The sequence below is a fragment of the Tyto alba genome, unplaced genomic scaffold, assembly GCF_018691265.1.
Source record: "Tyto alba isolate M040663 unplaced genomic scaffold, T.alba_DEE_v4.0 Super-Scaffold_49, whole genome shotgun sequence".
Lineage (NCBI taxonomy): Eukaryota > Metazoa > Chordata > Aves > Strigiformes > Tytonidae > Tyto > Tyto alba.
The window spans coordinates 56,931-180,393 of record NW_024881325.1 but is presented as its reverse complement, the minus strand read 5'-3'; the positions used below and the strand labels follow the sequence as shown (position 1 = coordinate 180,393).

General features: G+C 38.2%; 1 protein-coding gene and 1 non-coding gene across 4 annotated transcripts; both read right to left on the bottom strand.

The window, feature by feature from the left end:
- Positions 1–3,592: 3,592 nt before the first annotated feature.
- Positions 3,593–111,507, bottom strand: IARS1 (isoleucyl-tRNA synthetase 1). Of its 3 annotated transcripts, none has more exons than XM_042807003.1 (36): positions 111,413–111,491; positions 109,705–109,785; positions 109,137–109,225; positions 106,399–106,518; positions 105,716–105,872; positions 105,109–105,228; positions 102,215–102,297; positions 93,371–93,488; positions 90,112–90,259; positions 88,086–88,173; positions 83,882–83,942; positions 82,258–82,353; positions 77,282–77,404; positions 75,745–75,836; positions 70,739–70,837; positions 59,153–59,279; positions 54,260–54,333; positions 53,710–53,904; positions 48,262–48,348; positions 47,483–47,566; positions 43,369–43,516; positions 40,322–40,442; positions 35,778–35,869; positions 35,352–35,429; positions 34,750–34,871; positions 31,552–31,654; positions 31,222–31,305; positions 23,620–23,794; positions 22,749–22,861; positions 22,368–22,463; positions 20,139–20,315; positions 16,201–16,312; positions 15,084–15,209; positions 9,793–9,936; positions 8,673–8,825; positions 3,593–4,222 (listed from the first exon to the last, which is right to left on the bottom strand). In XM_042807003.1, the coding sequence occupies exons 4-36, from the start codon at positions 106,515–106,517 to the stop codon at positions 4,140–4,142; spliced, it is 3,798 nt and encodes a 1,265-aa protein (XP_042662937.1). In that variant the 5' UTR covers position 106,518; positions 109,137–109,225; positions 109,705–109,785; positions 111,413–111,491; the 3' UTR covers positions 3,593–4,139. The 3 variants fall into 3 exon arrangements, with proteins under 3 accessions (XP_042662937.1, XP_032851712.1, XP_042662938.1); XM_032995821.2 differs by lacking the exon at positions 111,413–111,491 and adding an exon at positions 111,141–111,391; XM_042807004.1 differs by lacking the exon at positions 109,705–109,785 and having other exon boundaries at positions 111,413–111,507.
- On the bottom strand, positions 108,435–108,570 carry LOC116962376. The gene has a single exon (XR_004407546.1). It is a non-coding gene; the product is annotated as a small nucleolar RNA SNORA84 (small nucleolar RNA).
- Positions 111,508–123,463: the final 11,956 nt, after the last annotated feature.

The following is a 123,463-nucleotide window of genomic DNA, read 5'->3' as shown; positions in this document are numbered from 1 at the left end:
AGCGGAAGGTCAGCAGGCTGGATCAGAATTCAGGGGTACCAGCTCCTGCTGAGTACAGTAACTGGTGTCACACAGTTCTGCGAGTGCCTGCGTAGAGCTTTTCTCTGTGAAGAGAGAAGCAACAGTGGTCTGGGACCTAATTTGTGTAACAAGCTATTTAAGAGGGAAGCTAATTGAAGTACATAAATCCTGAAGAGTATCGCATCAAGCCAAGATACTATTATTAGCCCAACCTAGATGAGGTTATAGAAATGCATTTAAAAACCTCAATAAAAAAAATTAGTAGGAAAAAATCCCCACTTCAAGATCCCATGAGACAAATTCTCTCAAACAATGATTACATCTTATCCAGAATAATAAAAAAAGAATACTAAAAATGGATGTGGAGAAGGAAAGTAGAAAAAGCACACGTTCACCCAAATGGGTCACAATTTGTTCCTAACATTCACTGTCAGTATGATTTTGAGATAAGAGATCATAGCCAACTAACAGAGCAGCAGCTGAAAGTAAAATTAAACTATGATTTTGCAACCAAATTAGTTTTTTAATTACACGCTACTTACGTAAAGGGTTGATGTAAAGTTAACTGCCCCAGAAGCACTTTCAGCAGTGTCCTCCAATAAACTCTGGTCTGATTCTTCTATTACCTGTCCTAAGCATACTGAATTTTCCCTTCTGCCAGATTTTACTGATCCTACCAAAGACAGAAAGAGCACTTATGTGCATTTCCATTGATATGATCAGACCAGAAAGTGCAAGGGCACACTTCAGTTCCTGTTCCAGTCATTACATCCCATGAGGAGTATGTGGATGTGGACAGAAAGCCACAGCTGAGAAACTAAAAGCAAACAAAAAGGTAAAAAAACAAACAAACCCCAACAAACAAAAACCACCACAACAACAACAACAACAAAAAAAACAACACAAAACCCCCAACACATAGAAAGTAAAAGAAGGAGGAAAAATTAAGAATGCAAAATGTGTGCAGTGAAGAAAGGAGACTGAGGTGAAGCAGAGCTATGGAAGCACCAGCAAGCACCACACACTATTTCTGACCCTGGAAATTAACTCCATAACGCTGGAAAGAAACAGGTAGCGTAACTTTGTGCCACGTAACACCCACTTCACTTTAAAGATTCGGTATTTTAGAAAAAAAGCACAATCAAGGTACATGAAGAGGTAAGAGCTTTAACTCACGTTGTTAACACTGCATGCCCTACGGAGTACATCTACTTGAAAAGTTTCTCTAATTTTGAAGCTCAAGCCTCATGTGGAAAAGAATAACAGAACTTACTGAAGGATTTCTTGGGTCAACTTCTCTAAAAATGGATCAAAGGCTAGCTGAACATAGTCCTTGACAAGAAAGAGAGTTTTGCATTTCTTTGCAAGAGAATCCTTTGTGCCACACTGCCCCTTGAAATGAGATGTTCACCCTTCCCTGTTGGCGTACTGAGAGCAAGTGAAAGTATTTTCTTATGCTGTTGCAAGTGTGATACCGTTTACTTCCGGCTCAAGCAATATAAATATCTATCTGTATTTTACTGAAATGAAAGAAATGCAGCTAGATAACATGATGATCAATCTAGCAGACATCCATACCTCTTCAAATAGGAAGCGCCAGGTAGGCAGCATCCCCTCCTGACAGCAGTGTCTGAATACCAGTGTGAGGTTACAGGTGCAACCTCTACCTACATGGGGCAGATTCTGTAAAAGCAGTTCAACGTTCCTCTATCTTTTAGGCCACATTTTTGTCTCAATTTTTGTGGTAAGACTAGAAACCCACAGGAAAACACTCTTCCAGCCTCCAGTTTGCACATGAAGTTGTGGGGAAACAGGATGAAGAAAGCCCTACACATCATGTCTAGTTCGTAGTCTATCACCCCTAGAACTAAAGGACACGTACGGAATTATCAGCAATAGTTTTCCTTCACCCCTTTCCTGTGAGTAAATAATTTAAATCCTTTACCTCTAAGTTTTATCTATCAGCATGCCTTTGTCTATTTTAACAGTGCATCACAGGCAGCGCTACTTTGCAAAACATTTCACAGAGGAAGTTCATATATGAAGACAAGGGAAAGACCAGTTTTTATTTTAAGTATAAAGCAGTTGTTTACTTCAAGAAATTCCAGGAAACTCAATTCAACTATACTTCATGTGAAGTATGAGGTTATTGGACTACGGTCACAAGAAGCATTTCTTCTCCTAAGGGCAGATTATTTTTTACATTAAGCAGCTATAAATATATTTGAAAAAAGTTTCTGTTGCAGATTATCTTTTTCTGTTTGGAACTCAGAGTGAATTCATAAATCTTGGCTAGGCCTTTAATTCACTGGAAAACATACATATAGATATACGATATAAAGATATGATATAAAAACATTTATATATGTGTATATATATAAAAATCTAATCCAGTCCTTACACAGAACTTGGCCAGTAAACATTCTTGGAAGTAAATATACATACACAAAATGCTAAATCTCAGATAACTCCCTAAAAATGCAAATAATGTTGTCTCCTGAGATTGTCTCATTAAGAATGTTAGATTGCAGCCATTTGCCATCTTCATTCATTCTCCACAAATAACGAAGCAAAGATATTCAGCTTAGGAACAGCAATCTTACCTTTGTAGAAGACATAACCTGGACATTTTTAATGTGACAAAAAAAGCCCCAATACAAATTTGATTTCCATGTCACTATGTCAATAAAAAAATAAGCAAGCTGACTTACAGGGAAAGGTAGAGGGCAATGTCTAATACTCATTAAACTGAACAGGCCAGTGATTCAGAAGGTTCAGGCACTGACATTTTTAATACTGATAAAAATAGTTTTATGTAAGCTGAATGCCAGAGACTTGATTTACTTTAAATGACTACTTACAATTTTGGTATGGTCGACCAGAGCACAGTAGTTACACAGAACATTTATTTATAGTTATTCCCACTAACATAGTGTTATCACAAAAAAGCTTTGGTTTATATTCATAGTGTAAAGATGAAAAACATAGAGCAATGGAAAAACATGCTAAGCAAGACTTTGTTATTCTTACAAAACGTTACTCTCTGTTAATACTCTTGTTCACAGTGCCTTGTTCTCAGGAAGCTAATGAAGGCCCAGCAGCGAAGGCAGCTGCGTGCACATACACCTTCGAGCTCAGCATGCTGTACGACCCCAAGCGTCAACACTGATTAACAATACTACTGAAACACAGGCGAAACTTGAGGGTGCTTAAGCTTCTAGTTTAAGTTAACTAGGCAAAAAACATCCTCAAACTGAAAAAAGGTTTCCTGTTATTTCAATTGCTTACAGATACACAGGTTAACACTAAAATATTTGGCAAGTTATAGCAACTATTATAAAAACTCAACACTAATTTCAATCTAAAACTGTTTTTAAGTCTGAAACCAAAGGGAACAACCCTCCCCAAAATCCCTCAAACCTGTCAGTATCACTATCCAAAGTCACTGGCATTCACTATGGACATTCCCAGATTTCAAGTTTCTCTAGGTTTTCCTGAACAGTGTGCTAGGCATTACCTTCTTCAGAAAACGTAAGGAAAGAAAAATACTCTGAACTCAGAGAAACAAGAGTTTGGAGATGAAGCAAATTTATTGTTCCAAGTGTTGAAATTAGGCAGTATTTTAAATCAACAGCCACACACTTCATGAAAACGCAGCTAGTATGAATGAACAAATCTGGGCAACCCTTAAATACGTTTCAAACCTACTGTAATGGTGTATATATATATTTATATCATAGAGCCTTGTAGGTAACCCATGGTTTAGAAAATCAAAGATGCCTTCTGCATAAAGGACAGGCAGAGAAGAGCATCACTGAGGTACTAGTCCCATTTCTTTCAGGCAAATTACTGCATAGATATCTAAGGTTAAGGAGTTCTGACATTTTTCTGAACAGCTTTTACACTATCATAAGATAACATAATGAAAATACATTGTATTTGAAACCAAAGAGCAGCATATTAGACGTGCACTGGTAGAAAACATCCTGTGTGCAATTGGAGATGTTAGAAGTACCATACACAACTTGGATGTTCATCTAAAAGCATACTAATTTGATTTGACTTCATTTTGGGGGGGGGAAAAAGTCTCCATGGCCTTATTCATAAAAATGGAGTTCTCAACATTCAGCTGTGGTGGGTATAACACAAACATACACAGTCTTCATGTTCAAGTTCTTCATGGAGATGTCCTTTGTGATCTCTGAACCAAGAAAACAAGAGAGACACAGAACACAGTTAGTACTCTTGCTTACAGGTAAAACTATGAATGCCTTTTTTTTTTTTCTTCCTTATTCAAACAGTTCTGCTGGTTCAATCAAAATGGAACTAGAACAGAAACTGCTCAGCTCAAAATTCCCTCCTATTAAAGGAAGGGTTACCACATGTCAGGATTGTCACTGCAAGAGTGGAAGATACTGTTCTAGGTTACAAAGAACAATTTTTTTGAAAGCATGTCAGCCGACAGCTCCCAGCTTCCCATCCACACAGATTAATATCTAGCTCGGAAAATTATTTTATAATGCAATGATATGAAGTCAATACTAACAATACAATCCCTTATAGACATTATAGAAGAATGGCCATACAGAGATCCATCAGCTCTAGTATCCCATCTCTGACAGATTATAGAAGAACATATGTGTGAAGGAGTGCAAGAATAAGAACATGAATACATTAACTTGAGTTTTATACCTAAAGCAAGGATTGCTGTAGTATCTGCTGAAAAACTAATGTAGCAATCTTGTCGAATATGTTTAAAATTTTCATACCCTACCAGATCAATTCCCGAAGTCTTTTCATAGTTATATGTACATAGCTTAGAACAGTAATAGGATAGTCTCACAAACAAACCCATTTTAAAGGATATAGTGTATTTCCAACAGGCTGATTCAGGATTTCCAATTATTTAAAAAACACAAACACAGAGTAATCACAGTTTATGGCTGCAGAAAACGTCACCTGCAAAATTGGTAGGAACTGGAAATCTCTTTCACAATTCTTGCCACTTTACAGGGCATTTTTGCCAAGAAGTCAGATGCTGGCTAGCTCAGTGCTTCCCAGCACTCGTCAGCTGTAGCAAACTACCCCAAAAAACAGAGCAGATTGTTTTGAATACCAGGAGGTACAGCTTTGGAACAAAAGTCATCTTAATAACAAATATACCAGAGGTGTCTCTACTAAAAAAACTTTCAAGTGGTAACCACAAATGCATCTACTGAAACCAAAGCAAAAGAGTATCAGGGGCTGCAGTGTTACTCTGCACACTAGAATCCCTCAAGACAACACAAGCAAATAAAAGATAATTTTAAATTCTGGCACTAGAGTTAGCACAAATAACAGTTTAATAACATCCAGAATGCCTGGGTGTTTTCTCAGTAGAACCAGTTTTGTAGCGTACTGCCGTGTACCCCAGAGCTGACGTCTGATATTCGCGCTGCTCTGACTCGGGCTCAGCTCCAGCTGGGAGCCCAAGGCAGCGGCTGTGGGGCGGGGGAGCCAAGTCTGAAGTGCATCCATGGAGATAATGTAAAAGCAGCTTAGTTTTCAGTAACTTGATGTCCAAGTGAAAACTGATTCTAGAAAAGGCAGCCAGGAGTTGTGTTTCTTGTAACAGTATGCCCACTCCACCTAACATTAAGGCCCCCATCTTCCTTGGAAAAATATTTCATTTTTAGACTGAGCAGATATAGTCTGCATCCAAGTTTAAAAGCCATCTATTAATTAAAGAATTAAGAAGCCCTTACGGATCATGATGGTACTGTTTTGGAGGAGTTATCTTCCAGTGCAGTGCTTTGCTTTAAGCAGCTGAATACCTATCTATACAGCCGTGAGTGGAGGTATAATCTAATTCAGCAATTAGGGCTTTATTCCCTCATTAACCTTCCTTCCCTCCCCATAAAAATGTTACATCAGTATACGAAAGTGGTTTTGATCTGCAGAAGCAGCCAAACAAACTACAAAACTTGGTCTCAAAGTCTTTTTTTAATTAGTTATTTTCAAAATCATGAAAAATTAGGGACTACATGAAGCTACTATTTTCAACAGTATTTAACACAATAACTACTTTTAGAAATTGAAAACCTGATTTGTCAATAAAATGTAAGGACAACGTCCTTTCTGTGCCAATTCCTCCAAAGGAAGGCTTTGGAGTGAGCACATTAAGAAGTACTGCCTTCATCCCAAACATGTCTCTGCATCAGCTACCTGTAACTCCCGTTTCAATCCCATGAATAAGCAACGCTTACCACTGACATTTATTTAGAGAATTTTTTCCAATATTACAAAGGGTGGTGAAAACCACATTTGTTTCTGAAAAGTTGGCAAGCTTTTTGTACAACAGGCAGCAGATGCTCAACTGCCTGTACCTGACAACATTTATAAAACTAATGTTTTCAAAACTGATAGCTCATTTTCTACCAAGTGATTTGTTTTTCTTTTTACAAAACAGGCATCAATCTTCCAATTCATGGCTTATTTTCATCAAATGTCTCAAATTATTAGCAGAAAATAATTTTTTATTTTTAGAATAAACCATAAAAAATACCTACTCAGGACTGAACTTTTTTTGCTTTGAAGGTAGGACCTTGAAATACATTAATAAAAGGATGAAAAGGGGATTACAAAGTTGCAACAATACACATAAGTATTAATTGACCTAATGGCTTCCAGAGGCATCAAAGTACTTGTTTTATATGCAGCACTTATTTATCATATATGGAGATCAAGTACAACCATTTCAGTGTTTATATGATTAAAAAATTGAGAGCTGCATGGTGCAAATTAAATCTGAGGTAGCAGCAGCATAGCTATATGGCATAAGCATGCGTTAGCTACACAAACACACCTCTCAGGACCAAGTTCTCTACATTCTGACTCTAAGAGACACCAAACGAGTTGTTTCAGCCTTTGAAGAGTTATCAAATCTCATCTTACACATCATGGTGAACTGTCACTTTATATACTTTAAACAGTCCTGGAGAATTCATACTACAAATATGTTAAAGCGACTCAGCTATCTCCCTTTTAGGTAAAGGCATTTTAAAAATCCTTACTTAAGCTGCGACTTAAAGGCTATACATTTTCCTGGTTTGTCAGTTACTTCCCTCTTTCAAAGCTCTAAAGTTTTTTACAATAGTTATTTTAGTATCTTAACTTGATCATATGCTGCTGTAAGCCCCTCTTGCCCTGTAACAATGATAGAAACCAAAAAAGAAGTGTGCATAATACCAATTGCTCCTGCATGGCCAAATCTCTAGTCAGCAAGGTTTCACACATAAATGTATTTTTTGTTTATGCAAATGAAGTGTAGTTGATAAACTTGGTTCCTACACCTTGTGCTGTTTCTAAACACTGCACTCTCCAGCTCTCTCTGTTTGTTAACACCATTCAGCACATTATTTTTAGCATTAGCTCAAACTATCACTAGAAAGTCTCATCAACATTTGAGATCCATTTTACTTACGAAAATGGCTTTTCAGTGAACAGAGTTCAGGTCACATAAAATAAAAAAAACCCCCACAACTGAAAATCCACAACAAAGAAACCCCATGCTGTACTTGCTCTCATACTCATGTATCCTACTGGCATCCCTTCAACCCAGCGGACAGCTGAGTGCTCCCAGTCTAGCCAGCTACAATAGAACGCTGCACTCCTCCTCCCCTCATCAGCTGCCAGGCACCTCCCAAGTAAATTCACCCCTTCCTCGGGTTAGATAACCAGTTTAAATAAGGTGTCTACCTTCTGGACAGGTAACCTAATGTGGTAGGTCAAAGTTCAGTGTCATGCATCTGTCCCAAACAGCTTGTAAATCATGCCACTATGATAAACTGGAGACAGAATCCTCTGTATCATTTAATTTAAAGAGCTGAATTTTCCTGAATACACAGGAACACCTGGGCGTTTTTTATCGTGTAGTTTCCAATCCATTCTTCCTATCAAACGAAGTCCCAAATGTTTCTCAGTTCCAACTTTTTAGCACTACAGGTGGCTACATCTTTAGTCTAATCTTTCTCATGAATCAGAGAGTTTTGTTTCTAAGCTTCACCATCTGTCTGTGGTTTTGGAAGATTCTTTAACATTTCAGATACGTGACTATGTGATAAAGCTTCCTACCTACCAGGTATTCTGAATGAATTGCAGCTGCCATACCCCACCAAGCTTGTCCTACTCACACAACTCTAAAATAGATCCAATACTCCTTTCCACCTACTCCCATTCTCCAAAAGGAAGGGAAAAAACAATAATCTGCAACAATATGAATGTTACAGGAACCATTTGAACAGGTTCTTAAAATATTCACACTTCACACTCCCTCACTTCTAGGAAGAGATTCACTCTCTCCGCTTAGTCACAGCAGTGTGTAGCTACCATTCGCACTGCTGACTGACCTTTCTATTTCAAAAGGAAGAAACACGTACAGAACTTGTCTTGGCCATTTCATGAAGGGAATACACTAGAGCTTTGTATTGCTAAATATAAACGTGTGCTTAGATGATTTTATTATATAAATATTGAATTACTGGGCAAAATTAGAAACCAATGTGTAAACAGCGTGCATTTAGTAACTAAACTAGATCTCAGGCTACGTTAGCTGCTCATCAGCAAAAACTTCCCAGTGCCCTTGGACAAGCAAACAAAAAGTTCGTGCTTACCCTGAGTTTGCGCTTCATCCATGAACAATTTTAGCCTCCTGCTTCTGAGCCCAAAAACTTTTGCCGTTTCATGTAGAAGACCTCGGTACGTTAATCCATTCTGACCAACTGGATTTTCCATTAGCAGAGTTCCCACTGTTCCTTTCTGACATTCTGAACAAGATCAACAGTTGAATCACTATTGGTGAAGGATATTATTTAATTTATCTTGGAGTAAATTGACATTTTAGGATTTCTTCTTCCATTTCATCTCTGTTTCTTCACAGTGCTGAGAAATTACCAATACCAACCTACTTACAGATATTCACTGAGTAAGCTCATGAATTCTAGAATCAGAAGTGTTTATTAACAGCCTAACAACCAAAAGAAAACTCTGCAGAATTCTTTAAATGGGGTCAAGAGGATAACTGACTGGGAAATGCGAAATTTCAACAGGACACACAAACCACTAAGAACTGCAGAAGCTCACAAAGGACCTTCTGATGATGAAATCCTCAGTTAAAAGACACATTTTTGGCCCAAGTGGTTTCCCAGTAGTGTCACTGAGATTCAACGCGGACAGTCCAGAAAGGACTCATACCAGGGCAGAGATTAAGAGCAAGTTATTAAAAACATTGCTGTTCCAACATGAGGTTTCTGAGTAGAAAGAAGATTAGCAGCTGTGAAACAGAATTACATATACATATCTATACTCCAGATCAGGTTAATAATACAATTCATTTGGCTTTTAAGTAGCATGAAGAAATGTTGCACAGGCTGTTTACCATGGCTTGGTAGAGAGATAGCTCCTCCTTCATTTTTGGTCGGTTTTAGACTCAGCTTTTTAAAAGAGGCTGCACAGGTGAGCTGACGGTCAGAAACAGGAAAACAATGCTGAAGGGCTCATGTTTAAATCCTGTCCCTTAACTCAAACTGTCTCTCCTTCTTTTATGAAAAGAGGGAGGAAAGCTAAACATAAACACTGTGTTTATTAGAAAGCAAATACTAGGAAAAAATAAACAAAATCACCATCTACCAATGAAAACATATGTACTTATCTTCATCAGTAAGCAATGGTGTCCAAAACTTACATCACAAAAAGCTCAGCCTGTAAATGAGGAGAGATCAGTATCCTACAGACCTTGTGGTTTTGCATTCATTAACTGCAAGTTGATATACTGGCAGAGCAGCGCATCAGGAGAGTTGATCAGAGCAGGTGCTGACCCTGTTGTCACATGTAGAGTCTTTCCGCTGAGACTAAGCAAGTCAGTTTTGTTTATCAGTTCTGAAAAAGAAAATGAGACCAGTCAGGCCATTACAGCGAAGCCGAGGTCCAGTTCTCACTTGATTAGCTGACAATGAGCCTTTCTCACTACTGATCCCACTGTGGAAGCATTTCCCTCTCCGCAATTCCTTCCTCAAGAAAGAGCATTTCTCCATTTTGAAAAATGGAATTTGTGCAGAAATATTTTGTTTTCTTAACAACAGAGTACTTTGTCTGCTGTGGAAATTAGCTCCTATGTAACATTTCTTATGTACAACATGATTACTTACACAGTACAAATATTTAAATAACTTAAAAGCAGCAAGAAATTATTTCACTTAAGCCAACCGTTTCTATCTTGTTAAATTAAAACCTATGATCTTTGCCTGTACCCTGACTTCCCTAGCCGAAGCTAGGATATGTGTTACTATGCAACATCAGGACACTTCCCTCATTAAACTCCAGATGACAATAAATGTAGAATCAGTGGCTGGTTAGCTCATGAATAATGCCCTCTGCATTAATATTTGTGTGTAATGTCAACAACAGCTGATGATTCAGCAGATGAGTCCAGCCATGCCTATTTAGAAAATGGTAGAAGATCAGACCCAGCATAGGACCCATGTCTGAAAGGATTTTAGAAGTACTACCAGCACCCTGAAAGCAATCAGATGAGAAGCTAATGAGGTTTCTGTAATGCAAATGAAATATGCAGCACCGCACTCTGCACTGCCTACATGAACCTGCCTATCACAGAGGTTAAAAAAAAACTGCCGATAGCCACAACATCAAAGATACAGAGAAATAACATCACTCTCTGCTACAAAGCTTTTGCAGCTACAAAAGAACTACAAAGACCAAATCCAGTAAGAATTAATAAATTGGATTTCTTTTAAGAATTGTGTGTTGCCTGTACACATACAGAACTAGCACCTCTCTTGTCTCTTTCCAACAGGTTTTCATTCCATATCAGCCCTATTCGTAGGTCACAAAGTCCAATCTTTACAAAGCTTATTTTCCATCAGTTTATCTCAGTTATTTTCAAAGGGGCAGAAGTGGCTCTTTTCCATGGATATTTACAAACTTAAAAATGAAAGGGGAAAAAGAAACAAAAAAACAAAAAACCCCCACTAAAACGAACAAGAAACAACCACACACACACAGAAAAAAACAAACCCCAAAACTCCAACCCTGAAACCAAATCAACCCCACACCCACAAAACAAAAAACAAAACAAAAAACAAAAACAAAAACCTGCAAAAGGGTGAAAAGTAGTCACAGGCTATGAGCATTCAAAATTTCACCAGCTGCCACACAACATCAAAGCGCAATACACTGTGGAAGGCTTATGATCTTATGATACTGCATGAAGACCTCAGGCTGCATTCAAGATTCTAAAATGCTATCTGTTAAAAATCAAGTTTATATTTATATATATATATACACACACACACACACACATATATATAAAAGCTTTAAGGAAAAAGGCAAAACTTCATTGCTGCTTCTAAAATTCACTTTTCAAGAATGAAGGTTTTTACGATGATGGTGGCCACCTGCCAGCAGCCCAAGCACTTGTTTGAGGTGCAAGGCACATGCTCAAGCACTGAAGGGGGCTTTGCTTTTGGTTTTACTTACAGAAAAGCAAGAAAATGACTACATTTACAAGTGGAAATGAATTAACAAGAGCAGCACTGCTTGCCATTTACATACAATGCACGGGTCACGGGCAGAAGCCAGCAGTACCAAGCAGGGTGCTTTACGGAGCAAGGAACACACAGCTCCAGGATTTGGGAGTTTGACATTGCCCAGGTGCTGGGATCTGTGCGGATCTACGCAGGGCAGCAGGGCACCAGCTACAGCAATGGCGATTTGCATATTTAACAAATCTAGCATTTTGCATTACAGGACCGCTGACATTTTCACAAAGAAAAGCTCATGTGCAGTGCTGTCAATGGCAGTTCATACAACCCTCTAGTAAGAGCAAGAAAAAGTGGATCATTTTTTCCATATCTAACAATACACTTGAAAACAAGCAGATATTACAAGTGCTCATCAATATTAAAATCACTTCTAAAGTCAGTTCTCCCTGCAGCTGAGATTTAAGTGGTAATGCACTCCTAGGGTGCCTTACAGTCTCATGGCCTTTTAAATATTAAAGATTAAAAAAAAAAAATCTTTTTGTATTCTTGTTTAGAAACAGTGCTAAGAGTTGAATTTAAAAAAAATTAGTTATCTGAAAAGCATCAAGATAAAATACAACATAGACTAAGAAGTTTGTAGGAGCATTTTTGCTTCACCTGTCCTTCCTCTGCTTTTTTAAGCCCTACATGACTTCCAGCTTCATTTATTCCCAAAAAATAAACAAACTCAATTTTTTTTAAATAGGTCTTTTTCAATATGGGCTACTTCCATGAAAGCCAAGTGCCAAGTCAGAAAGCATTCCCAGTAAGAAGTTGAGAAAGTTTTCAGCAATCTGGAGCAAAAACGAAGTCACAGACAACTGTTTTACCATCTGACTCGAGCCCAGCCTGTTCCCTTTAAATGATTTTTTTTTTTCATGTTGAAAGAGACAAATTCTATTCTCAGTTTCTGAAGGTCAGTACAAATCCCAGAGCTCTGCTCAGTGTTTGTGCAGTTACTCAAAATACATCGATACACTGTTGGGGAGGAAATGTTTATCCCATTATTTCAATGTTGCACTGAAAAACAGGGACATGACATATTTTAGCTTGCCTTAATGCAAGAACTGCCTGATTTTGTGCTATTATGCAACCCTAAGCAAATCTTCATTACAATTAGAAAATGAGGTAATAAATTACTGCAAGAAGTGGACAGCCCTGAAAACCACAAGAAGGAAAATAAGGAGCCAGAAATATGGTTTTACTGGGTCACAATTTTATTAACACATGGGAACAATTCAGCAACAATTTGTCTGGAGTGTGTGACCTTCCTTCGCCATTCCTCTCACAGTGGCTTATACCAACCCCTCGCCTCACCCAACAAGGCCCCAGAATCACGATCAGGCCTCCCCTAACAAAACCTGTGCAAAGGTGGAGCAGATAAAGCAAAGGGATCGTATCACAACCAACTCTGGGAATTTCAGTTCTATCCTCTAACATCTTTAAGAGCTATTTTCTTTGTACATGCCTTCAACCCCAACTCCTCGGGGAGCCATATCTCCTGCTGATCAATATGTACTCGAGATCTCTGCCAACCTGCAACTAAAGTGAATTTGGTAACGTTATCTTTCCAAGGAAATCTCCATGTTGTTAATAAGCAAGCAGGGGGGAAAAAACCCAAACACCTGCTCTGCCCAGACCACTTACAAAGAGTGAAAGTTTAAAATCAGCATGTCAAGATATGAAGTCCCAAAATGATACCTACAGATCAAGAGCAACATGGAAAGAAATAAAACCTCTGTTACTACAGCAGAAAGAACCTTGAGGAAAGTTTAGTTTTTCTTTACCACTTCCTTTAGAAACTCAGCATCAATAAATCTATGCTGCATCCTTTTGTCCTGTTAGTGGCAGAATACAAACCAAGTAAGGAGTCAAACTCCTTACCATCTTACTGAGATGAGAGTTTCCCAACTCTTTGTGGCCTTTTACAGGTCATCTCATAATATCTGCGATGGTAATGATTTATACTAGTACATTCCCACCTCTGTAGGCATATATCACACTGCTATGAAGTATATCACTACTATTTGGAAAAGGATTTCAAGGAAAACTATTTCCTCCTTTAAAACATAACTGAAACTTGAGGAAGATACTGAAGGAAACTCCTATAAATTACCTATAACTGAAAGCAAAGAATAATCATCTTGTGTGACAGTGCTATTTGGTTCAGCTGAGCACAACTTGGAAAGAGGTTTTATCACAGTGACGTACAGTAAGATTGTATCAGATATGAAAACGCTCAAAACATTCTTCTAGAAATACTTTCAGGAAGAGGCAAGTACGAACACTAAAGATAGAGATGGTAACAGTGCCATTACAGACACAAGTAAGACTGTTCCTGTACTGATGTCATAGGTAGACATAAGCTGGTGATCCTTGGCAGGACTGTCAGCACTCCAAAACAGCCTTTCACAACAGCCAATTCAAATTCCTCCCCCTTAGGTGTTACTTCCGTAATATTTCTATGAAAACACACTGGTAAAAGTTTCTGTAGCCATCCAGTTACCATTTTTGCATTATTTTCTACTTTCTTTGTCACTCATTTCAGACTTAAGATGAATGGTGTGGAAACAGATCAAGTTTGAACGTCAGGATGTGCCTGTAAGCAACACTAAGAACAGTTTACTATTACTGTTGAAACATCTCTGAAGTCGTATCACAGCACGGCCACCGTTAAGTAATCTCTGTATTGCTTCACCAAAGCATTTGGTTATTAGTGTAATCTTCTTCTCAGTGTGCTGATCTTTAAGTTGTAACTTTTTCTGATGTATTGAAATACTATACATATTGCAATAATGAAACAGCACTTTCATCTCAGGGGAGAGAATGCCAGTGTTCTGGTAGGGTCTCATAGTCACTAATTGCAACATCTTTCATTATGTTTTTCTTCTTTGTTTCAGCTACATTATCTTTGTAATGAACCAAACTATGATATAGCCTGCAAGTCTATGTATAGTCCATAGAAGATATTTCACATTCTCATGTCCTAACAGAGGCAAAGTTCAAGCTACAAAAATATCTGATAGATTTTTCTGAGATCCTCAAGTTTCTCTAGGGTGAAAAAGCAACATTTTTTCCTCTACAGATAGCAGTTTGCATTCAATTTAAGTTCACACCCTGCCTACTGAGGCATTAGGGACAAAAAAAGCATGCCAAGGCTGATGGCAGCTCGCCATCAATATATAGCATAGCCTGGACCCAATGGAAACACTTTCTGAAATAAATCAGATTTTGTCCTGATGAGAACTGAAATGGAAATAAAATAACAGAAGAGATGAGCATCATTTAGCAGCAGCTTTTGGAAACATCTTGATGTGACTATAAAAACAGTCCCATAAGCTAAGTACCATAAAATAGAATATTCCCTTATGCATTTTTTTGTCAATTTTCTATATGTATAGAAAAATTATACAGTAAATAATTATACAGTAAATAACTCCTAGCTGCTAGAAAGACTTTCAATTTTCCTTGTCATACTCCATTTACCTGTTTTTCCATTAAAAACTGTCAGTTTAGAATTTTTAAGACCAAAAATGCAGGAAATGGCATCTACAAATCCGGTGAAGTTCAAGGTATTATCTCCTTTTGGGTTTTCCAGCAGCAATACACCATCTAAAACCGAAATTAAGAAATTAAAATGCAGTTTGAAGCAACATCCAATTTACAATGATTTTCTAAGGACTTTTTCTAATTACTTCCAGTGAGTTTCTAAGCTACCTTAAAACTGGCAACACTGTTTTCCATAATTTTTTTTTGGTAAAAAAGGGAAAGAGGAAAGAACACAAGGAAATGGACTCAAGTGTACTTCAGATTTAGAGTACAGAACTTCTATTTGTATTTATTAACAAAGAAGTCAAATTTGTATGTCACTGGATTATAATCCAGTATTACAGTGATTAAAAAGCAACAGACTGTATGCCCTCTGAGATGTTCACCAGCTTATATAGTTACGTTCATTATTCAGTAAGCAGCTTTGTAACCATGTTAAACACGGCAGGCTTACTTTGACACAAACTGTAAACCCACGTAGGAACAAAAAATTCCAGAGACCGCATTTAGTTTTCTCTCCTTTTAATATGTAACTCAACCTTGTAGTACTTTTAACAACATCACTGCAGTCATCTTTTCATTATCCAAGACACAGTCATTATATTCTCTAGTTATAAGTATTCTTTTTGGCTTTATACTTAACATCTACGTTTTTCGAAACAAGTATCTCCTCCACAGAAAGACATCACCTAAATTTACAGTACTACATCAAGAATTAAAAAGTAGTCTCAAAGTACAGACTCTGAGCACGGGTGCATGTACACACGTCTTCCACCCTCTGTCTATATAGATGTTCACATAAAAACCCTTCTGCAGAATACAAATAATTCATGTGCACACCTGAGTATTTACCTCAGGTCTACCTCAGAAGACATCACGGACAACATGTGGTTTTGCTTTTAAAAAGCTTATTTTCAAGAACTATTCAAAGCTATTACTGGAAGGGAGCTTGTACCATCTTGCAAGCAAATTTGTGGCTCCAACATTCATCACACTGTTATCCAAACAATCTTTTAACACCACCTCTGACAAATCAAACCCGGTCCATTCCTACCTTGCTCTGTCCCATTAACACAAACTTTGAGGTTGACGTAGGCACAGGCTGGACCAACACACTGACACAAGCCACCTCTGACAAGTGTAATTTCTAGCTCTGATCCCTTTAGCTGAAGAAAGAAGAATATTATGTTTATTTGAATATTGTTTTATTAAATAAACATATCAAAATATTTTCCTTAAATAAACATTAAGATCTTGTCTTATTATACTAAACATGACTTACAATAAAATAGCAACGTTTGCCACATATTCCTTCACAGAGCGCTTCAAATATGAATTTGTCGATAATATATGCTGAAGATATAGCAGTATTTAACACATAAGAAAAACAGAGTGGAATAAACAGCCTAATTTGCACAAGTGATGAGCAGTGATGACAGTCTCCCAAAATATAATCCAAGAGTGAATATACTTGAGAGGAACACTCTTCCAGAGGTAATTCAGGGTATCTGAAGACAGGACCCTGCTCTCAGTCACTGTCCAGAGAAGCCTTCATCTGTCTCCAAGGGGCTATGGAGAACAACCAGGGGCAGCAGTTGCCTCCTATCAAGCCAGCCTCTGTGACTATCTCCCCATTAGCTGTGAGCGAATCAATTAAAACTTGAAACACTCCAAGAAATGAAGCATGTATCTTCCTGTGCAAATGAGAGACCGGATGAAGAGACTTTTGAGAAACCACAGCAATACTACAGAAAGATCTATTTTGTAGAGGCCTTAAACCACCTCTAAGACTACGTTTTTTCCAAGCATGGGACTTTTCCTGAACTAAGCACAGGCTGAAATTACTCCTGCACCTATACCAGCTTTAAGAGATCTTTTAAAGCACGGTTCCCATGAATTAAAACTTTTAATTAAAACAAATATAATCCAGAAATCACTTACATGAACAACTGGCACTGAGCAGCCATTTAAGCCAACTTTTTATAAGTTTAAGTATGGTCTGTGGTAAGAGTCACAGTCCAAAGGGTGAACAGACAAACTTGGAAGTGCCACTCTTTACTGAGCTCCCTGCTTGTTACAAAGCAGGGAAAGACACAGAGCAGCAAATCTCATTTTGTGCTTATCCATTCTACCAGCAATTAAAAACTCATTTTTCAAGTAGCTGATTTTCCATCCCAGTACTTTCTAGGCAACTGCTGATTGATTAGGGTTTTGGTTTTTGTTTTGTTTTTGTTCATTTGTTTGTTTTTGTTAGTTGGGATTTTTTTTAATTTTATTTTTTTGTTGTTGTTTTTTGTTTGTTTGTTTTGGGTTTGGGGTTTTTGTTTTGGTTTGGTTTTTGGTCTTTGTTTTTTTTTTTGTTGTTGTCTCTCAGAGCAAGTCTTTGGGAAAGGAGTTCATAATTAATACCTTGTATCAAAAATTGATTCCGGATAATTTCACCGAAATAATGATCTGAATGTAATCAAAATACTTGCAGAAAAGATAGACTTCATTTCATTCTTGTCCCAACCTTCACATATATTCAACATCATGCAGACTCTGTTACTCCTTTGAATAACTTCCAGAAATCTGGTGCAATGCTCCTGTCGCAGTTGACTTAACGAGCGCACTCATGTGTGGAACTACACATTTTGTTCTTCCAACTTGCATCTGTTTTTATATCTAAAAGTGTGTAGTGGTCACTAAAGCCTCTTCCATGTCAGTGTTGCTTACCAGCCCACACCAGCAGAAGACAGTTGATGCACAACTCAATCCGAACTCATATCTTCATAACCTTTATGCCTGAAACTGCTCATACAGCCCTGCCTGATGCACCAAACTGCAAATTCACTGCACACAGCTGCAGCCATCAGCTCTCCACAACGGGCCAAACTTCTACACTGAAAGGCTTCCTAAAGAAGGGCCTTTTCATTTCAGATGTTTTTATTCACTGCTTTTAATGTGACAAGCTAGTTGCAGCAGAACAGAGTCAAGCATCTGCCCTAAGAAATCCATCTCTACAGTCCCAGCAAGTGAGACTTCCAAGGAAGACTTTACAGTTACACTAAAATCTCAATCATCTGTTTCTCTATGCAACCTCTATTTTGAAGTCTAAGTATGTGACTAACAACACAGAGACACATCAAGTCTGTAAACACAGTAGCCATCTAAATGTGCAGAAGGCAACCCACACAGCAAAGATCACAGACTGACTCTGTAGGGAGGTACTCCATAGTGAATGAGACTCCTTAAAGTAAAATAATAATAAAAAGCTCCACATTATTTATGAAACTTCTCTTTGCCTCCATTTACCGTACATGAATTGTATAGCTTTTGTACACAGAACTTGCAATAAGCCCCTGCTAATGGTTTTGTTTGAAAAACCTCCACAGCCAAGATTTTAAGCTGACAGATAGGCACTCCCAGCTGTATGATCAGAACAAGGCAACTACATTTCTATAAGCTTAGTCATCAATTGCAAGAGCCACACAGAACTGTCTGTCATATATAGTGTTATTTGAATTAAATTTTTTTAGGTTTTCCAGTCTGAAATCCAACGTTGGTGCAAATGCATAGCCTGACCCACAAACCTCTTACCTCTGCTTTACATACTAGCTCATCATTTCCAAAACTGAACAATGTCTGGCTTTTGCTCACATCTAAACAACAGCTATCAATTAAATCCGTAATAACCAGCACCTTTTGTCATTTTTCTGTAGGCAGCGTTATTTAAAACTAATCTAACAGACTCATCTTTCAGCTTACCACAATGCTTTTCTTCACTAGAATCTTCTATGTTAAGATTTAAAAAACAGAAAAATAATAGTGGGGGGAAACGATACTTCCATAGCCACGAAAGCTTTCACAGAAAGACACAGTGACAACCTTAAAGCTCATGTATTAGGCAATTTCAGAGGTAGGCAGCCAGACAAGTGTTTCCCAGCACTACACACTTTTTTCCCAGCTGCTTTTACATTCTAATTCAAATCTGATGTTGACTTAACATCAAGCTGTCCATCAGCAGTATCCCAATCAAATAAGTACTTAGAAGAAATAGCAAAATATTTTCACCAATTTCTCAACCACAATATTCTCCACTTCTATGTAGTGTTTTTCCCTAAGTTAGTAAGTAGATTAAACCAATAGTTTTGAAAAAGGTCAAAGAGAGCTTTGTTTCAAATCTGTACAATTTTAGACATGCAATTAATAAGTATAAAACATTTCTTTTACACATACTGTTCTTAAGATGGATAAAATATGTGCTTTCCTTTCAGCTAGTCTGAGACACCCCCCCAAGCCATTTTGTAAATCAAATTTTAAGTTAAATAAATCCAAAGCTCTTAACTTTCTGGTCTAGCATAACATTAGATTGAAGAATACTTCATCCACAATTCTGCTAGGAATGCCTTTTGAATATTTTAAGTTTTAATAAAGCCATGGCAGAAGTATTCTCAAAACATGCCAGAAGAAGCAGTCAAAGAAAACAAAGGAAATGGTTCAGATTTGCTGCAGAAAGAATAAGCAATCTGTGAAACTGCATTGTTACAAAAGGCTGAACTTAAGCAACATGGGGGAGAAAAAACAAGCATCCTCAAACATTAATAACTGCAGTTGGTCTTAAGCCAAAAGACAAAATTTAGCCTCGAAGGAGAACATTTCTAACACAAAAGCATATTAACTTAAAGAAATCAGAGTGGGTTTTTTGCTGTCTAAACAATTCACTTAACCAAGTACAAATAACTATGTGTATTAAGCTTACACAAACAACTACACAAGGTATTTATTTTGGCGCCCAAGTGGCTTAATTTTCAAAAATACTACACCGGGAACACAAGTATTTTCTTTTTTAAAGCATAAAGACTAATATGGAAATTTATAAATATGAAATAATATCTACTATATCCCACAAATAAATATGGACATACAATTTTTTCTGTACTTGAAGCACTTTGTTCAGTTTAAAGCGGATAACAAAATGAACTATGCAGTCAATGCTTTTTTTCTTCTTACTTGGGTTGTTTCCTGGATGAGAACTTCTTCTGAGGTAGGCACCGGGTAAGGCTTCAGGGCAGCCTTTATTGTTGCAAAAATGAAATCTCTATGTTCCTTAATAACAGTATCCAGGTAGTCACCTTCTGGATGTGATCTGTAGTATACTGTAATCTCATCTGTAGGAACCAGATTTCGCTGTAGGATACACCAAATATACTATTGGTGACAGCAAGATGACTTTCACATGCACAAATTAAAAGAATACTTGTTAAGTCAAAGAAAAAAAATACATTTGAAAGGCATTTACCAGACATTTGTTAAAAGTTTTCACAAAAGATTTAGATTAAAACATTTCTTTTGTCAGAAGGGCAAGAAAGAGGCTTGAAACATGGTGAGTTTTTCTTCAAAAGGTAATGACCAAATAGCGTATCTCCTCAAAATGTCTCATTTTCAAATTACTTTACCAACTCATCCCTTTAGTGAGCTAAAAGTCTACCAAATTTATTAAAAAGCTTTCCTTGATGCACAAGAATTTTACTAGCATTTACACATTCTGTTAGCCTTAAATTAAATCCTCAGCTCTTTACTGAACAATTACTCAATCAGTGACATTTTCTTACCGCACAACAGTCTCCAAGACATTGTGATACTGTTTTGGAAACCATACCAGTCTGGATGACCAGACTTGTAAGTTCTCACACTAGTTCTGTCACATCTCACATAATAATGCATACTTCAGGAAAAAACAATTATTTGGCATGGTACGCTTATTAAAGCGTAATTAGAGGAAAATTCTGCTTCAGGAAGAAAATGGTTTCAATGAAAAAATAGAAGCAGCAAGAAAACTTTATTTCTAAAATCTGCTAAAAATAACAACTGCCCTAATGGCAGTAATAGTTACTGCGGATCAGGAACCTGTGTTCTTCATTCCATGTACACTTTTACAACAGGAGTGGGAATGAAAGAATGACAGAATGAATGCACGCTAGCATCATGTTAATTATTAGTCAAGACTAAGTATTTTGATATTCATTTCAGTGAGAATAATTATGGCCTTATGTCATTACAGAAGTAAATTTAAATCATCCAGTAACTTAGAGAGTTTTCTTTGCAAGGCCACATTCCTTCCTGGTTTTATTTTATACAGAAATAAATCTATATAGGTCTATTTTATATATATATTGTGTACGTTTACATATATTTTGGTACAAATTTATAATTTTTCACTCTTATACTGAAGATTCATGTAGTCTTAACTGTACAGATATCTTTCCCAAAAACACATCCCATGAAAATTTTCTCTACACATCATTTAGAGCTCTTGCAAGACATCTTCAGGCTTAAGTCTGAAAGAGATACAAATTCTAGTGCATTGCCACCAACTTAGTCAAGTAGGAAAGCCCTACATATATCATAGAACAACACTTTTCATGCTTGCAATGTGTATGTACATGAGAAAACAGGGGATTGTTTTGTTTCGTGGGGTTTTTCTAAAAAACTTGTAGGTTCTGAACCCTTTAGAATTCTTTGTACCAAGTTAAATCCTACTAAATGTCCTCTCCAGATGAAAGGAGAAGCCTTGTCATCACCTCCATGGTGACCATGCTTTCTTGGCACAAAATGGAGATAGTGCAGCTCTTTCTAGATTAATACTGCAAAGAAAAAAGTTGTTACATTGGTTCAGAGTGCTTTGGCATCAAGGTCAGACAGCATCATTTGTACATATGATGAGAACAATTTAGAGCAGAATCATTAACGTAGGTACTCAAATGGTGCCAGAAACACCTCCCCCAATTTGCTAAGACAGGAGTCTGTTTCTTTCAGCAGTCGAAGGCTCAGATGTTTCGGCTCTCACCAGCCCAACTGACGTAACACACCAGCAGAGAGACGGAACAGAAGGTAATTCTTGGCAGGAGGCAGACAGGCCTGAGTGCTGCTTAACTAGGACTGAACCACTGCTATGTGGCTGAAGACAGAAAACAAGAGGGGCTCAGTAAAACAAATTAATTATTTCGCTATGGAAGATGTATAGCAAGCTCATTGTTCAACTCAAGCTGCTTAATAATATGGGAATTCAAAATTAAAATGATGATGCGTAATTACTTTGTCCAATAAGAAAGCTATATACAAGGAGTCAAAGATACAGGGCTTCGGGTTTCATTAAAAAGGTCAGTTTTGGCTGCATGTTGCCCAAAGATTGCTTACAAGTAAATTAAAATGTCTTGTTCGAAACCATTGCTTTCTAACCTTTTTGCGAAGCTTCTGGATGCGATTAATCACTTCCCGGGCGACTCCTTCATCCACCATGGACTGGTCTGGGGTAACATCTAGCAGAACTAAAACCTAAGGTAAGGCATAGAAGACAGTTGAACAGGTGACAAACTTGAAGCAACCTAGTATTAACTTACTCAGAAGCTCAGGTACTCTTTTAGAGAGCTCCTCACTTACAAATTATCCCGTTGAAGAGAGTACTTGAACATCTCCAAAATTCAGAAGCTAGTTCAACAAATTCCAAGAGCCTATCTGAACAAACGAAGCCAGCCCAGCTTTCACCTCACCATTTCCGCATTACTTCTAGAGGAACTCTTCCCTTAATCAAAAAAGAAGAAGAAATAACCAATGAAATACCTGAGCATCAGAATGTGCCTCAAACTGGGCAGATCCTCCTGCAACTTGATCAAAGGTATACATAAGACGAAGATCTTCCCCATGGAGTTCATGTCCTTCTACAACAATGGTGCCTGCAGAATTGGCAGATGAAGAGCATCTCTTACAATCAGAGTCAAAAAAGTATTTTTTAAATTCAAAAGGCTTTTAAAAAGTATCAGACTTCAAATACATGAAATGTAGTATATCTGCAATACAGTTAAAACTATCCCACATTCAGAATTTTCTTACAAGCACTTCTAAAAGCAGCAGAACTTGCTCAAGTGTGGACGCCTCAGCAACTGTTTCTGTACCATTTGTATGAAACAGAATAAAACTTAAAAATAACCTATATACTCAACTAAAACAAAATTTACATTTAAGCAGTTAACTAAACAGATATAGTTGGAAGATTCACACCCACTTGTAAATCTGGAATTGAAGAAATGCTTTTAAGAATAAAAAACAATTGCGCACATAGTCAGTTCAAATCCGATTCAGTCTTACAGAACAGCTTTACTTGCTACTTCATTTTGGCCTTACAATAGCACTTAAGCAGGAAAACAGGGTAAGATTAGTATACGTGGCCACTTCTAAGCTACTGTCAGCAAAATAATAAAAGCTTTTCTCCTATTCTCATTAACATAATATTTAATAGGGATAAACAACAGGTAAGTAGGCCTTAAGTTTCCCTAAGCCCACAGAAGAATACTTCTGCAGCTGTTCCTGCAAATACTTGATTAATATACACAAATCAGGTGTAATTGCTTGATTTTTCTCTGATGAGCCACAGGATTTTGGATCGTTCTTTGGTCAACATTGCCATCGTTTTGTGGTTTGTACCATTACAGACCTGTCTCCTGAAATTCCTCCAGCTGCTCACTCTTCAGCTCTTTGATTGCAGCCATGACAAGCTTAAAGGCACCTTTCAAACGCTTCCCAAGCACCATGTGATCCGGTTCTGCTCTCAGCCGGACTCCGTATTTATCTTTATTAGTAGATAGTGTCACTTGACGTACATTAAGTTCCTATATAAAAACACCAAGAGAAAAAAAGAAGCAGCTGAAGAACAGCCGTCTCTGACAGCTATGGAAAGGGTACAAAACCATGGGCCACAGTACTAGGGAAGCCGTAAGTCTCAAGTTGCAAATTTTTTCTATGGTTATCTCTATGAACTAAGTAATTCGCCAACACTGCAAGAGCAAACAAACCCAACCAATACTGAAACTGTGCTTCAGCAGAAGATCCTATCCTCCTCTTCAGTCCGGTAGACATTTTTCTATTATTAATAGACTTCAATCAGCTCTCAACTCAAATCAGATCCCTATTCAACAGCCTTCTTTATTTTACTGTTATGACTGCCTGAAGAGATAAAACACCTTTGTGTGCAACAGCATTATAAAATGGCCTGACAAAATTCAGGAAGAAAAATTTTGCTGAAATAGTCCTTTCAGCTTGCCTTTAGTCAGAAAACTATAACTAACAATTTTGGTTTTAGGTTGTAAAAACGCTACTGAGTCATTTTGTCTTTCCTTATCTGTTTATTCTAGGTCCTTACCATACAGACAACCACCTTGCTAAGGAAGACTTCTGTCTGTGCTCTGTAGCACAGGATCAGTGTGCCAGAGCAGCCAAAAAAGCTTATAAAACTTCCAGGAACCTCAGATGGGGCCCAGACCAAGGATGTTATGTTGCCACTACAGAAACTTGTGTGTGCCTGTGTTTTATGAGTAATGCGAGCAGTTTTTGTGCCTGTATCTGAAGGGGAATATAGTGCTGCTGTGGCAAGTTTTACGGAACAACTGATTACGAGGACAGTGTTGCTACCACATGAGGAAACACCAAGGCCACAACTCTTTGGAGAAAAGAAAGCTGCAGTGGGATATGATTGAGGTTTAAAACATTATGAAAGAGGTGGGTAAGCAATGTAAAACTGTTTTTCACCAAATCCCCAAACCACCCCTCAAGGGGTCATGCAGAGATCAGTTTAAGAGAGCTATACAAGTAGTTAACCCTTGGAACTTGATGCCACAAGAGAAGGTAAGCAGGAGTGAACCACCAAGTTCAAAAAGGAATTAAGGTCATAACAGCAAGCACATGAAAAAATGCTAAAGCAATCAGGCAGGCATGTGCCCTTGAGTATCTTTATACAATAACTGCAGACAACGACTACAAGATTCTACTGCAAGAAGTGGCCAGATGCTCATGCTTTCTCTAAATGGACTCTACCATTGCAGGAGACAGCATGATGTGCTAGATAAGCCACGAGTCTAAACCACTAACTCATTTCTTACATTAATTACAAATATTTTCCTCATCAAATAAGCACATTAAAAATCACCATTAAAATACCCCCACAAACCTTATAACACACCCTGATCATCATACAATGCCAAATTTGAAAGCGTACAACCTCCCAGCTCTACACATAATTCTGTCCAATGAACAAATGCATTATGTTATTAATAACACCAAGAAAAAGTGTCTTGGTATACCTCCTGTAAATAAGAGCACTGTATATCCCAGTGTTATTGTGTGTCTTCAAGAGATTCTAGTTTTTCTCCACTTTGTAAAGCCAAGTAAGGAGCACACACAAGGCAGGACTTGATACCTAAATTTTCAGTTTTGCACAGTCTCACTCTCTATTCTTGGTGCAACATACCAGGGATGGATCTTAGAAAGTTTTAATTGCCAACATGCAACTCTTCTACAGGTAGAAACATGCACATTTCACTGTAATTTGGCAGGTTTTGTCTGTCAGGCTGCCCAATTCTTGAAGCATTTTGTACTTACATCTCCACTAGAAGGTTGTTAAGAGTTCACTTCAACATGATATAGAATCAAGTGCATTTGGCAAGCAAGCTGCCCCAAGTCCTTTAGGAAGCAGAAGTAAATGACAGCATCAGCATGACAGGACTAGCAAGTAACCAAACATTTAGATTGAGAAGTAATGCTTAAATACAGCCTCTGAGCTGCAGTGTAATTCCCTAGGAAGTCCTACTGACATAAGGAGCCAAGAAAACAACTGAATCTAATTTAATAATGGTTTAGGAAATCTAATGAAAATCATGTACTTCAGAAATTGTTTTAATGGGGTGCTGTTGGAAATGAACCCACAAGCAGTAAATGATGACCTCATGGGGAAAAAGAAATAATAATCCAAAAAACAGCAACAACTCAAAGATGACTTTGGGCCTCATTAGGTAAATTACATACAAGCCAACTCTATCAGGACAAGTTCTCTATACTAATTAGATTAGGGAACTATTCCTCTGTATACATTATAAATTAGAAAACCAGAATGACTCTTCCAAAAAAAAAAAAAAAAAAAACACAAGGCAAGTCTGTCTGTATCTTAGGTCTGTTTAAATCTGCCTCAATATAGTGCTCTGACATAAAATAGTTCTTAATTTTATCTTCTCAATAAATCAAAATTAGCTCCCTAATACATCTTTCATGTGTCTCACACACAAACTGAGGCAACCAGCCTTTTCCATCACCAGGTGGAAGGCTATGTATTCAGACATTCCTAAGTTCAAGGGCCTTTCGTTGGTGCCATGTGCCAGGCACGATCAGATCAACTGACAAACCAACTATGCCCAAGTCTCAGAACACAGAAAGAGAAATAAATGCCAGTGCTGTGCTTCAGCACAGCTGGGCCAGTCTCTCCATGCAAACATCCTAAAAAGGAAAATAAATATTGATTATGTAATACTGTAAGAAACAAAATACTGAAGGACCACACACTGCCACAATTCACGTGTCAGTTAATGCAGCCCATTCATGGACTCAGTCCACGACATTCTCTAACACCATTAACATTATGAAATACTGGTACTTGGATTTGATGAATAAGTCAACTTTCTGTGTTTTATTATAGCGTTACACAGGGGTGGGGATGAGGGGTATACAAAGGTTGGATGCAAACAAGATTCTGATTGTGCGTAGAGTAAAATTTACACAGATAAAATCTTTCACCGCAAGTAAGTAAGAAGAGAACTCCTGAACTAGGCTTGTAAAAGGCCTCAAATACTGATGAATAAAGGCCACCTGAATTTATTTCATTTTGTGAGCAAGGCCAGTTTTGCATGACAACTCTATACTCTGGACACTTCTTATATTAAAATCCATTTATTTAAATGATTTGCTATGTTTGATGATGAGAGAGTGAGAGCCTAAGACTGTAGATCAAAGACTACACATACTTCTGAAAATGTGGTAAATTCTCAAATATTTGACAAGTGAATTTTTCAAATCCTTTTGTCAGCAACTACGTGAAATTAAACAGTGTAATTTTTCTTACAGATTACCTTTGGCACCTGAAAGTTTACTAGAAACATACTTCTGGCAATAAATAAAGGTTCTAAAGCTCTGAACGTGGAGGAGGTTGATGAATGAAGCTGCAAATACAGCCCAAGTAATACTACCCGGTCTGCCTGTATTCCTTGACCTCTTCAGCTCTGAACCATCCTAATAAACTAGATCAACTGCTGCAATACAATGCAACACATACTAAGCTTCAGCATCAGCTTGTTGAATTTTAAGATACGTAATAAAAACAGGACAATAGGCAGTATTGTGTATTTGTGCTTCCATAAAGGTATGAGTTTGTTATTGTCCCTGTAAGACATACCTGGACTTTGTTTCAGTAGCAAATCTAAATTAAAACATACTTTTGTACAATCCAATTATGTAATAATGTATCAAATTGTTAGGTTCCTTTGTTACCTTTTACTAGCTGTATATGTTGACAGCAAATTTTGTCAGTTATCTTTTCGGAAGTAATTTGAGTAAGCAAACCTCATCTCCATTAAAATTGGATTCTGTAAAATCCACAGATCCAGTTTTCAGACCAAAGAAAATGTGATAAGACACTAACTTAAATTTCACAAAATTCTGCTATTGAAAAGATCCAGGTGTTGAAATGATTAATAACAATTCTGAAGTGAAGCATCATAACTGCCAAGTGTAAGAGAAATAATCAACAAGCTAACATGACAGAAAAGCCTTACAATCCCACTTGCAAATCAATTAATATTTTTAAATTAAAAATTCCTTTAGTGCACAATAGTAACTAAAAGCAAGAAGCACACAACACAGACCCAGAAGTCTTGTGCATTGAGCCACAACTCCCTTAGCCTGTGCTCTTAAGCCCCCAGCAGAATTTTTAGAAGCCTTCTTTAGACGTATATTTAGTCTTGGGGAAAGATGATATTGCTGGAGTAATAAATAATTAGAAGTTTTGGAGGTCCTTTGCTGATTTGGTTACCTCGAATTCTTTTACTGATATGGTTGCTCTCACCAAGACAAGCGAGGTGAGATGATCTTGCTTGGGTAGATGCAGATTTTTTTTCTCTTTGTCAAGGCAAAGCAGCTGATCTTGACAACGACAACTTGAACTAAAAAAGTTCTGACACATCAACTAGATCTTCTGTTACAGAACCCTCTGAAAATACCTTAGTGGAAGGAAGAAAGAATCCTCAACCTACCAAGGATAGGCGTATGATATGGGCCATGACTTCTGGACAGAAAGGAAAAAAAAAAAAAAAAAAAAAAATATCCTTAGGTACTGCACTACCAGTGGTTATTATGATAGAAAAAGAACTTGTATCTCACTTATCTCTGCAGACCTCTTTCACTGGGTTTAGAGAGTGCAAAATGTTACAAACACTTATGGAAGAAAAAAAAAAAATCTAAAAAATGGAAAGCATCATAATCCTATGCTTCATATACTACCAGAATGCCTTAGTACAGCCATTGGAACAGGGTGTCATGAACATATATAGACCAATCTGGAAAGCGACAGATTCTGACAAATGAAAGATGACAAAAAGGTCAGAGGGCAATCATTAGTAGAAATACATTTCATGTAATAATCCAGAAACAATTTAACAGAAACAAACTAATGGCGGATTGCTGAACCCACCAGTCATATAATATATCAGCTCTTAAGAAGTATAGAGGTCCTAAGATGATACAACATGGAATTTCCTGATGACAGAAATGAGACACTAGTTTCACCAAAGCTTCAGTGCTGTAGGTGAAGCTGAAGGAAAAGAACCACTCTGAACTATGGAGATTCCTTACATTTCCCACCCGATTATTGCACTTGGACACATAGAAGCCATATGCTAATATGACGGCAGCTGGGAAGTACTCTGGAGGTAAAATTGAACAAATAATTAAGTTGTAACAGTATTCTGGTTTTAGTATATATGCTACCAGCACTTAAAATACAAGAAGAGAGCAGTCTTCAGAGGATAATGAAAAGTCTAGTCTGTGGCTCACCTTTCTAGATGTGAAGTTATCACAGGAGAGAAGGGAAGGAAGTGTCTCATAAGCTGTTCAGACATACAACTACGCAGCTGTTCAATTTTCCTTTTCTTCTAATTTTTGCTCATTTAAACAGAGATTGTTGCAAACAAGTAGATTTGTGAGGGCAAGACACAAGAAGGCTAAGCTTGCAGTTCACATGCATTCAGAAACTATACTAAGACTTCTGTATGAAATCTCTTGTAGCAGTTAAGGAAATCGATATTTGGGGGGGCTCTTAGTTTTTGTATTCCACTGCGCTTAACTTCTCTAGCAAGAACTTTGCATTGAGGCTAGTATTCCTTCCTCAGAAACATTTTTATCAAAGCTTTGAACGGGGAAGAGCGTCTGAACCTAGGTACTTTTGTTTTGCAAGACCACTCCTTCAGTTCTCATCTGAGAGAAAAGCTGGCATCTCTTCTGTCTTGTTGAATTAAGAGCCACATGCAAATACAACAAGATTGCATAAGGGAAGAATTCAAGTGAAAATCCAGACAGATTAATACACAGAAATTACTGTCATGAAGTAATCCTCAATTTATATTCAAGTCTAATGCATGCATTCTGCCCAGTGTCAACACCAAATCAATTCCTTTAGAATTCTGCTTTCTTAGCAAAGAGCTGCTCTTCAAAATGCAATTCTTTCCTCCCCAAAACACATACAAAGATGAAATCACAGTTTATCTCCCCAAGGAACACAATGAAACATCTGGGTGAAAAGTGATCATCTATCCCAATGAAAAACTACTGCAGCAAGAGGAAATTAAGACTGCTCAGAAAGCACAGCATTGCCTAACCCATCCTCCTTCTTCCCTCAGCGCCTGCCAGAGTTGTTCTGAAAGGCCTCCAGCTTTACAGTGGAGATAATATTACCTCTAACCCCCTGTTCAGCGAAGCAATTATAAAGCCCCTAGGCTGTTAACGCTGTGAAACTACACATCCCTCATGGTATCAAGTGCACGATCATGACAGATTTAAGTAGTAAGAACCACTGTTTTGCGAGATGTTTTAAAGGGCCCAACACCTAGGAAAAAAGTTCAAAGGCATACTGGTATAGTTTTCTCTTTGAATAAAAAGACCATGGCTCATCAAAATTCATCACTGTAGCCGAAACACTCTTCCTTCTCACTATTCCCTCTTACTGCTTGATTTCTCTTATACATCATATATGTGAAAAAAGATGCCCGGAAAGCTGATTTGTAATGACATTTAATTGAACATAAAGACTAAAAAAAGCCCACTGTACAAACAGTCTTTTAAGCAATCAAAAAGTAATAGCTTTTGTGCCTTCACTACAACTTCTGAAATGCAGTACTGAACTTTAAAAGATTTATTTATAGTGTAAACGTATAAATACATGAAGTTTGTTTATAAATAAACTACTCTTTCATTTCACTTCTTAAAATACTATGGAGTTTTACATGACTGACTGAAAAGAGAAAAGTGCAGCCAATTCCAGGAAGTTAAGTTCAAAAAAACAAGAAGCGTTACTTTTCTTTTGAATTAATGGGGCTTTTATCCAAATATTTAGAAGTAGGACAAGATGCATTTCTCTAATGGACATATATTAAAAGAGTATTGCAGTGGCTTACAGGAGCAGATGAGTGTAAGAAATTGTATAGACTAACATCTTTCTCACTCGACATTCTATTTCCTAAACAATATCCTGCAAAAATCTTGACTGGTCCCCTATTCTCCTTCACACGGAACTCCTTCTCTTCATCAACCCTTTCACTTACTGTCAAACTGGTTTTAATGACCTTTAACTGAAGGAAATCACAAATTCTGTAACCCATGTCTTTGACAATATGTAGTTGATTGTTGTCTTACTTTCACTCAGAAAATGTTTTTTCCTTTCAAGGATCAAGAAAAAGAAGATTTCTAATAGCCTCTTAGTCCCATGAGGTCAGTTTGAACAATTAAGTATTTCTCAGTACTACAACTGACTAAGGATCATCACCCATTTACCTTCATTTCCGTACACAGTAGCCACTGATATTCCCCTTCTTACAATTACAGTTCTCTTTTAAATTAATTTTACCTAGGGAGTTATTAATATCATCAACAAAGAAGATGAGGGTTTTGTTTGTTTAGGTAACTGACGTACACAATCCAGTTAGGCATCATATTATGATGTTCTTACCTCCAGTACATACTTCTCCAAAGATCTGATGTTTTCCAGAGCCTCTGGATCCTGATGGATAACAACTACTTCTTTCAAAGGATACTGGGGAGAAGTAAGGAGAAAAAAAGAAATAAATCAAACCAAGAAACAAAAAAAAAAAAACAACAAACTTTTGTCCTTCCAACCGAAAATAACTAATAATTTCTGAAGTTATCATTTGAAGTATTTTACTGTTGAACTCTGTTACCTATTCTAAACTTAATTATTCAATTTTCCCAAGTTTATCTCAAAGTTCCAAAGCTATTGCACATTCCCCAGGTACTGATAAGAGATGTTAAGAGTTCTAACCTTTACTGGAATGGTTTTTCTGTCTCTGATTACTCGTCCAAGCTCAATAACAGACTGCAAACAAGAAACGGCACTTTCAATTTTTTTGTTGATGAGATCCTCCCTAGATTAAAAAGGAAACATTATATTGCTTCATCTTCATTGTATCTGAGCAGACTAAAAACATTTTACCCCTTCTCTGAAATTTCCTACATGAGACTCAATTATGACCTGTTTGGGGCAATTTGTAAAAAGAACAAACAGGTTTTTCTTCTTTCTTTGTGGAGAAGAAAATATGGAAATAACTTGCTGAAAACAAAACACAGAGCTATTTTTAAATCATCTTTTGTTAACACCTCTTACAAGATGGACATGATGGATTGAGTCATATGACCTATTCTATTAATACCCAATAAAAAAGAAGACTTACATTAATAATATCATAAGAAGATGCAAAAAGATATTATAAATAGGATACTTATAATGACAATTAAATACCTAGAATGCAACCAACTCACTGGATCTCAATTTATAATCTTCTCCAGGGATTCTAGATATTTCAACTTGATGTTTTAGACAGTCTTGTCATCTTTCCTGGCTTCATTATTTTTCCTGGCTTCATCATTTTAACACCCTTCCATTTTGAGGCGAGGCAGAGTTGGGGCTTTTTTTTTTTTTGCCTCCTGGGGCTGGAGGCAGCAGTGTTGGGTTGTTTGGGTTTTTTGAGTTAGCTGACATTCACATCTTGTTTCAAATGTACTCGCAGCCAACAGTTCTGAAAATGTTGTTTTCTTGATTTCTTGAGTAGCTGCATAAATTAAGCATCTCCTTTCAACCCGCACAAGTGTCATATCAAGACCAGAGATACTGGTTCAAAAGACAGTTGTGAATAAAATGAACAGTTGCTTGCTGTAATGTAAGTAGCAAAAGTACTAGAATGAAAACCATGTATCCAATAAGGATTGTCCAGAAAAACAGAACTGGTGAATAACTGAGATATCCCCATCTTCTGCACTAGGGCTTTGATCAAGATGTTACTACCCATCTTGAAGCTTTTGTTCCTCCAAAAGCCAGTCTCCAGGATGATCCTCCAAAAACTTGGAAACAGGTAAATTCTGAGATAGAAAATTTTGCTCCCAGGAAGGTTCATATATTATAATGTGACAGTGTTTCAATATTATTTGCCATTACTTAACATAGCAGAGACACAAAATGAGAATAGCCTTCACAGATTGTCTACACATGCACAAAATTTAATGCAACCAACCTGTTCAGCCACTAAGCAACCAAGTAATACCTCAGTGTTGTTTGTAACACAGGTATTGAGTCAAATTCAGCTGTAAAAGTGGCTAAGTTCCTTAGCTTTATCTGTACATACCCATCATACTGTTGAAGTAGTATTTCCTGTAATTGCATCAAAAACCGTCTCTTATTAACTGACAATATTGTCCTTATGCAGTCATCAGAAAAGTATTCAAAGAAAAATGCAATGATGTGCTTAGCAACTTAAGGTGAAACTCTAAAAACTTGAACAATAATTTAGTCCTGAAAACATGTCTTTTTATCTGACAAAGAGAACAACTGATATATAGGGGATCCAGTAAATTACATGAACTAATAGCAGATAAAAATGCAGACAGAATACAAGAAAAAGAGGAAAGACATGCAAGCCACTCAGATACATCATGTTTGCATGATGCAGCAGCAAGTCAGCTAGCTCTAACGGGAACATAAAGCAACTCAGCCACTTCTAAACACTCATGCTAAACCCATGCCTCAACTGAGTTCCCCCAAAGAGCTTGCTATCCTTCCACTACTCCACTCTATCAGAGCTCAAAACTATTTCCAATAGCTCACTGATGAGTTCTGCATTCTTTGATTACATATTCTTTACAGCACTTTCCCAGGGAACAGAAAATCAGCACCATCATTATGTCAATCTCAAGATCCCTGTTGCAATAACTCTCACTATCAAAGTTACCAGAAAGAACCTACACCTACCTCAAAGGATATAGTATCCACAAAAGAAACACCATTACTAGAAGGGTTACATTTTTAAACTGGCATGCAAAGTATCAAGGTCAACTCCCTTGTTCTGGAGGGTTTTCAAACTGACCTGTAATACAAAAGGAAAGTTTGCTTCTCTTCCATTCAGTGACTAACAGCAGACTGCAATGCAGGCACTAACTTAATCCAGCAACGTAGCACCAAGGCGCTAATGAGCAACTGCTTACTGTAATACTACTGTGTCCCTTGGCCAGATTAAAAAAAAACAAAACAAAACAACACAAACAACTTCAGTTGTCAAGTTCTACCTGGGTTCAGCTGATACTCTGGATAACCCGGAGCATACGTACAGTACAACCAACACGGACCCAAACCTTTCCGAGACACACTGGCACTAATAAAAAAAACCCCACCCATCAGCATCCACAGAAATGATCTGCCTGGAAAACTCTATCTCATATGATGTATCCTCTTACAAGGAAGTGGCAGTCTCTAGACAATAGTCTAAATTCTTGACCTGAGGCCAAAAGAACTCACTCTGCTGGCTCTGTATGTAGTCCACAAAAAACAATAATTCCAATCCACATGGGATCTGGCATCCACATTCATTAAGAAAGGCCTAGAGATGGAGGGATGCAGATGTTCTTGCAAATGTAAAGGCCACAATAAAGTTCTATAATCATTTTGGGCCTTTCATAGGTAGGCATTATAGCTTCTACTCAGCACACATTTTGAAGAGAAAAAAGGATGTTCCTTGCCCACCGTAAGAAGAAAACATTAGGAGTTGGGAACATTCATTCCTCCTAATTGTTTTCCTTCCTATCCACAATCTTTTAACCTAGCAGAAGTCTACTGCCTAAATCTGGAGGGAAAAGAAAATTCCCAGCTAATGTGGAAAGTGGGGCGTGAAGTATACTGCTAGTGAAATGTTCTCCTACAGCAGAGAGATTAACGCTAATCAGAGTTTAATCAAAACTTCAACATTTTTTGCTTATATAAAAGAATGTGTTAACTATCATCCTAAAATTCTTCCTGAGGCAAAGGAATATTCACATTATTAAAGCAGCTTGATTTCTTGTTATGCAAATCAGTTTTAAACACAAGTAAGTGAAGGAGCACTGTTCTGTAAAAAGCAAAAAACCCAACCAAACAGAAACACAACAAACCAACCAAACCAAAACTCCATTTTGCCACATAATAGCTGTCTCTTACCTCACTTGGGGAAGCATGAGGTAGTGGATGCTTTCAGTATTTTTTTCCTGAACCGAGGCTGGATCAATAAGTGTCTTCAGATTCTGGTACATCAGCTCAGTGATAAATGGAGTATATGGTGCCTGTAATGTTGCATTCAATCATCATCTTTTGTTTATTGTTTGTACATTATGAATCAGTAATACTTATGAATTGTGTAAGGACAGTTCAGCAAAAACAATGCTTACACAGTGCCTTCAATGCAGAACTAGGATGTTATTCAAAATGCAGACTGAAATAAATGATGAAATTGCTACTACTTATTCACCTCCTTCCTGATATTGTCATGTTACTTTTGGGCATCAGATAACAAATCATAACGTCTATTTATCAGTCAGGTAGTATTTGCCTTCTTTACAGTGCCTTGGAGCAGATAAGCAAATAAAAAGGAGAGGTGGAAAAGGAACCGTGCTACACCAATCAATAGCAATATGTTTTTTCTCCCTACATGTTCAGCCTGTGTACCCCTAGTTTCTATGGCCAACTAAGACATGAAGATGCATGCTTCTAGATTAACTACATTAAAGATGTCAAATAGTTATAGTGGGCTACAATTCCCTTACCATAAGCCTGCACATGGAGAACAAAACACTGAACAAGGTTTCCAAGGCCATAATGCAGTCTTCAGTCCCACTCTCACCCTGTTTGAAGAATTCACCAAGAAAAAAAAACAGCAGCAGCAATTTTAGGATCAGTAAGTGCACTTCAATAAACTTCAATAATTTTCTATGTTAATGCAATAAACTGGTTTTCCAAACTGTACTCATTTTGCGCAATCCCATCCAGCAAGCGAAACAATTACTGGACATTTTGTTTGTTTGTTTTTTCTCATAAAGCAAAATAATGTTAACTTCTCATTCCCACTATCAGGTACAAACTAATGTAAAACACAGCATAAAGATTTTGTGTAACACCATGAAGCTGCTATGCATTAACATAGACTACTAGAATTCTGTTTACAGTACAAGTGTGCAGAAGCAGATACCTACCTTTAGTCTTCTGCGATTCATTCTAACATACCAGTTGGTCAAAATGTCAACAAACTTCACTAGTCGAGGGACTACAGTGTACAGCCTGTAAGCTACAAGGGAAAATGTTTACTATAGTTAATATTTGTCCTCTGCATCAAGCTCCTCAAAAAAAAAAAAACAAAACAACACAAATTATCATTTGTAGATCTCGTGTTAAACATAAAACTTGAACAGAAGCATGTATGTTAAGATCAAAAACATGATTAGACATACTAGTATGTTAAAACTATATTTTGAAATTGCACCAGCCATCAATTGTCATGCTTCAAGACAAGCACATCTATCACCAAATTGTTTCCCTAATCCTACACAGTCAGTCATTATGGAAGCCTTATGCTTTTATCTGACTCATAAAGAGGACAGTGGATAAGAGACTATTAATCGCAAAGGATTTGGCAAATCCTAGATTTGCACATGCTGTAAATACAGCCAAGTCACTAGAAGTTTAACAGCAATTATTGTAGAATCATACAATAAAATTTTATTAATTACTGCCAACATTTTCTTTTTTGTTCACCAGATTTAAAATGAGACACCTACTTGAATCAATTCTCCCTGAATTAGTTGCATTTTTTTATTATTTTTCTAAGTAACACAGTAGGCTAAAAGAATGTAAAGTAACAGCAAACCTGACAAGGCAAGAAGATAAACATAGCTGTATTTAAGTTCTCTGCAACTGAAAAGCATGAAGGACTGCCAACACAAAAAAGGTCATCGTAAGCATCACTATGCAACTGGTAAAACAAATTTCAGTTGTTCACAAGTGAATTAGGGGATGGGGATGTACCTTAAATAAGACTCAGTTTTCTAAGGAAAAACTTGTATATAACTTTTCTAAAAGCAAAGAGCTTTTTAATCTCTATTCTTAATCAGCTCCATTAATCAAGCAGCTACCAAATAAAACGGATCTTTGCTTTAAAAGCTCTACCACACTTTTCATTGTATTTTCTAAAACAGAACTATTGTAAAGGCAAAGTATGGGTATTTAAATCTAAAAAGGAAATGCTCAGAAGATTCATGCCATGGTGGGGAAGCTATGATTTATGTGGGAATTTGCATTTCTAAAAATTTCCCAGCTTGCTCCTATCTATGCATTATCTAGTTAGGAAACTGGTTAAAAACACAGAAAACCTCAAAAAACACCACTTTCAGAGACAGTATATATTTAACAAGAGATTCAACTTAGCCTGGAAACATGCATTTCTCCCCTCAACTGTAATCCTAGCTCATAAACCAAATCATGAAATCTTACTTTTTCTTGACTCCAAGACAAAGACACACATGCACATGGAAACTCGTGCACACACATGCACAGACTCACACACACTTCTTTCAATTTCAGTCATCAGCAGAGAAGTTGTTTTGTAAAATAATTGCTTGTATCAGGCACTTAAGTAGATGAAAAAGCATAATAAGGCTTACTGGTTTTAAATACAGAATTTTAACCCCCCTTAAAACAAAGGACTGTTTGCCCTATTAATTTCTGTAATATCTTCCCAATATCTTACTACTTGCCCTATTATTAAAGGGCCCAAATTCCACAAGTTTCCATCATAAAAGCTGAGGTTTAGTGGAGAAACTATACTATTATTCAATAGCTAATGATTCACTTGCATAAGCATGTTATTATCAAAGTGGAGCCAAGTCAGCTACACCACCTGCTGCTGAAGAGGTTATTAGCACACATCAACCCAACCTACAGCTCCAGTTATGGCCACCTATTAAGCCAGAGATAACACGCAACAACAAAAACCCGCTTGAACACACATGTATGGTTTCAACACATTTAACTTTTGCCAATTTTCCCATGAATAAGTGAAGTGAGGCTGCTTTCTGATACATGTTGTTTCCTTTTCTCCAATTGCATATGTTCTGGGAAGTCAAAAGCTCTCCCCAGTCCAGAATTAGCAGAGGGTTGTTACACCTTTCTAAAGCTTTTTCCAGGCTCTCTAAAGCATCCCACAGTTGCAGTGCACACAGGCATGTTCCCCTTCCCACCCTCAGCCTATTCAAGTGAGGTCAATACTAAACTGACAAGGACTCCATTAAGCTAAAATACTGCTGGCTATTCGAGCTACTAGTAGAAACTGGGGCAGAATTAACATAAGTTTTACTTAACAGGAACATTTTTCTAGAGGCAGGCAACTGGTGTAAAATTTAGCTCCACTATAAAATGCACTTGACTAAATGAAAGAAGCTGAGCTCATTTGCAACATTGTTCTGGTTAGTGGTGTGTCCTTGCCTTTTAGTTCCAAGCCTGCACATTCTTACACACCATCGCACACACAGCTCCAGGAACAGCACTTCTCAGTGCAGACTGTGCCATTTCTTTGGCAGTGCCCAAATATCACCTCAGCACCACTGCCTCAGCTATGGTTTAGATATGGCAGAGAAAACATTTTTTAAACTTTATTTTTATTTTTTTATAAACACATTTTTGCAGGGAACAATTGTACAGCATTAGTTGGCGAATGCAATCATTTATTTTTGCTCACATGATGCCACATCTACAACAGCTTCTGCATTTATTTTTTTTTTCATCATTATTTTCAAAATCTTGATTTCTAAAATGGAGCTTGTGTGGTGTATTTTTCTCCTTTACCTAGCATTTGAGGTTATCAGTCACCATTATAACCTTCCCTCGCCCTTTCCTGGCGTTTTTCCTACTTCAATCATATCAAGTAGAATATCTTAAAAAAAATTCCAAACTCCTCCATTAAAAAAGGATTAGCACAAGAGTATCAAGTCACAGAACACAAATTTACTGCATCTCATTAATATCTGACTGAATTCAGAGTTCAGGCAAAAAAAATAATATTGAAAAAATCACGTTTGTTAATCACTTCCAAATGAGATGGGTCACTCATTTGATGAGTACATCACTTCATCTTCACCTAACCCAAGACAATAGCATTTAATACCAACACTACAGTCTTGAAAGTCTTTACATTGTCATTTTCCAACAGCAATTTTCTTCTCCTGGTTGGAAGGATCTTCTTGCTTTGTAAAGATGTCAGCTGACACATCCCCTTTTTATTAGCATAATCTTCCTCTTGGAATTCCAGAGCAGAGAATACCAGTTTCAATTCCCATGCCCATCTTCCTGCAAATACTATTTCTGTTTAAACCGTGCACTAACCCAAGATCCCAGGTACATATTCACAAATAAATTTCCCACTGTCCCTCAAAGCATTTCCCTCTTTACATGCAGCATGTAAACTTGCATAGGTTCTGCATATTTTGTCTGGCAACACATGGAACTCAACACACACCACCATCAAATTTCAAGAACAAAACCTAGGAAGAAGCCACATTTTGTCAACAACCGACAGCTTTTATCTTACTCCTGGTTTTGGTAGCTTGAGGATTCTTTCTTCCTCTAATGAAATTATGACCTCACGTGAATTTAGTTATTACCAAAATGACCTGCTTTATCTACAGTAAGATGAACTCACCTTACTGGTCACGGTGAGAGTGAACACTGTGACAGCCTAAGAGGGGGGAATACAGGAGATGGCTGAAGCAGAGGATGGCTGTCCTGTGTCCACAGAAACCCAGATCTGGCATTTAGATTCTTCCACATTTTCTATTATCCCACTAAGACCTTCCTTCCCCAAGCCCAGGCACACCTGTAGAAGGCTTCTAAAAACTCTTCTGAGGGCAACTTACAATCACAGGCATGGCGGGGGGGTTGTTTGTTTATTCGTAAACATGAACCACAATGGCAAAAGCCACCTTCTTTCCAGTATCTCCCTTTCTAGTGACCTTAAAAGCACAAAACCTCTTCAAATCCCATCGTGACTTCATCTGCAAGTTTGTAAGCTTACTGGATCAGACCAAGTACTTCAGAGGGATCTTGCAGCACCTTCTTTTTCTAATTAACATTGTCTTAATATAATGCGAGCTTTGAGTGATATGGGATGATGAAAGAGACAAAACGCAGGAAGAAAAACCAGGAGAGTACCATCTTAAAACTATGCTATGTCCTAATGCTATTCTTTCTTTCTGCACACACTCCCAATACGATTACAAAAAAGCCCTCTCCATGGAACTATGCAGGGGAAATTTATTCCCCATGTTCATGTACCTCTCAAAATTATTTAGCTGACTTGAGCAGTGCCTGTTTTATCCTTCTTTTTTACAGCTTCCCCAAATTCAACTGGCTTCCTTTTCACTGCTGTCTTTCAGTTACTATTATAATACTATTAATTGCTCCAAGCACTGTAGAAGATGATGTTACAGCAACAAGCTACATCACCGAGCTCATAGGATTAGACGTGACAAAAGCGCCTCATCACTTTTTGACATCTCATGAACAAGCATAGCAAAATCTGTATTAACACCCATGAAAGCAGCACTCCATGTACTATAGTAGCTGGTTAAAGATTTCCTTCCTTTCATCTCAAGTCTCATGTGGAATTTGGAAATCTCTGGATGAAATGGTTTGTTCTCTAATCAAAAATTAAACATGCGTACACTCACCCGATCAAACGTGTGCATACCTGCCATTTCAGCTTTGAAGAATTTAATGAGTGATTGGGTGAAAGAAAGAATCCATTTATCCATGACGTTATTGCTCTCCTTAAGTGTGTTCTCATTGTAAAGAAATTCTCTTCCCTCATCCTATCATCAACAAAAAAAACCCACAAAACACATTTTCAAGTCATAAGGATGTATATTCAAACCTATATCAAACCACCTGTCAGCCAGTAATATTTTGTCACCTTCACTGTGTTACACTGCTTTCCTAAGAGAACATTAAATTCCATAAATGTGTATATAAGAAATAGCTAAGGAAAATTCAACTCTCGCTGCTGCTGATTTCACCACATTGTCCTTTCAACTACGAAGGAGACCAGTTATTTGGATCTGCTAAACCACAGAAAAAGCAGGACAGCACACAACGGTATGTGTTCATTCTCTCCCTGTTGGCAGTATAAGTCATAGCTTCCAGTCATGGGGTAGCAATCTTGAATTTACGTAACTGCTTCATATAGGAGGATCCGAAGCACTTGCAAGAAAGGTACTATGAAGATGAATTCTATTTGGGGAAAGGGCATATAAACAATAAAATTATTTTCTAAGAGCATGCGACAATTTCAACAGATTAAAACATAGAAGAACATAACAACCGGAAAAAACAGGTGTAATTTTTGAGCCTCCAACATGCATATAGTGCATTTTGTTGCTTTCATGAATACTGATGTTTGTATCCATCTGAGAAATTTTGTAACACTTGGATGATTCTGTAGGGCATTGCAAGCAAACCCACAAGTAAGCACACTTGTTGGTGCCTACAGTCTGACTCTTTTCCTTGTGAACACTCTTATGAATGGTTGAAAACAGGGGGGGGCATTGTTTATTTTTCAGATTTGCAAACAGTATTTAACATCTGGTTTTAAGAGTCTTTGGACTTTCAGAGTCCAGGTTAAAAAAAAAAAAAAAAAAAAATCTGTTTGGATTATTCAACCCAGTAGTTAAGCATCCACTTACATAGTATAAAAGGAGAAGATTCTTAAAAAAGAAATGCATCTGCACACCCAGAAGTGCAGCAATCCCAGTGTGAGGTCAGCAAGCATTTAACCACTTACAATTACTGTGGTAACTACAGTAAGAATAAAATTATTATTAGACTTCATCCAGGCCACTGGGATTGTAGTTTCTCTCTTGCATGAGGCAGAATACAATGAAAAAGTTGTTCAAACCTGTGCATGAAATTTAACAATTTAAGCACTATCATCTCAAATAGCGCATTCTTTTGCCTAATATGGTGCACAGAAATGTTTTCACTACCTATTTAGAAAGAAAAAATACACCTGCTGAATTCCCAAAACTATCTGCTTAAACACCTGGATTTTCCACTGGGATCCTCCATCCCCAATTTGGATGATCTTGCAAGATTTAATGGGATCACAGCAAAAAGCTGCAAAGCGTAGTTTAGACAATTCAAAGGTCAAACAGGAAAAAACTGAAGCATATTTTTGGAGCAATGCCTAAGTTTGTCTGATGAATGCTATCTAGGGATCCTAAGAAAAGATTTGTTAAATATTAGGATCTGAATTTACTAGACTTTCTTCCCAAAAGGGGTTGTTAAAAAGATAAAACCATTTATCTAAGTCAGATATTTACTCTACTATTTATTGAAGTCAGCTGCCTCTATTGCTTCTAATGGCAGTTCTCCACAGCAATTAGGCTGCTACTGTAATTTCATGTGTAGTACAAGGTTTGAACTTTTTCACTTAGTTCCCATTCTCCCATAAAAGTCTGCACTAACAAGTGGTAACCTCCCATCATTAATCTCAGCTGGAAGATTAAAATTGGTTTCAATAGAAACTATATAATATACACATAAAATGTTCAATTTACATGAAAAATCACTATAAAAAATTTTAATCTTGCTTTCATTCTGAAAGTGTAGAAACTCATGTCACCCATCCAGCATTTTTAGTAGACTTAAAATATAATCTACAAATCTCAAGCATTATTGCTTTTATGATGATTTACCCTCCTTTCCATTCCATGTCTTCATTTTTTTTCTAAGTTGTATTTAAATCTAACTTTTACAAAAATCAGCTGTCTTGTTACAGAAGGCAATCTTCTTGCTCTTGCTAACATATTCAGTACTGAGCATTCCCAAGTTAAACATTTTTATGCAGACTCATAATTAAAGTTACAGTAAATGAGTTGGCTCAAGAAATTATCACAGCAGCCACTACGGAAAATAACTTTCTTTTCATTAGTTATGTGCAGGTCTGCTTCTGTTAAATCTGTATGCTATTAAGCCATGTTCTTGGTGCAGAGAAACTTGCAGTCCAGCTGCCATCCTCTGACAGCACCCTTCCTGCAATGCAGCCATGCCTGACTACATGATGTGGGGTAGCAGCAAAGAAAAAGCGGCAGCAGCAGCACTCAAGGCAGTACTAGTGGCACATATCACCTCCAAGCTACTGTACAAACACCGGGAAGACAGTTACTAGAAAACCAGCAAGACTTAGTACCGACATTTCAGAAGGATTCCCTCAAGCATGTGTGGTACCTGGCTTTTAACTGTTGTTCCCAGCAAGGTGACTAAAAGCGGATAATTACTCAGTATGTATTAACCTCACAGACTTGAAGTCCCCATCTTCATCTCCTATTTCATGAGTACAAATGCAATAGCATCACATTTACCTCAAATAGCAGGGAATCAAGAGCACCCTAATCTGAGAAATGATAGCTGTTACGTCGTGAGTCCCCTGTGTTCCACTCCTTTCTATACTATAGTAAGTTTGGTCGAGAGGAGAAAGATGCAGGATGATTATAGCTTTACAAAACAGTAAATAACTGAGAACAGTAAATAACACAGAAATTAACAGCAAGTATATACGACCTGATTTAACTTTGAAGTCAGCCTTGCTTTGAACAAGGAGGTAAAGTTCAGGTGACCTCCAGAGTCAGAGTCCAGATGTGTCTCCCAATCTAAATTTCTCTACGATGCTAATTTACTCTATTAGTGTAAAAAGCACAAAGCCCCTTCCACTTTGCCTTTCCATGCTCAAGAGATCTGTACCTTATGTTGCAGGATCTGAACATTCTGAACAAGAAAGCGATATGCATTGTACCAGGGCAGGAAGACATCCTTCAGGATATCCCTTACTCCCTCCTCCTTAAATCTCAGATTTTCTGCTCTTACCACAGGAGAATTGATCAGGTATAACCTGCAAAATAAGAACACAACACTTAAGAGCTTAAAACAACATATACTGATAGAAATGCACTTAAACATACAGTAAAACCTGCAGGCCTGCATGGCAAAATAAAGATACCCAAGGGAGCAGTATCAGACTAAAATCTCTAAGGAAGACAGAATTGTAAGCATGCAACATATTGAACACATGACAATTTACTTCCTACTGCTACAGGATTATTTTTATGATACTGCATATGGAATTTGAATTTAAAATTTTTTTTTAACTAGCAGTTAATTGAAGTGCTAACACATGCTCAGATGCTTATCACAGTATAAAGCAAGCAGTGAATGCATGGAATCAGTGTTCATCTTTGGAATGGCACCTATTGTTTCAGCAGTGTTTTGAATTCCTTAACAATGATACAATACCTTTCTACTCAATCTAGTTAATTCCCTCAATTGTAAAAAGCTTTGAGTCCATTGCAAACACAGAGCTAAGGAGCAAGGCAAGATGGACAAATCAATTTTAAAAAGCAGAAATTAAAGCTTTCAAGAAAAACAGCCCCAAAAGAGGACAAGAATGTACCTCCTACCAATGCAAATGTGCCTCAGCTCCAGAAGCAGCTCTGAACAAAGCAGAGGATTTGGGTGACGCTGATGACTTCTGTCAGAAGCAACCCCCACCGAATCATGCCCACCTCAGACAAGGGGGGTTCACCTGCACATGAAATCCACCCTGTCTAGGGAGATCCTCCTCAGGACAGTTTTCTTCAAGCTAACAGTTCCTCATTTCAGAGAGACAGACATGTCTCTCAGCTTCCTTGCTGGCTGTAAGTTTGCAAAAAATCATCTTTCTACTTTATCCCATCTTCTTCCCTAAACAAATATTCTGTTTACAGAGACAAACTGGTATCTATCAAGTTAACTCAAAAAGAAACCAGGTCTTACTCTGGTATCGAAGAAACCTGAATAAAAACTTGATTTAGATGTACTTCATTTATTTTTCCAAATATGAAAAAACAACCAAACTTTTTTTTGTTTTAAAGATTGTGACATTTCTCAATAGAAATTTATAAACTCATTTTCTCAAATTTTATCAACTTTTAAAATCATTATTCTAAACTAATATATCTTTACCAACACTTCCTTTAGGAGGCTATAAAATCTTAATGGGGTTTGACACAGCACATTCAAAATACCAGACCATAAATTCTTCAGGAGCAGGCTTCTTGCATAAAAATGAATACATAAAAATAGAGCTGCCAGAGTAAACAGACAGTAATGCAACACAGAAATTGGTATTTTCAGTACTGTACTGAAAAAAAAACTAAAAAAATTTAAAATATGGTATCTGAATTAAAAATACAAGTTTACAAAAGTACAGAACAATTAAGCATGATCATGAACTAGTAAGTCCTTAAATGAAACTAGAATTTGTAAGTATATATTTAAACCAAACCTCCCATCACAATTATTTATGGGCTTATTACATATTATTTATTTCAGAAGTCAAACATAACTTTGCTCCAAATCCGAGAGCTTGTCTGGCCCTAAGGTACACCGGGATACTCCAGGCCTTTTACATTTGGGACTTAGAGTAATGATCACTTCAGACTGCCTCCACTGCCTTCCTCCTGAGGCAGCAGCAATATAAACTCATCAGGGCTATGAAGGATCTGCTAAATTGCTCCTTTGCACCCATCTCAGCAGCACTCACTGCAGAATCTATCAGAAGTTTTCTTAAAATAGCTCTTAGCACAAGAAATAAAAGAAAATGTAGCTCTGTATGGCTACTGTTTTGGGGGTTTTTTAACATAGCATTCCTATACTGCCTTACAATAAGTAAATGTTAAAAGAATAGTAATTTCCTGAATTCTTCAAGTGCAATGATACTTACATCTTTTACATGGAAAGAGAAATAAGGCACCTGATAAAGGAAGAGTTCTCTCAATTTAGCTACAGCATTGAAGATCCTTCCTCAAATCAAGGCACTTATCAAGTTTTCTAACAATGTATAAAAAACAATAAAGTAACCTCCTTTTTATCTCTCTAAAACAGCAGTCTGTGGCATTATGTTATTTCTTCTGCATTTTAAGAACAGACTGAAAGGGGAACGTAACACATGACTTCTAACAGCGATACCTACCTCAGGATACATGAAAGCAAAGGGCTTAGAAATACTATGACCAGCAAATTCTTTCTGATGTACTTCAACTTTGACAGCTATCCAACCCAAGTCATAGGTCTTAGGAATATCAAAATATAACTGGTTTTGACAATTCTTACAGGTTTCACAAAGGATTCAAGTTCTAGGAAGACTGAAGTTGAGTTGTTAAATTTGCCGTGCTGTTATTTTTTCTGTTTACCCTTTCCATTCAATTCTATATTCATTTGAACAACTTATATCTATATTTTCTGCGGATCTTTTTATCAATAGTATATTTTATGCTGAGAATACTTCAAAGCTGTAGTTTAAAAAGAAAGATATATATACACACTCTGCAAAAGCTAAAGTAACTCTGCAGGGAAACAGTGCCAAGGAAAGAAACCTCAATTGTAGCTTTTTCTATAAACAGAACACATCAAGCGCTTCAGTGAATAAGCAGAGACAACTGAATCACAGAGTTCCTTCCATAAATGAACCTAGTCTGCATTGCTTTTTACTCTATGTGTGGGTGTACGTATAAATAAATGTGACATTAGAGAACGACTACACAGGCAGAAAAATGAATTAGCTTTTCAGAAATCCAAAAATCATGAATAATGAAAATGTAACTTCTGGTGTTGGAGGTTTTTTTTGTTTTGTTTTATGAAAAAGATGGGGTTTTTTTCCAACGGAAACATCACCTGCAATTTAAAAATCTCCAATATGAGTAACTCTAATCCTTTTCACTCATATTGTTCCAGCTACCAATTCACTGATATTCTGCTAATAGACCTGGATTATTTGTAAAGAACAATCTTGACCAAATTTAAGAAATCCACCCAACTCTCCATTGCAAAAATATGAGAAGGAGAAAGGAGAACTTCTCATCTGTTTTAAGTTACCTAGAACAAACAACCACCACCTTTCTCAAATAAACAAAAAAAATCACAGGACACTAACCTTTCATTCAGCCCAATCATTACTGTGTTTAGTTGTAACATACAACTTAATGTGTGTGATAGTTTAAGGTTTTCTTATACATAGCAAGAATTACAGGGCTCTTGAGGAATGTGTAAGTAATGTACTCATGCAGTTATTAAAATGTCTTTATTGTACCTTTACCTCAAGGTACCACTTCATCCAAGCAGTAAGTGCATCTTGCCAAAGTACTAGGTGACTGCATAATTACGTTTACACATTAGTATAATTTTACTGAAACACTTCAACAGTGTTTAATCTGTTTGACCAGAACAATTTATATATACACATTAGGCTGCTCCACGTCTGTTTTCCTGGATTCATTGCTATTAGGTATATACTGCATAGTTACATCAACAACAAAGAAACACTCTCTCTTTGGGAAAATGTATAGTGTAAGCAGCAAACAGACATTTCTGTGCATTATACAGTAATTTTTCCCTAAAATAACAATTTAACGGTAAACTAATAGTATTGTTCTCAAAGATTTTATTCCAGTTTTCACTGGGTCAACTCAGGCTCTTCGCTGCAATAGCGGACAGTGCTGGCTCAAGTGGAAGAATTCTGTACAAAGTGGACACACTTTTTTCTTATGGAAGGCCTCGAGTCAGCACATCAGCTTTGGTTGTTAAAAGCCTTGAGGGAGATACGACAAGGGCATAGAACATTCAGGCACTGTAACTATTGCCAGTTCTTTTGAGTCATACACTCTTTCAGCTATTTGGCTGCCATAGCGGTCTAGAAGTTTCTAAAATTAACTTTCTTCCTACTGCTAATTGTCAAAAACCCCATAAGCAGTCCTGCTGGTACATGTCTGCTATGAACAGAAAGCTAACACATCAGATTGTACATTAATTAAAGAAATCCTACCTTAGTGCATCAGCTCCGTAACTATTTACAATACTCATTGGATCAGGATAATTCTTCTTCCTTTTGCTCATCTTTTGGCCATCACTAGAAAGTATAGAATGTAGGCATAAATTCCCAAAATTCTTCTAACACATGGACAAAGAAAAAAGGTCCTTCAAGTCCAGCTAAATTTTTCCATCCTATTATGTTCTTGGTAGCATAGACATATATGAGCACATCATTTCAGTATGACTGTTGAACTCATGACAGCAACTGAAAAAACAAACAAAAAAAAACAAAACAAAAACAAAACCCACAAACCAAACCTGAACAACAACCCAACCCAAGAGACTCCCAAGTTACAAATCTGAGCAGGAAATCTGTATTTCCTACCAAAGCTGAGGGAAGATGCACTTATTTTGAATCAATCCCTCCAGTCCACTGACACAGCTTTATTTAAAAATAAAAGGAAACAAATATAATTAACTTACTTAAAATTACATTTAAAACAACATTTATAATTCACTTCACTCTGCATAACAGGTACCATTTATTTCCTGTTCTACTGACTTGTTACCCATTTTCTCTCTCCAGGAAGGACTAATCCTACTGCAACAGATAGCTGGGACAGGTAAACTTCTCACTCTCAGGTGCCTCTTACCTCCTGCAACACCAATCTCTCTGACAAGTCTTGATAGCTCCAAAGTCCATTTCAGATTTAGTTTTCAATTCACAGGGACTTATCTGAAATATTCTTTGACTAAAAAAATGTTCAGGAAAGAATTGACTGACATACCAACCTGGCAAGAACAAGGCCATTCACAATTACATTCTTGAAAGGAGGCCTTCCAAAAAGAGCAGTGGACAGCACCAGCAAAGTGTAGAACCTGAAACAAGAGACAGCATGAACACAACTTTCTAAATACATCCAACTAAAATCTGGATTTTCTTCATTATGTTGTTTTACTCTAGCAAAGTTAAAATTTATGTCTTTGGAACATTTATGTGGCAAAGACTCAGAAGAGGGTTTTATTCTAAGTAGACCTTTTTTCTCTTTGTAGCATATAGTGCTGTTTGCTCAGCTGTGACCTACTAGCCCAAGAAAGACTAAAAATTGTAGCAGTAAGCATTAGGAAGGTCGTGAAGAAGAAAATACTAGCATTTTCCCCTTTATTACAGAGAAGGGAATTCTGTCCCTTAACAAGCTCCCTATTTGCTCAGTAATCCTCTGAACACAGCATCAGTTAGGAACAAACACTGCAGACAGGATTGGCACACTGGGTTTGCATGTGTCTGTGTTAATGTCTGTATTCTTCAACATAGCAGACAATAGAACAGTTACTGCTGGGAGCATAAAAGCAAGTCAGCAAAAGTGAGCAGAGCCTCCTTTCGATCAAACAAACTTCGTGGGTTAAATGAGCCATCGCTAGAAAATATGAGAACAGAGGCGTTCCCCACAACAAAGGGCAGTAGGGGGATCCCCCGCCTCCATTTGATGCGTTAACAATAACTCTATAAATTATCTAGGACACTTAAATCAGTGTTGGAGCAAGCACAGGCACCTACTGTTCAATATGTCAATATATGATTATATCTGAGAAATTAAGTGGAAGTGCAAGATGATGGGATAATACCATAGTCAGGAGTCAGAACCTTCACCGAAGGAGGTATCCATGAGCTTCTGTAACTGCACTGCTGGTAATTACTTTTAAGAAAATAACTGGAGGGGGGCGCACAGCCCTCCTGGTTAAAAATGAGTATCACACTGACTACTGCTTAGCAACCTTAAAACAGCAGATAATTATCAAAAATCTAATTGATTTAGAATAAGGCACAGGAGGTTATGCCTCAGAACTATGCGTTTGCGTGAAGATTTAGTGAAGAAACATTTCAGTGGGAAAAAAAGTCCATATGTATATTCTAAAGTAGTTTTTATCAAAAAGCTGCCTATAATTGCAAAAGCATTATTCTGTTACTTGAGGGTCCAAAGCTCTGTAAAGGTTGCTGTGTGCATTACTGCATTTATTAAGTGGCTTAAACAACTCTGATGCTTCTCTCTCAGACAGGCTTTTAACTCTCAAAATCACTTCAACTCACACTGAAGGATATAAATTCTCTTAATTAAATTGCTTTGTCATTTCATTCATTTTATCCAACACTCCTTCACCTGCACACAAACACATGCACTCAAAACCCATCTTCATTCTCAAGAAAACCCCTAAACACAAACATTTGAGCATTTACTCAGATGATCAACACCTCAAGCCTACAAGACTGACAGTTCATTACAAACATAGCAGTACTTGTTTAGCATTTAGTATGAAGGGACCTCACTGACAAGCTCCCATCACTTTCTGGCAAACTGGTCACAAATTCTCATGTTAGAGCAGGTGCTTTTGTAATTAACAACAAGAAAGCAGAACCAACTAGAAGATATTCCAATACTGTTTGTACTAGGAAGGTTGTACAGACTGACTATGGGCACTGAAAAAATACATCCAAGAACTTTTCACAAATTTTATGTTATTTGCATTGTCAAACCCAAAAAGCCTCAGCAATCAAGTACCTTAGTTGATGACAGTTACAACACTGTCCGAGATCCTGTCATCTACTGGCTTACCCACCATCCTGACATAACTCTTCTCTCTCAGGTTATCCTTTTAAAAAAATTCACTTCTTCCACTCTGAGCATTTAAAAGGAGTGTCTCTCTGCACCTGATTTTTGAAGTATCTTGTCCACAGACACATTTGTTTCTGACAACTTCCTCAATTTATCTCTGCTGCTTCATCTTCCATTCACCAAATCTCAGTCTGTTTCTAGTTACATCCTTGCAGATACATAGCTGTCAGCCAAAACAATAAAAAAAAACCCCAACCCCTTAACACCAGGAACAGAAGTGCTCTTCTTCCCTCCTCTTCCACTCCCTCCATAAGGAAGAAAGCATTCCCTCCCTGCTTTCTCCTTTCTTGAACAATTCTGGGTCAATACATAATCCTGTAGTTCATGCCAGAATCCTTCAGCTGTGAATTCCATTTAGGCCACCACATTGTGACCATGACTATAAATTTTCTTGCATCTCCCTATATACAGAGATAGAACCTTTCCTATCAATCCTTCCTTAATAAATATAATACAGCTCTTTCTCATATCCATGCAGAAAGTCATCAAAAAAATGACTCTTTTAGCTCATCACCTTGATCACATTAATTTTCTGCTTGTTTCCCTTGATTTTCTCCCCTTCTCTGTTGAGTCAAACAGCAGCCATCAGATTTCCACCTCCTGAGTGAGCCTTTCACCACCTACCAGTCCTTACTTCAGATCAGCTGTAGTATGACCTGACACAGAACCAACCTTCTTTCTGAATCTTAACACTTTATACAGAACGCTTCAAATAAAATCACATACTATGCTCTTAATACTTCAGAACTCACCAGCTTGTTATTCACTTGGGCGTATTATGATACTGCCTTGTCATACTAACAGAAAGATACATGTGTCTTTGCAAAGTATCCTCATTTTTTCCAAGAATTAGGAAAAACTAAAAGCCTAACAGTTTTAGAAAGAGAACCTTTCTTAAGAATAGCCTGAGACAGCTTTACCTTTTATCAAAAAACCCACTACCTCACATGTTAATTCCTTCTTTCTTTTACAAAAGTATTCTTTTGCAAATCACAGAACACTAGCTGCTATAAAAGCCCCAGGTTATTGACAGACATGAGCACCATGGGAAAGGTATAAGCATCATGTATCGAGGCAAATGTTTTGATATTCCACCCACAGATGAGACAGACTTGGGTATGGTGAAGACTTACAGCAACTCTTATGCTGATGTTAGAAACAAAAAGCAATCTACTTCAGGTTGTAACGTGAAAGTCTCCACTTGCACATTGCCTACACTACCCAACCCAAGTGTGTGGGCTCAAACTTTAGCAGAGCAGCTGTATGTCTACAGCCACAGAGTCACCGCCGGCATTAGCGTCAGCTTGGACTTCTCTTGTAATTTTTCCAGAGCCAATCTTCAGTTGATTTAGTGAGATCATTCAGTTCAGCCTACTAAGGAAAGGGAAAGAAGCTGCTTATCCACAGGTTACATTTACAATTTTAAAAAGAAAATAATGTTATAAACTGGAAACATGATAGATAGTGGATCTGGATGTTACACCACACTCAAGTTCAGATTAAAATCATACTATAAAAAGGCCAATTTGTGTAAAAAGTACAAGTGCACTCTAATGGTACTAGAGAGCTTCTCTGGACACACAGGAGATGACGCTCATCTTTTCATCTGCCATGTCTCCCGCACATGCTTCAAAGGATAGCAGCACTAAAAGAAACACTGCAGTAAGTGTGTGTGACACACTAATCCACTGTGACATCTCAATCTCAAATAGCTAACCCCTGACACCTAAAATTTATCGTTCTTCCCATATTTTCACTGGAATTCTAACTACCAGGAATAGATTTTGTATCCACATAAAAATTCCAAGCCATGTTTAATTCTGTTGAACTTTTACAGTTGAGTAGCTCCCTTGCACGCTGTAAGAATGACTACATGTTGTCAATTTTTTTAATTTGTTTTCATTTTTTGGCATCTAAATTGCAATAAATGCACTTTTATCTTTATAAAATGCAACAGGGAAGAAATCGGTTTCCACATGCAATAAATCTGTATCCACATGCTATATGCACCAGTAAAGAAAATAAAGTAAATGAAGAAACACAAGGCTCACTGTATGTACTGGATCCAAAACTACTTGAAGAGCATCAAGCACAAACGCGTGACTTGCAAATGAGTTCAGTATGTCCCTCCGCTGCTGGGTTTCATGCTACTCAATAGTACTTAGGTGTATACTAATACTGAAAAAAGCACCATAACTAATAAGCTGTGACATACAATTGTGGAGAGCACAAAGTTGAAGATCAGCACAAACAGATGCCCTAACAAAGACTACTTGGGCTGGGAACGGGGAAAACCACTATACATGTAATAGGCCAGTATTAACTAAGCTCATCAGGTTGCCCTAATTCTGACCGATGTGAAGTACTGCTTTGAGGATCCATTATAAACATTATGCATAGCACTAACTAGGTAGGGTGCAGTTATATTCTGAAAAGTATTTAATATGCCATGAGAAGTCCATGTTTCACTAAGTGAGACTTAAGTAGTCCCTCCCTAACTGCCAAATTTGCCAACGTAGCTTGCATCTTGAGGACCCAGATAGTATTTTGCATCACAAGTCAAGGATTGCAAAGGGAAAACACCTTCCACTATATCCATGAAACTTATTTTTATTTAGTATCATGCCTCAAATGTTTCCCTGCTCGAGCCTCCTGGCTTTGAGAGTATGTATAAACCTTGCTCTCAACTTCACAAACACAGAAAAACCCACCTCTTACTGCTTGCTTTGGGTTGGTTGATTAATTTGTTGGGGGGTAGAGGCATGGACAAAGGCAGGTGCCAACGATGCTCCAGAGGAATTTAATTTAACTCTAATAACTCAAGTTACTGGATGGAGAAGTTGTACATAATCAACTAAGCTAATCTAGAAAACATAAAAATTCATCTTAGAAATCTGTCAGTTTTCACAACCAACCTCAAACTTAAAAAAATAGAATAAACATTTAAAAATGCCAAAACTAAAACTGTGTGTATGCATCTATGAGAACATTACCCAAAGAAGCTCTTAGATCAGTGAAAAAATTTCAATGATTGAAAAGCATTTATCCAGAAAGGAATCAAATAAGCATATGAAGTTTACAGTTAGAAAATTTCACTTTTGTAAACTATAAGATCTTAACCATATAAAGTTTGACTTTGTTTTTCCCCCACTCATATAAACCCAAAATTCAAATTTAAGCTAGGGGCCGAAAGTTACTAGCCTATACATTGGCTTGAAATCCTCCAAACACTGATTTCCATTTCAATGGACTCAATTGCTGTTCTGTTTCTAGTAGTAACTCAAGTTCTATGGTAAGTCAGCTGCTGAGATCCTTCCCTACCAGGTCAAAGATCTGCCCTATTACTGAACCATGTTACCCACAAGAGCTGGGAAGACTGCTTGCTAACATGTCATCTTTCTGCAACACCTTGTCAACAAGCTTTAGAATACCTTGCATTTTACTGACAAAAAAAAAAAAAAAAAAAAAGAAATCAGACACTTATCTATACAACATTAAAGGATCATCCAGATGTAAGAGTGTTAGACACAAGGCAATAATATCACTTAATCAAGTAGCAGAAAATTACCATCCTCGGGTTTGGTCAATGCCTTCAGCAATGAAGTCAGCAGGGAATGCATCTTCAAGTTCTTTTCTATTTTCAAATGGATAATGGACTTGTGCATAAGGCATGCTTCCACTCTCAAACCAGCAATCAAAAACCTCTGGGACCCGATGCAGTAAGCCCTTGCCACAGCGTGAAGGGATAGTTAGATGATCAATACTATGGGGAAGAAAAAGATTGACAAATTCTGAAGAAAAAAAAAAACAAGAATCTGCACAAAAAGTTAACGTTATGCTTGCATATTAGGTATAACAGGAGTTTTGGTTTCAATTTTAATGATTCTTCAAAAAGGCCAGCATTTCTTCTGACAATTTTCATAATTTAAAGCTATTTTAGATATTTTTTTGTATTAACAGTGTCCAAGACAGAAGAAAAGAAAATGTATGTGTTAATCACAAGTCCTCTTGCTACTTCTCTATTTTCCCTAGATCTGTTTACCAGGGTTTGGTCAAAGGAAACCAGTATTTTTTTATCTGCTCAACTATGTAACTGGTTAACAGTCTCTGTGACTGACCTTTCTCGATGGAGGTCAGTGACTTTCACCCCAGACAGCTCTTCCAATTCTGCCATTGAACCAATACAAACTACCTGAAAGAGACACTCAAGAAATTTAGTCAGTTATTTGCATACAACAGCAATTTTTTAAAAACATTAGACAGGAGACTTACAGGTGAATCAGTATCTTCTGAAGTAGCTGATATAGCTGAAAAGCCAACAGAAATTTTGTACAAGGTCCCCTTCTTCAATCTAACAAACCAGCAAATTATGTTAGAGATCACTGCCCTGATTTAATACACTTCAACTTCGAAGAACAAGCGTGTTGTCAGGTATCGAAAGTGGTGGGGTTTTGTTGTTTGGTTTTTATTCAAACAAGCCACAACACAATCAGCTCTGCAAAATCAATGATCCTAACTTCGGTGCAGATAGGAGTTTCAGATCCCAGGTTTCTCTTCTGAAGTTAAGGTACACAGCTGAATTGCTCAGAACTGAGTCTAAGTGTTCCATACCAGGTACACTAAACTTCATATTAACAGTGCCTTATTTAACATGAAAAAAGTGTCACAGCTAACAGAGCAGTTAAGAAAGGCACAGACTTCTCTTGGTTTTATTGCATCAACACACTAAGAAAAAAAGTAAAAAGTTTCAGCAACAGACTTGCTTCGATATCATTAAATGTTTATGCAACAAATTATTCTGAAAAAGCTGAATGTATGAGAGAAGCAGAAAAACAAAGGTTTATTTGCTTTACATTTTAATCAAAAGTTTAACCCTCTCAGAACCCTGTGGCCCTCTCATCTTGCGGGATTCGCTGGCCTCAAGCTGCGGTACAGGTCCACATTTTGGAGATCCAGCCACACATGCTATCAGTCCAATTTAGAAAAAACCTGTTTTTTAACAGATCTGATGGGGAAGGAGTTACATGTACCAACATAAAGAAGCTGTAAGTAGGCTAGACATTGTTCACCCAAGACAACTTTTTAAGTTGCTCTTAGGATAAAGTAGAGTCAGAGTACTGCTCAACTCCTACAGCTAGTCTTAAATCTATGCATATGTATACACAAAGAAATTTTGACTAACGAAAAGGTTTTGGTGTATTTAATTCCAGAAAATTGTCATGAATTTCAGAGAAGATAGGAACTCGGCCTGATTTGGTTTTTAAGCTGTGATTTTCCTAGTCTGACTCAACTACTCATCTGCATTACTAATCATCATCTTTCATTGTTAAAGTACTTCTGAAATGTAATTTTTTCATTCCTTATTGTTTTTCTGTAAGAAGTGAAGCATTCCAATAATTATGATAGTCACGTACAACAGTCTGCAGTTGGCATAGCAAACCACACCGGGGGACTGATCCCAGTTAAAAAAAAGCTTTTATCAACAAATTACTTTTAACCCAGATCTCTTCTTCATTCACCATGTGGCCCTATAAGCAATTGTACAAGCACAAGTGAGTGAGCAGCAGGTGATTAGTTCAGCACTGCTGGCAGAAGAAAAGGTTTTAATAGCAGCATGGGTAAAAAATACCCTTGGATACACTGATTACTTCATCTTTGATAACCTTAATATTTGAACATGCTCTCACCATGATCTAGGTTAAAGTCTGCCCACTATCTGTTGCTTTTTGAAGAAAGCATTTCAAAACCTACGTGAAACTCTGAATATTGGATGAATCTGCAGAACTGCAACCAGCAGAACATTTTCTTAGAAGAAGTAACCCCCAAATCCACACGAAAAATCCAACAACCACTGGAGGAATGCAGGCATCACCATACTGAGTAAGACTGCCTCTGTCCAGGTCACAAGAATCGAGCTACTCTGTCCCCAGGGTAGCTCATTAGATACTTGAAGGCAAGAGAATAATACAGTAAGTGGATGCTAATCAAATTTGATCCCTCATTAGGCTGAACCCACTCATTTCTGCAAGGAACGAACTGGTTTATGGTCTCTAAATAAAGCTATTGCTTTGGATGCATTTCTTCAACAGCAATGTCTACTTCAGTAGCCTGGCCCCTTCCCCTATTAGTCACTTACTCCTCCCCCATTTTATTTTTCAGCCACATCAACTACAAAACCAGCTATGTCAACATTTAATAGCAGACAGCAAAGCCTGAAATAAATAGGCTGGGACTGAGGGCTACTCAACTCTGCTCTATCATCACTGAGACCTAATGTGAAATGAGAGGTCAAGGTTAAATAACTTCTAACAAAATTAACATTAGCATTATATCCCAGATTATCCATGCAAATAGAAATAATAAAGCCATCCGGCAGCATTCATGGACCTTAATGTTCCTGTGAGATAGTTCTGCAGTCCTTATTAAATAAAAATATTTGCTTTTATTGGTTTGTCATTTCAGCTCTGTTAAATACCTATAATGGAAGAATAAGGAGTGTTCATATAAAGAAATACATCCGTGTAGTGTATCAGCAAGACGTTCTGGGATCTTCAGAAAGCATCTTCTGAATAGTAATTAGTAAAAGAAATGACTGCTAAGGTCAGCTAAAAGTGGCATTCTTAATGCAGCCTCAAAGCAGACCAGAAACAGACCTCAGGAAGTTCCCTCGCCCTTCAGGAGAGCACAGCCAGAGTCCTCTTATTCCATATCTGTTATGCAAGGCCAAGAGCACCAAAACTACTGGAGGGTTAGCAGTTTATGTGGGTGGCAGGTAATGAAACAATCAGAGAATTTCTGTAATGTCATTGAGTATTTAATACTATAATTTGCATGTAAGTCCTATAAAATTAGCCTATGTCCACTTCAGCAACTCAGGTGCTATATTAAGAAATTTTATTATCTAATCCGAGTGAGATGTGTTCCTCCATTAAGGAAATCATTGGGATTTGAGAGCTTAAAATGATAAACTGTCTCAAAAATGTGGTAATAAACACAAGCTTCAGAATTTAACTTCCACTGTGTGTCTCTATCTGACAATTACGCTAAAATAAAACTAAAATAAAAGCTAAAAGTAAACTCTAGGAAACCAGATATTGATTTGTAATAAAACTCACTTTAATACCAATTAATTCATCTTACTGTATATTAAATAAGGAACTGTTATTACTTCTCCAGGATTTAATATACACATCATAATTGCATGCAACAAAGTGTTCTTTTGAGACCAAGACATGAAGAGGAGGCTCTGTAACCTCACATGGCACTAGGCTGCAGTAAAACTGAAGTCAGGAAAGTCTGAGTGAATATTATTTCTATCTGAGAGCAGATACCACTTAGGCCTTAAGTTCTACATCAGTCCCAATGGTATTTAGTTTTTAAGCTATATGCCACATGCATAGAGAATGAGTAACAAAAAACCTCTAACTTGAAATTTAGCACGGTCCAGAAGCCATACTCTACTACTAAAGTATAACATTCAGACTCTACAGTAGAGAGAAATGTCTAACATCCATGGATAAAAATAACAGATCTGTTGGTATTTCTATCATTATTCAGAACACCAAGCCCTGAGGAATATTTGCAGCTAATTTCAAATGAAAGGTCAATCTTCCAAGCTAGACAACAAACAAATCAAACCTAAAAAAAAGGAAAAAAATCTGTACACACAGGAATACAGACATTGGGAGACTGGACAGAAAATGAAATATTATTAGAGGCAAGGAGGAGGAGTAATATAACCTTTACGCAATCTTTTTCAACTATAGAATCAAATCTTGAAATACTTTTGCACAAAAGTAAAAGCCTTTATCTAAAAAAACCTGTTATAAACAAGGGCCTTCAGTTTGGAGAGAGAAAGTTTATACCTAAAAATCTTGAATAAATGTTAAAAATTCAGTTATATAAGAGACAGAAGCATTTGGCTTGCCAGTAGTTTACAAACACGCTTATAGCATAAATAGAATTCAAATGTCAAGGCTTTCTTAGATACTTAAATCGTCATTGCAAGGAGTAACTCCCTTCCTCCCCCAGTATCTCCCTGCCTATCAGCAAGATTACCAATGAAGAAGAAATTAAAAAATGCTTTATGGTGCACATCTAAGCACTAGTGCAGTTTAAGACAATAAAATAATTTTATGTCATGCACTTTCCTATTTGAGGTCTTCCACATCTGAAATGAAAAGGAAAAACTTTCTCAAATTAAGGCAGATATAAACAAAGGCTTGGGATGCTGCCATCAGTAATTACCTTCCATGGACATCCTGACATTAATTAGCATTTCCTATTTCCAGCATGAGAAAGAATTATACATGTCTAATGGAACTAACCCACACAGAAAAAAAAAATTATCTCAGAAACAGTTTTAAAACTTTGTGATTTGACACTGAGCATACAGCAGTCATCAAAACTGTGCAAAGTATGCACTTGTGCAGTCAGCTTTATGCAGGGTACCTTACAACTTCAAAAAACTCATTTCTAGCATTCTCATTATACACTTTCATCATTCCACTAGATTCACATTTTTACAGTCGGTTACACTCACATTTGTAGCACTACAAATATGTATTTTCAGTGTTCTACTATGGTGGACTTGTTTTTACGCCTTCAGCAATCCATTTGGCTTGAAGTATCTGAACATCCGAATTTCAAAAACAGACTGAAAGGACCGAATAAAAAAACCTCTTCCTTGTCATTTCCTCACTGCCTTTGTTATTTCTATTAGCTTTACCATCGCTGCAAATTCTTCCAGGAAAAATAATCTTAATTCTAATATAAAAACCAAGAAAAACTGCTTCCAGTTTTCAAGGAAAAGCAAAGTGAATGTGTATGGGCACACAAATGCAAGCATACACATGCATATATCTATCACCTGTTATAGATAAACATATATTGTTATTACATATTAACAGAACTTAAGACTGCAGCAGCCAAAGATATAGGAGTCAATCACAATAAACAGACAACATATACAAAGAGGCTTTTCTGTCAACTGGAAACATTTGTTTTCTTACCTCTTCAAAATCGTCACTGACCCACAAAGGGATGGGTGTTCCCCAGTACCGGTTTCTAGATATAGCCCAATCTCGTGCATCTTTAAGCCAGTTCCCAAAACGCTTCTCTCTCACAAAATCTGGAACCCTGTTCCAAAAATAATAAAAGTATTCTTTTATCATGACATTCCACTTTAAAAAAAGCTATTAAGAATGCTTATATTTGATTTCATCCACAAAACAAGTTAATTTCAGCACATGGCATGACTTGGGGCACATTTGTATTACTGCACTGGCTATTGCAAGGCCTATAGACTTGCTGCCAAAGAGGTAACATCATTTCTTGTGCCTTTCTTTGATCTTCAAGTAAGCTACAGAAGTGAAAAATATCATGTTAATTTTACTCTCAATTAACTCAAGAAGAATGTGTGCAACGTACAACAGATTCATTATGGATGAAACAATGTCCAAAAATGCTCAGGATAATCTAACATCGGAGGATTATGACTAAGAGTGGATAACAACACTACTGTGCTTTATTTTATGTACAGAAAAAAAATACCAGTTACTGGTTTTGGTGCTGAATGGAATTACTAAGTTTCAAAAGCCTAGATTAATAGCATTAAAAGGCACCTTGCATTTTGCATGAGCATCCAGGAACCTGCGTAATACTTTTAGTCTTCAAGAATAAAGAAATCCCAGTTTGATATATCCTATCAAAAAAGCCTCTTCACACTATTTATCACTGTTGTTTTTATGTCTGTGATTAAAAAACAACCACTCCCAGCTCCCCAAACAAAAAACCATATCCATGCTTGCTAAAAACTCATTCAGAGCACTAATGGGCTCTGACAGATGTTAAAGACAAATTTTCATCGTATAAAAGTGTCTTGGAGCTCAAAGGTTAACATCAGAATCTGATGTCTAGCAGGTTTCCTGGATATGCTAAATGGCCTGGTGGTCTGATTAGGAACCAAATTGTTTTCTCTGATGATGCAAAGAAATAATTAACTATTTATACAATTATTATATAGCAGATGAGGAAAAGCAACAGGTTTTAAGGTCAACAACCTACCCCTTTTATGCCTAGAAGTACATTTTAAAAGACCAACCTCATATGAAACCCACAGGAAGATTAACCTTAAAACAGTGTCACAGATGCACAGAACTGGGAATGAATAGCTAACAATAATACAAGTAACTCTAGAATTGAGCTATTGAGCAAACCAGGGCAAGTTTTTCTCTTTTTTTTTTTTTTTTCTTTCCCTCCCCTCCAGTGTAACTAGAAGGGCCCTTCCCAAAGTATGAGCTGGATTTAGAGACCCAGAGTTTCTAAAGAAAGGAGTAGCCAAATTAAAGAAAACATGCAGCCTCTTCTACCTTTTCTTTTTGAAGATCTTGGTCCTCTATCAAATATTTTTTAAGAAGAATTATTTTTAATCACTGATCAGCCCCAAGAGTAACAAAGATTAAAGGATCCTTTAGAGGAAAAATTAAAAGACTGGATTCACATGACACAGTAAGGTAGGCCTTGGCCCAGCAGCTGGATATTTATGCAACAAGTGTGAGCATCCTTCAAAAATCTACTGATGCAAATGAAAGCTACTGTCCTTTAACAATTTCATCCATGGTGATGCCATGTGGAGATCTGAAGACTTCTTGACACTATTGTTGTCTCAGGTAGATAAAAACCACCGTTAAAAGGCTAACTAAATATCAGCCTGCAGTTCCACAGGTTCACCAGTTATTTCTAGACTGACTTGCAGCTGCGAAGTTATCTTCTGTAACATTTCTTAAACAAAAATGTAAACACAGAAAAAATTTTAAACTAACTCAGTGACTAATATTTTGTATTACATGCCTATCTCTGCTTTGAAATTTAGAAATGTATAAGACTTTGTCAGTTTGTTTTAGAGTGGGACGCATTACTATCAAATTTTGCGGTGACCTTAAGAGACCCTCTCTCCAAACACAAGTGGAAACTGTACAAAGATCATTAGCATTTACCTAACATTCCACTAATGTGGAAAACTTCTCTTTACATCACTCCTAAGCTAGTTTCCATTTTTCAGAAGTTGTTAGACACTGATTAGCTGAAATTATTAGTCCCATTTAACATAGCTAGAGGCTGAAACAATCCCCCAATGACATTAAAATACTGAGTTTCGACTCTATCCTCAAAACAAGCATGAAAAATTAATTTATCTCCAAAGTGGACATTAACCACAAAAATGTATGTGGTGTGATCTCTCTCTCTGAGCTATGAAAACATATAATTTACCTCTTCTGGTAAAATTGTCTGACCCTGCTGCCAGTTTTTAGTGGAACATAAAACACAAACCACTTCATCAACTATGAACCACATTTACAACAATGATTTATGGCTCTAGAGGTACAACACAGAAATAACAGGCACAACTACCAAATAAAATAAAAAGAGCCCGTATCTCAAACACATCTTGAGCTACTCAAAGAAAGTATTACTTAAAATAACTGGTCCACCACAAGGATGCTGTCCATAGATGCCACCAGATACCAAAGAGCAGATGGAGCCTCCAGCTGGGAACAAGCTAGAGGAGGTATCTGCAGCAAAGAACAGCCTTGCCAGTCACACAGTCCTTCAAGACTGGAGCTTGGGTTTTTTATTTAGTCTCACTAGATTTAGCTACAAATATCTCAGTCTAACACTTCTGACTTACCTACATATCATAACAACAAAAAAAAAAAAAATAAAATCAAAGACACCTTCTATTTAAATGTTTCATGTTTAAATAGAAATTAATAGGCTGGGAAGACAGAACAGAGTATTTGCAACACAGCTGTTACTAACACCTGATCATTCTAATACACCAACTACAGGTTGGTTTCTGCAGGGTTTTTTTCCCATTTCTTTTTAATCCTCTTCTCTTATGTATTTTCTTGGTATCCTTCTCGTGTTAAATTTTAATAAAGGCAACATCCTACCCCAGGTATGTATTATTAGTTAAGGAAGCATTTGTCACTCTTCCATCTACACAAAGCAATGATTTCTTAAATTTGCCAAAAGGCTGTTTTATGCAACTAAGGAAAGTGAAAGCAGCTTGAGGAATGCCACCCTCCACTGAATCCTGCTCCCTTTTCTTTTGTGCAGTAAGTGAATAAACCTGGCCTCACCCTGAAACTACACTACACTGTGTTTCATCTACAGACCCACAGTCCTCCTCATAATTCCCAGTTAATCTTTCCATCTGTATTCCCAGCTACACTGCAAACAGAATTATGACTTCGGTAAGACAGTGATAAAACCATCAATCACTACTGACGCTGGTCTGTAGCTTTCAGGAAATCTGGGGCTGTGCTAACTACCGCTCACCTAAGCCCAAAAGGTGACAGTCCCCTGAATGTTAATGCCTGCACAGTTTGCCAAACACCAACCTCTGTGCATCAAAACTGTCCTCACAGTATGGATATTTAAAAGCTTTAAAAATAATTTTTAAAAGAAGACAAAAACAAAAGCAAGGCCACCCACAGAAATAATCCTATTTTACAACACAAAGCTATATGAAGAAAAAGCCCTCTCCCACATGCCAATACATATGCTTTTCAGGTTTAATTGGGTATCTATCACAATACCCCTTCAGCTTGAAAATTTTATGCTGGTGATCACTGTATTTGCAGTTGAGTACGACAAGCAAGGTGACTAGGGCTATGGCTTGTTTAGAGCAATCCACTGCTAATGGTACTGATCAGATTCCAATCTCAGAAAAAGTCAAACTCCAGCACCAAACAGCTCCACGAGGTTACATGTGACATCAAAAGCAGCAAATTCTCTCCTAACATAATCCTGCTGCAGCACCTACAACTGTGCTGTCAGGGAATAAAAAAAAAAAACAAATGTTTCTAACTGACTTACAATGTGTGTTGGTTTTGACCTTCACCTTTCTCTGCAAACTGACACAGATAGGATTTCATACTTCTTTCTCAAACATTTAGCAAGGTTAAAGAGACTGCTGTCTCAGCAGGTCGCGAAGCTCTTGATTCTTGCGTGTAGAATAGTGTGGCATAATGGCTATTTCTATTTTCTTGGCACCCAGAATAGTGCACTAAATAAACTTCAGGATGCAGACATTTCAGCAGTTAAAAGTTCAGGAAACTGAACTTCACAAGACAAAGAAATATTGATCTGTCAAATCATAAATTAGAAAGATTTTTAGTTCAAGTGCATTAGTTTCAACAACCTGTTTGAATACTCATTTCTATCTTACTCTCCCAACATCAAAACTCTATCATAACAAGTTAGAGATTATGAAAATTATTCTCTTGCTTCAAACCTGTATGGCCATTTTTTACTGTTTGTTCCTGTATTTGAAGCAGTTTTGGAATTTTGCTAAATCCATGCATTGCTAAGTCCTCTGGCACAGTGAATTCCCACACCCTTTCTTGGTAGCTACTCATTTTCTTCATGTCCAAAATAAAAATTCCATTTGACAAGCAAAAAAACCCACAACGAGAAAAACCAAGTCCAGTCCTTTCACAACATTTGTTAGCTTATCACAACATGAACAGGTTTTTTTTTTTGCCTTCAACGTCCATATACTACTCAGCATCCAAGTCACACAAAGTGGACATGGATTTCAGAACAGCAAATTAGTGACCATCTTCAAACCCAGAATGGGTGCAGTAACAGTAAGTTACCATGGCTGATGATCCAGTGACTTCTCATCACCAATTAATACCCAAGGAATAGCAACAATTAAAATTAGCATATTTGTTTTCTGACTCTTGTCTCCAGATGAGAAATGTGCAGAACATTAAAAAAATATATATATAATTACATAATATTTTTAATAAGTTCCTTTCTGGATTAAGACAACTGTTCCTTTTATGTAAATGTATTCTGAATATCTCCTGTGCTCATAGCACAACTGTGAATAGTAAATTCAGCTTATTCCATTTCAAAGCTCAGATGGGCTCTGCGTGACTGAGTTGGCTCACCTTGCCCCAGTCACAGGACACAGGACCCCCGTCTCAAAGCAGAACTGTCCCTCTTTTCTGTAAACATAAATATCACTGCTGAAATAAACAGCTGTCAAATACTGCCATGGCAGACATCTTGTATGTTTTGTCCTCAATTTACCATTAAAAGCAGCCTAAGGTGTTACATAAAGATATAGTAATCCTTTCTCACTCTCCATCATTATCATCAGGTAATTTCATTCACGACATTCTTTCAAAAACCACAGCAACTTTATGTATTGGGTAAGATTTACTTCATAGTTACTAATTAAAGGAAGCTCTTGGCTTATGAATTATTTGAAAAACAGTCCCATAAGCGTTAGACTACAAAACTGATAAACAAAACACTACCTTAAATAGTGTGAATTAGGAAATCTAATACTGAATGAGTACACAGCATCTGATATAGTTGGTTCTGAGAATATGGTCCCAGATGTATCCTTCCATTTGGCCAGCTGGTAACTTTTTAAGCAACACCTGAAATCAGGAATCACTTATATGTGTGAAAAGGAGAAAGTTATTCTTCCAGAAGTTAGCCAAGTTGTAACAGCAAAATCAAAGACAATGCTATGTCATTCAACTAAATAGGTACTAAATTATTTAAATTCATAGCATAACAGCTGGTTTTTTTGGTTTTAGGTGTAGAATTTGCTTTTCTTTTTAAACACTAACCAACCCTTAGAAGACAAAGTCTTAAATTCCATTATGTTAATTTACTCTAATAACAAGCCTCCTTCAACATGCCCTCAAATTGATTTTTAATGCTTTTTAATTCAAGGATATAAAATAAGCAACTATTCATGCCCTTTTGACACTTTAATTAGCGCCAATCTGTATCATGGACCTAATTAAACATTGGGGGAAGCAGGAGGGAGGAAAGGGGAAGAAGAGGAAAGGTCAGCTGTTCGCAAAGCACGCAGAATTTCCACTGCAGCAGACTCTCTCCTCCTCAATTCATGAAAGCTTATTAGAATGGTGCACAACCACATACCCCACACAAGTCCAGGTTGCCTCCACCAGTGCAAGAGAATTTTCTGCTTATATGCAGTTTACATTTGCTAAATAAATAGTGCTTTCAATCATTTTGATATAGCAGTGTTTTTCTTCACTCTTTTATCCTGGTTCCCATAGCAACAAACACTTTAGCATGAGACTGCAATGCTGCTGCAGACTGCATCATAACCCTGCCGTCAGCAGGGTACAGCTGCTTGACAAGTCAAGATTAAGTGAAGCCGTAACCTCTAATTTTGTGATACACTCATACTTTAAAAAATCCTGATACATTTTATTTCTATGACCCAGACACCATGCTAATTGCTATTAAAATTCTTAATCTTATCAATGACAGCAAAACACGCCTGTATCCCGAAGCCAGTGAGAAACGAAGCTTTTACTTTTCTTCTTTCTGCAGTTTCCATTAGAATATTCTAACATTTATAGTTACAAAGCACTTTTCTACAGCATTACCCCTTAGGATTAACTTCAATTTATATATGTATAAATACATTTGCATGCATTTCTGTAACAATGGCAGACATTCAATATACTGTACGTGCAGCTAGATTTACCAGCTGCCTAAGAACATGGTACTATAATCGTTTAGTGAACTGACATTTGGAGTCTTTATTTAGTAAGCTATTACTTGAACCAAACAACAAGCTTTTGATGACCATTCACTGGGACTGAAAAGATACCTGCTGTATTCATGGCATAACTGGCAATCTCTGCTCAAGAGACTTTGTGAGGAAACAGTGAAATTAGGACACAGCAGAACACAAGCCATCAAAATCAACTGGCACAAGCCTCAAAATTCACTTCTAATCCTCAACTATGTCTGATAACAACCAGTAATAAAATCTTCTGATTTACATTGCTCTAAATTAGACAAACACAAGGCTAACCCTGCAGCAATTTTTTTCCACCTCCTACTGTAGGTAATGACACCAGTTGGAATTTTTCCCCAGGAAATGTTGCCATCTAGTGACTGAACATTGCTGTACACCTCACAATCAATACTAGAGAGAAGACCTAATTTGTATTCACGTTTCCTGAGTAAGAAAAGTGTGATCAATGATTCAGAAAGAAGAGTTACAATGGCATGGTCATATTAGGAAGGAAAAAAAAAAAAAGGGGGGGGGAGGGGAAACACACACGCACAAGATGCTTTGAAAACTGTTCAGATAAAATGTATTTGTTGAAGCTAACAAACTAGGAAAGAAAATACCCTATGAGACATCCTAAAAAAGTAAAAGGAGGAAAACAAAGGACTCAGTACCTAATTTTCCTCCATTATGCTACAGTTCTGTTATGACTTAAAATTCTGTTGCCCCTGCTACAGACTTTTAATTTTTGTGCAGACAAGACATTCAAGTTTAGTAGAACAAACGTTAGAATTCTACGGCAGACAGGTTCTACAGCCCATCTTCTGCACACCCTAGCAGCCCTAGGGTTTATGAAGCCACAAAGGCATCATTTGTGATCAAATCACACCTTTCAAAAGGTGGGAGACAGTTTGTTGTTCAAAGGCAGCTGCTGGTTGAAGATAAGAAAGACCAGGATCAAAAGCTCCTCAAAATATTAATGTGTTTGACTGACACACATGAAAACACTTGGTCTTAAAGTGTTCATCCAGGAACAGCAAGAAGTGCGTGCAAAATTCACACTTTGTAAACCAGGAAATCCACTTCTAGCAAAAAGGCCTATCAGATGTATTCTGTGTGGTATTTTCAATAAGAGCTAACAGTTTAAGTGATTAAAGTCAACAAAAGGGTACGTTCAACTAAGAACCTATAAATCAAGCTTCTTATAACAATGCTTGAATTTTTCAATGCCAAGAAAACACAAGAACAGAAGGCTTGGCTTCTTTGAAGTCCCTTACTGTCTTCCATCTCTGCTTTCTTTCCACAGATGCTCGTTTTTTCCACTATACCAAGTGCTGTACATCTTATGTAAACAATGTCAGAACTGCACAATAGTCTCCAACACTAGAAACTTGTCAACAGAAGTAAAGCTTTCAGGAGTTACTCAATTAAGGAAGGTTTTTTTAAAAAGAGAGTTCAGAGCTGATATTTAAATACAAACTACACAGTCTACAGAACCTTTTCTATCAGCCTGCAAATATAAAAATATTACATACACTGCCAGAAGTATGAGCTACAACAGTTTAGAAACAAGTATAAACTGCACTAATTTACTCTTTACAATAACATATAAATTTGCAATTCATACCAACTTTGAACTCCGATGACAGGAATTAGTTCTATATTATACAAGACGATCTAAGGTGACACAGTTTAGTTACTTGTCTGTGGTTACATAGGAAACTCTCTTCCAACAAATCATTCTATAAGACAATAGTTACAACAATTAAAGCTGAAATCCAGAGTATTTACACCAGGGACCGAGCTTTGGTGCTGCATCTAACTCCTTGTATCGATTTAACAGGAAACTAAGGTCTGACAGCCTTGTCTGTCATCTGACAGCATCCAGATTTACCCCTCCAGTATTACTGTAGCAGGTTGTCTGAATACAAAATACCTTTTTTGTGGTTTGTTTTTTAATGTTTTTAAAAAATAATCTTTTCTGCCAGTTGTGTGGGAAAGAAAACATTGTGTACAGGATCTTGGAGTAAAGACTGAAACACAGCCTCTTAAATACTGTTCCAATTCTACATTTTCAGCAACATCCAGCAGAAGTTACTTTCCACTCTGATCAGAATAAGGTTGGGAGAAGGACAATTGGGGGTTTTCTTGTTTCTGATTTTACAAAAACTCTGACATATTACTCATGTAATCATTCTTGCAAGCTATAGTTAAGTTAATTTTGAAAAATTTTGAATAACTGTGGCTTTATCAGTAGGCTAATTCATGAGAAAACTAATTAGAAATGCAATCAAGTTGCAAAGTTTGTCCAACTACGTTTAATCTACTTCATCAAAAAGGATATCTATAACGAGTGCAGCTATTCTTTAGGGACAATATACCTATCAGTCATTTATAGGAATAAAAAAAAGCAATGCAGTCAAACTCATTTTGCAAAGGTTAATATAGTCTGAAAAGCATTTATCCCCAATTTTCTCATTTTCAGGACATGCTGAAGCCCCAGAGAGTCCAAAAATAAATTTTAAAAAAGCTAGGTATTATTCCTGTAACACTTTCAGAGATCAAGTCTCTTCAAAAGCAAAAAAAGTAGGTTTTGGGAAGGATGTAGTTCCTAAAATTTAAATAAATTAATACTGAAGAAGGCTAGCATTCTCAGTTCCAATCTAAGTTAAACTCCAAACAAAATTGACATTGGTGGAGAACACAGGAAGAAAACCTTAAAAGTAATACCTTTTTCTTTTAAAAAGCTAGATTTAAAGCCATCATTATGTAAATAAAGCCACCGAGTACTGAAACTAGTAATTATGAAATCACATATTGGAAATGTGTATTAATGTTATTTTACTAATCATTTAGTGATAATACATCTCTACTTGTAGCTGTTATTTCCTACAAAGAGATTCTCAAAATCTCTAAGACCATACTGTTTTGAGAGAAGTCCCAAGGAATCAGTTTTATGTTCAATTACAGAATTACGTTGAAACTCAAGAATTACCTAAAGGACAAACAGTTACTTTAATTCTAAGCATGTTGAATATTGCCAATTAACAAAATCGTCTGGTCTTCCCACCCAACCTTTGCAACGGCAGCTCTCACATTTGGTTCCACTTTTATCCCCACTACTCAACAACTACAAAAAGCACCACTTCAAACCCAAATATGTAGATGAAGTAGGGTTCAAACCATTTAGTAATTCCTACTGATGTCTCCTGGATGAGTGGAGGGCACTTAACAGTTTCTTCTTGAAGCTTTACTTCTGGAAAAGCAAAACCATCTCAACCATTCAAACACCTCCTTAATAGGATCATTACATTTTTCTTATGTTCATGTGAAAATTAAGTATGCAGGTCTAGTGTCAGTCGTCAAAACATTAAAAGCATCTTGAGAAAGCTAATTAAAGCTAAGAACAAACACTTTCACCCCCTCTCCAGCTTATTTTTCCCCAAAAGAAGGATCACAGTATGCTCTGTTATGGAAAACAGAAAACAACACTTACTAATCTATAAAATCTTCTTACATATACAGACAGGGCATGTGCTTATGGGCAAGCCAACACTGCAGCATTTTTGGACAGTCTGTATCATGGATCACTAACTTCTTCCACATATTTCAATATTTACAGTGCTTGTACCACGTAAGCAGTTATGCAGAAGCTGCTCATGGAGAATTTAATTGCTAACTACTGTCCATGAAAAAACGCAGCATAAGCTGTACTCGTTCACTGAGAGTTGAGTCACCTTCTTTAACATAATTTCAGTTGCTGAGCAGAAGCACACAGTGGTGGAATCCCAAACTCTCCTACAGTTCTCATACGGAAAGGCTGAACAGGAACTGAAATGGCACACAGTACCCCTTGAGGCTGTACCATGTACACAGTACTGAATGAGGCTGTAACCTCTGCATTTTCTCCATCTGGTCTCAGCTTCCCAGGTATAAGTTATTTATGAGAGGAGGGAAAACAAACATAAAAAAGGTTATGGAGGTGGAGAAGATAGGGTCCTTCTGTTACTAACACACCACAAACCCATGACTGACTTTCAAAATGGCTACCATCACCAACAGTTCCCTATTACCGCTAATTTAATGGTCCATTTAAATTATCTAAAACTTATCTGTTGTTTTCTACATAAATTTCACGCAAATATTTTTCACATTTCCTATATACATAAAGATTTAATTTTTGCAAGTAGTAGAAAATTTTTATTTAAATCTCCGAAACTGAGTTTACTTGCAGCTATTATACAAGCTAAGGCAGCTGGGTTGGGATTTTTTTGTGGGTGTTTTTTGGGGAGGGTGGGTCAGGGTAGGGGTACTGTGGGTTTTTTTCTTCAAAGGCACCTATGACAAAGTAATCAACCTTATCTGTAATAACTAGAATGGAAAAAAAAAAAAAAAAATCTTAGTTTGATTTGGAACAATATATACCCAGAGCTTGGCTGCCTGAATCCTTCATTAGTGGACCCTTTTGGGAGGCTTATCTGTACACTTCCATGCTTCTGTAGCTTGATTTTCCTTTGCAGTTTCTCTCATGCTGAACTGCTTATGATGGTATAACATGATTTGAAGACACTTTTAATGATCCTGTAATGTATTTTACTGTAAATTATTAGTAGGTGTTCAACCTTACTTACACCTGAAAATATACTTCTCACTGGGATTTTACACAAGCAAAGAATCCCTTCTCAACACAAGAAGACAACAGTGTGCAAACATGTTTAAGCACTGGGATGATATTCAATTAGGCAGATTATATTTGTTTATGCCAAGAAGACTATCCCACTGCTCTACCAGTTGTAGGCATATTTGTAAAACCTGAGATAAAACACTGTTTAAAACTGGTTCCCAGCCCCATTCCAGTAACATTGGCTCAGAAAAACAGAATGAAAATGTGAAGTTAGCACACTAACAGTGAAATAGAGCTTTACAGAGTTCCAACACATACACACACACCCCCCTGCCCCTACACACCCAGCCCTGGGCAAAGAAAAAATATATATGCAAGAGACATTACCAGTAGCATTGGGCATTATTCTCCAGTAGCTTCTCCACCATGTGCTCCACCCTTACAAACCAACTTGGCACAGCTTTGTAGATCAGTGGAGTATCTGACCTGTAGAGGGAAGGTGATGGGGAAAGGAGCAGAACAAACAAAAAAAAAGTTTTCAGTGCTCCTTTATTTATAGAGTGCTCTGTAAAATGTATTTTTGCCCACGACAGTCCCCTTTCCACAGACTGAATTAACTGCTCCTGAAATATTATCACAGTTACAAAGGTTGGGGTTTGTTTTGTTTTTCAAACTACAAACTTACACTTAAGTGAGCTACTACTTTAAAATCAAGTCCCAAAAAAAAAACAAACACAACTTTTTTTAAAGCCTTCAAACCCAGCAATTTAAGGAACTTGTATCACAAGAGAAATCATGAGAACATTCAAACAATACTTGAATTTGAAATTTATGTTTCTACACAGTACAACAATATGAACTTCAGAAACTATTAAAATTATTCATAGTTAAATCTTCCACACGAGCTCATTCTGTATCTTTTTTTAATGTGTACATCAACCTGAAAAGCCAGAAGACATGCTAAGATTATACTATTTACAATTAAAAGAACAATAATAAATCATAAAGTAACGGCACCCAGGGTTAACTAGAAGAATGACCCATTCTAGGAGGAAAAGGAAAGAAAGATCCAGATAAGCATATGAAAGTAAGAAGTTAAAGACATCTTAATATATTCTTTACTTCAACATTCAATGAAACAAAACACATATGGGTACGGGAGCAGTTTCAGAACTTAGGATTGCTTAGAAATGGTAACACTATAGGGCAGAGTGTACAGACTGATAAATTCCCTGACTTACCAAGTAAAATTAGTCTCTCTAAGCATCTGACTGCATTGTGTCTCAATGCAGACTCTTATTTGTCAGTTCCATGACACAACTGTTTAAGGTCTTGATAGGTTGTTCAAGTAGCAAACATCCTTCTAAAGGATCCAGCAATCAAATAGCGGATAAAAGTCATTATAGGAGAGTTCAGTTATTTCTAATCCTTCACATTCATCCTATTATTCCAACCTGAAAAGGGAGACTGAGCCCGAGGTGATGGAATCTGTCTACAGGTACAGAACAGCTTCAACAACACTGGCACAAGCAGCTCATTCTCCCTTAGTACCAATCCATCCCACAACACGTTTAAGTCACTTTGCCTCAGAACTTGGAAATACACTTGTGCAACAATAATTTGCAAGCAAAGACCCTGAGAAACTACTGTTATCTCCTGCACACAGTCGTTACTGTAAACGACCCATCTTAAATTTAATTCATTGTACTTATATCCATAGCAAGGACTTATTTGAAATGCACAAACTACTGGAGATCATGATGTAAATTAAAATTGCTACTGTGGAAGCACTTCCTAAAGGCACACACCTCTTGAGCAACAGAAGAAAATCCACAGCAAAAGTTGTTCAAACCTTCAAAACTGCATTTTAAGTTTTACAATGTAACCTTTTTGCATAAAGCCCAATAATAAAAAACACATCACTTAATACTGTATTTCAGAAGATATTTCCTTTTAGCTATAAGCTATATATTTCAGTCTGTATCTTTAAAGAGTTAAAGTATCTATAACCTTACAGAAAATGGTAAGAGCTCAAAGTAATAATGCAGTACTGTTCTAGTTAAATGCAAATGTACTAAGCTAGGATGTTCTGCTTCTCAAAATTAAGTCCTAACAGCTTAAAAAAAGGAACAGTAAAAATGAAATTATTCTGCAATCAACAAGGTACTCCAGAAGTACTTGTTTCACTGAGCATCTTGTTTCAGATGTGCTGAAGAATGATGAATTGCCATCACATACAAGATCTTGAGTTACTGGAAACAAGAAGAATAAAACCTGATAACAGTTTCTCACATGGTCTGAACATATTGCAAAAGGAATACTGGGACAAACTAGTACCCAACCACTATCAAGAGTAAGCAGCTGACAGATGGGGCTGAAGAAAAGCTTTAGTTGAAAAGTAGCTTCAGACGCAAAGGATCTATGAAAAACTGACAAGCAGATGAAGCTGTAACCATCTCCCAAGGCTTTCAACCTAACACTAAGTTTGTAATACTTAATAACCATCCCAAAGCACCCACACAGCAGAGTTTCCACCTACATGAAGGTAGTAAGAAAGGGGAGATGGCAGTTTCCCTGAATATGTTCTTTCTTGTCTCTGTACTGACAAGCAGTGCCTCAGCACAAAACAAAAAGAGAACAATATATTAAAGGTCTGCCAAACCAGTGACATTTGACACATTTCTGCCCCTTGCAACTGGTTAAAAAATTGAGGAAACCAGATTAAATTCTTTGTTGTAGAATCAAATGAGAAATATCCATTACTGGGTTGTGTTTTCCATCAAGACAAGACAAGGAGAAAAAAAAAAAACTCTCAAACCTTAAATTACAAAATTCCTGTCTAAATGTTCCTTTCTGTCTCAACTGAATGATGTTTTGTTCCCCTTATAAATACATCCTTTAGAATTGTATCAGAGGAATCAAAGCACCTGAGCAAACTGCCTGTTCCTTAGCAGTATCACAAAACTATCATTCTCTGAAATACGATCTTTATACTTGAAAAGACAAATATTGGAAAGATATTCTCTGTGGATACTACATGCCCAAGAGTTCTCTCATACCTGTATTGGACTGCACAGCTGTTTAAAACAACTTATTTGTGATCTTATTCCCATTCAATTTTCTCGTAATTTAGGAAACAAACGACAGGTAACTGACTACGTGCTATGAAAGATGTTTCTTGGCTTTGTTTTCACTGGCTTGAAAAAGACAAAGCTTTCTGTGTCAATGATGGAGCTTCTCAATATTGCTTCCTAATAGGATGGCACACAGTAGCTACGATGGACACTTCAGCTGTCCTGCTACTTACCTTTGCTGTTTCAGTTGTGAAATTGCTACCTAGACCATGCAGACTCAAGATCTCACACGCACATAGAGTGGTTTTGACCAATAATGTCTATCTTCAGCAATTCCAACGAAGGGGAAGTCTGAAAACTACCTCTGTTGTACTTACCAAATTGTTACTGTTTTTCTCAGATTTTAAAGTTTAGTCGACAAAGTTACTGCACGGCACAATAACAAGAAAATTTAGAGGACCCTAATTTGATGATATGTAAAGAGACGTTAAATATCTCAACGTATCAAGGATTCAACAACCACCTGGTTTCAGGGAAAAGCATGAACAATAGTACATCAAGTAGAAGAGTCTGATTTCAGCTTTCTTACATTAATCAAAATAACTTTTAACTATGTTTGAAGTTAAGAACTACTCTTCTACTTTTAGCATATTCCAATTATGGTTTGATTTGCAATGGCAGTGAAATGAGCTTTTCAAGTAGAAACCATTATTCTGTTCTTCCCACCAGGTAATTTTCTGCTAGGTGCTGCCTGCAACTTATCATCTATCAACAAAAACGTCAACAGAACATCAGGATTAATTACGTTGTACGGAATCAGCAGTTCTACATTCCTGGTTTGTCTCAGAAGGCTACATAAGAAAAACACAAGCATTGCTTGGCTTTGGGTTGCCATTCTCCAAAAACTGTCCCAAATCATCAAGGACATAACACTTGAAGAGTAATTCCCCTTCATCCTCTAGGTAGCTGTTAGAAACAAACCAATCACGCTATTCAAGAGCAAGTAAAGGTTATTCTTGCTATAGATTACAGATAAATGCACACTGCTAAAATGCTTCAACCTAGTAGCATTAAAGCTAGACAGAGAAAAAAGCTTTTATCATAGTTATTTCAGTACAAGTGCTGTATGCATCAGATAAGACTTAAAACGTTCAAATAATTTCAGATCTGGAATTAGATATTTTATTTCTTGAGCATGCCTTTACTTGTAATAAAACAGGTTAATACAATATTCCGACAGAAAGATTACCAAAGTTTCTTTTTTAAAATTTTATATTGTTCAGTGATTTTTTTTTTTACCCTCAACTGTGCAGTAGCAATTATATACATTTAAAACCAAAGAGAACACTAATAAAAACATGTTTCACTTCTAGATTAAATTTGTCTAGCCTGTATTTCTCATAAGTGAAACTTCTTATATTAGTTTATACTGGAGACTTGCACAGAGTCCTCCTTCAATCTCTGCAGAATTCCCAGTCTGACCAGGAAGACTCACGACAGGTCACTGTGCTGAACCACCTACCTGACATTCCAGAGCTGATCTTGAGTTTCTAGTTGACAAAACAAAAACATTTCTACCTTGTCCCCACAGATATTACAAACATGTCAACTGCTATTTCTAATCAGAGACATAATCATTTTCTGTGAACTCCATTCAGGAATGACTGAACAGGAGAACGTATTTAAGTATTACAAATAATACACACTACAGTGGAAAAACTGTATCTTTGATTTTAATCAGCAATACAGATGTTTCCACATTTTAAGCAACTGGGCTCTACCAGACTCCAAAGAAAGAAGTAATTTTTACAAGGTTAAAAAGAAATAACTATGGTAACAGCTATAATATAGCCATTTTATCCAAAACACAAAGTTTCAACACAAGAATTTAAAGAGATTTTGCAATATACTTTAGATACAATTCCAAGGGTACCAAGATATCTTTTTCTACCACTCAGTACTTAGCTACTTAGAAAATAAGCTTTTTTTAGACTTACAGCCATCTTCAAAAGCTAGTCAGCAGTACTACGCGTAACCCTGAAGAATGAGAAATTCAAACTACAAAAATATACCTGTAAAATCATAATAGAAAAACGTTTTCTGCACGACACTGAAATTAATCAGATTTATGGCAAAAATAATTTCAATTACTTGATTACTAAACCAAAACTGGAGCTCTCCTAATTCCATATTCTTGATTCCTGTTACTTTTAGTCCTGTTAAATTAAGTAGGTCAACAGAGGGGAAAAATGAGACAAACCCGAAGAACTATTCAGTTAGAACCTTCACTCTTAAAGCCATATGCACTTCTCTCCTTACCTCCAGCAGAAAGGATAGCTGTGCTTAAAACTACTGCTGTGAACCAGTCTGCCTTTCTCTTTCAGTAACTTAATGATGTTCTTATCTGCATCCTAAAAAGACAGAACAAAAATTTTCCTTGGAATACAAATTTCTCTGTTTCAGTAAGCTACTACAGGATTTGTCTCCAATACCCAAATTAAGAAAACCCCCTATGAATAACTCAGTATTTTACACACACACAGAAAAGTTACAAAAAGCTTCTATATAATTTAGGCATTTACTGCAGAAGTACTATAAAACGCTAAATTCAGAAAGTCATTTGCTCTCCAAATCCTGTTATACAGCATCAGCCCTTTTTTGCCCTTAATTCTGTTTCCACATATACACAACTGTGTACCAAATTCAAATTTTCTGTAGCACTAATACAAGCCAGAACTGATACTATTTATATCTTCAATCTTTTGAGTCTTCTGATTTTGTGACAGATTGTCACATAGGGCTTCTTACCTAATATTTAGACTTCACTACACCACATTCCTTTAACATGACTACAGTTACTGAAGTTGAAGTATCTTTTGTAATATCTGACTAACTAAACAGGAGTTATATTCTAAGCTAGAAGTGAAAGTTGTATATTAATAATTGAAGACAATCTACTGAACAAACAGGTGTCAACATGACATTAAGGAAGGAAAAAAACAAATATTAATGCGACAGCAATATTCCTAAACTAAGATATTCAGCATCATAAGAATACTTTCCAAGAGCCTTAAGGTGCAAATTCCCACCAGCAAGAAACTGAATATGTAGCCTCCAGTCCTCTTACTTGCCTTAATATACAGAAGGAAGCAATGATAGCTGAGTTCAAATGCAATACAAGATTTTTAAACCTTTTTTAAGTGAATTGTGTTTACAGGAACATGCTTTGCTATCAAACTGCTGCAGCAGAAAATCAACTGAAAACAATTTGTTTTCCTAGCATGTAGAATTAAAGAGGTACTCTTTCCTATGGATTTGTTTCTGTAGCAATCTGGAGTTCCTGTGAGTTCCTTTTACAGGGATTCTCTCTTGGATCTACTGGTAAGTAAATTCTCATTGCGATATGCCCCATAAATGAGGGCAATTACTGGATTTCTCTCCTCTAACAAGTCATGTTACACTAACTGGCTGGTATAAACTTAATGAGAACATCTGTGAATTCAGAAGTCATCCAGAGGTAAGGGAGGCCTCTGCATACTTGCCTAGAGATTGCATGCATAACTTTTCCGTAAGAAACAAGGAGAAAGCTAGATTCTTTCTGCAGTGGATGCAATCAGGAGATAGTCCTCTTCCCTTTACTACTTACACAATATTACCTACATTTCAAATCCTGTATTTTTCAGGCATTAAAATAAACAATGGCAACACTGTTGCAATGTTCAGATAAAGTTTTATTTTTCCAGCTACCAAGGACACATTGAAGACAACACCACTTAGGGAAAGAAAAGAAGACTTCTACTGTATATAAAATTTATCTTGAGTAAACTAGTAATTTACTTTCTCCAAGACTACTGACCTTCACATACTGTCCAACAAAGTCAGTCACTTCTGCTGTGAAGCAGCCTGATGCATCAACAGGACAAACAGGCACAGAATCTTTCTGAATGATATTAAAATCCATGCAGACTCTGTAATCATCCTACAAAAGAGACAAGTGCCAAGTTGTTAAACACAAAATACCAGTTAAAATATCCATCCCTGGCAAAAGTAATTAAATATTAAATAGAAAATGTGATGACTTGACAAGAACAGAAAAATACTCAGCATTCACTAACCCCAAATAAGCATGGAAAATACCTATTTTACAGGACTGTACTTTTATTCATCAGAGAAATTATGATTTTTTCAGAATAAATGTGTTCTCTTACCTATTAGAGAGGCTATCTGCATGTGCTTCTGTGCATATACGTGCATATATATATGCACACATATTTTGTGTGTATGTACACACATACATGTAGTTAACAGCTTCAGGCTTCTATTGCATAGTTAACGAACTAACAACCACTCTACACCATGCTGTAGTACCAGCCAGAGACTTATGTCTGTAAAGCACACAAGCCTGCATGGCATTGTTCAGAAGGCAGGTTGTTTTAACCAATCTAATTCTGGAACTCCACATAAGAAATCCCACTTTCTGAAAGTCTTAATGATCCAAAGCCTTTAAATCTGTATTTCTCAATCTTTGTTGGCCCGTAGGCAACACTACTGACCAAGAACTGCACATGGACAACGTGACAGTTTATTTTCCTGGCAAGCCTCCATTTAAATTTTTAATTTCCTGTAGCGGTAAGGAAAAAAAAAAAGAGGGTCACTTCAGACTTTTCTGAACATAACTGTACAATGATGCTAAGATTACAATAAAAGCCCAAAGATTTTTCCAAAGATGAAAACAAAATTATTAAGGGAATAGAAAAGTTCAGATTTTATTTTCAAGTCTGAAGTAAAAACTAGGTCCGCATCTTAACCAATTCTCACTCCAGATTACCCACTTCCTTGTCCTAAGTCAAGAGCACATTATTGGGCGTGGGAGGGGAAGGGAGAAGGGGACAGTTGCAGATCAGTCACTTGCAGCACATTCACAGAATCACTTCATTTTCTGCAAAGAAAGAGGCCCTGTCTAAGCCTGTATCAAGTCAGGTTGCTTCTTGAGTCTTAGAAGTTCCCGTATTCTTGCTCTGCTAAAATGGGGAAAACAAGAGACTTCAGGGACAAAAAGTTAAGTTTTGTGAAGTGTGAAAGAGAACCTGCTGGGACCCTGCCTGCCAAAACTGGCAGCATTTGAACCGTTACCCTCCTCTATGCCTAGAGCTCATTTACCTTTCCTAAAATACAGCAGCTGTTGCACTCTAAAGCAATTTGCCCACCTTGATCAAAGAGGCCACACCAGAAGCAAGTGTGTAAATAAGCTTTAAATAAGCAAACATTCTATAGCCAGCTGAATTCTCCTTTCCTAGATAGAACCAAACAGAGGTGAGCCAACTTTGGAGTGACAGAGCAGGGTTTCCAGATCCTTTCTGTGGTCCTCATCCTGTCCCTTCAACCCTACCCACTAGTCCCTGTAGTTACCAGCTCCCTCAAGCCGGATCTGGCAGATGTTGCCTGTTGATCCACAGTATATTTTACAATGATAAAACTCATGCATAACAGTGAAGTTGGCTACATCATGTACCAAGGCATTACATGTAGAAGCGAAAAACCACTTCAGCTACAGAACTTATTTACTCTAGACCAGTGTCTTTCTACCCTCCAGCAGCTGCAGACAGCCATCACAATTATTCAGCCTCCACTTGGTCAACCAGCTTCTTCAGTCAATAGATCAACCGAGATAAGCCCATTTTCAGTTGACCTTTCATCAGCTATTATTGCTGAGATACAGCAAGCAGACTGCAGTGTTTAAAATGTAGGCCAGATGACAGAACTAATGTCAACTCTGATTTGGCAGTGAATTCTAAAAGGCTTTGAAGAAGCAGCCAGCAAAGACTACAAAGCTTGGCATGCTCACAACCTAGCTAAAACATAACAGCAAACCTTCCACTTCACAGGACCTAGGTCAGGAGGTGGTTCAGTTCGATTTGCATCGCTGGTGCAGCCAATGATATACAAAGGGCTTTGCTATTTCGGTTGTCTACAATTAGTTCCTTTCTTTTGAAGAACTTGAACTTGAATGTAAAAGCTTTCCAGACTGACCTGCCATTTGATTTAATGAACATCTGCTTCAGTAACCATCACCCAAGAATACGCTCAGCCACACAGAGAAATCTACAGATGCTAAGCTCCACTAGAAAGCTAAGACAAATTTCAATTCTTTCCAGGATAGAAGTCGTAGTGTTCACTTTTGCACCCCTGCCATGACTACATCTCTCAAACATAACAAATAAAAGTAATACACAAAATGAATTAAGCAGGAGCTATTAAACTGCTCATTGATGAAAACTCAAAGCTTTTCTATCTGAAATTTAAAAAAAAAAAAAACAAACAAAAAAAAACCACAAAAACATGAAATCAAAAGGTTCACCTTCGATACTTCTTACCAACAATCAAGTATACTTTTGAAATTTACTGAAAAGAAAGTGCACCAGTAACATATCTATGAAACTTCTGTGACTCAGTCTGAAGAGGCACTAGAAGTATAGGGCTTGTATGTAAATTAAAATGCTACTAAAGCTTTTTAAATTGACTGCAGATACATCTACATATGATTAAATGCCTAAGCAGCTGAATTTCAGTGTCATGTTAATCTGGAAGTACAATGAGTTTACAGAGGTTTTAATACAGGTTTGTCTTGTTATGTGAGCTTTAATTTTGATGTCTTTTGAACTGAAATAGACTGCTCTGATATTGTGTGGCAGCCTGTATTCGGCAAAAGCATCACACAAGACAATGAAACTACATATCCTGGAACTAAATGAAGGTGAATTTTTACTTTAAATTTTGTTGGAGAAGGATACATTCTTAAGATATCAGTAAGTAGGATTTAAATACTCCTTACTTTCTATCCCTATTTATCAAGGGGGTATATTGAGGGGGTGGGGTAAAGACAAGATACAACGCTTCCTGTGAAGGACTGTGCTCTATTTCTTCTTTTCTGACCTTTGCCTCCTGCTCCACTTAGCCTTTCCTATTCACCTCCAATACAACAGCAAAGGAAGTCACAGAGAAGCCAATTAATTAGGAAGATCATCCTGTCTACAATCACAAGCCCTCCCTTCTCTCATCTAAGCTTGTCTAAAGGTTTAATGCCAACACATGTAACAGCATTCTACACCGAGCCTACTGTACAACAATGAATTCCTGAACCTAAACCAGAACCCTTTATAAGCCTTTCTGAACAAAAATAATCAAAACTGAACTTCATGCATCCCAAAAGAAAAAGGTAGCAGCATTAAGCAACATATACTATGCTATTTCTTTCTAAAGATAGTATAGCCACTTGACTCAGGTCTACGCATCACACATTATAATGTTAGGCTTCCCCTTAGCTAACAAGCGCAAAGTTTTGTTTGTGATGTTAGTGTACTTTTTCCTCACACAAATATTTTATGCATTTAATTGATACTTTTAGTTTAAAAAAAAAATGATGTTCAAGGTAATTGCTGACTTCCCAGGGGAGAAAGACAAAAGATTTTTTTTTTTTCCTCTGTGTTTCCATAAATCTGTGGGCTTTTAACAAAATCACATAAAAGAGGGCAGATAATCCTTACTCTAACTGGCCAGTCAGACTTTCCAACAAGCTGTTTCCAACAACTAGACTGTATTGTGCAAATATACAACAAAACAATACAGCAGCCAAGGGAAGGTTTCTTCTGGAGCTCCTTTTCCATTAGCAGCCTTCTGCCTTCCTTTACTCCATCCCCTACAGCAAGAGCTCCTGACTCAAAAGCAGGACTGTTCCCTCACCCCTCAGTCAAGTCCTTGCAAGATTTAACTATAGGAGAGTGTCTGAGGTGCAAGTAGTGTGATAAGCTTTAGACTCCTTAAGACACTTCACCAGTCACCATGAATTTATTAATTTATACCATACAGCCCAGTAATTTTCTTTATTCATAGCTGTATTAAGCTGGGACATCTTTTCATATCAATGTTCATCTTGACAAGGGAAACACCACCACAATGGATGCACCCTTCAGAAAAACGCAGAAAAAGAGAGATGGAAAAGCATGGGATATTTCAAATGAGTACAAAGAGGCCTATTACTAATGCCAGCAGTTTCTGGAAATGATGATAGAGCTCGTGGTCCAGGGATTGCTAATTGTTAGGCATTGGCAGCTCTACTGCAAGTTTTTTTGAGGGCATCTTTGTATAATGGCTGAAGACAGGACACTATACAAAAAGGACAATGAGTCTTAACTAGTGCATTTATTAATGTGTTTAAAAACTGAAATGATTAAAGACATGAAAAATTATCTGTCTTAACCTTCAGAGGAATCAACTGAGGGAAAGGACAATAAAGACAGAAAAAAGAATAGAGCGCAACAAAAACCTTTCACACTGAGGGATAAAGTCTCGGTACAAAAGCAGTAAAAGCATTTTTTCATTCTCTAAAAGCCTAAAAGTAATGAAACTGAAACACTGAAGAGAAGCAGTATGTACTGAGCAGAACTGCTGTTACCATCCAAAATTATCATTCAGCAAAGCCAGTTTTCACTATCAGTGCAACAGGTCATTTCTTCTTGAAGCTGTAAATTTAGACTTTGAGAAAGGCTAAGATCCATGACACTCAAAAGATACAGTGGCGAGTTCACTTCACATACCACAACAATAACCAAATCCAGGGACACCTAAAATTTCTCCAGTCTAGCACACAAAGGGCACTAGTGAGTGCAAGAACTCACTACAATACAATGCTACAGTGTATTCTTACATCTATAAGTAGCAAATGGGAGGACTGTTTAATATCAATCACCCTGACAGACAGTCCCCAGTAGATGGAAAGCAAAGCAATGTGTGTTGGAACAAAATGAACATTACAGATACGGACTTCATACTCACAGCACCAAAATAGGGCGCCTGATGTACAACACCTGTGCCTTCCTCCTCCTTCACGTAACTGTCTACTACCACAGCAAAGGCACCTTTATCTTTGCACTGTAACACAAAAGTATGTTTTTCATATATATATATGTATACATATATATAGCAAACCAGAATTCTGAAGAGCATGGAAGAGCCACTACCCACCTGCAAGAATAAAGAACCGCATCAAAAAATAAGTGACAGAGTAAAATGTGACATTCCTAACACTATTTAATCATTTTCCACAGCTAAGACACCCAGGCTGTATACTTCATTTAAACAGTGTCAAATGCGATTAAATCTAAGACCGCTCCAGAAGGTCTCATAGTCAATTACTCATCAAGCCAGAGATCTTCACACAGTTCTGTGCTTAACAGACTACAAATCAATACGCTCCTGTAAGTGAAGATACAATCAAGAATGCTACAGAGATTCTATATACAGAAGTCTCCTTGCATTGCAGTATGTCCACTGTACCTTCTCATTTTAAAGACGTATGCTTTTATAGTCATATATTTTCTTTATTTCCTCCAGAGAATGAGAAGGTGGTAAGTAAAAAAAGAAAAAAAAAAAATTGCCAAGAAAAGATCTGACAATTTTCTGTGTGTTCAGTATGTAGACATTAAAGAGCTATTTTCCATTCCTTAATACAAAAGCAGTAAAAAAATTTACTGCAGTCACAGCCAAACCAAATATGTTACAAAACACTAGGTCTGGCTTGTTCTGAAGAAGGATATTTTGAGATAAAGACATCCATACTAAAGAAAAAAAAAAGGTAGATACCCATCTGCTCCTTAGAGTTACAGCAGGACTCAAAAAAATGTATCCCTTCCAAACCTTTACACATGCAGTTCCATTTTTCAGATTCAGCTGTGTGCTTGACCTTTCTGTAGAAATAACAGGGCCTGTTCCCTACAGAGGTTTTCTCACCTTTGCTGACTTCAGCACATGCTTCAGAACAGATGGTACTCAAAAATGACCAAATCCCTTACACGAGTTAACAGCTGCTTGTCCAGCAGTACTGTAATCCACTTCAACTCTTTGAAAAACTTAATCCATTTTTAATCAGAATTTTTTTTTTAAATATATAAATTCCCTGCCCTCTCTCTCATTGCTACATATTCTATCATCATCTGCGGATCTATTAACTATGTTAGACTTACGCAGTGCTTAAACGCTGCACAGGAGGACATCCATAAAAAACAAATATATCAGTAGTTATTTTAGCAAAGGCTTTTAACTCTTCAATGAAAAACACTGCATGTCTGCCACTGCTATCCACAGGCAAAGTCCTTCTCTTGTAAATAGAAAATTTGTGGACTTAGCAGGCAGAGCGTCTTGGAAGTTTCCCTGCAATCTGAAATCAAACTATTTATCACCGAATTCTTATTCTGGGTGCATTTAAAACTTAAGGGGGGGAAAAAAAAAATACAGAAAAAAGTCAACTTTCTGTTTTTCAACTTTTCACTAGGATTTTTAACCACTTTAATACAACCTGAGGTTTGTTATTAAGACCCAACATTATAAACAAAGAATACTGAGAATGGCTTTGAATTTTGTCTTTGTATCCTGTATCAAACACCAAATTTGTTCGTCTTACCTGAATAAAATATTCGAAGAGTGGTTTATATTTCTTGCCTTTAAGAGCAATGCCAGGAAACCTGAGGAGAAGGATTTACATGAACACAAATTAACAACTTGAAAATTTCTTAGTCAGCTGGTAAAAATGCTATTTTTTCCTATTTCCTTTTTCCCCATCCCAAACAGATTTTGACTACATTAGGTGAAGAAAAAACTATTTTCTCAATAGTTTGCCTCCCATTTCTAAACCTCTCTGGCAATTTGGACCTGGACAAAAATCCTAACACGCTTAATGCATCTCTGCTAACAGTCAACAGGTACGCTTGCACCTGATGGTCATTCATTCAAGCAATCATTGAAATTAATGTTGGAATTAAACATTAATAACAATCTCATTCTGGTAAAGCTGGGCAAGGAGCTTCTGGATAAAACACAATTTCAATTTAATAATCATAACAACAAAGCCTTAGAGCTCAGTACGTTCAACAGAACTAAATAAGCACTGATCCAAAACACCTAAAAGTTACAAGCACAGAAGACTGTGATATAGCATACTGCAACATTTAAAGCTTGGATGGTTCATGCCTTTGTCTAAGACTAGGCACCCAAACTCTCCACGAGCATCTCAGAGAAAGATCCAACACAGACAGAACTGACTGAGGAACCAACTGAGCCAGACAAGAAATGCAAGACAGAGATAGAGCCTGTAGATCTGGCTCTTTTCAGACTTCTGACAATTGTTGACAAAGACAGTGATTAGGTTTGGATTCACTGATCAGAACTCCCTCGGAAGTGCTTAAATCATCCATTCCAGGAAAAAGTCTAGTTAAAACACAACTTCATATGCAATAGACGGGATAGCTCTCCGAATGCATCACAGCCGTGGTCTTTCCCTACACTCTTCTTGATCCACATCTTCCCAAACAACAGTCAAACACTGGACTACTTCAAAGTGGAGAACTCTTCAAAGCAGTTTCACTGAACAGAAACGAACTCAAGCAGTATTTAATGCCAAGTTTAAGAGCATGACTCCACAGCTCGACATATATAATACCCACTAGGAAAAAGGGAGATTTCTGTTTTAAGCCACAGCTTCGCGAATAGTTTATACGTTTTATATTAGCAAAAGCCTTAGGAATGTTTGAGGTGCTTAACCAGTATCAGATGAGAGAAAAGCGTCCCAGTGCACAGCCACACAGATGTGGGAATGCTCAGACAGAATGTGAAGCACCAGAACTGGCTTAAAAAAGTAGTAATTAAATTCTTATTTAATGCAAGTCAGTGAAAGGTAAGGGTTGTAGATCTCATTCCAAATTTTCTCTTTTGAGACCTTAAATACTGTGGTTTTTGAAGTCCTGAACTTCAAGCAGAAAATTTAGACAGTGCTGCCTTCTTGTGACTCAAGTTATAGTAAAAACAGACTCATTTAAATCATTATAGTAATCCTTCACTCTCAAGAGATAGAAATCTTTTTATGGATTCTCTACAATTCAAAAAAGAGTCAGTGAAAAACAGTGTAAATAAATTGTCTAATATGCCAATAGACTGAAAAATACCACAAAAGGAGGAAAAAGCTCATCAATAATTTCTTATCTGCCACTGATAAATAAAACAAGCCACTCGGTGGCCAAAAGTGGGGTAATATACTAAGACCAATAGATTTGTGCAGAGCAGCCAAAAGCATTCTGATAAAGACAGTAGCCATCTCATCAGTGAAACAAGAAAATACTCCCATTTGCTCTCACACAAAAACCTACCATCTGCATCTAGGAGGAAAACAGAGAGAAAAGTCAGGTTTGAGGGAGGGTGGGAAGGCTGAGAGTACTCAGAAAATTCAGATGACTTCAGATACAGAAAATTTTCAGTAAGATCATTCCTTGACCTCAGCCTGCCAGCTAGTACAGAGCAAGTATCATGAATTTCTCCCTCAAGGGTCTAACTGCTTGAGAATTCAAAAGTGAGCTAAAGAAAGAAAAAAGAGTAGAAATGGGAAAGTTCATTTCCATCAACATATATTCTCACAGATCTAAATCTTGAAAAGATTCATTCAACTACCAGCTACCCCTTAACTGTCTCGCATTTTACTTTTGAGACAACTAATTTATTATATAACAAAAACTGAAGCACGACCAAAAAAAAAAAATCCACTTAAGACTATAGCACTAATACAGAAATAAGAAAAATATGCCGCTCTGCAAGGAGAATAAAAATTGCTAGCAGCCTTATGTATAGACAGAGAGGTTAAAAAAAAATTGTAAAAATAATCAAAGATGTGGGGGGGAATTTGAAATATAATTAGCCAAACACACAAGCAACAACTGAAACCTCTGTACGATTGCCTTAAAGAGCAGGTACGTCACAGTTCTGATGAAAACACCACATCAAAAAAAGTCCAAAACATTCAGTGTATTCCTGGATACAGAATGACTGCAACCAGACTGAAAATAAATTTGTAGTATTCCATTAAAAGAAGAATTTGGTACCAAAAGACAATAGATCAACAAGTTTATTACATCTGCCTTGCCTTTTTTTTTTTAAGTCATGTTACACATTCAAAAAAATTTAGGAAAATAGAGTGGGTTTGGTAGAAGGCTTAGTTTTTAGACACTCTTGAAGAGGTTTCAAAAGACTAAAAGGAACATAGTACCTATGCTTCAGAAGAGAAATGGAATACTGATGGACCTAACAATCAGACTAGCATAACAACCTGATTCACCTTTAAGTGACTGAACAGTTTCTAAAAAGTGCTGAAGAATATACAATATGAATTTGTCGAGCATAAGTCACACCAAGACAAATTACTTCTTTTTAGGCAGACTACCTACCTTAGAGAGCAAGGAAAGAGATTTAAGTCTTAATGATAGTAAGACTTTTGACACTTTGACATATCATTAACACAGACAAATATTTTAACTGGGTGACTGTATGTTTACATGGACACACAACCACTTAAATAAAAAGTTATTGTTAATTCAGTATTGGATTGAAAAAAATTTCCAGTGGTATCCTGACAGACTATCATCACGCTGACATTACTCAATGGTTTTACTGATGACTCTGAAGGGATGAAAAAAAATGTGGAGATCACAAGTTCTGTCAACCCTGAAGAATGAGAGCACTGAAAAATCACAGTTATAAATTGAGTTCCAGCTTAAATTGCTAAAAAGTGACAGATGAAGAGAATTTAGTTGGTGGGGTGGGGGTGGAATCAATGCAGAAATACAAATTAAGAATTACTCAACTGTCACAGTTATGAGACATCAGAGTAGACAACATCTTAAGCAAACATTCCAGCTCTGTATTCCTCTAATTTAATGACTACATGTAATTGCGTAGCTGAAATAAGACATATCCTCCTTTTTTTAAATTATTTTGACATGTAAACCTTTCAATTGCTTGGGTTAAAAAAAAAACAAAATAAAAACAAAACACTGATGCCAGAGAAGAAGGGTTGTTATTCTCAAAAAAATTTCTAGTCTCTTTTTTGTTTTGTTTTATTGTGGTTTTGTGTTGTATGTTTTTTTGTTGGGTCTTCCTGTTTGTGTGTTGGATTTGTTTAGTTTTAACCACTGCACAGGACTGAATGAAGTGAGCAAATAAATACTTGTTGTATTTTACTGCTTTAACAGGTTGATGTTCAATACAAAAGATTTAAGAGAAGCCAAGCTAGATACTTTGTCTAAGAGAGCTACAGAATTTAATACCTGTGTCCCCTATCCAGTCTGACTTATTTCATAGTTCACATTTTTCTATGGAACCAGGATGAATAAGCAGTCTTCAGAAAGCATTAACTGTCACTAACTATGTAACTTAAATAGACCACCCTACAGAATGGTTTTGCTTTTGCCCATTTCCCTTTAAATATTTACATAATGTTTAGAAAGGGTTCAGCATCTGGACAATCTCCAGCGTTTTTCTGAGACTTTTATTTTAAAGTAATGTCTTTCTAAGAAAACACACAGGAAAAGGAAGGACTAAAGAACCTTTTTTTTCCACCACCAGAATACAGTGATCCAATGAAACTTATTCTATTTGTAGCTTCACATACAAGACCAATTTGTTCTAGTAAATTAGAAGCTCTTTCATAGATTTTTAGTAAGATAAAAACACATATAGGAAAATCCATCTTTAGATAACTACAAAACCCAACTCCTTGAAACATTTAACTTTTGATCTATAGAAATACTGGAATTTAACAAGGGTGTAATAATTTATGTACTTGCCTGTCGAGTATCTCATATTCACTGTCAGATTTGTACAGTGCTATCAGCCTGGATTCCATCAAAATGTAAATCTTTCCTGTAGCATTATCTAGAATATAAAACAAAACCAAACGTTAATTAATCTCAATTTAATAATCCCATTTGCACCATCATGAAACCTATCAATTTACACAAGATGGTATTATATTAGCTATAAAACTGCCCAGAATCATCCTGCTGATCAACCACTGGTTTCCAGCTACTTCTTCCCCACACAGTCACTTTTCAAAAGTTCGGTTTAAACAGAAACCACAAGATGAAAACGAGCCCACTGATTTTTAGTGTGTTTTGTTCAACAGGCAGAAATATCCAACCTTATCTATCATCATTATGCCAAAGAAAAGCGATTGAAAAGTTTCAGTATACGTAACTGAAACAGAGAGAAATAATTGGAAGATGGACAATTACTAAATAAAAATCAAATTTGACATTAGGGTTCACAATTGCACTTTAAACTGTCTGTCTGAGATTTACTATTCCAATCAATTTTATGCCTGGATTTCTTTTTAAAGAAAGTAAATACAAATAAAAATTGAAACATTATGAAAGAAACTCATTTCCTACCCCTAAACAACCCTGATCTTTTAGCCTCAATGACAAATTTTATCCTGACTACTACCCTACCAACTTGGCCAGGGTCACTATCCTACCAGCAGACTGTAGGCCAAAGACATCCAAACCCAACAACTCAGCATCTCAGGCAGGTATAGGTGTTATTTCTGAAAGTACTCAATAAATCTTTTTCAGATGACCAAATTTATGTTAAAACATTTGAAAACCGAAACGTATTTAGTTCTCTCAAAGAAAATGCAAAAACATGGAGTTCACTGTAAATGCCTCTGCAACTCTGCAACTTTTCATGTTATACATCACCTTAGGCACACACAGGATTCATGTGGTTATGCTGGAACTGGAAATTATACCTTTGGCACTTTTTTTACAAATGCCATTATTAACTTGAATCTCTATTCCCGCCCCCCCCCCCCCATTTTTTTTTTAAAAAAAACAGACACTGAAAAGTCAGAAAAGGTGAGCTGTTTGGGAGAATCTGAAAACAGCAGTGGAAGCAGTACTTTCATCCAAATTTCTGCTTAATATTTTATTTAAATAAAAAAAAAAAAAAAAAAGGGGGGGGGGAGGTTGTTGGCAGCATAGATGAAGATATAATTAAAGACTACTGGATTTCAAGGATAAAATAATTTCCTAAGTGAAAAGGAAGACACATCACCACATACTCCATTGCCAACTGAAAAAATGGAACTGCCTGCAAACCCTGTAAAACTATCTGAAGCAATAAAGAGGAAATCTACAGCCTTTATCTTTCAGGCACCCTACATGGTCTGTTGCCTACAGTTCCTGAAGTGCTGGGTGCTCTCATGAGAGAGATTACCTTACAGTACAACTCGTTTAGCCAGGCACAACCAACTGGGCCCTGAGTCAGCCAAGGCACTTGGTCAAATGTACTCTTACACTGGAAACCACAGTATACACCTTGCCTTACATTTGTGCTAAAACACCCCCACACTTCAGTCAGGTAGAGACTAGCGTGTGACATCTCCGGTCTCTTACAGGTTAAGAGAACAGAGATGTTCGGTTACTGCAACTCTATTGTCATATAGCAGCAATTTGTTCATGAGTCTGAACCCCAAGAAAGGAGGGGAGAAAAAAAGCTGGGGACACCCAGTCACACTTCCCTGTCTTTCAAATATAGTGTGACTTTAAGAAAACAGGTGAAGAACACAAGCAAATGTTTTATTTCATCTATCAATATTTTTCAGGGAACAGTCCTCAATGCATGTAAGATAAGAGCACAGCAGTCAGAAATCATATAGGAAGTAAATATTATCCTTCAAAATAATACTGATCCCACTCCAGCAAAGTACAGTAAATTTAGCATAAAACAGCCTAACATACAGAATATAAGTACATATTCACAGGCACTGAAGAAAGAAGCGTTCATTATATGTCACCTTTGGTTAACACTTGCCTCTCAGTTTTACATATTGCAATTCTGGATTAACACAAAGGGCCAAATTACTAGGCAAGGTCCAAGGAGTAGTGGTCCAAGCAACAAGAGAAACACTTGCATCTTCATCCAGTGGGAAGCTCACAGTCACTGAAGGATCTTGAACATCCTTAAAAACAACATAAAGTCAATGGGAGAAAAAGAGAAGAGGCGGGGGAGAGGTTTACTGCACGTATTAGTGAGAACATACAAATCTAAGAACGAGTAATTATTACTGCCATCCACCAAAACCTATCTTGCAACTTGCCTAATTCATCACTGCAGTGGTAGAAGGTAAAGTGGTAGCAAAAGAAAGTTGAAAGACAACACCAGTCACAATGTTTTGTGACTCCATTATACCAATGCAAACTGTCAGTCCAGCAAGGACACAGGGTTAAAAATTCAGATTAGCAGTGAGATTCTGGGAATTAGCTGTCAAACCACCAAAGAGAGCTGAATGCCAGCTCCCTCAGGTACCTCTTGTAATCCCATTTTAAGTTTATAATCAAATCTCAACTGTCAATAAAATCAGCAGTTTCTCAGATGCTACTACACAAAGCCTTTTCCCACCTTTCGTCTAGAGCCAGGGAGTAAGAAGAATAGCCATCACTTAAAATGATATGATCTCTGACTAAAAAGCTGTTAACAAGGGAAAACAGAATTTAGGGGTACTCAAACAAGAGTATATCAATACTTAAGAGTTAAAAAGAAAAAAAAAAATCTCAGGGAAGGAGACCTTTCCCAGCTACTCTGTAGAACTTTGCCTTCAAATGAGTGAAAAAAATCCCCTGAAAACATATTTTGCTTTCAGACAAGTACAATCCTATTCAGTCGCTTCATATTTCACATATTATGAACAGATTGAAAAAGCAAGTCTAATCCTGCAAATATGAAATTTCCGCTATTAGGCCTAAATGCCAAACAAAAATGGGTGCCATGCACATAGACCCCAAACACACGAATAGATTCTATCCCCTCATCATGTCTAGTTCCAGGCTCTGGTTTCCATCCACCATGATGGAAGAGTAAATAGCATCACGGGACAGGCAGCTATTTATGTCTGAGCTAAGGGCTGCTCCAGAGGGAATTGTCTGTGAACATCTGGTACAGTCAACAGTAAAACATAAATATTATATAACTCTCAAACCATGCTCAGTACCAAGAAAAGATCAAGCTATCACTACAGCTCTGCCTCTACCAATTGTTAGGCAGCCCTGTAGGCTATTCACTTCCTGAAGCACTAAATTGACCAGGTAGATAAAAACATCTGGCCAGCCATAAAAAATAACATCCAGGCTGCCAAGTAATGACATTGCATAATGTTTTATTTGTTCATAAAATTATGCCTGCTTTCATCCAAAGACACCACTTCTTCAATTAAATGTAATACCAGCTGCTGACACAGTTTACTTAAGTGTACATGAGACACCTAACTCCATTTCTAACCAAGCTTCTTGTGTCCTACTCCTCATGATTTGTATCCCAGTTCTCACAGGATCAATAAACAGAGGCTACTGGAACAGGTTGCCCAGAGAAGTTGTGGATGCTCCCTCCCTGGAAGTGTTCTAAAGAAAGCTGTCTTAGTTTGGGCTGAAATAGAGTTAATATTCCTTTTCAGGGACTAGATGAGTGCTGTGTTTTGGATTTAGCTTTGGGTTTGGTATGGGAAAAATGCTGATAGCACACTGATGTTTTCAGCTGCTACCGAGACTTCAAGGACTCCCCGACTCCCCATGTCCTGCCCGTGCGCAAGGGCACAGGGAGCAGGGAGGGAGCATGGCCACAGCACCTGACGCAAACTGGCCAGTGAAATATTCCATATCATGGAACGTCATGCTCACTATATAGAGGAGGGGTGGTTGGGAAGGAGCTCTCTCGCTCTCTCTCTCTCTCTCTCGCTTCCGGGATTGCGACTGTGGGATCTTGGTATCTCGGGGTCGCTGGCCGGGAATGGGCTGGGGATTGGTCAGCGGGTGGTGAGCAATTACGCTGTACATCGCCTGTTTATATATTTCTTTTTGTTTTCCCCCCATCATTGTTACTGTTTTCCTTTTATTGCCATTATTGAACTGTTTTTATCTCAGCCTGCAAGTCTCCCTTCACCCCTCTAATCCCCTCCCGGGTTCCCAGGTGGGGAGGGGGAAGGGAGGGTGATTAGCTGCGGGGGTTGGTTGGCAATCAGGCCCAAACCACAACAAAAGCTCATTAATATGAGCCTATATGAAATGTCAGTTCATAAGTATACACAAGTAGTTTCTTCAGTTGTCACACAGTCACAAATATCAAGACGACTTTGCAGGTCTCACTTTCTTGAATCACAAAAACTTTATTCAGTATGGTCAAATAACCCTCAGCAACACTGAAAGCTCCAGTATCTGTGGACTGCATTGTACTAAATCTATTTAAACATTTGTTTTTAAAACACTATTTTTGGCCAGCAAGTTGGCCTTTTTAGGCAAGATGTAAAAAAGACCAGATGTACAATTTGTGCTAGCTCTCTGCTATAACAACGTAAGTGAAAGATTTACGACATGAGAATACAGAGGCCTGGGTAGGGATCGAACAGATACAAAACCTCTGTCCACAAACTAACATGAATTTTGGAAAGTGGAACACAAATTCTGCCTTCACATGTGTGAATATAAGTTTGTTTCAAATGTGAAGGTGCACCTAACTATGTCTAGTCATTCATTTTAAAAGGAACATATTATAACACATACTATAGCATGCATTATATCAGGTAAAAACATTTTCTGAAGTTTCCCAACGTAAATTAATGACTCAAAGAGCTATTACTATACTGCTCTACAACCAAACACAGTCTCCCACAATTCTCATTAATCAACTCACAGACGATTTCAACTCTGCCAAGTTCTTTTCAGATCTGCACAGGCAGGGACAGCTGCAGCTCTCCTCTATTTACCATAAAAACCCAACACAGTGCAATACTCGTCTTGAGAGCCCAGAGAGGAAGTGAGAATAATTTACCAGAATAAAACCAAGTATGTACTTTATATATCTGTAAGTAGTAACCAAGAAGAGAAAAGAAGGACAAGATCAAGTGATTCAAACAAGTACAGCTAAATACAACAACTAACCCATTTACCTGAGTTTTTACTATCCATTTGGATTATAATAATATGCTTATGTATCACCAAAGCAAAAAAATGCCTAAACTTTCCAAATCCAAACCGAGGAAAATAGAGAAATCCAATTGCAGCATACGCATATACTTACTTACCTTGTAATTCTGATGGGACTCAAAGTTTGACAGCGGAGTGTTGCATGCAGTTGAAAAAGGCATGACCTTAACACCTCTATACACCAGTCCTTTATCATACAGTTGCTTGAAAACCCACCTGGAAGTAAACAAGGAACATGGAATAGCAGTTGGCATTTCTAATTTAGTAAATCAACTGCAAAATGGTGTTCTGCTCTAGCTAGAGTGCCATTCTGATTGATACTATTTAAATAATCAATCAATTAAAAGACAATATTTGCAGATCAAAAGGAAAGGGATAAATTCATTGCAAGTGTATCTCTGGCCAATTTTTAGTTTTAGTCAATTCTACCAGCTTAGTTTTCCATGCACCAACTGTACAGCTCATAGTATTTACATGAAGCAAGTCTATATTGCTGATTAATCCTTCTCAAATTTCTTCAACACAAAGACCATCTGAAATTTGAGCTATTAACAAGGCTGAAATCAGTCATAATTTAGAGAGAAGAACCACAGTGACACAACTGTTCACTTATCACGTGACCTTAATCACCTACTACAGCAACCAGTGCGACAGAAGAGAGACAGATACAGGTTAGAGATACCTGCAACCCTCCCTGAGTAAATCCTGACAACTTGAAGAGCATTTTTCACAAGGGGACACAGCTAACCATGTGAAGTAATGAACTCAGTTTTATGGTCCCACAGTTTCCATTAACCTTCTCCTTTATGAGCTCATCTCTCTCTGGATTCAGATCCTGCCCAAGATCAGTCTTACATTAATCCTTAACTCCATTTATGAAATCTTCAATACAGCCTGCAGCATATTTGGATCCTTTTGTCCTCTTAAAATAATCAAGACAGCACATAATATTACAATATGACAAACTGAGTCAATGCTCAAGATGAACGTAAGCTGGAAGAGAAATATACCTCACATAGCAACTCATCAAGTGTCCATGTGATGGACAAACCCTTATGTTCCCCTGTATCTGAACAATGCAGGGTTTACTAAAGGACCATCAACATTTATCTGCTTATCAGGTCTCACTGATTTACAAGCTTAGGGGTACAGTCTGCAGGTTAGCTACCTTAAAAATGAAGACAGAAGAGGGCAAGCCTTAAGTAATCATGCCAGATTCAACTCAGAAGTCAGAGTTCCTGCAGAGTCTAGTCATTCCAAATTCCACATCTAAATTTTTAAACACTGCCGAGTTGAAAAAACTCCTTTACTCAGACTATGTTTTCAAACCACCCTGATCACTTTTCTGGGTCCCTTTCCAAATAAGTAACTCATTGCTAAGCAACAAACCCCATCCTGGCAAGCAGCACTTCTTTCTGCAGGCTGTCATTTTGTGCTTGAGAATCTGGACCTGTATTTAAGTCTGTGTTAACTTCTGTGTTTGAAATACTAAATCTTCAACACTAAACACAAGCAGACTATTGCACTGATTTCTATCTGCAGCCCGAAACGAGAACATCAAAAGATATGCACTGGCCTGCCATCATGGAAGTCATACAGTATCTTAATCAGACTGATTATTACCCTGCAGATTAGACAACTGGAGAAGATATAGTCTGTCATATGGAGAAGACATGCAGTCCACTCAAATTAATCCATGGGCCTCCAAGTAAAAGCCCATTGTTTCCTATGAGTGGTCACTAACATTAGGAAAATTAAGTAATCTGAACTCTAAGATAGATAAAGCCTAAGAAATCCTCAGCAGCATGAAGTTCTGCCACAGATGAACCAATCACAAGTCTTTCAGAGCTGTGCACTCCAATGAAGGTGCCTTACCTTACACATACAACTCAGAAGTAACCTTGTTAAAGTAGTAAATGTCACCCACAGGCAAGTTGTGGCTGCCTGACCCCTAACCCCAATCTGAAACACAGCAGTGAGTCCATCTGTTTTACAACAGAGATGGTATCAACTTAAACTTGCATAAATATAAACCAGTCTTCTATAAAAATGATTCATGCATATAGTTTTATCAGCTTTCAGCATATACATTTAAACTCGCTAACTGCAGAAGTCTTCGTGCAAGTTAAAAAAAAAAAAATTAAATGTATGCTTACCATCTCAGAACATAATTAATGCAGACTGTGACAAGTGACAGCATTTATACTGAAGGTGTTCTACTTGCCTTTCAAAAACAGTTAAGTAAAATATCTATAGAAAAAAATATCTACCTTATCTCTACTTTCTAAAAGAACACTGCTACTAATAGCACAGAAGAAAACTACTCAGGAAAACACTGAATATTTAATTCATCTGTAAATATAACTGTAAAGTCAGGAAATTGTTCAGGAAAGGTGAACACTAGATGGAGCTGCCAAGTGAAAAATCCAAGCCAGCATCTCCCTCTTGTGGTAAATCTGCCCTATTGCAAACCAAGTGTACCCCACTTGTTCCACTCCTGAGCAGTGGATGGGCTTTCAAACCACACCAGTCTCCAGAGCTCTCACAGTCCATAATGACCACTTGTTGTTTATCATAACCTCTACTCTCATCCATTCCAACATAAGAAGAATTACGATTGAGTCAAGACCACGACTTGATGCAATAGCCCTCATTATCACTAGAAAAAGCTGTTCTGTTACCTTGAAAAACACCTCATTTCTGTAACAAAAAAGTTGCTGAGAACAGTTCCTGTGTGACTCTCAGAAACGCACAGCAGATGACTCCCAAAGCGCTTCCTGCTAGCAGCGCTGCCCACCTAAAACAAACCAACTGCTGAAGATGAGCCTAGTTCTAACAGCAAGAGTCAAAGGCGGACATCACGTTTTGCTTAAAAAAAGAAAAAACACATGATATTTTAGACAATAACCTATCAAATCATGTTTTAACCCTTATGCTTGCAAAACATTGAAAATTTGCAAGAAAGAAGCTCTAGGTTTGTAAGCCAAAATTGAACCTGCAGTCTTTTCTGAGGAAAATAAGCTACCAAAGCCACAAAGCTACTTTCTACTGACAAACAGAAAATGTTTACTCGCAGAAGTTAGAAATAAAACCCTGTTCATCTAATTCTGCTACATTTCTCCTCAAATGTAAATAAATTTACTTGCATCCTCTTGGCTGTGGGAACAGCCCTTACATACTCCTTTACTGAAGAAAAACAAGATTAAGGAAAAGATGAACTCAAGAGACGTATTTCAGCCACTTGTTAACAGAAAATCCCATCCCTGAAGATGTAAGGTATCTTTAACTTCTAAAATGGATGACACAAACTGTAAACAGTCTGTTGTTCCTAAAGTGTCATGAGGGGATGATACAACTGGTTTGTACCTAGTGAGTAACCAAGGCTGTGAGTTACTCTTGCCACAGAGCCAAGAATTAAGAACTTTGCTACAATATTCGTGGATCCAAGTCACATACACACCATCCAAACACCACATGGATATAAGAACTCTTACAATGGAAGTTTTTGCTTTCAAAAGTTACTGAATCAGTCAATGATTCAAAGATCCATCAATCAGTCAACTCAAAACACCCTTGGCAGCCCACACAAAATCCAACATCCCACAGTATTCTCCAGCAGACGCAAAAGCAAGCTGCCCTCTTCAAATACATACATCCACTTCACATCGAAGAGAAGGATGTGATCTTAGAGCTTCAAGTTCTTAATGTCATTCCTTTGGGGTATCAAGTGATTTCAAGTGATCAAGTGGTTCTGCTTGCAATGACTCAGTATCTAAGGGTTTTTTAAGGGTCTGAAAACACATAGCTTTCCAGAAAATGAAAGTACTTATTACTAACATTGAGAAATTATTGTCAAACCCGTATATAGTGCTTTCCCCCCTCCTTTTCCTTTTAAAGAAAAAACACACAGGAATTTTAAACTTCATTACCAGCAAAGACTAAAAGGCAAAACATTAAAACAGCAAGATCTAGAAGTGTATGATTTCAATGTGCCCATGGTGTATAGATAAACAAACAAAATTATTGCTGTGTGACCTAGCATTCATGTCAAGATGAAGTAACAATGTAATAGTCTCTGTAGACTTAAAAACAACAACAACAAAAAAAAAAAATCACAAACACTACACTATATAAGAAACCCTGTCATCTACAGAGTTCAGCAGACTGCATCCAAACAGCACCATAAGCAACAGAGATTCTGAAGAAAAGGTTCTCTTGTGACTCATGAGTAACACTTGAAAGACAAGATGAAATCAAAAAGAAAGTAACGATCAAAAACAGATACATGGGGACGAAAACCAGAAAAAAAGGTACTCAAACAACACTGGACATGAGGGAAAAAAGCATAAATGTAAGAGGAACATGAAGTTCAATAACAAACACAGACAGTCTGTCTTTAGGATAGCATCTCTGAAAGACATTTTCTTAAAAAAGACAGGAAAAGCATTTGTTCCAGAGCCTAGGAATCGTAAGGACAGAAACTGTCAAGTCTTATGTTGAACTAGCAGTGAAAGCTTTAAAATCTCAGAACATAGAGAACGCTCTGCTTCAGATCTACCATCCAAGTTGTAATCTTTGCATCAGTGTGTTCAATGATTCTGGATCAAGCCAGAAGTGCAAAATACCTGTATAGGAGAAAATATAAATGTCTATATATAGCTACTTACCCCAAAGATCACCCAACTAAATAGGAGTTCAGCATATTCCTCTTTCAAAATACAGGTAAAGAGATAAAACAACAAGAACTGGAATGGTAAGACAAAATGCACAAAATACAAGTATGAGAGGAAAAAAAATGCAATGCACGTAGCTAGTAGAAAAAAGGACAACACATATTTCTTATAATCTCTATTTTTTCAGAGAATCCTGAAAGAGTAATGGAATACACAAAATGTAATAGTCATTCCTATAAGGACCCAGAGATCTGTTGTTCCAAAATCATTCTGGTTTAGTGATAGATAAACTCCACATGCAGAAAAAAAATTAAGTCAGAAAACAACTTTTACTGATTACAGAGGAAAAAAAAAAAAAAAAAAAAAAAAAAAACACATTATGATACAGTTGCTTTGATCTTTACAACAAACCAGTCCTCCTCTCCCTGGGAAGCCCCCATTCACTGTCTCACTGCAAAAGGCTAGGGCAGCTGGACACTGACATCAGTGACAGGGCTCATCTTGAGAATATGGAGTATGAAAAAACATCATGCCAAAATGAAAACAAAGCTACACATAGGGAGTCAGGCAACCCAAGGCAAATGTTCCAGTTTCAGGAGCTACCTACAACCTCTTCAACTGCAGCTTAGGAGTACAGTGGCACCCCGAGCCTGACACTAGTACAGAACATCAACGGGCAGGGCTGTGAGGCCAAAGACGATACCTGGTAAGGAAGAAAAGAGTGGTTCCCTCTTAATAACAACCCTAAAAGGGAAACTGAAGCTGGAACAACTAAGATGGGTCTGGTGGAAAGCTGGCAGAAATGGACAAAAAGCCCCACCACCAAATGGAGCTCCATACTGTGTTTCCATGGTAAAAAGAGCAAAGTTCTCAGTGTACAGCCATGATCTCAAACATACAGAGTACCAATTTTCTACTGTAACTAGGAAAGCTTTTCTTCCTCCCCCCAGCCACCATCTAGTGTTATCACAAAGGGACTCAAGAGTACCTTTTTAGGGAGCAGAAGTAGCTACGAAGTGTTTCCACCAGCTGTGGTTTCACACCATGCAAGCAAGCCTTCCAAAACATACACAGAGCTTTCGACTATTTTTAAAATTGAATTATGCTCAGACTGCAATTGCTAAATTTAGCCACTAGATGGTGATAGAAAACTGTTTAACTAACCCTAAAGTTGTGCAAAGTTGGAAATTAAAACCCCCGGGTCATTTGACCCAGAAACATGCCACAGCTCTGACCACAGAGCTATTCCCCTCCTCTCCTCAGCACTTCACAGGCTGTTTCCTCAGTGGCCAGGGAGAACTGTTCTTGAGGTGCAAACTCATAGCCAGTGTAAGAACTATGTAATAAGCCAGTAGTGAAGACAATCATTTAGTAGTTTTCTTTTTTTTTTTCCTTCCAAAGCTCATATGCTTCTTTCAGACCAACTGTAAATCAGAAGGAAGTTTAAGAACACAACAAACTGCTATCAAATTCACTGTATCTGTCTCATGAGCAATAAAAAAAAAAAAAAAAAAAAAAAAACACTAAATCATTCTCATTGTACCGCTTTCAGTGAAGGACAGATTTTCACTGAGATTCAAGCTTGTTGCAGGATAGATATACACGTTCTACAGAATTAGAACTTTAAAATTCTATTTAAGCTTTTTAAGACATGAAAAGTTGACTCTATCTTCACATGAGAAACCATTGCAGTATCACCTCTAAATGGCACCAACCTTGGATGTTGCCCTGAAATGTCTGCCAGGATGCCACAATTTTATCATTGGATGAAGTTTTGTTGCAAGTCAAAATTTAGCAGGCTGAAAAATCATTCTAGTCTGTCAACCACCATATGGCATAGCCCCAAAATGCTTACAAAGGAGCCATTTCCAACAAACTCATAAAATATGAAGAAGAATGCTCTTGAGCATTCTGAGCTCATACAATATCTCTACAAAATAATATAATATTAACAAAAGATGTATTTGGTGTTTGAGACTTAAACTATTTGAAGTAGAAATAATTTGGATAAAATCAGCCACCACCAAAAACAACATTTATTACACTAGCTCACCGAACTCAACATAAAGTTCATGGATGAAAACATCACATTCCATAGAAAGCTAGAAATTACAGTTGAGACCATTCCAGAACTGCAAACCTCAGGAGGAGCTGGATACAAAAAAAAAAAAAAAAAAACAAACCAAAACCACAAAAACACAACAGATAGGTTTAGCTGATTAAAAGACTAAAGACAAAATCCCTACCATATTGTAACCATAAAATCCATGGTTGCCATGCTCACTACATTATCTTTTTTTCTTCCTGTGTCTAAGAGCAATGTTCTACTCCCAGAGGCAGAACAAAAAACAAAACAGAAACCAAAAGATAAAAACACTGGACATGCCAGTATGGACATCAGGTTTGACAGTGCAGAAATTAATCTGCAGTTTCTCTTACATACGGAGCTGGACACTGAAGTTTAAAAACTTCTTCATTTAAATTTAAAAAGGAACTAATAATTTTTAAGAGATATCAATTTTAAGTGAAGCACACTAGAATCCACCATTCAAATGAACACTCCTAATGGACGTAAAAACGTAACTTCAGTAACATTGATTTTGAGTTTGATGATTGCCTAGGTAATGATCTGATTTTTTTTTTTTTTAAGAAAACTGTACATTATCCTGCCAAAAGCACTATTGTAACTAGTTACAGTGCTCTCAAAACATTATCTCCCTTAGCCTTGAAACAGGCATCCCACATTCCTTTCCCATTCCCTTTCTCCATCCAATCTATGCAGACACAAGTGGTTCCACCTCCTGTTCTACTGGAGAGCAAGCTGGCACTGCCACTGTAACATGCCCCTCCAAGACTCAGAAGACTTTCCAGAAAACCCAGTTTTTAAAAACAGACTTTTAAAAATTTGTTTCATTACATGATTACACAGAAAATTAAGAGCATCAGGAAGCAAACAAGTACAAAATTAAGAGGCTGTCTGTCTACATACTTCCTAAAATCTCATACCACAGAGATTTCAGATCCAAAGTTTATATTTTAGAGTCCGTAACTAAAGCAAGCATCCGATGAGGTAACCTCTGTAAGCCAGGTAGAAAACTAGAAATTTTCCTTCCAAGAGGCTGGGAGGGGGAAACAACAACAAAAAAAAACATGCACCAAAAAAAAAAAAAAAAAAAAAAAAAAAGGCTTGGGCTGTTGAGAGAGACCCTGCAGCTAGTTCAAGTCAAGTTTGGTTTTTAAATGGTCCTTGGAAGATGCTAGTTAAACAGGATTTAATGTGTCACTAAGTATTTTTGTAACTTCTAAAAAGGTTTCTTCTCAGTCTTAGCTTTATCACTATGCAGGGTTTCTTCAGCTAAGTTAGTTAAACATCTGCTCCCTTCCCATCATCTTTTCAATGCTCATTGAAAACTCACTGGCACTTCAGCCCTCTACAACAGCTTCAGAGATACCCAGAAGTTCTGTCAATCCTTTATGATAACTATATGTAACTAACTATACAATGAAAGGTTTTTAGTAAAACTAGTGTTAGAGAACATCAATAATACTTTAATATGCACATGATTTGTTTTTCAATGGCTTTTTCTCAGCATATACTCTGATAAAACTCTCCCTGTAATTCATCTTGTAATTCTGTCACCTAAAGGACTCAGTGTTATTTCTTCACTGTGTTTGGTCAATTTGATTATCCTTAACCTATAAGGTCATTTTGTCTTTTGGAATTCCAACAGTCACCCTGAATACATTGCCAAAAGACCCAAACTTTACTTAGCTCTGCACCAGGAGTCCAAGGCAGTTGTCAAACTAAGCTGCCAAGAACAAAACAGCAGATTCCCAGCCTCTAAATCCAGACTTGGAGAAGAGGTTTAGAGCTAAACTGAGTTTGGATAGTTTGCCCATTTGCAGTTGACAGTGTGAAGAACATCAAGAATGTAGAAATATGATGTAATTTCTTAAACAAGTAACAAACATATCTTCAGAATTGCTTTTAAGTTGGCATGGAGCAGTAACATTTCAGGGCTCGCTAAAGGCAGTACTGTTATATTTTATTTTGAAAAACCCTCCTTTCCTGAAGAAAAAATTAATTCCCTCACTTCAACTTCAAGGTATTTCACATCACCTTAATTATTCTGCCTGCTGTTTATCTGAATTTGGCATGTTTCAAAACAGTTCTAGTCATATATGGACCAACATATGTTTACAATAATTGAAGCCTTCTTAACTTTCAAATTCATAATGCATACATGCAATGTGTGTAAGTTAACTTACCACACAGACTCCATGAACTCAGGATAAAGAGTTTTATAGTCATTTTCAAAATCAATCCAGCGTCCTAATCTGGTAACACTGAACTGTTAAGAAACAAACACACAGATTGAAAGGCATCTTTAATATTAAGATCTCAATATATTTCCAATATTTATTCTGTAAAACAGCTTGATTTTTTTTTAAGTGCAGTGTTTGTCCCCTATCAATGAAACACATCGATGAAATATTTCAGTCTGACAGGAGTTCCAAGCAGTGTATTTAAAGCGGCAAAAATAAGCAAAGAATTAAACCATTAACATAATGGTTTAGAACCAAGGTCACACAACAGGCAAATGTGTTCGGTACTACTAAACAGAAATGGTGGATCATTCAAGGTTCAGCTTAGGTTCAAATGCCTGAAAATTGCTTCTATTTTTAAAACTACTCATTGCAGAGACAGTCAAAATCCAGAACACACAGTCTATCAGCTTTCACTTATGTGAAAACATGATGTAATTCGAAGACAAAGAAATGCTGAAAGAAATTGATGTGTCACAAGAAGTTAACAAAACTATTTCAAAGCCAATTGCCTTCTTTGACTTCCCAAAGCTATGACAGGTCAGCCAGAGACCACAAGACTGACAGGTGTTAGTCCCTGTCTCAGGACAGATTATGGTCACGTCTATTGGCACAGAATATGAAAACTAATGAGTAATAAACTGGCCGTGGGATTCACTGGGCAAGTAGTACTCGCTTGCTGGTTTCACAGCGATCGGAACCCCTAGCTCTGCAAATAACCGAGCCCCGAGGCACCTGTCCTGACACTGTCAGACACAGACCACACTGGATGTCAGACCAGTAAGGCAAAACCAACATAAATAAATTCTCTCACCTCTGTATTTTCACATAACATCTGAGTTCCTGAAATAGATCAGGTTTGATTCTGACCTTTAAGCCACTCTGACATTCCACTCTTAACATCCAAAGCCTAGAACTGATGAGTACAAGGATCCACCAGGTTGGATTATTATATTTGGTCTCAGCACTGAAAGATCTTATACATCCAAGGAACTGTTTATTTTTTTCATATGGTTCAAACATTTACTAGCCACTCCAGAGAGAAAATAAAAACTATCTCCAATAGGAATGCTGGCAATTCTTCTCCTAACACTATCCCAAAATATTTTAATTTATTACCAGCCAAATCACAAAAAATATATTTAAATGAATTTTTATTAATAGCCTAGGATATATGTCTGTGTGTGGAAATACACACATATACATGCACAAGTTTATGCACAAAACAAAATACAAAACATATTTACCATACAAAAGACTAAGTATTTGGACTAATCAGCACTGCAAAAATACCAGTTGCTGAAGACACAGCAAGTTAAAAGGAACAACTATAGAAAACAGAACATGAACCAGATCGAATACTTTTATTTCTAAAAGCTGCAAAGACTCATTGATGGTGCTTTTGAAATACAGAATTTCAGTATATAGATGAATGATTGTATATTTGAAAAAACAAACTCTGTGGTTTTCATCCAGCCACACACTTAGATTTAAGTTACAGCTGTTCTAGCAAAGGCAGCTGTAGTTTCTCCAGATACTGGCCACAACTTCAAAACGCTCCCAAGAGCAAGAGGCAAGTGATACTTAAATAGGAAATTGCTATTTCAATCGAAATTAATATAGCAGGACTAAAGAACATACAGAGAATTGAGATGAAGCAGAACAGCTTCTGCATGAGGTAAAATTAAAGAATTAGAACTATTCTGCCTAGAAAAATAAACAATTCATGATAAAGGTTTACTGGAAACCATATTGTAGAACCACAGTTCTTCAAACTATGTATAGGAAGGCCTTGATAGACACTGTTTAGAGGCTATCAGTATACCTAAATTCAAAATGTAGCTAAACTCAAGAGGAAAAAAAGTCTGTTATCAATTACAGACTAGGGAAAAAAAAAAATCCTTTGGCCTAGGAAGGCCTTGTGCCATAAAGGCTGTAAAAATACCACTTGTTGTTCCATGCTTCCTTTGGCAGTTGCTAGGGAGTGCTGTCACTGTAACTCAGTGGCACAGCTAGGGAAGCACCCGGGCTCACTCCTCAGCTCCAGAAAGCCATAGAAAAGAGTCATCACTTCACAGGCATATCAGACTGACAGCAAATACAAAGTACTGGACTAAATCTACTGATTCTGGCTACACTGCTAAGGACAAAAATAAGAAGCATCAGGTTCTATGAACAGGATGAATATTACTCAAAGTTAGCTATAAACCTGTGCATCTCTCAAGAAAATATCTAACCCTTCTACTTAGAAGAGCCCTCCAACCTCAAGAGTCCGCACAGACCAATGCTCTCCCTATCGCTGTATTCATGGGATGCAAAGTTTAGACCAGTATTCTCCTGGAAGACTGAGGGTTTACCTAACACATATTCTGACACAAAAATCAGATGCTAGAACTTCTGCTGTTCCAGAAATACAAGCTCTAGTCCTACACTCTGGCAATGAAAAGACTGGAAAGGAGCCGGGGAAGCAGGGAGGTTAATGCACATTTCCATTTTTGGTTCCATCTGAAAACCAAAGCCAGATCTTACTTTCAATCTTCTACACAGAACACAAGGAAATAGGTAACTTATTCAATACATCTAGTTAGACACTTTGAGCTCCAGGTTACCTTAACGTAACCTCCTCTCGACACCCCAGCAGTCTCCCTGTTCTGAGCCACAACGTTGTTCCTTTTGTTCCCCTTTCAGGATCACCAGTGAGAAACACAGCAGCTAAATACATGAGATCTACACACATAATCAAATATACAGGAAGATGAAGTTCACTCCAGCTGAAAAACTTCTGCATATATACAAATAGAAACACATAGCAGAATATGCACTGAGTCTTTACTTACCTCCCATTCCTTTGAGTATCTCATCACAATTCCTCTGCACTGATTGTTGTATTCTTTAATCCCCATTTTAGCCACATCCTCTGGCCCTTTAATGCCTAAGGTCCTGTCAATCTCATACTCCTGGAGCATTGAAAACAACCAGACAAAAAACCCACACTGTCATCAAGTTTTCAGGGCTTTCCTGGATAGTTTATTTATGTTCCATGCATTCTAATGAGGCTAAAGGGCCTCCTTTATCCTTTTGGTATTTCATGAGTATTGCACATGAACTAAGCACATATTTCAAAGGATAACCCTGGTGTGATTGTTTCTTTACTATCTCTAGGGGAAAAAAACAAACAAACAAACTACATTTTCTGACATAAACAGCAAATAAATACGTGTTTATAGCAATGAACAGAGTGCTTGGAGTAGAGCAGGTGAACAGTAAGAAGCACCTGAAATCATCCACATGCAAAAGCCAGAGCAACACATCAGACAAAGAACTTCCATTTCTATTTTCGCAACAGACAGGCATAAGAGCAATAGAAACGTGACTGATAAGCAATTAACAACATGGGAAGGAGAAACCAACAAAAATATCTGTAGGCAGATTTATTACACCTACCACAGGCAAACCATGGCAATCCCAGCCAAATCTTCTGTCAACATGAAAACCACTCTGATGAGCAAATCTGGTTACTATGTCTTTAATGGTTCCTGCAAGAATGTGGCCATAGTGTGGAAGGCCAGTAGCAAACGGAGGGCCATCATAGAAGTTAAACCTACAACATAAGAAAACATTCTTAATTAAATCAAAAACTGAGTAGCAAATCTTCAAACAGGATATCTGTATACTTATGCTTCTTATGTCTTAATAGAAGAGGAAGAAACTGATGCTGTCCTGATATCAGTCAGCACAGGTATCATGTTGGCCGTGGGAATAAGGAAACATTTCAACTCATCAATTCCTATCAATGGCCAATTCTGCCACGATTACTACTGAAGTGCCAGCATGCTGCTCTACAGCTAGCAGCCATAGGAAAGAGTTGTCCTTGCTTACCTGCAGATTTCTTTTATAAACCCACCAATCAGGTAATTACAAGTTTATTACTACTGTTTGAACAGTGTAGATTCTTCACCAAGTGAAACATCAGCAACAACTGACACAACACCAACACCAGCCAGGACTGCTCTAGGCAAAGGGAGCAGCTGTTAACAGAACCGAGGCAAAAAAAAAAAAACGTAACTCCAGCTAAGCCAACTTAGCATTGTCACAGAAAGTTGCTACAGCTTTTAACAGATTCTTACCTAGGTCTATTCTTTGATTGCTTTAGGCATTCATGGAAACAATTAAGGTTTTTCCAGAGCTGCAGTATCTTCTCTTCCTCATTTGGAAAAGTTATATTTTCTGGAACTTGTTGAACCATTCTTTCCCAGCAATGACCAAGCAGAAAAAAGAAAATACATTGGGAACAGAAGTGAGAAAAAAAATTACTTCACAAATACCATTTATTGTCTTACAAATCCATATCACCAACACAAATCTCAGTTTTTCAAAGAGATTTATTCGCTGTAGACTTGGAAGCAAGCACTATATTCTACAAAAAGCCGAATAATTTTGATGGACTAGCACCAAAGTTTCATGACAGGAAAAGGATTCTCCATTCATTCCACAATGATCATTCATTTTTTATTATGCTTTTATTTTTGTTTCCCATAGAAAACAGTCAAAGAGTACATTATTTTTTGGTGACAAGTTTGGAGTTTTTCCTTTAGGAAAAGTTTCTGAGTTCAAACTAACCCTTTAGCATCAGTTTGTGAACTAGCGAGACTTTAAGTGCAGGAACTAAAACTAGCGATGAAGAGGCTCCTTTTCACTGTACATCTATTCCTACAATTTAAAGGTTTAAAACAGCATTTCTCCATCTTGCTAGGCCATCATTCTCAGATGCTCCTAAAAGCAGCTAGACTTCAGATAGCACAGTTGAAACACATTGCAAGGAAAGACAAACATGTGGGAAGAATCTGAACAGACAGATGAGGAAAAAGCTCAGACCTCATATGTGAATCATGAAAGGCTCTAACTTCCAGAGTACTGGAAAAACTTCTAGTCTTTTTTTTTTTTTTTCCTTCAGTTTTACAATTATGTCAGAACTAAGCCACAAGGGGCTACTTCTTCCTAGCCATTTCCTAAAGGTCTTGTTTTATTTGGTGGCTTTTGGCCACCAGAGCCCAAAGCTATTCTTCAACTCCGAGTAAGTAAATTAAAATCACTACAAGCAACATCATGCACGAGCAACAAAGGGAAGAGAATTCTCAACATCATTAGAAACACACAATAGAGCTGCCTGGTGTTTCAGACCTACTACAAGATTCAAAGAGGTCAAATTTCAAGAAAATGTTACAGCAAGCACTAAGCAAAAGCTATGGGGAACAAGGATATTTAAGACAGCAGTTCCATGACAGAACACTGGTTATGAAGGTTGTACTAGGATTGCGGTAAAGAAACAGGCTCTCCCACCTGTAACTTTCGTGTTGGTGATCCTTAACACTTACACCAGAATGAGCTGAGCACTACCATAGCCTCGAGTTCCCCTTAACATTGCAGAATTACAACTAATAACATGAGAACTGAATCTTCTGACTTACTCAGGTTTGTCAATTAAACATAAGCAGCAACAAATGCAAACACATGAAGGCAATACTTCCAGTTACAGTTGACACGCTGCTTGGTAATGCTAACGTTCCAAAACATTTACTTAAATGAAACCCAGAACACCACAGTAATTGCTAGATCAATGCTTGAGCCCCTATGAAAAAGCGTGCCCCAAAATGAAACCTACAGACAAATTGCACCATTCCTACTTTTTGCATGATTGACAGATCGTTATCCCCACTAATATATCCAAATTGTCAAGAAATTCATTGAGAAATCCACAACATAGTACACAAGCAACACAGCAGCTGGAAGGAGAATCATGAGCTGACAAGGTCTGGATGGATTCTTAAAAAGGTAATAACCAGTCTCAGCACAGGAAGTTACAGCATATACAACTTGTACAAGAGTTTCCACCATCACATCTCAAAGCAGTACTAATTAGGTCATGCCATTTCTCAGTAATTTCATCATACCCCCAAGATCACACAGACGATGGAGATGATGAAAGAATTCAGCCTTCAAGCTTATTTCCTACAAGCCAGTTGACTTGAGGACTAAAGCTCTGCTCATTTTACTTCGATCAAGCTCAGCCTTCACAATTTAGTGATAACCGCAAAGGTTTTGGCAACTGGTCCAGTTGTCAAGTCCCTATAATCTAATAAATTAAATACACGTTTAAGTATTGGTCTGTAACTGTGACAGGGCTATGGAAGCTGCTCACGTATCACAGATTCCATGCGTAAATCACAGTATCATTTTCGGCCCATTTCTACAAACTGAAGCACTGAATGTACAAATCAAGTGTCCAGTAACCACAGGGCACCAATTCATACACACTCTTATCAATATTACAAAAGAAGTTTATTATGTTAAAATCAGGAAAAAAAAAAGAATATTGATTAGAATTAACCTCTAACAGTCACTACTGCTCTGTTTTTTTCAAGTTACAAACAGAATTTTAACAGATTGACTTAAAAGACAAACCACATTTAAAATCTATTAATGGCTCAACGTCAGCTGAGCAAAAAAGCAAAGAAGACTTCTGCGTTCAGGAAAAGAAAATCAGTTTATAGACAAAGATATGAATAATTCCATGTACCTACAGCAAAAGAAGTTCGTTACTATAAGCCATCTAGGTATTTTAAATTATAAAAAAATCAAGGACAACTCATTACTTTGAACACATACTGCGTGTGAAAACATCACAGATGTTTCAGAAATTATTATACAAACACACCTAACAAAACAACTCTTTTGGACAACACTCCAAATTTACATACAGATTAGTAAACACAAGGGCTTGTTTCTCTATTCATTTTCTGTTGACAAGTGTTGAAGTTTTACACAGTGCACCACTGGAGAATTTTTTTTTGTTAAGTACACTCACTTTTTCTAAGATAACAACATTCAACAGGAAAGGAGTCAAAATTTGTAGATTGTACTATAGCAGACTCAAACGTATGCTGAGCTTCTTTTCTAGAAGAAAAAAAAAAAGCATTAAAATTATAGAAGCAAGTTAGAATGTGGGGGGTTTTCACTACTAAGATTTTTTTCTTTAAATCAATATTTAATTTTTCAATAGAAATGCCACTATGAATAAAGCAAAACGGTATTTCAGAAATTCACTGGATTTAACTTACATAACTTACAGATAGACAATTAAAACAAAGTGGATTTCAATAAATTACTCGGTTTGTTGACTGAGAAACTGAAGAGATAAAAAGAACCAGTATGAACCAAAAGTGTACAAATGGTCTCCTAAATTCAAGGGGTTTATTGTCTTTTCCTTGTTCCAGTCAGCTGCTCCCACAGGCTATTCTATGTGAGAGACTTATGCACAAACTTCCCTCCTGAAGCAAGAAGAAGCCTCCTTTCTCCATCTACAGATGCCTTCCCCAAAATTAAATAATGTGTTATTTTATACACACAGAGAGAAGTAGGCTCCCCATTCCTACCTTTTTAGGTACGGAGCTTTGAGGCAAGGCAATTTCTGGGGTAACGATATTCTAAACTGTTCATGTGATAATCAAAAGCATCTAGAACACACAGAAACAACAAAGTTTAACATAAAAGGAAGGATGGATGGGAACAGAATGCTAAGCTACGGAATAAATGTTGCTTCTGAAAATCTTGTGCTAATGCCTTATACAGGAAATAAAACTGCAACACTAGTCAAAGACCTGAGAATGGGTGAGAAAAAAAAAAGTCATAAACACCTACCTTTAAAACCTCTTTTTTAAACTGAACAATCTCATCCTACTCTAACTAGCACTTTATATAAACCATCAAATATTTGGAAATGCAAGAATAAACTTAGTTTAAAAAAAAAAGTTTAAAATGGAGCAATCTATTTTCTTCTCCAAAAGGACATAAAGCTGTCACCCTTATGGCCAGTCTCCCTAACACTGCAAATTATAAGTATAATCAATTCAGGAAAGAATTAAAAACATGCTTTTTCTTCACAGAAGTTTTGGGTTTGATGGTGTCGCAGAACATCTATAATTGTACCTTATTCATATCAGACTGAAAACGGCCTGATTATTTAACTGTTTTATTTGATGGGTCACAAAACTGAGGTATCAAGATTAATTCATCTCAAGATGAAACACCACCCAAGATGGACTCTAGCCCACCTCTCCCCCAGCAAGGAGTGTTTCTTTTCATGCTGAAAAAACAGTTAAAAGATCACTAAAAGTGAGCACTCACAAATTAATACTATGTTTAGACACAAATACATTTCATACTATGCAAGAACTCAGTTTTACCCTGTATCTTATCACACCTTAAGTAATTGTTCCTGCTGTCTTCATACTACCTTGAATAAAAGTGCAAAATTTGTCATTGTGAAAAAAAAAAAAAATCAAGGTTATTTTGAAATAACTTTAAACTATGTATTTGAAAAAAAAAATCAAAAACTAGTGTCAGTTGAGTTAGCAAATGCTGCTGTTACGTGCCAACAAAACCCTGCTATTACCTGCCAGTCACTTCCTAAGCATGTCACTATAACAAACTGAAAAATATGCTTTCTTCAGCTTCCAGAAGGCTCCCGGGGGGGCGGGGGAAGCGAACATTTGCTGAGGATCAAAATATCAAATCCATCACAGCTACAGTAATCAAAAATGTGCCTTCCTCCAAAATAAAAATCCAATATTAAAAGGATGCTGAAGGGGAATGCTTAAGATATATTATACATTGCAAGGCATCTTAGGTTATCCGTTCGGCTAATTAATGAAATTAAACTCTGGTAGGTATTAAACTCTGCAACAAGGAAAGTGGTTAAGCTTTATTAAGTATCTATTTTAAGTGATCGCTAAATTCCAGAAAAAGCAAAGAATCTGTATAGCACCGAGGGAAGCTCAAGAGCAAAACTATCGTTATAGCGAGGGCATACCTCAGCTCTAACGCCTGAAAAAGGCGGCAGTGCCGCCGAAGCCCAGCAGCGGGGCGCCCAGCCCGCCCGCCCGCCCAGCCGGGCGCTGAGGGGCCCCAAACCGCGCCGGGGGATGGCCGCTGAGCAGGGCCGGCGATCGCGGTACGCGCCGCCGCTTCTCCGGGACACCCGCCCCGACGAAGTGCCCCCCAAAACCCCGGGGGGCCGCTCCCCGCCCCGGCAGCGCTCCCACAGGGCCGGCAAGGCGGGGGGGCGGCCCCGCCGCCGCTCACCTCGCCACCGCCCGTCCCGCAGTGATGCAACCCCGCCGGGGAAAGCATGACAGGAAGCACCGGCGGCCACACCCGCCCGGGGCGGCCAATCAGCGCGCACGGCCCGCTCGGGGTGCAACAAGGCGGCCTCCCATTGGGCAAGCCGCGCTCCTGGAAACGCCGGGTCACGGCAGCGCGGGGCAGACCGGGAAACCCTTCCCGCCCTTCCCACCCTGCGCGCGCTCATTGGCCAGCACGGGGCGGGGGCGGAGCCGGGGCGGCGGGCTCCTCCCCCCCGTGAGGGCGGGCGTTCCGCTCACGGACTGAAATGGCCGCTCGGGGCGGTGAGTGTCGGCTTGATGCGGAGGGCACGGCTCGCTGCAGCGCCTGTGCCTTTGGAACGCGCCCAGTTACCACTCGCTCCCTCGGCCGCAGGGTTTCCCCCCGCACACGCGAGGGAGAAAAGGAGAAAAACCTCTAGCATGCTCAGAGTGAAACTTGGAGTTCAGGACAAACTAACAGCAGCATGCCCCGGGTGCCCAGAGAGACCCGGCCAAACACCCATCTCGGAGCTTGGCCTTGCCTCCGTTAAGGGAACACTCCTAAACATGTCGAGATACCAATTATTAAGACTAAATGCAACAGAAAACCCCTCCTCTACTGCTGCGCTCCACCTAGAAAAAAATAAACTTGTAGATGGGTTCCCATATGTCAAAGGAAACTTCAAAATTTGAAAAAAATACTATTACTAGCTGGCAACTGTAGCATTGTGAAATTACAAAACGCTTCCTTCCACCTACAGAAAGTGCTGAAAACAGCTGTGGAAAGGCTTTTGGCGGTGAAAACTGGAGGAGTCCAGGGAGGAGATGGAGACAGATGCTTTCCTAGACTGCATCCACACACCTGAACCCCTGACTGAAATATGTCACAGACAAGGAAGCTCAGATCGGTAATGGCCTGAACAATTCTGCTGCTTCCACGTAGTGCTTTTCAGTTGCTCTTAAAACTTCTACACCAATACCAATGTAGGTAATGAAGAATAGCTAGCTCTGGTTTGATTTCTAGGATGAGGTACACGATCAACTTGCAGGTCTGTACAGGGCAGCATCTCGGTCTGGGGATGTAGGACACATCCAGGTGCAAAGTGTGTCCCGTTAAGTGGAATTCTCACCTGCACAAAGAAGCACAAGCCTATGTTCTACACTGGATTTCGTACATCATTTCAGAAGAGCTAGAAGGGGCACTCGATCTGCATCCAACTCAGAGAAACACCACAGAAAATGTGAACCAAGGCCTGACTAAGCAGGGCTGACTGAGAGGGCAGGGAGGGACTGGGCGCACGTGCTTGCCGGGAGAGTCTCCAGTACAAACCCAATGCAGACTCCTGCCTGCGTGGATCTGGGATGTTCTGTATCCGGGAGGGAAGCTGGAAGTGGCAGAAATGTGTTTAACCTGTGTTGCTTTCTAATGCACCTAAAAGCTCTGAAAAAGCCTGTGACAGCTCAGAACCCAGAGAAGGAGGACTTGGCTTCCACCACCTGCTGCAGCATCCCTTCAGCTGAACATTTTGTTTGTCATGTTTTGGGTTTTCTGTTGTTTTTTTTTAAAGAAAATCTATTAAGTGTGATTCAAGATTGAAGACAGGCAGGTAAGAGAGGAATAAAATGCAGAAAAGAATGACTAATTCAGAGATTTTACTAATTTTACCATTATAGACCTTCTCTATACCCAGAAAGCTTTATTTGCTATGTAGACAGATGGATTTCAGGAAGCCTTGAATTTAAGAGTGGCTTCTGTTAATTTACTCTGAACTTTTTTCCCCAAGCAGTGTAAGCTTACTTGGAAAAAATCCCTGAGAGGTTCAGACCACTTCATGAGCTATTTCTTTAGAAATACTTGATCGATTTTGAAAGCACCGCAGCTTCCCCCTGCCTTCACATTCATTCAGATTACAGTGCTTACAATTGTTTTGACAACTGTAACTGCACTTGCTCCAGTGCCAACTCCTTCAATTTTGGACTTTAGTTTGTAAAATACATAGGTGAAAAGGCCATTTCACTTTAAAATGGAATACCATGTAATTTCTAAATGGAATTTAAAACAAACACTGCTTGAAAATACGTACTCTTAAGCAATGAAGTAAAGACAAATGTTGACATTGGTGGCTCTGCAGTTACCACACATCCAGATTTTCACCTTGTTCCCCCCTGTATATTTTGTACTTCTTTGTCCTTCACTCATAAAGAATAATAAACTGTTTCCTAAGTGGAAGTCTACAGTCCTTATCCATGCAGAGCCTTAACTGAAACCATGTGGGCCACAAAACTGAGCTCATTTTTCATAAACAAATCGACCATAAAGAAGGGGTGAAGAGGGAAGTCGCTGTCAGATTTAGCAGTGCAGTGCAGCAGCAATATACACTGAGACAGATTAAAAAAAAAGGGATTTGAAAACCAGGGGAAATTGTAACAGAGGCATCAATGCCCATCACGAATAACTGGGGCAGTCCAAAAACTATATGAATGTCTCCGCTCTCATTTTTCACAAAACGCAGCTGAAAAAGTACCGATTGATCTGGGAAGTTTAAATGGAAGAAACAAAACCGCAGAAGCCCTCAAGCGGGGGCTGCCCTCCCTCTCCCCCTTCCCTCTAGCGAAATCCAGCGCCAACCGCCCCTCTCCCGCCTCCTCTCTCCGCTACGGGCCGCGCCTCACGGGCGCTTTACGCAGTTTGCGTACTGGCACCGCAAGGGAGTGAAGGGCAACAGCGGTTGCGCAACCGCTGTTCGCGAATAGGGAATGAACAAAATAACGCTGCCGAATCGCTGAGACGAACCAAAGCGCGCCGGGCGGGGGGGAAGACGCCGGGATTAACCAGGCGGACGCTGCGCGGAGGGCGAGGTTTGGCGAGGAAGGGCCGTGCTTCCACCCCCGCGGCGCGGCCGCAGTTGGGCTGCGCCGGGCTCTATAAGTAGGGGGCGTGGGGGGGTGAGCGACGCCAGTCGGCGTGGGGCGGCGGGTGGTGTGTGCGGCGCGCGCGGCTCTGCCCCTTCCCCGCGCCCTCCCCTCGCGCGTCGCTCCCGGGGCCGGCGGGGGAGCGGCCGAGACCATCGCTCCCAGGCGGCGGCTTGCAGCCGGCCAAGCTGCCCCCCAGCCCGCAGCCCTTCGGCCAGGCTATGCGCGGTAAAGGGGCTCCGCTCAAGAAAAAAACAGAGCGGATCGTCAAAAGGTAGAGGCGCCCGGGGAGGCCCCGGCGAGCGGGGACGCCGCAGGGCTCGTGTGAACCGGCCGCTCGGCCCCAGGGGAGAAGGAGGGGGGAGAAGGCGCAGCGGGGAAGCGACGGCGCTGGACTCGCTCGGCGGGGGTGTCCCGGCGGCGAGGAGCATGTGAGAGCGACGGGCCCGCGATGCTGCGACGCGCCGAGCTGATGGTGTGCGGCGGAGGAGCGCGGCGGCCGCCCTGGGAGCCGACCCGCGGCGAGGGCCTGCCCGGAGCCGCCTTCCCGCCGCCGCTGAAGGGCGGCGAGCCCCGGCGGGGCGGCAGCCGGTCGCGCTGGCCCCCCGGGCGGCGGGGGAGGCACCCCGGCGTTTCGCGGAAGCTGCTGGGCAGCCGCACGCACAGCCACCTCCAGCACTCCCAGCAGCAGCAGCACTGCCGAGCCTTCCGCCGCTGCCACCGGCCGGCGCGGCCCCGGGTGCTGCTCTCCCTGCGGCCCGTCAACGTCCTGGGCCGGCGGGCACCGGGCATGCGGGCGCCTCGCAACACCAACCAGTTCCTGATGCGGGAGAAGTACCAGCTCATGCACCTGCGCTCGGACTCGGTGGGGACGGAGAGTGGCGGGTCGGACTGCGAGATGGACCCCTTGGATATGGACTCGTACCTGGGGGTGCTGGAGAACGCCCGCGGGGCGCTGATGGAGTGCGCTGGGGAGGCCGGCCCCGCCGCCCGCCCGCCGCCCGCCCGCCCCGCCGCCGGGCCCCTGCAGGAGGAGAGCCAGCCCTACTTCCCCTCCGAGGACGATGTGATGGAGAGCGAGCTCTTCATGGAGAGGGACTTCCACGAGTTCTGCAGCAGCATCGCCTGAGCCCCTGCCGGTGGCCGCCGGCACGGACGCGCTGCCCCGGCTTTCCCGGGCCGGTCTCGGCGGGGAGAAGAAACCTGCTGGCCGCGGAGCCCTTCCGCCTCGGGGGGGGTGGGAGAGGTTTATTTATTTCTCGGCCACCCCTTTGCGTTTTTGTCAGGGGGGGGTTGGCTAATTTTATAAGTCTGCGTGTGTGTGTAAAGAGGGAGGGAGGGAGGGAGGGGGAGGAACCCCCCGCATCTCCCTTGTAAATAAAGCGAACTTTTCTGAGGGCGAGCTTGGAGCCGACCGCGCTTTGTTGGGGGGGGGTGGGGAATGGCTGTGTGTGTCGTGTCGTGTCGGTTCCCCCCCCGAGGGCGCTGGGGAGACCGGGAGGGAGGGAAGGGACGGGACGGCGGGTGGGTGGGGGAGGAGTGGGAAGGTTGCTGGGATCTGGGCCTCTGACAGCGGGGATGAGGAGAGGGAAGGGCTTGTTTACGTCCAAAATCCTCGTGGAGGAGTTCCACGCGTTCCTGGCTCTCGTCCCTGTTTCTAGTTTCCTACGGAAAAGCCGTTTAATGAGGAGGGCAGCGGCGGAGAAAAGCCGAGGCCGGGACAAGGGCCCCTCCTCCTTCCCCCCCCCCCCCCCCCAAGGGGAGCGGCGGCTGCCCGAGGCTTTACGGGGGTGGGGAGGGGGCGGGCAGAGGCTGGAGAGAAACACCATGAAAACCAACACCTCCAAGCGGGGGGGGGTGCGGGGGGAAAGCTCTGCCCGGCCTCCCCCCAGCTCCCCAGCCCTTGGCACTTGGGCCGGGAGCGACCCGCTGTGCCCCTTTTCTACTCGATCTGGAGCGTTTTCCATGGCTGCCTTCTGACAGCAGGGTTTTTATTCCTATTTTACCAACTACAGCAGAGGGAGGAATGCCGAGAAAGGCCTCAGCACACAGATAAAATGCAGATGCCTACCAGCTGAACCCAGTTCTCCGGAGCTGGTCAGGATTAAGTTTTCTATTTTATACCTACCACGAAGGGAGCCGACAAGGTAAACATGAAACTTGCCACATCCCCCAACAGGGAGCTAGGAGACATCAAGGTAGTAAGAGATTGGCTTGAAACAGTTAAAAGTTACTTTAAACAACAAGTAACACATTCCTGAAACTTGTTGCCACAGGAGAAGATGGGGGCAAATTATATCAACGGGTGTGAAACAGGATTAGCTAAATCAGCGATGACAGGTCCACAAACAGAGCCAGCCCCCGGTGTGTGCGGGGGGGGGGGGGGTGTGCGCAGCGGCCACGGTGGAAGTGGCTGCTCACGGGTGGCACGGACACGCACGGAGCGGGGCAAGGCACAGCCAAGGCCCTTCGTATCCTCTTCACCCCAGTTCCTACGGCACCCTTGCAGCTGCAGGATCATCTCTGAATCCTTTTTCGATTGATTTGCCTTTTCTCTTCAGCTCCCTGAGGAGTGTCATAGGCCTTGTGCTTTCCACCATGGACAGACGTGGTATGAGGTGCAAGCTGCTGCCCCTCCTGTGGTGCACGCCTGTGAAACCGGAGCGCAGCCACGAAGACCAAAGTGCGGTGTGATGGTGATTTGCAGATAATGCCCTCTGCAATTTCAGACACAAACAGAGGAGTTAATTGTTATCCTTACAAAGGAAACCATATTTTAAGGCAAAATATTTGAGATTTCTAGTACCTCAGTTGCAATCCTATGAAATACAGTGTCCAAAGACACCATTTTCTTCACCTTTCCTAGGAAACAATGGTGCTGAACACATTAAGACTGACATCATCTTTATCTGGTGAGATGCCATATGGTGTATATATATATATATAAACTTCAGGCAATATAGTCAATTTGTTAGATTCAAAACATAGCTCTTACTGGCAACAGCAGTTTTGTACTAGAACCATATCTATATTGGGAATTTTACTTAATGGGAAGCCATTCTAGAAGTGAAGTGCAGGGATAAACCTCTCATACAGGTAAATCAAACCTAAGTTTACACCCAGAAAAACTGCAAAGATTTGGTCTTCAGCAAGCTTGTATTTTATTAATAAATCTAGATCTGTAGTAACATGTTAAATTAATGATTTGAATATGTTTTTTTTTTTCTTTTTTTTTTTTTTTTCACCTGACTTGCTATTTGAACCGGTATGACAAAAACTCCCTTATGAACACTTACTCGAAACCTCGCCTTCATTCTGTAGTACTGCTGGTAAATTTGCATCATAATACGGATCTGCTTGAACACAAGCAAAGTAAAGCAGGACTGTAAATTAATAGAACAGCATAGGGACATAATTACAGGTCCCATACTGCCTGACAGAATTATGGAGATACCTTGCATTAGGAAAGTGATCCCTGTGTTCTCACCACCAGACAGGGTGATGTGCCACGGATGATCCGTTCGCGTTGAAGCCCTAGATGCGCACTGTGGCACCCAGCCTTCCCGCTCCGCCCCGAGTGTCCTTCTCCATTGACTTCTTGCAGCACTCAGCACCAATTCAGACTGCAGTGCCCTGGCCCGGGCAAGAGCATCAGACATCACTTGAGTCGGTTCGTCAGTCATCAAAGAAGGAGGGGAAAGACAGACAACACAAATGGGACCCCCCCTTTCTCCTTTGAGTCAGTACGGAGCTGAAATGTAGATGTGTTTGGCCGTGCCCCATGCAAAGCTGATACCAACACTTTCAGTGAAGAATCCTCATGAATTGCCCTTCATCTCCACGCTCTCGTATTCACTTTTTCACTGCACACTTCTGTAGTTACCCGTGTCTCATCACAAGGCCCCAATTCTCTTAAAGACCTCTTCTTGGTGTGTTACTTGTATTACTTAGATCTGGCTTAATCGTAATTTTTTTTTTTTTTCTGTTTCCTACCTTTATCACTCGAATTACGAATTTCTCAAGTGTTTGGAAAGGACCTGCCTTGTAATGGATGCAACCACAAGTAACACCTTACTATTAAGTTTGAAAACGCTTTACAAAGCTGAAATTCAAAACATAACAGAGTTAGTCAACATCAAAGCTGGGAAAAGAAACCAAAAGCTCTTACTTCAGACAATCACTGATCAACCCATTGGCCAACAAACTTGCTCATCTTCTCAAACTTTACAATAGCAAGTTTTATATGTGCATCATCTGCTTTAAGCATTTCTTGTGCCGCTGTTTCAAATATGATTCATACTCACAGGTGTTAAAACGGATCACAAAACTACAGGAATAGTTCTCAAACTGATCAAGGATACCTTTGGACTCAATCTACTTCATATTTTGAATCCATAGAGCCTACATTTTGCTTTGATAAGTTCTTGGCTTGACTGTCATTGTAATCTATCAATCGTATTACAATAACACATTGAACGCTAGCATTTCTAGAAGGAGAGGTAGATGAGAAGTGTATCAGTCAGGAAACATATGCTTGTGCTATGAGTCACACCGTAACAGTTGCATAGACATGATAAAACATTAAATATATGCTTGTAAAAACAGCAATATTTTTAGAAATATTTCCACCTTATTTTCATTTTTATATAGTTTCACCAGAATAGGATTTTTCTTCTACAGCTACACTTCTCATACAGGTGAGCTTTATAAACTTTAACAAATTTGATTAACAGGACCTTATATATCAAGTCATTAAATCACTGAATTTTTGTTAGGAATACAGTTGGAAGTGACTTATAAAATATGCACAAACCACTTGGAAGTCCAAGGCAAACGGGAGGAAAAACTAAAGCCTAGGCTATATAGAGGCTACACTGACACAACACAAAGGGTTCTGTTGCAAGTTACGTAACTTATTTTCATGGCCAGTCTGTGCACAGGATCATTTAGGATTTGGTAAATTTACCTGGAGAAAAAAGGCTTGGTAATATTATGAAGGAGGCAGAATTTCCATTTTATGATGCATTATAACAATTTCAGCACATTCTGTTGAGCATGTAGATAAGCAGTTTGGATGGCAGCGTAATTGTCTGAAATCTCCAGCAAAGCAGAAGTGTTACTTTCTGCTGAGGAACAGGTGATGCTGCACAATACCTGGAAGGCTTTCAATCACATTCACTAGAAAAAATTAACCATGATTGGAAGAAAATTGTCACTCAGTCAGCCCTCATTTCCAACAATGCATTTGTAACGGATCTGAGGGCGTTCAATTCACAAGTGCGGTGAGAAAAAGGAATGTATTTCTAAACTATCTGCTGCATAATGAGTGACCATTTTACTGTCATATGTTTCAATTACATGAAAAAATCTCTGGTTAATTTTTCTTAGCTCTTGTATTCTTTTCAAGACAAAAGCTGATGGCTAATAAAATTCACACTCGGCCTATTTTATTTTTGCTGGATCAGGAGATCTTTTTTCACCATGCAGAAAAAAAAAAACACAAACTTGTGTTGAAAACATATACATAGTTTTCTAAAGACTGCAGTAATTTCACATCACCCAACAGGTGGCATTTTAGAAGGAAAGGAGGCAACTTTCCTTCAATATCCAATATAGTATCTTAGTAATCTATTGAGCTACTTCCGTGACTTTCTGATCTTTGAGTTGTTTTCACACACATACCAAAATAAATATAAGTTAGGGCAGCATTAATTTACAAGCAAAACGGTTCCATATACAGTGCTACTTTGACAGATTTACCAATTCCTACCACCTTCAAGACAGCTCCTCTTTCCCTTTACTTCCCCTCACTTTGCCATGCATACAGTTACACTAGTGTGCATGAGATGATTACGCTGTATTCTGCCATCCTGTACAGACTCTGAAAATAATTTTTCTTACTCAGGCTCAATATCTACTGTAAAAATGAAATATAAAGTTTTTGCATAAGAAACCTAAGCAGATTCTCAAGAAGGAAAATAAAAAAGATTCCCAACTGCAAACCACACCTTAGACTCACCCGTCATTCAGCCCTAAAGAAAGTCACTTTCTAGTGTCTCAAAGACCATAAGAAAAGGATTATATTGAATAATGTTCTCAACTCAGTTAAGAACAATGCGTTTAAGAAATTAAGATATACTTTCAGAAAAAATAAGGAAAGAAGTCTAGAAACTAGCCAAAAAGTCTAATAGGAGGATTTTGGGAACTACACTTACTTCACATTCTGGATAGGCCTAGAAATAATACTATACACTGTACTGTTTCTCTAGTGAAAAAGGTCATCATGTATTGCACCATAAGCACATTCCTAGCTCTTGAATGAGGTAGAGTCACGGCAGTGCCCTTCCTGTCACACACTTTGGTAATTTATTTCTTTCGTACAAATAGTTGTATGTTGTTTTAAGGTAATGGAGAGTTTTGTGGCTTGTAAGAAATTAAATACAAAGCGCAAGTCCTGGGGAATCCTCCTTGACAGTTTCTCCTACAGAGAAGCCTGTGGTTTCAAGGGACTACACCTAATTCTGACAGTTCCTTCCAAGCCTGCATACAGGCTTTCCATCCTGAGAAACAAACAGAACTAGGGTGAAGTGAAAAGGCCCATAGAAATTCAAAATAAAGTAAAGAACAGATATGAGTAACATTTATTTAAGATGGTGGGACTCAAGCTACCTTAATTCTCTATTTCTTCAATCAAACTGCGGTGCAACTTACCATCACTTATGACCATATTGCTGCTACATCACATCCAGCTACAACATGCCAGCTATGAAACATTTTAGCTATGAAACAAGAAAAGTAAAATATCACGCAGAGAAGCTTCCATCTAAAGTGCAACAAATACTTCTGCATTTCATGTTATCTTTAATATTAATAATCTTTCTATCCTTAAATTTTGTAGTGAAAAAGATCAAATGTTTTATGCAATTCAGAACAAGGCAATTAGTTCAGAACAAAATTTTCATTTATGTACCACCACACCACCACCCCCCCCCGCAGTGTTTCTTCAGGAAAAGAAACCCAAAGCCTAGCAACATCAGATTTAAACTGAGATAAATACACTGTCTAGCAGAATTATTCTCAGCCAGTTAAATGTCTTTTCCAGAAGATGAATACTTTATTTAATAGCAACAATTTAACCAAAAGTTGATTCAAAATAATTAAAATTCCAAGCTCCAGAGTAGTTCTTTTAAACATAAGCCAGCAACTTCTGCCAAGAAAAAAAAAAAAAAAAAGCCTCCTTCTGGCATGCCCGAGCATCTCAGTCAGGTTAAGAACTTTCACACAAAATACTACAGCAGTATCCCTATGCACTCCGCTCCAGAGTCCAGTCCAGCTGGAAACTGAGTCAATGATCTTTGCTTCAATAAGAGTAGGAGGCCCCAGAATATCATGGTTACATGCTCATTTTGCTATTTCAAGGGTTCTTGTAAGAGTCAAGTCAGTGGTAAAAAATTCAATAGTCACTTATCCTTAACAACTGAGTCAGTGCAGCAGTGCTATCTGCTAAGTTAAGGGCAAAGTAGAGTTTTTCCTCTCTGTTCCTATCAGAGACACCTGCCTAGGCCAGCATTTCCTCATTACCTTGCTCAACCCCTTTTCTCTATACAAACGAGCTGTCATTCAGTTCCTGACCCTAATTAGCCCAAAAAGCAGCAACCACACAGACAAAGCTGTGCTGCTTCCAGATCTAGACCTGCTTCCATGCCCTTTCTGAACACCTCGTGCCATTTTGAGAGTATTATATCCACTTCCCATTTGGGAAACACTGGAGAGAAAATTCTTTGCCTCATGCCTTTGTCCAGTTTGTTTCCACAGGATTGTCAATACAGACTTGGATGGAGCCAGGTCACTTCTGTGAAGAAGTGACTTAAGTCCATTTATCAGATCAGTCAAATACTCCGCTGTGTACCCAGGCACAATGAAGTTACCCTCTGCCTATCCACAGTGCCCACAGTCTTGATCATGTGTTTTGCCAATTGACGGGGTTAACACAAAGGACACAGACACCAAGCTAAAGAAATAGGCTTATTTTACTTTAGTTTAAAACAGCAGAACGAATAAGCAAGGTAATGGAAGACAGATGGTTACAACCTGGCTACGTGACACCTACTTTAAGTCTTACTGTGTTTACTGTGGTTCAGATGTCCAGCAGTCTTTCTGTATGGCCAAACTGACAAAACTACGTTCAAAATCTACTTCAAGGTCACATGCTTTCTTATTTAGCAAATCAGGACATAACATACCAAACAGAGATCAGTTCAACCGAGTCAGACCAAAAGCTGGACTAGCACACTGTCTTCAACACTGCTATACGGGACTGCAAGAAACGGGAAGGGCAAGGCACAAATTGCAAATATACAACACTTTCTCCAAATGCTCTTCCAAACTGTGACTATTTTAATCTCAGGGAACCTTCTGAGCCAGATGTGGCTCGCTACATTTGGCAGTCCTTAGCATATTTCTATTCCATATACCGCTTCACTCTCTCAACACAAGTAGACCTTTAATATCCTTTGGAAATAAGCTTCACAGGTCTACCACGTATTGCATCAAGAACACGTCCTCACTCCGTTAGGCTTATGCAATGCCTCCGGCGTTCTTATATTAGAGGAGGTGCTGAACAGCTAGTCTTTATCTAGTCTCACTGATGGGTTTGTAACTTGTCACATCCCGAGCTGGCTCTTTTCTGAAGGTTTCTAGCCTAATCATCTCTTTCTCACATTGATCAACACTATGATCTGCACAGAATGATTGCAAGGGTTGTATCAGCTCTTGCAGACTTTCTAATCAGTTTCTCTATGTGAGTCACTGATACTAGCTAAAAATTTACAACCTAAAAATGTCTTTGCATTTTGTCTTGTAAATTTACAGGTGACTTGTACTTGAAAATGTCTTGTACCTAGAAAGTCATCATATGTAACTGAGATTACTTCATTGTAACCAAAAGTTATTTGGTTTGTAAATTAATTTTACCACAGATCATTTGCAATTAATTCAATGTTTCCCCTTTTTAATCTAACAGCTGCCAACAAGATGTCTCTAAAAGAAAGTGTAACTAAACGTATTTTTAAATAGAGAAAATTTTGGTTCAGTATCAGGAAGGAAGGAATATTTCACA

Coding starts and splice junctions, on each gene's coding strand:
- IARS1 (XM_042807004.1), bottom strand. CDS start 106,517: ATGGTTCAACAAGTTCCAGAAAATATAACTTTTCCAAATGAGGAAGAG. Junction 102,298..105,108: donor GATACTCAAAGGAATGGGAG/GTAAGTAAAGAC, acceptor GTTTCTTAACAG/TTCAGTGTTACCAGATTAGG. Junction 75,837..77,281: donor TTGTTGGACAGTATGTGAAG/GTCAGTAGTCTT, acceptor CTGTCTTTTTAG/GATGCAGATAAGAACATCAT.